Source organism: Coregonus lavaretus (genome assembly GCF_964263955.1).
Source record: "Coregonus lavaretus genome assembly, chromosome: 30".
In the NCBI taxonomy this organism is placed as follows: domain Eukaryota; kingdom Metazoa; phylum Chordata; class Actinopteri; order Salmoniformes; family Salmonidae; genus Coregonus; species Coregonus lavaretus.
The window spans coordinates 18763710-18907888 of NC_140017.1; the positions used below are offsets into that span (position 1 = coordinate 18763710).

Genomic DNA, 144179 nt, shown 5'->3' on the forward strand with positions numbered 1-144179 from the left:
CAGGTTAAATTGCAGACAGGTATATGTTCACGTGATGCACCCCAACACCTGAGTGACACTATTCTTGCTGAAATAATAACATGATCATAACAGTTAGCGGTCTGACCAGGTCTAGAATGATATTTCGCTTAAAAAGGTGTTTTGAGATTAATTTGGATTTATCACGAAATTTAGGCTACAAGTGTTTTTTTTAACCTTCCTATTTGTGCGGCACTCTTGACAATGTACAACAATAGACATAGCTTGTAACATAGTAGCCTATAACAGACTTCGTTCACACTCATATTTCTGGCATAAATAAGCTTACTCAATTAACAAAAGCCTGAAGACACTTTAAAAACCCTGCAAAGCTGCCCTAAGTTTTCGCTTTTGGAAGTAAACTGCGATGCCACTATCTGCCTGACACATTCACACCACAGCTGGTTATTTGGGATGCATTTCAACGAGGCTACTGCGCATTTTTTATCACAAACTCAAACCCTTTCAAACTTTATGATAGATACGACTGAAAAGCCTAGCTTTTTAATTTCACGAAGTACAGTGTGTGGTTATTTTCAAAACACTCACCGATGCCCGGATACGTGCGGAATATCCTCTTACTCTCGTTCTGGTTCCTGACTATAGTATCTCAGTGCGCATGCGAATTACAACAGGCCTTTCCCAATCATGTGCCTGCCTATAAGAAATGTAAATCAAGCGCACTGTTACAAATTAACCGCCGATGGTGGTGTATTGATATACCCAATGGCTGGACGATTCTCTTCTCAACACTCATCTTGAAAAAACGTACACCAATTTTAGAAATCAATCATTCCGCGCCATCATTAACACAATGGAAAAATCTAATGATTTATTGAAATAGCATGGGCGACCGAGAAATACAAATTTATACAATTTATGGGCAAGTGGCAAACTAATGCAGGCCTTAGGGATGGGGGTGTGAGCATGCGGGTCTGGGCAGAGATGTTTGGATGTACGTTTGTATATGTAGTAAAGAAAGAAAAAGGTACTCAGTATAAAATATATACACTAATGCACAACTTCTTTCACCATAGCACTGCATCGCGGACAAGGACGTTATGTTTGACAAAGATATTGAAATACTGCAAATGACAGATCTGATCCTAAATGAAACCAGAGGCAACAGAAGACAAACAGACCATACCTGTGGGTTTCACTATTTATTTCTTGAAGACAACCTATCCTGTAGATCCAACTCAACAGGTTAACCACCTTTTCTTCCATTTCATTTGTTACATTTGAAACCACATCTTTGCTAACAAGGAATGCTGCTGCTGCAAAAAAAATAAAACTATGTTCAACAGAAGGTTATGACCACAAAGTGTAATCAATTTCTAGTGTTTTTGAAATTAACACAGAAAAATGGGGTAAGATTGAGCACCTAAATGGAAAAGAGGGGGCAGGAGCAAGGGTTTGGGAGGTACAACATGTATCATTGAGACACCTTGTCGAGGCTAGGGGGTCCAATCCCCGATACTTACCTTTCCCAAACTCAGGGGTGCCTCAACATCCGAGGCAGAACAATTATTGCCCCTCCTAAAAAAATAAAATCTAATTCTAATTCCCTAAAATGGCTCAACATGAGTTGATCATGGCTACAACTGAATACAAAACAAAGATTGTGGTTGGATGACACATATTGTTGAAGGTGTTGGCAGGTCTGATTTGATAGTCTAACCACACCTTTTGAACGACTTCAGGCCTCTCACTCTGCAGTACATGTGCAAAACTGTTCAGATTAAATCTTCAAATCAGAAACTTAAGTCAGTAAGGGAGGGGGAGACATGTAACATTTAAACAGCACAGTTTACAAAAAAATAAATATTACACTGTGTACACAGCCTAAAGAAACTAAAAAAAAACTAAAATTAACTGTGCTATAGTTTAGTACATGCAAAGGTTATGAATCGAAGTTACATAACTGCCATTTTTCATTACCCCTTGTGATAAGTCAAAGCTATGGCTACAATACTGCAAAGCAGTGATTTTTGCTCCAAGAGAAAGAAAAAACATTAAATCATGCTAGGGGAGTATACAAGTCATTTGGTTGACAATAGTGATGATGTCAGAATTTCACAGCATCAAACCCATATCTGGTGCAAAGGTATGGTTATTGTGGGAAGGTGGAATATGATCCTGATCACCTTACATAAGCAATGAAAGTAAAAGCAGAAAATAAAAATAGTACACACTGGATGCAAAAAGAAAAGTCCAAAAGCCACCAAATGCATCTGAATACAATGCACCCACTGCTCCACCTGCCAATAGCATTGTCCAGTGTCAATTAATACTAACTTAATAACAGTTAAAACAAACAAAACCTTTGTGATGATGTCTTATTTATTTTTTCATTTCCAAAGTTCTTCCGTTCAGGGATTTGTATCTGCCTCTTTAGAAGGCAGAATTTCTTCTTGTATTTTCCTTAGTTTGCGCTTCTCGGTTTTGTTACTCTTATGTTATGTATCTTTTCGCTCTCTCTGCATGCGTTCACATCCAGTCTTCTTGCACACTCCAGACACGCACGCGCACACACGCCACTTGTCCATTCTCTCGCACACGCGCAGCTGGACTCTGGCCCTGCCCACCGCCGCGGGGGGAGGGGGGGGAGACGCCCCATCGAGGGCCTCCGGTTGGAGGAGATGAACCTGGCTCCTCAGCACTGAGTCCAGACATTCATACACAAAGGGTCCATTCACACACACGTCTGATGGCGTGGCCGATTGGGGGATGGGCGCACAGGAAGTGGCGCCCCCTCCGGTCGGAGGACCGCAGAATTGTCATATGGTTCATCTTACGCTTGTTTTGTTGGTTTTCCTTTTGTGTTTTTGTGATTTGTTGCCTCAATTTCTTGATTTTGATTCTCCCCGGGCTGACGCCGCATTTTTGTTGTCATTGTAGTAGTTTTCCGTTTTAGTCGACAGCTCCAATACTTGGCATGTCTCAACGCATTCGATGTAGATGTTTGTTTTTTTACAACACATTTTGCCACTCACTCACTCGCACCCACTCGCCATCTCAAACTTCATTTGGGCTGGTTCCCCCGGAATGCCAAACGAAATCCACACATTTTCTCAGATAAGATGCAGCCACGGATCCCACGAGCCAAGCACAATGGATCTAATTTCTCTCACACTCTTTCGCTCTCTTTCTCTCCTAATTTGTTTTATGTTGAACAGAGTGCTGCATCGCGAACAAAACTCCAGACTCCCGAGATGCCTTCTAGAACTGGAACCCCTCTGCTGGCACGTTGGTGGAGGAGTTGAAGCCGTACGTTCCCCCCTGGATCGCCTCCGGAACCAGGCTGGAGTCTTCATCAATCTGAACATGAGACAATAACAAGTCAATCATCTATACAAATAAGACATTCCACACAATGTAGTATGCAGTACCTTCCCCAACCAAGACATGACCATATTAGAGAACTGACTTACATCATCAGATGAGAAGAACTGATCAATAATTTCATAGGCCAGTTTATAGATGTCTTCATTCTCATGATTCTGGAGCTGCTCCACCTTCTCCAGACCTGAGGGGTGGGGAAGAGAGAGAGATGGTTCAGCAGTCAAATCTACACAGCCACTGAGATACAATCACTATACTTCAACATAAATAGTAGATAGGAACAATTATGTTTTAGGTAACAGTGGGCTGGGCTCTCACCTCCACACTCCTCGATGAGGTTGGCGATGGTCTCGGCCTCGTCGTCGGCCATCTTGAGGATGTTGCTGAGGCCGTCCAGGACCACCTGCACCACCTGAGCATCCTTCACTGTCAGCAGGTTACAGAAGGGAGGGATCACCTGCTGCTGGATCAGGTATGCCACCTACAGGACCGGAGGAGAAGGGTCAGCTTACAAAACAGTGGGAATTTGAGTGTATGGATGGATGTGAGGTATATGTGGTAAAGTGGGTAGGACTCAGTTGAGCTCACCTGGTCCTTCCTCCCGCTAATTGTCAGGTTGCTGATGGCCCAGGCTGCTTCTTTCTGTGTTCCAAAGTCTCCCTGCAAAAACATTTCAATTAATATTTCAACAATATGATACTCATTACTGCTTCATTTTGTGCATGAGAAATCTCTGATGAACTGATGAATGAAGCAGTGACAGTGATGAAACAGACCTTGTCCAGAAGGTGGATGATCATGGGTACCAGGTTGGCGTCGATGACGGCCTGCACCTGCTGCTGGTTGCCTGCTGTGATGTTGGACAGGAACCACACTGCCTCCTGCAGGACGGGAGAAGAAACAGCACTCAGTCTGCAACTACTCCAAGTGTTGTGTGATAGAGGCAGGGCTTACAGAGACTGAATAAGCAGTCAGTGTGTGTGCACGTGTGTCAGGAGGACTGCAGAAATAGTGAGAAGTTCCCACGTGGAATTCAAAGGTGTGTGGACTAAGCTAGATCAGACTCCAGGGGCCTGCTCAGAGCGGAGGCCCCTGGTCGAGATGGGGTGCTGGGGGCGGGGCAGGGGCGGTCGTGAGGCCCTAATCATTGGCTCAGTCACTGAGGGAGGGACCTCTGTTTGAGTGACAGGCCTCAGATGTACTCCGATATCAGCAGAGACCCATGGGTCTTCAGCGCCCACTATCCTCCACCCATAAATACTACACACACACGCACTCACATCTCACACTCTACCCACTGCCCCAGACCACCCAAAATCTACTCAAACTGCAATTTCCATCAGCTCCTTGAAGTCTTCTTGATCCGGCTCTTCCATGATGCGAGTACCTAACTAATAGTTATATCCCCATTCACTGTGATTCATACAGCATTCACACTAGCACCATGTCTCTGATATCATCACTTCTAGCATGATCAGTCACACTGACACCTGCTGTGCTGTGGCAAGGTGAAGCGGTGCGGAGTGTATGTTTTACCGTGTGTGTGTGTTACCTTGTTGATCTTCTCCTTGGGGTGTGTGAGGAGAGAGGAGAAGTGTCCCAGGGCGTCACAGTTGAGCACCACCTGGGTCTGTTCATCTGTTCCAGTCACTATGTTGCCCACCGCCCGCAGCGCAGCAGTCTAGAGACACACACAATCAAGTTCCACATAGCAGTCAATACAAACAACTCCAAGCATCAACGAACATTCATGCAACTAACTAAAGTAAGCAAACCAACCAATAAATAGAACCACCACCCAAAGAATGACTGAGTATGAATATCAGCACAGTAAGCAACAGACAAGGCATCAGGGCCAAGAGTAAGACCCATTCAAGTCCTGAGCAGTATCATCTCTAGGGTCAGCTTACCTACTGCACCATAGTAACTGGCTTACACACACACCCAACAGCCCCACCTGGCCAGACAGGAATCCGTCTCAGGTCAAAACACTGCAGCTCAGGACAAGAGCTCTTTTCCTAACCCCTGCCTTACCCACTCCAACGTAACTTTATCTAACCACCGCAGTCCACAGGTCTCCAAGTACTTGACCAAAAACCACCCATAGCCCCACCCCCTTCAGTGTTTGCAGACCTGAAGGAAACTGATAGGGTTAAGTAATATGATGGCTCTACCTATCCTTCTGATGAGCATAGAGAAGCCACCGCCATATTGCTTACACACCCATCTGATTCCATCACATCTGCAAAAACAGCTATGGTAGGGCAACAGTTCAGTCCTTACAAAAGCAACCATTGCATTTGGTGTGCATCGGTCTTCCTGAGCCCCACTGAGTAGGGTGAAGCTGCTCCTAGATGCTGATCTGTTTTGTGGTTAATGATGGATTTGGGGAGGCTAAGCTGATCCTAGATCTTTGGCCCACGGGCATCTGTGTCTCCATACCTGGACTTTGACCTCCTGGTGGCTAAGCAGGGGCACCAGGTTGGGCACGATGCCCGAGTCGATGACCATCTGAATCTGCTCGTTGCCAGCGTCCGTCAGGTAGGACAGAGCCCACACTGTGTCAACCAGGATCTACAGGGGTCAAAGGTCCCAAAAACAAAACATTCACACATTCATCAACATATGGATTATATCTCAATATCTGCTTGTGGTTATTAAAAGAGGGCAATCAATATTATCAATGTCAACTTTTACTATTTGGGTTGTCTCTTTCTGGATACAATCAGTGATTTAGGAATACTCACATTAACATCAGTGTGGTGGATCAGCACACAGAGAGCTGGAAGAATCTGAGATATAAAAAGAGGGATAGAGCAAGATAGTCAATGAGGGAGATGCCAACAAAATGACAGGAACAGTATATTCCCACTAGGGATGTGACAAATGGCCAATTTATTAAAATTCTATTAAAACAATAAGAAAAATTCATTAAAATTCACAATGCAGCTGTGCTGCAGCCAGCAACAGTTTGAGCGTCCCTTTCAGATGGTTAGCATTGCACCTGTACTACCATTACTGTACCTCTCGTAAAGTTGGCCTTTCCTTCTCATTTAACTTGTTAAAGTATTGCAATACAGGACTTAACTGCTGTCGCTTGCCTTTCTCTGACATTTTCCCAACTGTTAACAATGACGTAGTGGTGGCGAGTCAACTCCAAAATAATTGATTCCTCAACGTTGACTCCCCGCATTGACTCCCATTTCCGAGTGTCAAGATTAGATTCCACTAGGAAATCGACTCCTAAGATTCAGTATTTTTTGGAACAGTGGAGACTGATTAGTTGCCGTACTTCTGAGAACAAACACTCACATCTTTCATAGCGAGCTAGCGAGGGACGGAGAGAGAGGGGAGGGGCACAGTAGAGGCAGGTCGGCCACCAGGCAGAACCGTGCACTAGGCCCATCTATCGGCAAGCTGTATCTCACAATATTTGGGGCTTGCAATGTCTCGCAACTTCATTAAAGCAGGGCCTATCATCAATGAATAGGCTAGGATATTGAGATGGAACACTTCGCTTTCTGACAGTCAGTCACACACAGTATCTGCTTGGGTTGGCTTCACGCCATTCACAGGGGTGTTAGCCAGGGCACCAAAACAGTGGAGAAGTTGCTTCAACGCTCTTAGTTGTTGCTAAAATTGACCCACTATGCTGTTTACTTTCTGCATCTACTTCATATCGCTGAGTCTACCTAAATTACACAACTTTATTTATTCAACTTATATAGCACTATTCATTACATAAAGAAATATCAAAAGGCATGTAAAGCAACAAACAAGTAATTAAAAAACAATTAATCATCATGAGTTGATCGATGGACAAGAGACTGAAGGTTGAGAAAGTTCATGGCTTGAGTGAGGTGGTGGTCAAAGGGGAGAGCCTTTATATTTATAGCCCATCGTCTAGTTAGGCTATAACACTGAAAATAATGTTTTGTGATAACTGCACTGCGATTTTAAATGTTGTGGGGGGGGGACAAAACATTGTTTTCGGTTAGGGATTCTTCGTAGCGTTAAGGATCCCAATTTCCCACGCCTTTTTTCTAAGGGGCTTATGGAATTTTAGAGACATGGTCCAGTATTATTCAGCAGTGGTGCCTCTTCCACAGACATGCCGCTCTGAGCACTAAATCAGCCCTCATTTCCCCAGCTTAGGAGCACACCTGCTGGGTACTGACTAATCCTCCTCTCTCCCTCCCTCCATTCATCCAACTGACAACCAGCCAACTACTGATCAATCCCTCCATCTCTCTCATGAGGAGAGAGTGGCATTGGGAGGAAATAGGAATGTACAGCAGGAGCCAGGAGGACAGACAGATGGATATAAACTCAGCAAAAAAAGAAATGTCCTCTCACTGTCAACTGCGTTTATTTTCAGCAAACGTAACATGTGTCAATATTTGTATGAACATAACAAGATTCAACTGAGACATAAACTGAACAAGTTCCACAGACATGTGACTAACAAATTGAACAATGTGTCCCTGAACAAAGGGGGGGGGGGGGGGGTCAAAAGTAAGGCCGTATCTGGTGTGGCCACCAGCTGCATTAAGTACTGCAGTGCATCTCTTCCTCATGGACTGCACCCGATTTGCCAGTTCTTGCTGTGAAATTTCTGGGGGGGGGGGGGGGATGGCCCTAGCCCTCACCCTCCAATCCAACATGTCCCAGACGTGCTCAATGGGATTGAGATCCGGGCTCATCGCTGGCCATGGCAGAACACTGACATTCCCGTCTTGCAGGAAATCATGCACATAACGAGCAGTATGGCGGGTGGCATTGGCATGCTGGAGGGTCATGTCAGGATGAGCCTGCAGGAAGGGTACCACATGAGGGAGGAGGATGTCTTCCCTGTAACACACAGCGTTGAGATTGCCTGCAATGACAACAAGCTCAGTCCGATGATGCTGTGACCCACCGCCCCAGACCATGACGGACCCTCCACCTCCAAATCGATCCCGCTCCAGAGTACAGGCCTCGGTGTAACACTCATTCCTTCGATGATAAACGCAAATCCGACCATCACCCCTGGTGAGACAAAACCGCGACTCGTCAGTGAAGAGCACTTTTTGCCAGTCCTGTCTGGTCCAGCGACGGTGGGTTTGTGCCCATAGGCGACGTTGTTGCCGGTGATGTCTGGTGAGGACCTGCCTTACAACAGGCCCTCAATCCAGCCTCTCTCAGCCTATTGCGGACAGTCTGAGCACTGATGGAGGGATTGTGCGTTCCTGGTGTAACTCGGGCAGTTGTTGTTGCCAGCTCCAGGCCATCTATAAATCACTGCTAGGCAAATCCCCGCCTTATCTTAGCTCATTGGTCACCATAGCAGCACCCACCCGTAGTCTGCGCTCCAGCAGGTATATCTCACTGGTCATTCCCAAAGCCAACACCTCCTTTGGCCGCCATTCCTTCCAGTTCTCTGCTGCCAATGACTGGAACAAATTGCAAAAATCTCTGAAGCTGGAGACACTTATCTCCCTCACTAACTTTAAGCATCAGTTGTCAGAGCACCTTACCGATCACTGCACCTGTACACAGCCCATCTGAAATTAGCCCACCCAACTACCTCATCCCTATATTGTTATTTATTTTGCTCTTTTGCACCCCAGTATCTCTATTTGCACATAATCTCTTGCACATCTAGCATTCCAGTGTTAATACTATTGTAATTATTTTGCACTATAGCCTATTTATTGCCTTACCTCCATAACTTGCTGCATTTGCACACACTGTATATATATATTTTCTGTTGTATTTTTGACTTTATGTTTTTTACCCCATATGTAACTCTGTGTTGTTGTTTTTAATCGCACTGCTTTGCTTTGTCTTGGCCAGGTCGCAGTTGTAAATGAGAACTTGTTCTCAACTGGCTTACCTGGTTAAATAAAGGTGAAATAAATAAAAATAAAATCCTGTACCTGTCCCGCAGGTGTGATGGTCGGATGTACCGATCCTGTGCAGGTGTTGTTACACGTGATCTGCCACTGCGAGGACAATCAGCTGTCCGTCCTGTCTCCCTGTAGCGCTGTCTTAGGCGTCTCACAGTACGGACATTGAAATGTATTGGCCACATCTGCAGTCCTCATGCCTCCTTGCAGCATGCCTAAGGCACGTTCACGCAGATGAGCAGGGACCCTGGGCATCTTTCTTTTGGTGTTTTTAGTAGAAAGGCCTCGTGTCCTATGTTTTCAAAACTGTAACCTTAATTGCCTACCGTCTGTAAGCTGTTAGTGTCTTAACGACCGTTCCACAGGTGCATGTTCATTAATTGTTTATGGTTAATTGAACAAGCATGTGTTTAAACCCTTTACAATGAAGATCTGTGAAGTCATTTGGATTTTTACAAATTATCTTTGAAAGACAGGGTCCTGAAAAAGGGACGTTTCTTTTTTTGCTGAGTTTATATATCCCAGGGGCACACACACCCATGTACACTACTGTAAATAATGCTCAGATTCAACAACACACTGACAGACAGCCAGCCAGAGACTCAGATAGACAAACTAACAAGAGCCAGTAACTCCTGGATAGTGTCCATAGCTCATTTTGCCAGGACAGATTGACCATGACCCATGTGGCACACACACACTGCCTCTCTTACCTCCTGGATGGTTTCCATTGGTGGCGGTGGGTCCTTGTGGCGGCAGAGGTTGACCATGACCCAGGTGACGTTACGGAGGAAGGTGATAGGGATAGAGGGGCTGATGAAGGACAGCAGGGGCTTCACCACGCCCAGACTGATCACATAGTCCCTGCACTGGGGGCCGTCGCCTAGGAACAGACAGACAGTTTCACAAACACTCACCGATAATGCCTTGAGACAAACATCAGAGAATCCCTGAGCCATTCCCACAATCAGCCTCCCTTGTTAGTGTCCCAGACACATAGTAAAGGATCCAGACTCACCTATGATGTTGCCCAGGGCCCAGACTGCCTGTTCACACACGTTCTGGTGAGGAGAGTGCAGCAGCCTCAGGAACAATGGCACAGCATCTGCAGGAGAGGAAATACTCTCCATTTTCAATAGCTAACTCAATCACCAAATACTACAAATAATCTGCTTTTCAGGGTCAGATAAACAACAAATCCAAGACTTGGTAGGCATGATGATTGAAAATTCCACCTAGCCCCCAGAGTGTGCTGGCAGTGGTTGCGCTGAGGTTGTGAGCTGGTACTTACTGGACTGGACCACTGCCTGGGTCTGCTCTGAGGTTCCTGAGGCAATGTTGGTCAAAGCCCAGGCAGCCTCAAACTGTAGAGATGGACTGGAGACGGAGGCAGAAGTAAGATGAGGTAGAAAGAGAAAGGTGGAGAGGGGAGGGATAGAGAGAAACAGAGTGATGAAACAAGAAATGGAAAGGGTTGTTATTCCACAGTCTGTGGTTATGACAATCCTCACATCTGATTATGGAAAATCCTGACACATTTGCATTGCAACATGGTTCCATCATCATCTGAAAAGATCCATTCTCAGTGCAGCGATGCTTAGCTTACATTCACTGCAGCAATGATTAGGTCACAACCACTTGTGTTATGTAAGACACAGAGTATCTATAACACAAAGTAAAGCCCTGCTTACTTGTCATCTCTGTCCAGACAGTGCACCAGGATGGGGAGAATGCCAGACTTGATCAGATCATCTATGGGAGGGTTACGATCACTAGACAACAGCTTCCTGCAGGGAGAAAGTCAATTATTTCACACATACTTGCACTTAAGACACTCAAAACACAGACACATAAAATAAAGGAACGTGAAATGTACACATTGAGTTGTTGTGCAACACCGGTGCTGTTGAGTACAGACATGACATAGCAATGCAATCTCACAACAATTACACAAACCCGGCGACAATGACAAAGAACTAAGTCTACCACGCAAGCCGAAAACCATTAAATAATTAATGGGCTGTGCTCCAGAACCTGCCACTCCACAACATTCTAGAGATGGTTTTTGAAACCATGTTTGAGTGTGAATCACCATGGCAACCACCAGAGCCGGGTGTAGGAGGAGAGAGTTCCTACCTTGCAGCCTGCACGGCACTCAGCTGAACTCCCTGGTTGTCACTGGTGGCATTCTGCAACACAACAGCACACAGGGAATCACATACAGTGGAAGGAAATATGTGTCTGTAAGAAATGTTTCAAACATGGAAGTGTGAGAGGGAGATGCACTTACTTGTACTATTGCTTCAAGAGAGGTGTTTTGCTGCAAGATAAAAGGAGGTAGTTGGTTAGGGAACAATTTATTTTGCCTATGTCAAAACACAGCCAGAGGTATCGTCATGCGTTTGTTAGCACTGTGGCCACACCTCAGGGTAATAAGTCAGGCCGTAAGAGGCAGTCCTGACTCGGAAAAATAAGTCAATGTCTGGAGACAAACTTTGTATATCACAAAAATATATATATATATTTTTTGTGTAAAAGAACAGTACAGTTGATATTAATCCTATTTTGTTAATCTTTTATTGCAACAGCAAGAGGTCCCCTCCCATTTGATTTGGACTGCATGTGGATCTCTTTTAGCTAACAGTTCTAGGAACTCAGTCTTACCATAGATCTAAATACCCTGTTAATCGCCATTACATCAGTGATTACTTCCAAGGAAGGAAGGAAAGATGCTTTTTCAAAGTATTTTAACAGAGCCACGTACCGATCTGAAGTCTCCGTCGGCATCAGAGTCCTCACAGATGTCCTCGTGGGGCACATTTCTCCTCTTCAGCAGGTGCTCGTCCCTTTTGTTCTGCAGAGAGCAGACAGCCGTCATAACATACATGCATCAGCATGGCAACAGGCTCAACTATTAAACAGGCATTTTAAAGGGACACTTCGGGATGCTAGCAGATAGCACAATGACTGGAAGTCTATGGGTAACGCTAGTTAGCATTGGCTCGCAAAACTACCTTCAGACAGGACAGACATACAAATGGTATCCACAAGTTCATCTGACTCTGGGGAAGTAGATAAAGGGCCTCAATGCCAAAATCCCAAAGTATCCCTTTAAACTCATCTTTCATAACCTGATTGAAATGCAGTTGTATCTTGTCTGACATAGATTAAAGGAAAGAAGGTGAATGCTTACCTTGCGGAGTTCCACCACCACCTCTGTCCTCTGTCTTCTCATCGTCTATAGGGGAGAAAACGCATACATTAGCCTAGTCCAAATATACACTGTATGTGTGCCTGATTGTTTGTTGATACTTCCACAATCCAAGCCCAAAACATATATTAGATGTTTATCCTCCCAATATGATGACGGCATCCTGTGTATTCATGCTTAGAGAGCTGTTCAGAGTCAGATTGTTCATTAGTTCCCATCCACAGCCATGTCTGGCACAGTGATAGAAGCAGCCTGCCATACCACTGCCTGAAATCACCAGCTCACACTCACATTATGACACTGACACCGTTTAAATAGACTGACTTAACACAGATCTCAACTGCTCCAGGCCTGGTGTTTTGTATGTAATGGTTCATGTTAATAATGAGTGGTATTACGGGGGACAATTTTCAAGCACCTGATTGACAGACATGACGTTTTTGATAAGGCCTCATTAAGTAATTTGCTATCATAACATACAGGCATTTGGCCATTTGTCATGATCGGATTAGGTTAAATTCTTCCTTCTGTCTAAGAGGGCCCTGCCCATTTCCTTCTTAGAAAATTATTAATTTTCCCTCTCACAGTGAAGTGGGAGACAGTGCAGCACTTCTATCATGTCTAGGTGTGATATAGCCTAGTTATGCACGTTAGTGGTTAACCGCAAACAATGCCCCTGCCGTTGACTAGCCATATTACTTCATTAAAAAGAGAAACGCACTTCTTGTCAAACCGGATACAAAGACAACAGGATTTCCTGACCATCTAGCTGAAACACCATAACACACAGGCCTAGCTAGTATAATTGTTCCTCTATCATCTGTTCCCCTTGCCTATAATCATTTTGCTTCCACTAGTTTGAACTGAAAATGTAGCTAAGTTAAAGAAGCCTTGTGTGTCGGTATGGTGCCCTTCCCCCCAGACTGTTCCAGCCGGGGTGCAAACTAGCTTTAGGACACAACATCGGGAGTCTGTGTATTGGTTGGACTCCCCTAGCTGTGGATCATTCTGATGGCTGGCGATGTAAAATAACCCTACCACAATATGGCCTCACCAAAAAAAAAAAATTCCCTGTCAACAAAGGCATGTGCATAATCTCTAGGAACTCTACATACCAAATGTAAAGTGTAATGTGTCCCTCGCTATCAAATAAACGTCTGAATCCAACTTTTGTCTGAACAGCACCTTATTCCTGTTGAGTTAGACAGCGGGCTGCCATTAGACCACACACGAGACTTCCTACCACAGTACACAGCAGGAATATGGTGCAGTTCGGACAAAAATTGGATTAATATATATATATATATATATTTGATAGCAAGGGTCACATTTCACTTTACATCTGGTAAGTAGTTTCTAGAGATTATACATATGCCTTTGTTGACAGGAAACGTATTTTCTGTCGCCACCCACCAGAACGATTTACAACTCAGGGAGTCCAACCACACGGACTCCCGATGTTGTCTTCCAAAACTAGCGAAAACACTGGTTAGTATAATGTAACGTTAATGTTGAACTCTCCTACACTTGCAGCCTATCCATCCATCTACCTACCTCACAATGGCTATAACTTTCGTTATGGGTCTGCCAAGGCCTGTAAAGGGGCCCTGACCAACTAAATTCCGCCATTGTTTTGATGAACTACGCTAGTAGGGTAGATACTAACCTAGCTAGCTACCATCAGCGGGTACTGGCTAACCAGAAATATTTAAAGATTTGTAGTTAATGGAGCTGTTAACTAGTAAGAGGCTAACATTTACCATTACATTTGACACTTAGAACAACTAAGTACGAAGCTAAAATCAAATAAACTCAGTTGGGTGGCTACCGTTAGCTAGCTAAGTTGATCTAGCTGACGTTAGCTGACCAGCTAGCTAGTATAGTTGAGGTTCTTACTGCGTAATTTCCCCTTTGAGGTCATTAGTTAAGTAGCTAGCCAAGTTGGCCAACGGTAACTACCAGTTTCAAAATCTTACTGGCTACTTTTATATAATTAACGATATATACCATCTGATAATTGCGTATACATTAGTTAACTAGCTAACTACATGACATAGCCAGCAAGCTATAGTCGGGGAGGAGTGGGTGGTACATTATAGCTGGCTAGCTAACTACATACCTAGCTAGCTAACGTTAGCTAATTCAAACCACTGAGATGGCTGACTAGCGCCGTCGTTAGAACGGGATACGAATCTCGTTTAGTTAATCAAATTATCCCCCGAAAAGATGTGGGTAGGCATGTCAATTCCAAACCTCAAAACCAAACTGGATGGGCTGTCTGACACAGGTACCCAACTACATTTCAGATGACTGTCGAATAGCAAATATAACTAGCTAGAACAGCGTGTTTGTCAGTGTCCCATTGCTATCACGGCCTGTAGTTAGCTAGCTTAGATAGAACTGGAAGTCGTTGCTAGCTCGGTTAGCTTAGCATGGGACGTTTCACGTGTTGAGGGTTACTTTTATTCAGATTCAGAAAGTCGGGTGGATGGATAGAAAAGCCTTGATCTATCTATTTGACGATCAGATAAGGCCTGGTTTGGGCTTGGTGCAAAGTTCCAGATCCTGAAAATTACAAACGACGTCACACAGCGCAGCCCCAAGCAACAAAATAGCGCATACGAAAGGGGACCCTTCGACGGAATCAGAATACTTTACCTCCAAATCGCGACCCTTGTTCTTGAAATTCTTCAGCCGCTGGTTGTCTAGTTTCTCGTTGTCAGCCATGTTAGCAATTTTAGCTATGTTTTAACACCGTTTGAAATTAATTAGCTAGCAGCTACCCCTTTCAAGTTCTTTTTTTCTCAGGCCTTTCAGTTACCGGATAATTTTTTGCTGGTCTGTCCGCGGTGCATACTGGGAATGCCGGTGGTAGATGAACAGCCTCGCTCTGGCGTAGAAGGGTGGGGAATTCCCCTTATTGCTCACTCATTGGTTTTGCGAAGAGGTTATTATTATTTTAAACCCTCACTAGGTTGCGCTGTGGTAGTTCAGACCACCACACTGTATCTCAGATTATTATCATCAATAAATTCTACAAATAGTGGGCATGAAAGTTCTTCTATAGTCTCATGATTGAGTAACATTAACGTTATGAGCTGTCAATCAGTGCATTCTGGTAAAGCGTTAGGCCTAAACAGTTACTAGTCCTATACTGATATATTGATATCGATATAGACTTCTTCCATATCGGTGCCATCAGTAATACATATCAAGTTGTGTTTTGTTGCCTCCTTGACCCTGAAACTATCAATATTCATCACTATGGCAACACTCAGTAACGTAGCTAGGCACCAAGTGCCAATGTAAAATGTCAAAAGTGTTATTTAACTTCACAATCTTTTCTAATTAGAATATTACACATAAGGATAATACACGATATACCAAATTACACTCTGCGTATCTATATCAAATAATACATTAACGTTAACAATGTGAATGGACATCCAGAATAGGCTACAAGCACATAGCTAGTAACATTACAACTGTAAATTAACGTTAGTCGTTAACGTTAGCTATGACTGTTACAATTAGCGAAAGTAAGATAGATACCATCAAATATGTTGTTTTCAACATAAAACAACTATGTTGTGCATTACAGTGAGCTTCATAGTGTATAGGCATACATACCTGCAAGTCCATTTGCTGAACACTTAATTAATATTTCCAGGGTAATACCAAGTTGTCTAATGAGAAAAGTTCTCCAGTTTCATAAAAAAAATGTATCCTAGAAAAAACACTTATGTAGATTCTAGAATGTTGAACATGGAACTAAAATCAAATTTGTTACAGAGCCAATTCCAATTTAACTCTACCTATTTTAATGGAATGTATGGGACATACCATTATGGAAGCACTGTTTTGGGACATGTTTATCATTCTAATCCACAGATATCACACACTATTTTGAGATTTACATTTACATCATTTAGCAGACGCTCTTATCCAGAGCGATTTACACATTGGTGCATTCAATTTATAGCCAATCGGTATCATCTCTCAATCATTGTATGTGGTATAGGCCTACTACCCCTGTGTCTAAACGTGTAATTTCTAAACCAAAGAAGTCTATAAATGTTGCATATTGCTGTCTCATGAGGGGTTTGTGATTTGTGATGTTGTAGTTCAGTCCATTTGAATACTTGCATTATTCCCGTGTTTGCTCCAGATAAATTAGTCTTCAAAATAACTGTGCAGGCTAAATGCATTGCATCTGATTCTGGTCACTGGTTCTAATCCCCGAGCAGACTAGGTGAAAAATCTGTCGACGTGCCCTTGAGCAAGGCACTTAACCCTAATTGCTCCTGTAAATCGCTCTGGATAAGAGCGTCTCATAAATGACTAAAATGTAAATGTAAAGACTATGTCAAGTATTCAATAGTTTATATTTCTGCCTTGGAAAGTAACACCTTCAATAACAATGAGGCTACAGTGGTTTTTTATTTATAATTTAAAAAATGACAAGGAAATGCAGAAATTCACATCGCTGTATCAAAATCATACAACACTTTTGAACAATCAACAAACGTGCAAAATATTAGCTTTCAGCGTGAGATAGGTTGTGATCTCAAGTTTGTTCTGGAGAGTCTTGTTCCCATATTCAAGTATGACTGGGTCAGAATGATCCAACACAGGGCATTCTAAATCTTCATGGACTCTGCTCAACATAATCCTGAAGAAAAATACAAAATAATCCAAGGGAGATTATTACACCCATCCACATAGTTTTATAATCACTGGTCCTAACTGCAGCCCAGGCCTTTTGTCTTTCAGTTGTTTTGCTGTGCTCTTTATATCCGTATCAGTCTGCTTTAGTGAAGTCTTCAACAGATAGGCAACCCTTCTGAAGCCTTCCTCCAGGCCCACACCAGTCCTCCCAGAACATGGCTGGACAAACCAGAATTGTATAAAAAGTTGGATTATGAATAAATAATAATGACCAGATGGAGCTCTTTCTTTGCCTCCTCCAGACGCCTGCGGTCCCAGCTGTCCACCACAAACACCAGGGCCTCCGTGCCCGGGTAGTGGTGCTTCCAGTGGGGCCTCATCCTCTGCTGGCCTCCCACGTCCCACACGGTCAACCCCGGACCCCTCACCTCCGTCTCCAGCATCTCCATGTTGAAGCCCACGGTGGGCACGGTGACGACAGACTCGTTGTACTTGAGCTTGTAGAGCAGGGTGGACTTCCCCGAGCCGTCCAGGCCCAGCATCACAATCTGAGCCTGCTGAGGGTGCTTAGACCCATGCAGTCCCATGCTCAACCCAAACACAGGTCCTGTTGTCTGGAGAAGAAGGCTGACTTGTGTTATTGTTACTGCCTCAGTTCTGTGCAGCAATGCTCTGCCCTGCCTGCAGTTACTTTGTGCTCTGCTCTGTAAGCTCTGTCTGTTTCTGAGCTCTGGCTGTGATGAATCCCCTCTTATAAAGGCAGGGTGCAAATCAGAATGACTTATGTACACCGAGGAGGCAGCAAGACCCCTCCCTCCATTGTAGTAAGATGCCCAAGTCATTACGCAGCTTTTGGTAAAGCTTTTTATGTCTCTGATGGTTCAGGTTAGAGCCTCTCAGTGTCTTCTATTACTATTGCACCGCTGAGGGAGTCACACCTGCTTCAGACCATCACACTCAGCAGGAAGTCCTTTTTAGGGCGTAGGGGGGTTTGTGTTGCTTCCTGAGTGACTGTCTCCTGGAAATGGCATCAGAGTGACCGTTTTAGACCAGTAGGTCATGGGTATGGTTAGTGGGTTACATCATACTGGCCTGTATGGTTAGCGGGTTACATCATACAGTTACAGTATCTTTGAATCCACAACATGCCAGACCAGCACTCCGTCACAACAAAACCATTTGGGGTAGTTGGCTGAGGGTGTAGATTCCAGGCAGCATAGCATGAGAACTTTCATAGTCCCCTTTATAAATAGGCTGGTCTATTGTTCAAACATAAATGTCATGATTAGTATCACCAGTACAAATCATATAATAAATCATATATAGTCTATATTGTAGGCTAAGGCTACACCCATTTATCTACACAGAACAAAAATATAAACCCAACATGTAAAGTGTTGGTCCATGATTCATTAGCAGAAATCAAAGATCCCAGAAATGTTCCATACACACAAAAAGCTTATTTCTCTCAAATGTTGTGCACAAATTTCTTTAGATCCGTAAGTGAGCATTTTATCCTTTGTCAAGATAATCCATCCACCTGACAGGTGTGGCATATCAAGAAGCTGATTAAACAGCATGATCATTACACAGGTGCACCTTGTGCTAAGAACAATAAAAGGCCACTCTAAAATGTGCAGTTTTGTCACAGATGTATTTTATTTTAATTAACTAGGCAAGTCAGTTAAGAACAAATTCTTATTTACAATGACGGCCTACACCGGCCAAACCTGGATGATGCTGGGCCAATTCTGCGCTGCCCTATGGGACTCCCAATTACGGCCAGTTGTGATACAGCCTGGAATCGAACCAGGGGGTCTGTAGTGACACCTCAAGCACTGAGATGCAGTGCCTTAGACCGCTGCGCCACTCAGGAGCCCAAGATCTGTCATGTTTTGAGGGAGCGTGCAATTGGCATGCTGACTGCAGGAACATCCACCAGAGCTGTTGCCAGAGAATTGAATGTTAATTTCTCTACCATAAGCTGCCTCCGTCGTTTTAGAGAATTTGGCAGTACGTCCAACCGGCCTCACAACCGCATACCTTGTGTAACCACCCCAGCCCAGGACCTCCACATCCGGCTTCTTCACCTGCAGAATCGTCAGAGGGGGGATGGGGGGCCTGGCTCTCCAGTGTGGGGAAAAGCTCATTCTGATTGGCTGGGCCTGGCTACCAAGTGGGTGGGCCTATGCCCTCCCAGGCCCATCCATTGCTGTGCCCCTACCCAGTCATGGGAAATCCATAGATTAGAGCCTAATGAATTTATTTAAATTGACTAATTCCCTTATATGAACTAACTTAGCAAAATCTTTGAAATTGTTGCACTTATATTTTTGTTCAGTATAGATAGTGCAGTTCAAAGTGCTGAAAACAGGGCACGTGAATTGTCAGGTCAAAACACAATCACACAATGTATTCTAACAGTTTATAGATTTATAAAACAAACTAATAATTCAGTTTATAAAATACTTATAAAGACCATTATAAATTATTTTAAGTATACCTTAATGTAAAGTGTTACCTGGATTTACCCAGTCAACATCTACCACAATGTATCCCGTTTACCGTACAAAATCAAATAGAAAAAATGCTGAACAAAACTATTGCTAGTGACAAACCGACAGGTGGCATGATCAGGCTTCTTTAGGCCACTCACCAGCACTATCAAGCATGGTCATTGAAATATACTGTATTTGCAGATCTCTCAAACATAATTTCTCATCAGTTTTTTCTCCCATGAATGAAGACGAAATAATACAATGTTATGATCATTAATCCTTTTAATGTTATCTGTTTGATTTCATCTTAAAATTCACAGATCTTTCTTTTTTTAGTTTCTTAAATTAAACTAAAACATTCTGTAACATACATTATTTTGGAAGAATGTAAAACTGAAAAAGCACATAAAAACATACTAATCTAGTAAATACCTCTTTTGTTAATCAACCAAAGAGTTGGTGCATTGCTTTCTTCATTACAGATGTGGAGGGGGAGGATAACATGGGAACAGTATGTACATTCATGTGACACTTCCTTGTCTCATGGAGACATCTGTGATGTTATTCTATATGTGAGATATGATATCTACATGCGATGTGCATGGCATGTTTAACAAAGGTTACATTAGAAACCAAGGAGTTCATTTTGGCAACAAATTCATGAGGAAATTTATATTTAAAAAAATAAGGCAACAAGTACATATTTCATTCAAAGGCTTCATATTACGTTTTGAGTCAGTTTACAGAAATAAACAAAAAAAGTTAACTGTACAATATGACAGGCAGTGACGGTCTTTTTCATATGTACTCTCCCACCCCAGAGAACCCTGATGTAGAGGGAGCATGAGACCATAGAACTAAACCCAACTTCAGAAAGACAATCGGCTGCCAATGATCAGAATAAAGACGTGTAGGCTTTTCAAACAGTACAATGCCACCGCGCCTGTGAAAATTAATTTGTATACTTAATTCAAAAAGACTGACATAACATTAATATAACAGCATGGTGCAAACGTTTGTGCAACTAGTGTCAAAGTGCCACTCATTCCTAGATCAGAGTTAACAGGGGATTAGAGTTATAGAAATGCATTCTGGGCAGAGGGTTATACACAGATTGTTGTCGACAGACAGGCATAGATGACATCATTAGTAGTCTGCATGAATGAGGAAAGGAATCGATTATATTTAGTACCAATAAACTTAAGAACTTCAAAATACAGTTGCAATTTTCAGTGCAGTCATTTGGGGTTACTCAACTGCAGGTCAATAATCAACACGGAGATCGGGAGCTGACTGGTTTGAATGTCTATGGAGCCGACAGACAAGATGGCCAATGTTTAGAATGACAGAACAATGTTAGAAATCAAGGGGTGACAGTGAAGCATCAAACTGAATGTGATTTCTATAAGACTCATTTGATATGATGCACTCATGCATGCAACAACAGTCCATTGATTAGGACTGCAGAGCATGTACCCATCTCATAATGCCATCTTAATCCAATCAGTCACATTGTCTGTTTGATTGGCCCCCAAAAAATAGGCCATGCCAGACAAAACAGAAGAGAACACAGTTACGTTTGTCTAGTCTCAGCTCTCTTTAAAACAGACAAACTATTTACCCCCTCCGGCTAACCAAACAGGTGTCCAGTTACAGGTGCTCTGATGTATGTAAGCACCAATCAGATGAGACATCTGCTGATAAAGGTTTTCTAAGAGATGTATAAATCACTGCCTCTGTCTCGACTTCAAATTATGTTGATATCTCGGTGTACCTCTTACGCAAATAGTGACTCAGTGTAGGGTCTGAGGATATTACTGCTTTAAAAAAAACTAAAAACATAAATGACACGTTATGTGGATTGAAGAAAAATCTAAACAAGTGACTGTTCGAGAGCGTGAGTGAATTTGTAGGTGTACATTTTAGTGTTTGCATCATGGTGGTGAATGGCTAATTTCTGTAAATATCTTCGATACAAACAGTTCTCACTCCAAAAACTGCAGGCTTGTTTTCTCATTTCTCTTAAACCTATGCATATACATACAGTACATATATTCATATATAATATAGATTTCTCGTTTGGATGCATCAGCAGGTCTACTGCTCTGCGGCCTTGCCACTGGCACCTTTGAACTTGACCACCATGACGGTTATGTTGTCTGGGCACCCGCGGTAGAAAGACTGCAGGACGATGCTCTTGGCGCCAAAGTGGGGTTCGTCGAGGCGCTCTTTGATGAAGCGTATGGCCTCCTCGTTGCTGAACGCATCCCACAGCCCGTCCGACGCCAGGATCATAAACTCTGGCTGCAGCTTATCTAGGTCAAAGGTCATGATGTCGGGGTCAGGGATGACCACATTCAGGTTCTTCAGAGGGTAGTCGCCCAACGAGCGAGACATGGCCAGGATGCCCTGAACACGCCACGAACCGTTGAAACTGATGAAGCCACCTGGAGGGGGGAGGATGGATGACAGAGAGTTACAGCACATGGGATGAAGAGAAAATACATTTTTGTGTTCCTCAGCCCATGAGCAGATCCATTCATCTTTATCAACTACAGTGTGAAGCCATTCAAGTGAAGGGTGAAAAAAATAAATGGATCATCGTACCAAATGTGTTTTCTTTGGTTTAACATCCTTTCACCGACAGAATGGTTTACATTGGACACAGTTCACATACTGAAGTTCAAAGGTAAAGCAGAAAAATAAACAGTATACACAAGAGAGGGCTGCGTAGCCTGTGTGTCTCTGTCTGTTTGTATTCTCTCCCACTGTCAGAGCACCAGAGAATTACCCATGAAGAGGAATCAGAGGAACACACTGGATAAAAGGCTTTACTTGGAAGCCATCCTCAACGGGAGGGAAACACAGGGTTACCCTTAACTTGAACCCTGCATCATAATAGCTACATAATACCACTGTCATAATAATGACAGAGCAGATGTTGTAGATGGTCATGGCAGCTGGTGTGAACTTATGACCACTGACACATAGTTATTTAGGTCAGTTACTGGAAACTGCTAGCCAACTAGCTTACCCAGTTCGCTGTCATTACTTATTTGCAGCTCCACTACCCACAGCAACCTGTAGATGGCAATGGTGAGCTATGGACAGCCACCAATAACAGCTGTGTGTCCTACTTGATTTGTTACCAATTTGACTAAAGGCTCAATGTAATCAAAATCACGTTCACATTAAGGAGAATATGAAACAGTATACAAATGATAATTACATCACAGGCCAATGGGCTCTGTAGACGTTTTTTGGGGCTTTCTTGAGGAGTGCATTCCATTCCTCACTCACTGCCCCCCCTGATCTATATAAAGCTATGATGAAATCAAGGAAACGTTAAGATAATAATCTGAGATCAAGGTCGTGTGAGTAGTCATGGATACTGCTCCAGATTATTTATTTATTTTTGTAAATATTTGAGTATATATATTTCATGTGACAACACTGAAGAAATGACACTTTGCTACAATGTAAAGTAGTGAGTGTACAGCTTGTATAACAGTGTAAATTTGCTGTCCCCTCAAAATAACTCAACACAGCCATTAATGTCTAAACCGCTGGCAACAAAAGTGAGTACACCCCTAAGTGAAAATGTCCAAATTGGGCCCAATTAGCCATTTCCCCTCACTAACGAGTCACATGACACCGGGGAGGGGAAATGGCTAATTGGGCCCAATTTGGACATTTTCACTTAGGTGTGAATGGGGAGCAGGTGTGTTAAATTTGGTGTCATCGCTCTCACACTCCCTCATACTGGTCACTGGAAGTTCAACATGGCACCTCATGGCAAAGAACTCTCTGAGGATCAGATTTTTGTTGTTGTTGCTCTACATAAAGATGGCCTGGGCTATAAGAAGATTGCCAAGACCCTGAAACTGAGCTGCAGCACGGTGGCCAAGACCATACAGCGGTTCCACTCAGAACAGGCCTCGCCATGGTCGACCAAAGAAGTTGAGTGCACGTGCTCAGCGTCATATCCAGAGGTTGTCTTTGGGAAATAGACGTACGAGTGCTGCCAGCATTGCTGCAGAGGTTGAAGGGGTGGGGGGTCAGCCTGTCAGTGCTCAGACCATATGCCGCACACTGCATCAAATTGGTCTGCATGGCTGTCGTCCCAGAAGGAAGCCTCTTCTAAAGATGATGCACAAGAAAGCCCGCAAACAGTTTGCTGAAGACAAGCAGAATAAAGACATGGATTACTGGAACCATGTCCTGTGGTCTGATGAGACCAAGATAAACTTATTTGGTTCAGATGGTGTCAAGCGTGTGTGGCGGCAACCAGTTGAGGAGTACAAAGACAAGTGTGTCTTGCCTACAGTCAAGCATGGTGGTGGGAGTGTCATGGTCTGGGGCTGCATGAGTGCTGCCGGCACTGGGGAGCTACAGTTCATTGAGGGAACCATGAATGCCAACATGTACTGTAACATACTGAAGCAGAGCATGATCCCCTCCCTTCGGAGACTAGGCCGCAGGGCAGTATTCCAACATGATAACGACCCCAAACACACCTTGCTAAAGAAGCTCAGGGTAAAGGTGATGGACTGGCCAAGCATGTCTAAAGACCTAAACCCTATTGAGCATCTGTGGGGCATCCTCAAACGGAAGGTGGAGGAGTGCAAGTTCTCTAACATCCACCAGCTCCGTGATGTCGTCATGGAGTGGAAGAGGACTCCAGTGGCAACTTGTAAATCTCTGGTGAACTCCATGCCCAAGAGGGTTAAGGCAGTGCTGGAAAATGATGGTGGCCACACAAAATATTGACCCTTTGGGCCCAATTTGGACATTTTCACTTAGGGGTGTACTCACTTTTGTTGCCAGCGGTTTAGACATTAATGGCTGTGTGTTGAGTTATTTTGAGAGGACAGCAAATTTACACTGTTATACAAGCTGTACACTCACTACTTTACATTGTAGCAAAGTGTCATTTCTTCAGGGTTGTCACATGAAAATATATACTTTAATATTTACAAAAATGTGAGGGGTGTACTCACTTGTGAGATACTGTATGTATATATATATTTTTTTGGGGGGGGATCTTCATTTGGCAGAGGCAAATGAAGCTACAATATAACAGCTGAACCAGGGATAGTTGTGTAGTTTCATCTATAATGTTTAAGATCATGGCTAGTGGTGGAGAGAACTGATCCTAAACCAGTTATTAAGGCATGTCCTTTTGCTCACCAGCCTTCTTGATCCTCTTGCGTTCTTTGAGCTGGTAGGGCTTGTGATCATGTGACAGGGCGATGGCGTTGCCGTCTTTGTCACAGAGGACTCCGCGCGAGTCTCCAACGTTCGCCACCGTCAACTCTTTATCAGACAGCAGGGCCACCAGACATGTGGTACCTGAGAGAGGGAGGATAGAAGAGAGGGAGGATAGAAGAGAGGGAGGATAGGAAAGAGAGAAAATCCACCCATGTTAATCTAGAATAGAACTTGAACATCCTATTGTCAAAGACTGCCAAAGACACACTATAGCAGGGGTGTCAACCTCATTTCAACCAGGCGAGGGTCGTCCCTCTCTAATCAGTGACCATAGTTCAACAATCAAGTACAAGGGAGGAGCGAAAACCCGCAGACACTCGGCCCTCCGTGGAATGAGTCTGACACATGTGATCTATAGCGTCTGCTTGCACAAACAAACTCTCTCCAACAATGCACAGCCACAGCCCTTTGAAAACAGCACTTCAAAACATGTCCTCTTCTTTGGGTTGTTTTCTTCTCCCTTTCCCTTCTTTGTTTGGTTTCCCTGTCTCTGGGCTGAGACTGAAGCCCATTGTCTGAGATCCAAGGCCTTGCATTGAGAACAGACCAGTCTGTTTGACCATCTGTCTGTTTGCACACCACACAACTCAGAACCAGGACAGAGGGGGGATGGGGACATCTGACTGGACCACCCCAAGGAGGAGAGAGGCTTTAGGACTGGCAGGGAGAGGGAGTGAGGGGAGGTCCATTTCATTGAATGAACTGAACCTGCCTTTAGTTTCAACCCTGCGCCTACATTGCATGTCCACACTTATGATTGTGATTTTCCATTGCAGGAATTGGGTTATACTCTGCCATTTCAGGGCTTAGTGAGGAAATTAAACAGGTCCAGCTCCCTGGCGGTGTTTTTTTATTCAATTCAATAATTTTAGAGGCAAAGATGCACCGAGCCAACTGGAGAGAGAAAACGGGGGTGAGAGATGCAGAGAGCGACAATAAAAAGAGGAAGAGAGGGAGTGAGAGTGAGGGGAAAATTAGATTACTTCTCAGCAGGACAGTGATTTTCTTATTCCCATTTATAGCTTTGGGTGAGGGAAAAATGACAACACAAACAGAAAACAGAGCCAGAGAGAGAGGCAAGAAACAAGAAGGGAAAGTGGTAGACAAAAATGAGCTATTCTATCTTTTCATCTCTGTGTGTCTAATCCTCTCCTCTCTGTGCCATGCCGTCCAGTTCATTATTTTTATCGGGTTCCCGTGGTGATGGAGAAAATGGGCTGCACTGCCCTGCAAGCACACCCTTCCCCAATTAAACCATCATCCTAGCACACACATACCAATCTCTGATTAGCTCAACTTTGCCCTGTGCACATCCACAACTCCAATTAAACTTAGCATACCTACACAAACTGACTTCTCCAAATTAGCCTTGCATATCTGCGCTAGTTCACGTCTTCAAATTAACCTAACATACCTAGGCTAGCTCTATTGTTCAATTAGCTAGGCTCTACCCTGTTCCGCTCTCTTTTTGCTGAACATTAGTCATGGCCTGGGCACGTCAACTTCTCCAATTAGCCTACTTTAGTGTGTGCACATGACTATGTCCATGCCATTGTCTACTACCCAGTCCAAAATAAATAGCTTCCCCATACATCCTGTGCTCCAGCTGGTCTAGATATCAGCTTTTCCCTGCTAACCCCATGTCCCGACTATAAAAGAGTAGTTGTCCTCTAGGACATACCAGGCCAAAGAAAGGTTCAATAAATAACTCACTATTAAAAAGATGGGTTGAATAGACTTGGCCATTTCATCAGAGGCCTCTCACACTTCTCTTTTCCCTTCTATTGTTCCCAGATAAACAATGGATGGATGAGAGGAGAGAGGGATACATCTGATATGAGGTTGTCCTGAGGACTCTCTGCTCGTCCTGATTATAACAAAAGCTCAAAGCTCCAGTCCCCAAATGATCTACCCGCTGAATCAGATACAAGGACAACAATCAATAACAATTACCAGTCCAACTGATCCCCCCCCAAGACTCGGGGAGGCAGTTGGGCAGAAAACTCAGAGCCAATTCAATACATGGCTGACTGATGCTTTGAAACAACTCAAAAGCACGACTTTCTTTTTTTATGTAGTGTAGCTTTACGGTAAGACAATCTTTGGGCTCAATCTTAATCCGGTTTACTGTCGTCCAAGCAAGGGGATGAGTGAAATATGGGAGGATAATGAACAGAATGGGGCTAGGAGGCGACGGTTGAAACCTCAGTCTGGGAATCAACAGGTCATGTTGCTTTGGAGGGAAAGGAGGGTTGGGAGAGATGGGAGGGTCGGGAGAGATGGGAGGGCTGGGAGAGATGGGAGGCAGATGGGACTGGATCAGTGGACTTGTGGGTAGGCTAGTAGCAAATGCTCTTATCCAGTACCTCTAGACTCTGAGGTTGACACAGATCACACAATAGATTTGTATCAGCAGCTGGGGTTGCTCTGGAGAGTAAGAGGTCAAAGGGAGGTGAGTGGTCCTGTGTAGCTCAACTGGTAGAGCATGGCGCTTGCAATGCCAAGGTTGTGGGTTCGATTCCCACGGGGGACCCGTATGTAAATGTATGCACTCACTACTGTAAGTCGCTCTGGATAAGAGCATTTGCTAAATGACTAAAATGTAAATGTCAATGAGTGTAAGAGAGGTAGTGCCTTCGCTAAGTGGGCACGTCGCAGGAGGAGCAACCTTGCCTGGGACTACCTAAAAGTCAACTGTTGCCCCCAGACCGGGAGTTAGCTTGTTATGGTCTCGGGTTCAACACTGGTCCATTCTACATTTACGATTATGGTGTCACATGACCTCCAGTAGAACGTGACTGACACTGCCTGACAGCTTGAATGGCCCTTTTATACCAGCTACTCATCTGAGTCACAGGTTCTGTGCTGTGAATAAACTATTATAGTGTTCTGTACACTCTATAGGACAATACACTCTCTCCCCCACCCACTCAGAATAATAAGTTAATATGTAAAAATTACACTGAACAAAAATATAAACACAACATGTAAAGTGTTGGTCCCATGTTTCATGAGCTGAAATAAAAGATTCCAGAAATGTTCCACATGCACAAAAAGCTTATTTCTCTCAAATGTCAAATTTGTTTACATCCCTGTTAGTGAGCATTTCTCCTTTGCCAAGATAATCCATCCACCTGACAGGTGTGGCATATCAAGAAGCTGATTAAACAGCATGATCATTACACAGGTGCACCTTGTGGTCCTCTGTAGCTCAGCTGGTAGAGCACGGCGCTTGTAACGCCAGGGTAGTGGGTTCGATCCCCGGGACCACCCATACACAAAAATGTATGCATGCATGACTGTAAGTCGCTTTGGATAAAAGCGTCTGCTAAATGGCATATTATTATTATTATTATTGTGCTGGGAACAATAAAAGGCCACTCTAAAATATGCAGTTTTGTCACACAACACAATGCCACAGATGTGTCAAGTTTTGAGGGAGCATGCAATTGGCATGCTGACTGCAGGAATGTCCACCAGAGCTGTTGCCAGAGAATTGAATGTTCATTTCGCTACCATATATCGCATCCAACGTTGTTTTAGAGAATATGGCAGTACATCCAACCAGCCTCACAACCGCGGACCACATGTATGTCATCGTGTGGGCGGGCAGTTTGCTGTTGTCAACGTTGTGAACTGAGTGCCCCATCGTGGTGGTGGGGTTATGGTATGGGCAGGCATAAGCTACAGACAATGAACACAATTGCATTTTATCAATGGCAATTTGAATGCACAGAAATACCGTGAAGATATCCTGAGGCCCATTGTGATGCCCATTTGTTTTAAGGTATCTGTGACCAACAGATGCATATCTGCATTCCAAGTCATGTGAAATCCATAGATTAGGGCCTAATTTATTTATTTCAATTGACAGATTTCCTCATATGAACTGTAAAATCTTTGAAATTGTTGCATGTTGCGTTTATATTTTTGTTTAGTATATATTCCGTAGACACCCTCCCTCTTGATCTCTTCATCGCTCGCACTAGTTTTTCTCTTCCTCGGACTCCCTACCTTTCTTCACCTCCCACACTGAACATTAAGTTAGAATGTCAGGATAAGGAATACCCGGAGAGAGGCAGAGACATTCCGTGTGCTGCATTCCTGAAATCGCAGTGTGTGAAGCGAGTTTTTACCGCCGGCTCATCATGAATATTCTAGCTCTCTTTTCTCTTCCCTACATTCTGAATAAACCATCAGTGCATCTGTTGTGACAACTTCTCTCTCCCCCTCGCTTTCTCTCCCCCTCGCGTTCTCTCCCCCTCGCGTTCTCTCCCTCAAGGCTTTCCCTCCCACTGCTCTTTGGTCCTGTAGGTGCTAAACGAGTGTGGGTGGAGGTGAAGACGGATGAAGCTCCATCTCTCTCTAGGAGTTCAGGACTACACCCTTCCCCTTTCAGTATCACCTTCTGTTATCTCTTCATCATTACACTGTCTCCATCCCTATTTTTGTCACTTATACTCTTCTCTCTCTCCGTTCCATACACTGGGCCTTTGTCTCTTTCCAACCCTTTCTCTTTTTGTCCTCTTTCCCTTTATCATGTAACTCTATACCCTCTCAGCCTATATACAGTGCCTTAAGAAATATTCACACCCCTTGACTTTTTCCACATTTTGTTGTGTTTTAAAATGGATAAAATTGAGATGGGTGTACTTAAAAAAAAAAAGTATAACAAAACATTGAATATCCTTTTGAGCATGGTGAAATTATTAATTGCACTTTGGATGGTGCATCAATACACCCAGTCACTACAAAAGATACAGGCGTCCTTCCTAATTCAGTTGCAGGAGAGAAAGGAAACCGCTCGGGGATTTCGCCATGTCGCCAATGGTGACTTTAAAACAGTTAACAGAGTTTAATGGCTGTGATAGGAGAAAACTGAGGATGGATCAACAACATTGTAGTTACTCACAATACTAACCTAATTTTATAAAAAATTATATTTTACCTTTATTTAACTAGGCAAGTCAGTTAAGAACAAATTCTTATTTACAATGACGGCCTACACCAGCCAAACCCGGACGACGCTGGGCCAATTGTGCGCCGCCCTATGGGACTCCCAATCACGGCCGGTTGTGATACAGCCTGGAATCGAACCAGGGGGTCTGTAGTGACGCCTCAAGCACTGAGATGCAGTGCCTTAGGCCGCTGCGCCACTCGGGAGTTGATAGTGAAAAGATGGAAGCCTGTACAGAATAAAAATATTTCAAAACATGCATCCTGTTTGCAATAAGGCACTAAAGTAATACTGCAAAAAATGTGGGAAACTTTTTGTCCTGAATACAAAGTGTTATGTTTTGGGCAAATCCAATACAACACATTACTAGGTACCACTCTCCATATTTTCAAGCATAGTGGTGGCTGCATCATGTTATGGCTATGCTTGTAATCGTTAAGGACTGGGGAGTTTTTCAGGATAAAAAAATGTACAGAATGGCGCTTAACACAGGCAAAATCCTAGAGGAAAACCTGGTTCAGTCTGCTTTCCACCAGACACCTTTCAGCAGGACAATAACCTAAAACACAAATCTACACTGGAGTTGCTTACCAAGAAGACAGTGAATGTTCCTGAGTGGCCGAGTTACAGTTTTGACTTAAATCAGCTTGAAAATGTATGGCAAGACCTGAAAATGGTGGTCTAGCAATGATCAACAACCAATCTGACACAACATGAAGAATTTAAAAAAGAATAATGGGCAAATGTTGCACAATCCAGATGTGGAAAGCTCTTAGAGACTTACCTAGAAAGACTCACAGCTGTAATCGCTGCCAATGTGCTTCTACAAAGTATTGAATCAGGGTTGTGAATACTTATGTAAATGAGATATTTCTCCATTTCATTTCCAATAAATTTGCAAAAGATTCTAAAAATATGTTTTCACTTTGTCATTATGGTGTATTGTATGTTGATGGGTGAGAAAAAAACATCAATTTAATCAACTTTGAATTCAGGCTGTAACAACAAAATAAGTCGAGGGGTATGAATACTTTCTGAAGGCACTGTATCTGTCAAGCCACCCTAAGGAGGCAGCTGAGGAGTGGGCACTCTTTCTTTCTCTCTTCCTTTCTCTCCCTCTTTTCTCTTTGGAAAGAAGAGATAATTGCTACATGTCTGATGAAGATAAAGCTCTATTTTAATAGCTCACGGCCGGAGCCTGAGCCCACTGTAAACGACCGAACAACAGAGTACAGCAAAGTCAGAAATACTTTGCAAGCAGCAATTAAGGGCTCCTAGAAAAACAACAAGCGTAGGAATGGGCAAACCCATGTGAGCAAACATCACACTAGTAATGGGCTCCTTCCTTACAAGAGTCCAAGAGAAATCCATGTCTGCCCCTAGCCTACCCCACTCATGTATACAAACTAATGCATTCACTTACGTGCACACACACACAAATGCATGCATACACATACGCACTCACACACCCTTGAACCACAGCTATTTATACAGACTTCATTTCCGCTAGCTCTCACTGTCACATAAAGACCACAGCTATTTCAACTAACTCTGGCCAGTCCCCAAACATAGCAGAGTCATAATTTGTGCGTCTTTCACAGCCCACTCGTTAGACAACATTGTTTGAGCATGCAGAAATGAGTGCAATCAATCCAAAACAAAGAATTGCAGTCACTGTACAACACAGATCTCAAGACTGAGGCATCCAACTAACAGTGAAGTCAGCTCTACACATTCTAGCCTATTCATTCTATTTCTAGGCATGGGAAGTTTTTTGTAAAAATAAATTGGTACATATTTTCCCTTTAATGGTTAAGTTCAGGATTAAGGTATAAACTGTTGCTAGATTAGTGGCTAGGGGTAGCTGGCTGTGACCTTTAACCCCTGGCTTCCCTGCCCTCTGACCTGCTTCGTTGTGGACGGCTGACAGCTTGTCCAGCATGTCCCTGTCCAGAGCCAGGATCTGCTGCTCCAGAATGGAGGGATAGGACCGACCACCGCTGCTCTCCTTCTCATCCTTCTCCTTCTCTCGGTCGTAGCTCAGGAGCTGCTGACGCAACGCCTCCGACAGATGGGCCTTGGCAAAGTCAGCCGCCGCCTGGGAGGAGGAGGAGGGAGGGGAGAGAGGGCTACAGTGAGCTGGCTATACTGAAGTCTGAGTTATACATGGTGTAAACTGTAATAAATGGTAAACCAAGTGATGTTCACAGCTCTGCCCCGCCGCACAGCATCAAACTTTCTGTGTGACTACAGTGCGGGCGCACACACACACACACACACTTGGGGGAGAAGACTGGCTACAGTAGCGGTGACCTGGCTGTCCTTCGTTCCTTGCTGAAACCCAGATAAAGCAGGAGATAAATAGCCAGGAGGTAAGGAGGGGGAGAAACTGCACCACTAGCCAAACACGCTTCCCCTCCCTCCGCCGTGCTGCGTACAGCTGAGCAAGAGAAAGTCAATCCTCCCCTATCCATTTCAGCCAGGCGATAACAGCACTGCACGCCCTTTTACGGACAAATACGCAACACTTCCCGACAAAAAGAATGGCTCGTTTCTCTACTCCTTTCCTGAATCATGGCCAGAGAGCGAGAGAGCGAGATTCTAGCCAAGCCGAGCTGAGCCAAAACCAAAAGAGAAAGATAGCAGTGTACGCTAATGAGGGTTTTTTGGCCTGTTATATTGCCTCGCCATGTTTCCATCCACTAGCCTTGTTGTAGCCTGGCTGACTAACAGGGGGCTTGGCGCTTGTATACGAGGTCAGGGGCCGCAGACAGTGCATGAGCTTGTGCCTTATCATTCTGAAACCTTTTCTGCCTAACATTTAAACTCGTTTCACTTTCTCTCTGACTCTCCCTCACAATCTCTCTCTCTGACTCTCTCTCCTTCTGTGACTGTCCCTTGCTCTCGGTGTCTGACCCCTTCCCCTCTGTCGGCTGTTCCCACAACCCCTCTGTGCTCGCTTTGGCGCCGAGGCCTACGGGTAGAATATCCATCTAGGCCTCTTTCTCTGGCCTTTCTCTCGGAGTTGCATGGGGACGTATCTGACGCAGTCTCAGACATTCCTTCCCTCCTGTGGTTACCATAGTGACCACCATAAACAGAGGTCAGAGAGAGCTTAAGCCGCACCCTCTTCAACATGTATATCAACAAATTGGCGAGGGCACTAGAACAGTCTGCAGCACCTGGTCTCATCCTACTAGAATCTGAAGTCAAATGTCTACGGTTTGCTGATGATCTGGTGCTTCTGTCCCCTACCAAGGAGGGCCTACAGCAGCAGCAGCAGCTTCTGCACAGATTCTGTCAGACCTGGGCCCTGACAGTAAATCTCAGGAAGACAAAAATAATGGTGTTCCAAAAAAGGTCCAGTTGCCAGGACCACGAATACAAATTCCATCTAGACACCGTTGCCCTAGAGCACACAAAAAAACTATACATACCTCGGCCTAAACATCAGCGCCATAGGTAACTTCCACAAAGCTGTGAAGGATCTGAGAGACAAGGCAAGAAAGGCCTTCTATGCCATCAAAAGGAACATACCAATTAGGATCTGGCAAAAAATACTTGAATCAGTTATAGAACCCATTGCCCTTTATGGTTGTGAAGTCTGGGGTCCGCTCACCAATCAAGAATTCACAAAATGGGAATTGAGACTCTGCAAAACTATCCTCTGTGTACAACGTAAAACACCAAATAATGCATGCAGAGCAGAATTAGGCCGATACCCGCTAATTATCAAAATCCAGAAAAGAGCTGTTATATTCTACAACCACCTAAAAGGAAGCGATTCCCAAACCTTCCATAACTAAAGCCATCACCTACAGAGAGATTAACCCGGAGAAGGGTCCCATAAGCAAGCTGGTCCTGGGGCTCTGGTCACAAACACAAACAGACCCCACAGAGCCCCAGGACAGCAACACAATTAGACCCAACCAAATCATGAGAAAACTAAAATATAATTACTTGACACATTGGAAAGAATTTACAAAGAAAACAGAGCAAACTATAATGAAATTTGGCCCTAAAAGAATACCTGACCACTGTGACTGACCCCAAATTAAGGAAATCTTTGACTATGTACAGACTCAGTGAGCATAGCCTTGCTATTGAGAAAGGCCGCCGAAGGCAGACCTGGCTCTCAAGAGAAGACAGGCTATGTGCACACTACTCACAAAATGAGGTGGAAACTGAGCTGCACTTCCTAACCTCCTGCCAAATCTATGACCATATTAGAGACACATATTTCCCTCAGATTACACAGACCCACAAAGAATTAGAAAACAAATCCAATTTTGTTAACTCGCATATCTATTGGGTGAATTATCACAGTGTGTAATCACAGCAGCAAGATGTGACCTGTTGCCACAAGAAAAGGGCAACCAGTGAAGAACAAACCCCATTGTAAACACAAACATATTTACATATTGTACTTTAACTATTTTCACATCGCTACAACACTGTATATAGACAATGACATTTGAAAAGTCTTTATTCTTTTGGAACTTGTGTGAGTGTAATATTTTTATTTCACTTTTGTTTATCCATTTCATTTGCTTTGGCAATGTAAACATATGTTTCCCATGCCAATAAAGTCCCTTGAATTGAATTGATTGAGAAAGGTAAGTCTGTCTGGAGGAACAACATGGGACAGTATTGAACACATTAATAGCTGTTTTGGAACATTGTTATTATGACTTACAAGGCATGTCTGGGTTAACAAAGGCGATGTATCCTTTCAGACATCCGAAGAGCAGCTGTGTGTGTGTTTATATATGCAAGTGTGTGTATGAGTGAGTGAACACAGCCATTAAGCCTGGATAAGCAAGCAAACAAAGAAACACAGGGATAAGTCTTAGTTATCCTGTTAAGTAACAGAGTGGATGATCAGACACCTGTTAAGAGCTCAGCCTCTGATCCCTGCTCTATTCTGACCCGTCCTACTCCCACTGCCTGCACACTGGTCAACTGTGATCAGCCCCACCATACTCCACATGTAGTACACTACTTTAGACCTACTGGGATGCCAACGTGTCTACGATTACCCAGATATTATCGGTCGCCTTAGAGAAGAGAGAAAGTATGGGGTGGTGGGGAAACAGATGAAAGGGCAGCAGTCATGGTTTACACACATACACAGACAGAGAGAGACAGAGACGACGACAGGGAGATGGATGAGAGAGAGGGACGAGGGGATGGTAGAGGAGTTTGTGTGACTTATCTGGGCTGTGTTATTTGCTGTGTCCAGTGATGGAGAGAGGAACGGAGGACTGTGGAGAGAGAAGAACAAAGGGATGACAGAAGTATGGAAAGAGGGATGATAGAGGGATGCTAAAGGAGTGTGTGTGTGTGTGTGTGTGTGTGTGTGTGTGTGTGTGTGTGTGTGAGATAAGAGATATCAGAGCGGTGATATCTGCTGTGTGTGCGCGGGCGACTCCAGCAGCCGACAGTTCTGCTGCTGCAGGGACATCTTAATCATCACAGTGACTAACCAGTGTGTGTGCTGACTGGGGGGTTTCAATAGCCACAAACTACATCCTTCTAATACATAGTCTGAAACCCAACTGCCAGCGGACTATGTATTCTCAATTATGCTTAGCAATATTTACTTCCTATCTATTTAGTTCATAACTTTATGTATTCTCAATTATGCTTAAAAATATTTAGTTCCTAACATTCTACATAAATGTCTGCATCAGTTAGAAAGACCCCCTTTTCTCATCACTGATCTTGAAAACATTTATACTAAAAACTTGGAAGTCAATCAATCCGCCATCATTAACACAATGGAAAAATCAAATGATTTATTATTGAAATATTGAAATAGCATGGGCGACCGAGAAAAACCGAATGGTACAATTTAAGCCCAAGTGGCAAACAATAATGCAGGCCAGTAGGGATGGGGGTGTGAACATGCGGGTCTGGGCAGAGGAGATGTAGTCATTGTTTTTGTGTGTCTCTGTAAGTTGTTGTTCGTATGTATAAGTTTGTTTTTGGAATGTAAAAAAATTAAAATTATTTAAAAAATAAATAAATACCCGTGGACGGCAGTCGCAGAAGGCTCTTAATAACAGCCTATCCTAATGAGCAGAATGACCATGTAGTGGGAGTTGAAGTGATGCTTCAACAAGGCAAAAACAAAGCAGCAGATCCCATCACAGGAGAGGCGTCTGTCAGCAGAGATGGAAAGGCAGCAAACATGCTCTCCTGATGAGAGGCACACACACACACACACACACACACAGGGGTGTATACCCAGTGTTCTTAAGCAGTGAGTGTGATGAATGTCACAGCTTTGCTCTACCAGCAGATTCCCCCTCCCTACACACACAAACAGCTACCCTTATATAACCAACCACTCTGAAGACCCCCCCCCAACTGCACACTTTCCAAATCCCCCCATACCATCACCCTCACCCAATCCAAACGCATAACCCCTCCACCCTCATCCAATGATAACAGCCAGATCTCTTTACCATAGGCGTCCATCAGACAGTGAGGTTATTAGATCCAGGGAGAGTTATGTACTGTACGTCTCTTCAGGCTGACTGTAGCTCATCTACTGCCAGGTTTAGTGATGGAGAAGGTAGGTTATCTTTCATAAGGAGGGGGGTGGGTCTGATGTTAACTGCTGTTTCTCCAACAGAGTGTGGGGGGGGGGGGGGCAGTTAACTAACGTAACTGAAGTACATCATTAAAATATATTCTCCATTTGTGTAGAGACAGACAGAGAGAGACCGAGACAGAGAGTCAGTCTGTGGCCATCTTTGATTGAACACGGAGAGCATAGTCTCAGCTCACCTCTTAGCTACCCAGTGCCACTGTTGTCCAACATGAAAGAGTAGAACACAGAAAGGCAGCTTTACTTTGTTGTAAACTACTGTCAAACTTACAGTGCATTCGGAAAGTATTACGTTACAGCCTTATTCTAATTTTTTTTTTTTTAAGCCTTCAATCTACACACAATACTCCATAATGAAAAAGCAAAAATAGGTTTTTTGAAGTGTTTGCAAAAAAAATTACAATAAATACACTGAAATATAACATTTACATAAGTATTTAGACCCTTTACTCACTACTTTGTTGAATTACCGTTGGCAGCGATTACAGCTGCAAGTCTTCTTGGGTATGACACTACAAGCTTGGCACACCTGTATTTGGGGAGTTTCTTCCATTCTTCTCTGATAGGAGTTTCTTCCAGATCCTCTCTATAAATGTTTTCACTGTCAACTGTTGGATCTCATATAGACCGGTGTGTGCCTTTCCAATTCATGTCCAATTGAATTTACCACAGGTGGACTCTCAAGGATGATCAATGGAAACAGGATGCACCTGAGCTCAATTTCGAGTCTTATAGCAAAGGGTCTGAATACTTAGGGTATCTGTTTTTTATATTTAATACATTTGCAAAAAATTATAGAAACCTGTTTCACTTTGTCATTGTGGGGTATTGTGTGTAGATTGAGGAGAAAAAACATCAATTCAATGTTTTATTTAAACCATTTTAGAATAAGGCTGTAACGTAACAAAATGTGGAAAAAGGGAAGGGGTCTGAATACTTTCCGAATGCACTGTACCTTGGCAAAACAACAAGTGATTATGATTTTGTTTAATTTCTAATCTTGAATCATCGATTGCGGATGGAAACAACATGGCTGGAAAAGCCATTATGTTTAACCTCAAAAGGCCCACGTCTGACACCCCTCATGTACATATATCTGGCTCCATGACAGAATGTACTGCAGCTCTATAGGTTGGTTTGCTGCAGAGGTGTAGCATAGCGTAGCATACTGTAACTATATCCTTACAGTGACATTGCAGAGGTCTGTCCTCAGAGTGCTAGCCTAACGGTAAGAGCTAATTTCATTAGGCTAGCATCATGTTTGTGCTATGTGTCAAAGCTGCGTCAAGTACAGGTCTTAAGTGGGTGTGAGAGTGCGTATGTGTGAGATGTGTGAGAGGAAGTCATTGTGCCAAATATAGAAGCCATTCAAAACCAACATCCATGGCAATGCAATAAGTGCAATACACTTCCCCTGTACCCTTAAGAGGGGTATGCGCATGAACCCCATGCAATAGTTTACTGGTCTGCGCACGCACACACGTCGGGCTGCAGTTCCGAAGAATAAAAGAAAAGCGAATTGTCTGAAGTTTCCCAACACATCGTCACAGCAAACTGCTGACCTATGATAGCTTATCTATAAAAGCATATGCTGCTGTTTGAGGTATTAAATCAGAGTGCAACTGTTCTGTTGACTTCTGTCCCTGTTCAACCTCACACTGCAAGCACCCACGTACATACAGACTGACTACAGACAAGCCACAGACTGAACCCTAACCACAACAGTTGGTCAGGGCGGTCATAGTCCAATGCTTAGCCAGTAAACCCCAGTAGGTGCGGTTCTATAGGCAATCCCAGCTCCAGTGTCTGTTACTGGAAGTCATTAGGTGTTGTCCAGCTGCAACAGCTGGCTATGTCTGACCTTCTGGGAATAACTCTTCTCATCCTGGGTCTTTGATCCAGACCGACCGCTGAGGGAGCCAGGGAACGAGGCCTCAGGCCTGGAATGCTCCAGTGCTTATACAGTACTTCTACTAGACCCATCTGTCAGTAGCACCTGGGGATTACCACTAACCCCTGATCTCTCCTTTATGACTACCAACACCAGTGTGTGTGTGTGTCCCTGAAGGGGAATCCCCACTCAGTTGTTAAAATGAGGGTTGTTCGAGAACGATGCCTCTGCCTGTCAAAGCCTCAGTCCTAACTGAAACACGCCTCTTTAATGTTTACGTTCAAATGCTGTTTGTGTTGTAGAAATTAGGTGAAATGCCCCTTTAATTAAAGAGTGACGTGGGAAAGGAGGCGAGGGGTGAGAGGAGTGGGAGTAGAGAGCTGAGGAGGGTGAGGGGGTGTAAGTAAGGAAGGTGAGGGGCAGAGAGAACGGGTATGGGGGGGGGGGGGTCTGAGTGAGAGAGGAGGATGAAGGGAGCAGTATTCATGACTGGGAGCACTACTGGTAGGTGCTGATAAGGCGCACACATGCACGGCCCATTCCACCCCAGCCATTCTAAAACGGCAAATCAGATTCAAATGTAATATTCATATTTCAGAAAAGGAGGACTGAGGATGTGGTAGCCTACACCGTGTTCTGTGACAGAGTTGACTGTGTGTGTGAAATGCTGTAATTTCAAAGTGAATGGAGGTTGGAGATATAAAACGCTGGGCTGTGAAAGTGGAGAGGTGAATAACAACATTAACAGAGGAAGCTTACTGAATGAAGCTCACAGATTAAATGCTCTTCCTCTTATGAGTGGAGTACGTGTTGAAGTGACGTGAACCCTTAGTATTTACTGTTTTGTGAGATTTGGCGAGGCGCAAGGATGGTGTTGACACGCACAAACGTCATCAGAGCAACCCCTTCAATTGGCTGTTCTTTCCCACCTTGCCAGCTGTGTGTCATTCCAGGTCCCTTCGGCACAATCAAGCTCTATGACATGCAAAAGCCCGCCCCCCAGGGGTCAGTGGTACAGGTGGTTGGCTTTTTTAAATGCCAATAAAGTCTTTAACAGCCAAGGTGACCATCTCCACCTTTCAATTATGACATTCAGGGGAGTCAACTTCTCCAAACAGACACACACGTCCTTCCTTCCTCATAAAGAGATGGGAATTATTATGACAGCGACGCACACACACACCCTTCTTACTCATAAAGAAAGGAATATGTTAATTGAGAAGTGATTCACATTCAGTGAAAGGAAGCAGCCATCTGTCAGTATGACCCCATCCATCTCCACACACACTCCTCCTTACCCATAAAGTGATGGAAATTATGACAGCAACTAAAGCGCGAGCATGCACGCACACACACACACACACACACACACACCTTCAGAATGACCACAGTGTGTGTCCCTGTGAGGACAGAGGGGACCATTACAGAACGTGAGGAGGCACATTAAACACAAACTAGACAACAGGAGGACAATGTGTGTGTGCAATAACACAGACACGCTGGCGTTAAGGGATCGGGTAAAAGCAGCCATTACTCTCACATGGGCGCTCCCCACATCTCCCAGCTCGGCACTACTGCTCTGGGGGTAGTAATTAGAATAGACTCCTATTGACATAAATCAACGCTGGCCATAAAACACTTTAGCTGTGCACTCTGCTGAGGAGAGGAGGTAGGGAGAGAGGGAGGGAGGGAACAACCTCACCATGAAAGAGAGAGATGGAGAGGAAGAGAGAGGGAGGTTGAGAAAGAGAGAGAGAGAGTGTGTGTGTGTGAGTGAGCGAGACAGAGAGGGGGGAAGAGAGTAGATGGAAGGGGTAGAGAGAATGAGAGCCTGAGACAATGAGACAGAATGTCAGCTGGATAGATATATATATATATATATATATATATATATATATATATACATAAATACATATATACACACATATATACATACATATATACATACATACACACACACACACACACACACACACTCGTATTGTAGGAAGCAGATTGAATTTATGCACAATAGCCATTTTTCAAAATGAACAGATGGAAAGATAATGTTATGACTACTTCCTTTTAGAACACAGAGGGGTTCACTGAGATCTGTATCTCACCCATCAAAAAGCCCTTGGGCTAAGGACAACTGTACAATATTGCCCAACAGTGCAGTGCACTTCTAGGCTTACCATACCATTCATCTTGATACCATCCTGCCATTACCCCTCACAGCCACTGTCGTACTCCTGGGATAAAAAACCTGCTCCTTCTCTCACACACAAACACACTTGCATGCATGCACGTACGTACGCACAGCTCCATGAAAACCCTGCTAACTCAATAAACCCCCAGCTAAAGATAATACCTGGCCTATAAAACAGGTAGAGAGGGATAACAGGAGAGTGACAGACAGATAAAGAGAGGTTTGCGACAGACAGAGAGAATAGTGAGAAGCTCAAAGTATACAGTAGATGTTTCCTCTCCACAGGCCTGCCCTGAGACCTCCATTATAAATTAACTTGCCCCCTCGCCCCTTACCTGACCCACAGTCTATTTTTATACACACCTCTGTGGCAGGTGTGTGTGTGCATGATGTGAGTGTGTGGTTTGTGTGTGTGTGTATGAAAAAGAGAGAGAGAGAGAGAGAGAGAGAGAGAGAGAGAGAGAGAGACCGCGTGAGAGAGAATGCTGACATTTACTTTCCTCTACTCTCCTTTTGGCTCTCTGTGCTCCATATTTAAGAAATAGGAGATATAAATTAATTCCCTGAAACACATTTGGTGGACGCCTCCACAGAATGGCAAAGGGGTGAGTCTTACAATCCACCTCATATGTTTCCTTACCCTATTCCAGTCAGGACCAGTATGTGCTCTGTGCATTACTGGGTATAGTCCAGCAGCAGTAACCCAACCCTGGGCCACAGTAAATGCTGCTCCTACTCCTGTGCGATTCCCCAGGCCCACTGACCTCATTCACACTGGTGACTACACACGTGTTGATTTCACAAGGTGACCATTTCAGTGGGGATGTGTGAAGAAGACCTAGCCCACAAATAAAGTACCGGATGAAAGTGAAACATATCAATACATCAGTGCAATTCCTTTTTCTGGAGCACACAGAGCCATAAGGAGAATAGAGGAAGGAAAATGTCAACAACAAACAATCTTAGTCCCCACCCCACCCCCTCTCTCTCACAGAGACACAGCCACTCATCAGTGGAATATGAGTGGTTCATCTCATTGGTATTCCTGCGATCAGTGGCCTGTGTTCTCTGGCACACACTGATATGAAGCCAGACGCCTGAATATTCATATTCCAGGCTGGCTGTGCACGCACACACACGATACAAACGCTCACATGCACACACAAACATATTCCTACTTCCTGCTAGACAGAGGAATGAGTCCTGATAGAGAAGAGGAGCCCCAGCGACGGATGATTCAACAGTAGCAGGGGCGACTGGGCTTTCCTCTGGACCTGACCCCGTCAACTGGGAGAGATGACTCTGGCTGATAAACTACCTGTTCACCCACTGATCACTGTATCTCACAAACACACACAGCAAAATAATAGTCCAAAGGGCAGCGAGTGCAGTCAGTTATAAATAACCCTCTCAAGCCCCTGATCAATCATTTCATGTTTGATTAATCTGGCCTGGAATGATCTCCTGTTTGATTAATCATGTCTGAAAGCTTCTTTATGGTCTGTCTGACAGCCCGAGACGCTTCACTGGGGAGCCCAAAAACTGACCGCGCAGTGCACACTCTAGTGCACTTCATCAGTAGCCTACCCTTATATACCCCGTCTCAGACGCTGGATAAACCAATCAGCAGCAGCTGATCAGTAGCAGCACTGAACCTCTGATTCAATTCTTTGCCTGAAAGAACAAACAAACAAGATTATGGCCAGACAGTCTGACAAATACACACACAATTGACAAGACAACAGGATTTGTTGGCCATAAATGAACATAGACACTTACACGCGTCATGAACCACATTTAGACATATCTTGTTGTGTGTGTGAGTCACAAAACATAGACCAAGCCTCATTCACCTCAGTTGCTCCACTTTGTAGACTCAGGCTGGAGCTCCTGAGCTCTGGTGTGTGTCTGTCTAATGGGGGACCACACATCTTAGTTTCTACTCTGGCAGTCACTGCATCCAGGCTCAGAGTCACAGAACCTGCCGTAGGGGTGACAGGGGAAATGTTTACCTGCCGTAGGGGTGACAGGGGAAATGTTTACCTGCCGTAGGGGTGACAGGGGAAATGTTTACCTGTCGTAGGGGTGACAGGGGAAATGTTTACCTGCCGTAGGGGGCCGAGTCGGCTGTCTCTATTGCTGCTACGGCTGTAGTGGGAGGTCATGTTAATGTGGGGGCTCGTCCGGGATCTCTCTCATTGATACTCATGCAAATTAGTTAGTGTCTGGTTCAGTGTTGAGCTTGGCAGCTGTAACTACCTGTTTTTTTTGTGTTCAGTATTCGTCGGCTCGTGTTGCTAGTTTAGGATGGCTACTTTTGAGTTGGATGCATTTTTGGAAAACCCTACGTGGGAGGTTTTTGAGAATTGCCGTAGAGTGGATCTACAGGCTTTGGCTGACCACTTTTCTGTACCCATATCAAGAGTTTTAGTGAAAGCAGAAGTTAGGAAAACAGTGTTAGAGATATTGTTGAACGAGCGCTTGAGTTACCGCCGCCTGAGTCTGCTGCTCCTGTAAGCCTGTCGGTGTCTGAGGACGAGGCTAAGGCTCCAGCCACATTGCCCCGTTTTGACCCACTCTCCCCACTGACTGACAGTGATGCCAGGATGGATGTCCGCTCAACACGGCTCCAAATGGAGGCGGAAGAGCGGGCACAAATCAGGCTAGACAAGCTGGAGACGCGTAAGATGGAACTGGAGACGCGTAGGCTTGATCAAGAACAGGAGACGCGTAAGCTAGAGGCAGAACAGGAGACGCGTAAGCTAGAGGCAGAACAGGAGACGAGTAAGCTAGAGGCAGAACAGGAGACGCGTAGGCTTGATCAAGAACTGGAGATAAGTAAAATGGAACTGGAGGCAGAAACAGCGAGGTTAGTCTCTGCTCATACTATGCCTGCTAGTGAGCCGTCCTCACCAGCTGTGTCGTCTGCTACTTTTGAGATTAGTAGACAGATCACCTTGGTACCTGTGTTTAGGGAGTCAGAGGTTGATTCCTATTTCAGTGTTTTTGAACGTATAGCGGTAGCATTGAAATGGCCCGAAGAGGTATGGTGCCCATTACTTCAGTGTAAATTAACAGGTAAAGCCCAAGAGGTTCTGGCAGCGCTACCTCTTGAAGACAGCTTGAATTATGACGTGGTCAAAGCTACTGTTCTTCGTGCCTATGAGCTTGTTCCTGAGGCATATCGACAGAGATTTAGGTCTCATAAAAAGTATTCTACTCAGACTTATGTGGAGTTTGCTAGAGACAAAGGAAATATGTTTGACAAATGGCACAGTGCTAGTAAGGTAACTGATTTTAACTCTCTATGGGAGTTAATCTTGTTAGAAGAGTTTAAAAATTGCTTACCCGAACGCATTGTATTTTATCTGAACGAACAGAAAGTATCCTCACTGTCGGAAGCGTCTGTATTGGCAGACGAGTTTGTGTTGACGCATAAGAGCGTGTTTTTGGCTCGTACGGAGAGCAGGGCCGCAGAGTTGCTAACTTTTAGTCCTAGTCGACCAGCAGTACATCCAGCACGCCCAAAAGATGTGCGTCACTGTTTCTATTGTCATAAGGTGGGACATATGGTTAATGATTGCTTTCTGCTTAAACGCAAACAGGGGATGCCTCAGCACGCAAGGCCGCCAACGGGTGTTGGGCTGATTCGTACGGTTGTAAGGCCAGAATCAAGACAGAGGCCTCATAGTGAATGTGGTTTGAAAGTCCCTGTCCCAGATCACAGTTATGAACCGTTCATTTTTGAGGGGTATGTTTCTATATCAGATGACGAAGCGTCTCAGCGTCCAGTTAGAATCCTCAGAGATACTGGTGCGGCGCAGTCGTTCATACTATCTGATGTGTTGCCCTTGTCCAATAATACATACTGTGGTGTCCTGTGTTTTGTGTACTCACTAAGTTGCTGGTTACTCTGTTTGGTAACTTTGTGAGAGACTATTTCCGTATGCGAGTATGGATACTGTGGTGTCCTGTGTTTTGTGTACTCACTAAGTTGCTGGTTACTCTGTTTGGTAACTTTGTTAGAGACTATTTTCCGTATGTGAGTATGGATACTGTGGTGTCCTGTGTTTTGTTTACTCACTAAGTTGCTGGTTACTCTGTTTAGTAACTTTGTGAGAGACTATTTCCGTATGCGAGTATGGATACTGTGGTGTCCTGTGTTTTGTGTACTCACTAAGTTGCTGGTTACTCTGTTTGGTAATTTTGTTAGAGACTATTTCCGTATGTGAGTATGGATACTGTGGTGTCCTGTGTTTTGTGTACTCACTAAGTTGCTGGTTACTCTGTTTGGTAACTTTGTGAGAGACTATTTCCGTATGTGAGTATGGATACTGTGGTGTCCTGTGTTTTGTGTACTCACTAAGTTGCTGGTTACTGTTTGGTAATTTTGTTAGAGGCTAATTTCTGTATGTGAGTATGGATACTGTGGTGTCCTGTGTTTTGTGTACTCACTAAGTTGCTGGTTACTCTGTTTGGTAATTTTGTTAGAGGCTAATTTCTGTATGTGAGTATGGATACTGTGGTGTCCTGTGTTTTGTGTACTCACTAAGTTGCTGGTTACTCTGTTTGGTAATTTTGTTAGAGACTATTTCCGTATGTGAGTATGGATACTGTGGTGTCCTGTGTTTTGTGTACTCACTAAGTTGCTGGTTACTCTGTTTGGTAACTTCGTGTGTTTCTGGGAAAAGGGGAATTTAAGCATGTTGCCCTTGGGCGTACATTACCCGTAGGAAGAAAACTGTCTAAAAACACTAGTTAGACCTGAGCGGACCACCCACTGTATTTTTGTATGACTAGCAGTAGCTTAGCGGTTCTTGAGGCAGGCAAGATCAGTTTAGGGGTTTTTTACACTATTGTTTCATTTCTTGGGTCCTGCTCAGCCCTTTTTCCCAAACCTTTACCGTGTGTTCAAAAATAAACCTTTTATGTTTGACGGTAGTTTATGGTTGTCGTGTAGTTTTTGTTCTCACTGTTCCATGTCACGCTTATAATTTGCATGAATTATGTTACGGGTCTCATGTCCATCCACCCTAGACGTTTAAAGCCACGGGGTTCGTAACATAATGTGGGGGTTCGTCTGGGATCTATCTCATTGATACCCATGCTACTCATGCAAATTAGTTAGTGTCTGGTTCAGTGTTGAGCTTGGCAGCTGTAACTACCTGTTTTTTTTGTGTGGTCAGTATTCGTCGGCTCGTGTTGCTAGTTTAGGATGGCTACTTTTGAGTTGGATGCATTTTTGGAAAACCCTACGTGGGAGGTTTTTGAGAATTGCCGTAGAGTGGATCTACAGGCTTTGGCTGACCACTTTTCTGTACCCATATCAAGGGTTTTAGTGAAAGCCGAAGTGAGGAAAGCAGTATTAGAGATATTGTTGAACGAGTGAGTGCTTGAGTTACCGCCGCCTGAGTCTGCTGCTCCTGTAAGCCCATCGGTGTCTGAGGACGAGGATAAGGCTCCAGCCACATTGCCCCGTTTTGACCCACTCTCCCCACTGACTGACAGTGATGCCAGGATGGATGTCCGCTCGACACGGCTCCAAATGGAGGCGGAAGAGCGGGCACAAATCAGGCTAGACAAGCTGGAAACGCGTAGGCTTGATCAGGAACTGGAGACGCGTAAGATGGAACAGGAGACGCGTAAGCTAGAGGCAGAACTGGAGACGCGTAAGCTAGAGGCAGAACAGGAGACGCGTAAGATGGAACTGGAGATGCGTAAAATGGAACTGGAGGCAGAAACAGCGAGGTTAGTCTCTGCTCATACTATGTCTTCTAGTGAGCCGTCCTCACCAGCTGTGTCGTCTGCTACTTTTGAGATTAGTAGACAGATCACCTTGGTACCTGTGTTTAGGGAGTCAGAGATTGATTCCTATTTCAGTGTTTTTGAACGTATAGCGGTAGCATTGAAATGGCCCGAAGAGGTATGGTGCCCATTACTTCAGTGTAAATTAACAGGTAAAGCCCAAGAGGTTCTGGCAGCGCTACCTCTTGAAGACAGCTTGAATTATGACGTGGTCAAAGCTACTGTTCTTCGTGCCTATGAGCTTGTTCCTGAGGCATATCGACAGAGATTTAAGTCTCATAAAAAGTATTCTACTCAGACTTATGTGGAGTTTGCTAGAGACAAAGGAAATCTGTTTGACAAATGGCACAGTGCTAGTAAGGTAACTGATTTTAACTCTCTACGGGAGTTAATCTTGTTAGAAGAGTTAAAAAATTGCTTACCCGAACGCATTGTAGTTTATCTGAACGAACAGAAAGTATCCTCACTGTCGGAAGCGTCTGTATTGGCAGACGAGTTTGTGTTGACGCATAAGAGCGTGTTTTTGGCTCGTACGGAGAGCAGGGCTGCAGAGTTGCTAACTTTTAGTCCTAGTCGACCAGCAGTACATCCAGCACGCCCAAAAGATGTGCGTCACTGTTTCTATTGTCATAAGGTGGGACATATGGTTAATGATTGCTTTCTGCTTAAATGCAAACAGGGGATGCCTCAGCACGCCAGGCCGCCAACGGGTGTTGGGCTGATTCGTACGGTTGTAAGGCCAGAATCAAGACAGAGGCCTCATAGTGAATGTGGTTTGAAAGTCCCTGTCCCAGTCCCAGATCACAGTTATGAACTGTTCATTTTTGAGGGGTTTGTTTCCATATCAGATGACGAAGCGTTGCAGCGTCCAGTTAGAATCCTCAGAGATACTGGTGCGGCGCAGTCGTTCATACTATCTGATGTGTTGCCCTTGTCCAATAATACATATTGTGGTTCCAGTGTGTTAGTACAAGGAATTGAAATTCGTCCCAGTGCCATTGCACTTTGTGAACGTACACTCTGAGTTAGTCAGTGGATTGTTCAGAGTTGGCGTACGTCCTATGTTGCCAGTAAAAGGTGTGACATTTATAATGGGCAACGATATTGCCGGAGGAAAGGTGATACCCGTATTGGATAAAAGTGACCAGTCTCTCTCCGAGGAGCTGGCACAGGGTTATCCAGATGTGTTCCCCGCTTGTGCTGTCACACGTGCTCAAGCACGACAAGTGGGTGAATTGATAGATTTGTCGAACATGATTCTATTCAGAGAGTGTGACCCAGAGGATAGTTCGGGTGCTACCTCTGGTAAGCTGGTGCAGTCTGACCAACAGTCCAGAGAAAGGGAGAAGATTGTGGAACTTGTTGCTGAGGCAATACAGTTACCAGTTACTCGTGAGCAGCTGATCGCTAACCAAAAGGTTGACATTAGCCTGGCTAAATGTTTTTCTAGTGTTGTCTCAGAGGAGGAGCTAAAGAAGAAAAACATGGCATACTTCATTGATGGTAATCTCCTCATGCGTAAATGGACATCTCATGTTGACGCTGGCGGAGATTGGAATGCTGTTTACCAAATAGTGATTCCTACAGCCTTTCGACAAAATGTTTTATCCCTCGCTCATGATCACCAGTGGTCCGGACATCTGGGAGTCACCAAGACTTATGATCGAGTTTTGCGACATTTCTTTTGGCCTGGTTTAAAACAAGATGTGGCTCAGTTCTGTCGGACTTGCCACACCTGTCAAGTAACTGGGAAACCGAACCAGGTTATTTCCCCCGTGCCTCTTTGTCCCATACCGGCCATAGGTGAACCATTCGAACATGTGATGGTTGATTGTGTTGGACCATTACCAAAGACAAAATCTGGTAACCAGTTTATGTTGACGATTATGTGTGTGGCCACCAGGTACCCAGAGGCCATTCCTCTGCGAAGGATTACTGCTCCGGTGGTGAGTAAAGCGTTGATCAAATTCTTCTCAACTTTTGGGTTACCTAAGGTGATACAAACTGATCAGGGTAAGAATTTCCTTTCTAAACAAGTGTTAAAATCCTTGTCAGTTACACACCGTGTGTCAAGCGCATATCACCCAGAGTCTCAGGGTGCGCTTGAACGTTGGCATCAGACACTGAAGTCTATGCTCCGTAAATATTGCTTGGAATCTGAGAAGGATTGGGATGAGGGAGTTCCTCTAGTTTTGTTTGCTGTCCGTGAGACAGTACAGGAATCCTTAGGGTTCAGCCCAGCTGAACTGGTGTTTGGACACACCATGAGAGGACCTATGAAAGTCCTTAAGGATCAGTTTTTATCACAAGAGTTGTGTGTGAAAGAAAATGTGTTGGACTACGTTAGTCGCTTTCGTGAGCGCCTACATGGTGCCTGTGCCCTAGCAAAGGAAGCGCCGTCTTCCTCACAGAGACGGATGAAACGACACTATGACACACAGGCTGTTTCTCGTTCACTGCAGCCAGGTGACCAAGTTCTTGTATTGTTGCCTGTGCCAGGAGCGTCGTTGTCAGCACGTTTCTCTGGTCCTTATGTAATTGAAAAGAAACTAAGTGAAGCTGACTACGTGATACAGACTCCTGATAGAAAACGCCAATCTCGTGTGTGCCACGTTAGGGGAAGGGTTTATCTGCTGTAGCAGTGACAGGGGAAGGGTTTACCTGCTGTAGGAGTGGTAGGGAAAGGGTTTACCTGCTGTAGGGGTGGTAGGGAAAGGGTTAAGCCCTCTCCTGGAGGAGCTAAAGACCCCCGCTGCTCTGAACTCATCTCCCCTCTACCACTATGCTCTTTCTGCCTCATCGCGCAGCAAAAGGCCCATACCATACTAAGACACAGCTCTCAGGACACACACAGAATCCAACACAATCACCCAGATGCACACAGACAATCCCACAGCTCTTTAGATCTGAAATATCAATTTGTACTTTTCTCCACTTCACTGCGGGTACAATGCATGTCCACACTGCGACATCACACCACCTCACTCCTCCCCTCGGTCTGTCTCTCTTCAGCCCTGCTCTTAATAACAGAAAAAGGTGAAAGAGAAAGTGAGCTCCCAAAATCACAACAGAGCGATATTAGGAGAAGAGTGGAAAGGATGAAAGATTGAACCATGAAATAATTCCCACAGTTGTTGTCAGCCAGTGGAGGCTGCTGAGGGGAGGACGGCTCATAATAATGTCTGGCACAAATGGAAGGGCATCAAACAAATGGAAACCATGTGTTCGATGTTGTTGATACCTTTCCACCTATTCCTCTCCAGCCATTACCACGTGCCTGTCCTCCCCAATTAAGGTGCCACCAACCTCCTGTGTAGATAGCAGAGAAGATAGCAGAGTTTACACCTGCCATCAGGCTAATGAAAGCAGGGCCTGTACCAGGAGAGAGAGAGGAGAAAAGTAAGGAGTTGTTTGCCTTCTGAATCAAACACACTGCTTCACTGTTCCTGAGACTTCACTCCTCCTCTCCTCTTCCTGTCAGATGTGGAAGCATTCCCAGAGATCTGAGTAGGATGAAGTGGTCCCTAGACACTGGTTTAAGGTCAGTGTTGTTGTTCCTCCTCAGGGTTAAGGTAAGGATTTTGGGAAGGCAAGCTGATTCTAGATCAGTCTCAACAGGCAAATGACTGCTATGCCAGGCAACACACTGCCACATTGACAGGAGATGTCATTCTGATTCCCATTACAATTCAGTCTCTCTCTCATTCCTTCCTGAGTTCATCCATCTATTTATCCCCTTCCTCTATCCATCCATTCATATGCTCTCATCTCCATTCAGCTGGCCCGCTCCAGACACCAGCACCACATCCTGATGGTATCCCAGATTACATTCAACACTGTATTTGGGTACAGCTAAGACTGGTTATTAGAGAACAGGTAGGACTTGACTAGACTTGTCACACATAGGGTTGCAAAATTCCAGGAACTTTCTGTAAATTCCCTGGTTTTGCAGAAATCCTGGAAAATCTGGATTTCCTGCTTATTCCCTACTGATTCCGGCCAGGAATTCGGGAAAACCTGGGAATTTATTGAAAGTCCACAGAATTTTGCAACCCTAGTCACACACAAGCAAATGCACACGGATGGATGTTGAACGGGCGCCCCCAAAATAAGGGCACATAAATATGAGAGAGAGAGAAAGAGGTGTAATATTAAAGAGAGTGTGTGATGGAGAGAGAGAGAGAAAGAGGGGTAATATTAAAGAGAGTGTGTGATGGAGAGAGAGAGAGAAAGAGGGGTAATATTAAAGAGAGTGTGTGATGGAGAGAGAGAGAGAAAGCATCATCCTGTAGTGCAGATGGGTCTCACACTGAGGCAAGCCTGGTTTCCGTGGTGATTTGTTTTCCTGGGATGCATATTATGAATAAATTGACAGCTCTTCATTTCAATAATACCTTACCCCCTACAACACACACTAAAAACAAAGTCACATCTCTTCTTTCATTCTCATTTCCTCTAAAGAACCCATCTTCCACCTCGCTTTGTACCAATATTACTAGTCCATCTTCCTCTCCATGTCTTTCCTCCCTCCCTCCCTCCCTCCATACCCCTCCCTACCTCCATTCCCCTCCTTCCCTCTGGAGATGGATGCAGCATTTATCACATTAATTAGAAACTGCCTCCTCTCCCCTCTCACTGAGCGCTGCCAGCCGAGAAAGAACAGCAGCGATGAAGACAGAGGCAAAGACAACAAGTACTTCTTCATCAGAGACATACAAGTGCTGCTGCTACTCCTATACTAGGCCTATATGATACAATGTTAACCTGTTCCCTCTCATCAGCCCAGTGTGGCAGAGATTGTTAATCCCTGACCTGGCCCTCTTATGATCAGACTGGGTCCTCCAGACATTGATCACTGCACTGTATCACTGAACTGCATCCCCATTCATCAATAAGCAGGAATAACACACAGCGATCAATACAGCAGGCCAGGTGAGCACCGCACGACGCAGAGCTCAACTATTAGCTGATAAACATTCAGACACACGGCCCCATTAAAATCAATATTCATCCACAGGCCTCCATCCGCTGCGGCTATTAAGGGACTGGGAGAGAGGATGAAGGAATTAAACGCATGCCACTAGGGTAAGTGAGTGTGTGTGTTAAGTTCGTGAAAGTGTGGATTGATTGTTCTCAGCAGGTCAGTGCTTTGGATCACCTCCAACTCTGAGGGGAGTGTGTGTGAAAGCGGGACAGAGGTTGAACCTTTTGTTTAGAAGATAGGGTGTACTGTAGGTGTGCATGATGTATGGGCATGAGAGATGCAAGAGAATGTGTCTGTATGAAAGTGTCTAGGATCGGGAGTGCTAGTGAAAAAGGATGAAAATCTTATAGAAAGTGAATGTGGGTGTTTGTGATGCATGGGCATGAGAGAGAGGCCACAACACATCTATTTGAACAGTGTGTGTGATGTGTGTCTCTGCGTAGGAGGGCATTTGTGTGTGTGTGTGTGTGTGTGTGTGTGTGTGTGTGTGTGTGTGTGTGTGTGTGTGTGTGTGCAGGTGAACTCCAGGGCTGCATGGATGAGAACAGCATGGACCAGAGAGGCCCATAGTGACACAATGACTCCATATTGGCTTTAACTCAGACCATAGTCAAGTTTACACAGCCAATAATCAGGAAAGAGAGCACAGCCAAACACCAACAGTGCAGCGCAGTTTCCTACACAGATCCAATCCCAGTGACTCCATTTTGGCTCAAATCCATACCAGGCAGCGTTGCCAGTAGAGATGAGTCAGGATTCCCAGGCTAGCTTCACTGAGGCATAGACGGACAGCAATTACAGCCACCAGCAGAGTCCTGGCATTGCCGCCACACACACACACACGGTCATCTGCACATACACACCCACAGATGTGGACACACTCATCCACAGACATGCTACAGCAAATGAGGAGAGAAACAAGCGTTCTCATTGAAGATAATATACACTAACTGAAAATCCACAGATAAATGTATGTTTCTGTGATGTGATGCCCATATGGTAGTGTGTTTTCAGGAAAAGATAAGGGCAGCTGACAGGCAGCATACGTGTGTGTGTAGACATGGACTCCCCTTAGGGTTGTAGGCAGCAGACTCTTTAATATTGCAGAGCAGCGATAAATAAATCAGACAGACTGCAGGGAGATAAGGTGACTCTGCAGAGAGGGGAGAGGAAGAGAGAGAGATAAACTCCTTCTCTCTCTCCTTTCACTACAGGGGTTAGAAAACACACATCTCAGCCCCAGTATGCAGATGTGCCATGAGAACACACACACAAAACTAAAAGAAAACAAATTAGCAAACACAAACATTAATTTACTCTCCCATAGAGAGCAGAAGAATATGGATGGGGTTGTAATATCGCCTCAGAGATTAACACTGTAGTGCATATTAAAACACACCTGTATGGATTTCACAGAACCACCTTTCTGGGAGTGGTGCGGTGATTCAGAGAACATTGACCAAGGCCAGGCAGCCAATCAGTGAGGAGAGCCGAATTGGTTTGGGATGATGCAGATAGAAAAAGGTCAGATTTATAGTTCCAGAAGTTGGAAATTGCAACTTCTAAGCAGAGCGAGGCAGATAACAGGCCTACAGTGCATTCGGAAAGTATTCAGACCCCTTAACTTTTTCCACATTTTGTTACGTTACAGCCTTATTCTAAAATGGATTAAATTGTTTTTTTCCCCCCCTCAATCAACACACAATACCCCATAATGACAAAGCAAAAACTGCAAATTAAGAAAAAAGCAATTTTCTGGTCTCTCCAGAGATGTTAGATCGGGTTCAAGTCCGGGCTCTGGCTGGGCCACTCAAGGACATTCAGAGACTTGTCCCGAAGCCACTCCTGCGTTGTCTTGGCTGTGTGCTTAGGGTCGTTGTCCTGTTGGAAGGTGAACCTTCACCCCAGTCTGAGGTCCTGAGTGCTCTGGAGCAGGTTTTCATCAACGATCTGTACTTTTCTCCGTTCATTTTTCCCACGATCCTGACTAGTCTACCAGTCCCTGCAGCTGAAAGACATCCCCACAGCATGATGCTGCCACCACCATGCTTCACTGTAGGGATGGTGCCAGGTTTCCTCCAGACGTGATGCTTGGAATTCAATCTTGGTTTCATCAGACCAGAGAATCTTGTTTCTCATGGTCTAAGTCCTTTAGGTACCTTTAGGCAAACTCTAAGTAGGCTGTCATGTGCCTTTTACTGAGGAGTGGCTTCCGTGGCTTCCGGGAAAAGTCAAGGGGTCCGAATACTTTCCGAATGCACTACATGTTGGGTTTCTGAACGGGGCAATGGGAAGAGAGTACAGTAGGAGACCTCAGTCTGTGTCCTTCACCCTGTTTCCTTCCGGTCTCACAACACAGGCAGGCAGGAGGCTCGGCTTGCACTACCCTGGCATTCGTCTCCCAGAGACACTCAAGGTGAAGGACAGAGTTTGATTTCTGGAGTGAGGGAGACATGGAACGGAAGATAGTGTGTGGTATGGAGAGGGAGAAAAAATTAGAGAAAGTAATAGAGCAAAAGTTCAAAATAGACAGGAAGAGAGGAGGGAGAGAATATAAATGCACACAAAGAAGAAAGAGAGGGAGGGAGAGAGAGTACGCCATGTTCATATTGTCTCAGACTAGAGACATCAAAGCTTGGTCTGCCCCACAGTTGAAATGACTCATGATCAAAGAGAAAAGAGAAAAGCGGCAGTTCTTTCACACACACTATTTCTTGCTCACTAACAGACAAATACACAGAAGAAAATCGCTGCTGCCACTCCTCACAAATGTTGTTGTTGCGAATGTGTCCCTGGGCTGCTAAGCATTTATGATGTAGGAATGTTCTCCTGCACACTCAAGCAGAAGATCAAAGACTAAACTAGCACCTGACTGGCTGCATGTTCCACTCACTCTTTACATCTGCTTTGATGCTGCTAATGCAGCCTTCAGCATGCTACTCACAGCAGATGCTGTACATAAATACACCCTGCAGACAGGATACACCTGCAGCCATGTGTCTTCTCATCCAGATATAACATTAGATACACAGCTCAGCCTCTCTTCCTCTCTACCCGTTCACTTCTCATCCCTTTCTTATCTTACATAGTCTTCCTGCCTCTCTCACTTCTTTCCTTTCTTCCATCTCTCCCCTCCTGAGGCGGTTGTAAGTCTACAAAAAAAAAAAGTTCCAAAGCTCCCCTCCTTTTCTCCTCTACCTCTTATTTTTACTCTTCTACTCATCCCCCTTCTCCTCTCCTCCTATGAAAGGTGGGAGGCTGCTAAGAGAGAAAGGTGGGAGGCTGCTAAGAGAGAAAGGTGGGAGGCTGCTAAGAGAGAAAGGTGGGAGGCTGCTAAGAGAGAAAGGTGGGAGGCTGCTAAGAGAGAAAGGTGGGAGGCTGCTAAGAGAGAAAGGTGGGAGGCTGCTAAGAGAGAAAGGTGGGAGGCTGCTAAGAGAGAAAGGTGGAAGGCTGCTAAGAGAGAAAGGTGGGAGGCTGCTAAGAGCAGCAGTAAACTTACAGCCGCTTTCCAATCAATCTAAATTTGTCCTCCATTATCCTTCTCCTCATTCCTCTCCATCCTTCACCCACTCCCTTGCCCCTCTCCTCTCCTCTCCTCCTGTGGATGGTGTAAGCCTGCTAAGAGCAGCTCTAAAACCTTGCTGACAGCTCTGCCGCTGGCTAAGCTCATTATACAGCTGAGCCACAGGGCAACGTACAGCCTCCTTACAGCCACCGGCCTTCCCTGTAGGAGAGATGTAGAGAAGAGAGGAAGAGCAGAGCCAACAGTGAGATGGAGAGATAGTCAGAAAGATGAAGAGGTGAGAGAGACAAAGACCAGTGGAGGCTGGAATGGAATACATGGAACGGACACAATGTCATTTCCATATGTTTGACTCCATTCCACTGATTCTATTCCAGCCATTACAATGAGCCCGTCCTCCTATAGCTCCCCCCACCAGCCTCCACTGACAGAGAGACTGGAAGAAATAAAACAACTACAAGTAAAAGGTTCTAAACATATTTCCAATCTCTCAACTGGGATTAGTGTAGTTCTAATCTTCCCTGCAGTCTCCTCTCCTCCCTTCAGTCATGGATTTAGAGAGACAGTCAGGAGGAGGAAAGCAGATTTCCCTGGGCCTTCAGCGGTTACCATTAGCCACCATCACCATACGCCTCCCCCTACTTCACTAATCAATTTAGCAGCTCAGCCCTGAGCCCCCAGCCCATCACTCATAACCCATCACTCTCAGCTCTACAATCCACCTAGCTCTCCGCATAGGAAATATCCAGGGAAAGTCTAAGAAAAACGTACATTAGGTTGTAATATAATGAGTTCCTCTCTGGCAGATGCTCATATAAGGTGACCTACAGAGAGTAAAATAATCAGTCAGGCAAGCTTAACAGTAATGCTTGCTTGCCTATGGAAGACTCAGTGGGCGTGGATTCAGAAGCATGTATGAGGATCATAGCCAACTCAGCCAAGCCATAACTTCATCATGGTTATTCTCTAAACTCGCAGCCTGGTCTAACTAAGAGGGAGTTTTTCAGCTCAGGCCTCAGTGCACTGGTGGTCACATACACCACGAACCATCACACACACACTGGCAGTCACAAACACACACTACGGACGGTCACACACACAAACCATCTGAACACATTTAGAAAAGGTATAAAAAATAATGAAAAAGCCTCTCTACAGGTCATAAATCTCAGAGGACCAAACACACACACACCGCAAACGGTCACACACACACACCAACCAACCATCTGAACACATTTAGAAAGGAATTAAAATTAAAGAATGAAACAGCCTCTACGGGTCATAAATCTCAGAGGGCCGTAATCAGAAGTAGACGACAGAGTTCCAACAGGTCTACCAGTATGGGCCGCACACACACAACCTTAAAATGAATACAACTGCTCCTCCCACTAGAAGGAGTTTACACACTCATATGACAGATTAGAATAGAACATTGAGTATACATATCCTTGAGAAGCCCAGTCTCTGCGCTAAGGAAAGGAGAGTTCAGGTCCATGCTGTAGTTGATAGAAACCATCTGCTCACATCAGCCACTCATATGTCCTGCATTCCTCCTGCCTGACCAGCCAACACATACGCCCTGCAGACAGTCTTCTGTGTTATAGCTTACCCCTCCTACACACAGACCCATGCATGTACGCTCACACACACACCATAGTGTACAGCGTGAACTACACACACAGCCCCCAAAAAGAACGCACCTGCCCCATCCGTCCCAACCCACTGATCCGCAGCTCACCCAAAGTGGAGTCTGGTAGAAGTCACAGCTGGGACAGACGCATAGACCAGTGAGCATCACACACACACACACACACACACACACCTCCTGTATGTCCATCACACATACACACAGCAGCTGTGAGTGATCCTCTCCTTCCCGTCAACATTCCTCTGCCTGCTCTCCCCACTGCTAAAACAGCACCAATCATAGAGAAGAGAGACATCCCTTTCCACTGCCTCACACCTTTTTCTGTCTGTAAAGGCAGCTGACGCCAGTCCACTCAGTAGGAGCCTAGAGTCATGGCCATTTAGCCCTGTTCATTCATTCATAACCTATTCACACAGAAAGAACAGAGTGCCCACCATCCACAGAGAGTCAAAAAGCAGAGAGACCTGGCAGCACAGAATATACCCCCTGCCCTCTATAGAACCCCAGAGGCCATGGGGAGGACTAGAGGAGTGTGTGCATGTGTATGATGTGGAGTGGAGACTTGGAGGGGTATTCTACATCTCCCTCCTCCCTGTCCAAAATCCCAAACAAGGCCAACTTCTCACTCCTCAGCCCATCCATCCAGCCTCATGCACAGCACCACAGGGAGGAGACAGTCAGCATAAGAGATTCTCTCCTTGACTGTTGTCTCAACTTTTAGAAATCTGGGGAACCTTATTTGAACCACTCCACCTGTCAGGGAAAAATTAAAATATATACCTGCTTTGTTGATTATATCTGTATGAATATTGATAGATCTCTTTCTATTGCTAGGGAATTTCTTAACTACCAGTGCTGTGCTTTTCATAAGGATGGTTTCCTCTAGCTCCCTGCAGCTGGTCTGGGTGTATTGTCAAGGACATGGTGTGACTCCAGTTTAGAGATCGTTTTATTAACAGAACAGACCTGTATTGTCTCCCCTCATCTTGGCTTCTGTTCAACTTGGTCACACGGTCAAGAGAAAGAGCCTCAGAGTGACCACAGTTTTTCAGTTCATCCTTTCTTTTACTATCTTCCAAGGGCTCAGCTATGTGGAAATATGAGGTGAAACGGAACTAAAGTTATCACTTGTTTGTGCGCTATGACCCGATACACATAGACACAAGAAGAAAACAAGGTAGCTCCTGATCTGCCGGGGAGGGGTGGAACCAGCCATGACTAAGTATTTTTAGGTCCACTATATAAGACGTCAGCATTTCCTGTTCATTGGGCTCTCAACTAATCACCTATGGGTGGTTTGTTGACCAGCTCCATTATCACAATAATTAATCGATATCAAATAAAAATATGAATTGTTTGAAGAAATGACAGTCTCTCTCACTTGATTAGAAGGGGGGGGGGGTTAGATAGGCAGCTTTTAGCAGAAGAAGCGCCTGGCTGGCAGAGGGAGTGTTGAATTATTGAACGGCCGGGAGGGACGCCATGCTGGGAGCTTTGCTGGGGACTTTTGGGGGGCTCCACGTGCACTACACACACTCCAAAAGAACCAATACGAGCTAGAGAATTTCAGGACAAGAGGGGTTATGGGACAAGTACTTGCATAATGGAAAAGAATGTTGGTGGGAAAAACAGAATAACGTTACACTCAATGTGAGTTTACTACTGCACGAAACAATTGCCCATGGCAGAAAATACTTAAAATGGCAAATGGGGTAATTGTGACATTTGGGTTCCGTATTTACAGTGTTCCACTCGTCGGGTTCCGCTCAACAAACATTCCGTGACAGTCTTCTGGGGCCAGTAGCACCATCCTGGTCTTAACTCTACACCTGATCTAGGATCGAAGACCAACTTTTTTTATGCCCAACTGGTGCGGAATGACTAAAAGGTCAGAGAACTGTAGAAAAGCTCCCAGTCCATCTCTACAGGGTGTTTTTCCCTACAAAACATCACCTTTCCTGCTCACTGCTCTTTCCACAACATCAAGGCAGGTCTGAAAGAAATGTTGAGCATCTGCTTTTGCCAAAAGCAATAAAAGTGGGTTCAGGAATCTGCCTCCAGAATGAAGTGAAGCAGCCGTGAGCGAAGCAGAGTATTTTTGGTCTGCCAGGGTGAATGGTGTATTCCTTTTGTATTATTATTCTCATGGATTCCATTATTTTATGGCTCCTGGAGGAATACATTTAAATTAGATTTCGGAGGGCTAACACTTACGGGGGACATTCGGCAGGAAATGACATCGTCTGGAACAGGTGTGTAAAGCCCAAATAGGCAGTGGCATTTCACGATAACATGCCATCGCTGCTGATCGTTCACTTCATCTAATGTCCCCTGGAAATCCATTACTTTAGATTTGCATTTTAACATGAGGGAACACACACACACTATGTAATCCTCTATAATGCCGACACTGCAATTAGTCATGCCGCTTCTTTCATCTCCAGTGTGAGTGGGCTCTAGAGGGATCCAGGCTGCTGAATATCTAAACCAGAGACACACACATCTGGAGCCTGATAGACATGCAGACACAGCTGTCCACAATCAGAAATGGACACAGTAAGATGCAGACAAACACACTCCTGGAGACCAGTCAACTGAGCCCACCAGCCCTCCATAACAGGTGAAGAGGGTTTATTCCCATGGGGAGGGAACCATGAGCCGGATGCAGAGACACACACCCACTGGAGCCATTCTGCAACAGGGCTACAGTGTAGATGAGATGAAGTGAGGGAAAATGGCGGTATGGAGATGGGAATGAAAGGAGTTGAATTGAAAGCTCCTCAAATAGTGCTCCAGTAATCAGACTGCAGTTACACTGAGCTGTAATCACACTGACAACCTGAGTGGATGAAAGAGAGGAGAAAAGGAGAGGAGAGAGGGAGGAGGATGAAAGCAGGTCAACTATAATATTCAAGGGTTCAGCAAACTGCAAGCAATGGGCTTCCCTCTGCAAGACAGTCTCTCACGCATGCACTCGGCTCACACACACAGTCTCAGACACACAGTCTCTTTCTCACAGTCTCTTACACACCTTCTCTGTCCCTCCCCAGGATTAAAATGCAAACGGTGCCCTTTCCACTAAGAGGCCTTTATTGTCAGTGCGATTGGAAGGTGAACTCCGGTGAGGGCCAAGGTAAGCAAGAAAGGGAACGATTACGAATAATAAAGAGGAGCCCCACTTCAAAAGGTCATCCTTGTGTTCTTTCCTCTCATCCCTCTTAACACAATACTTCTCTCCATCTTCTCCTGTTCAGAAACTGCCTACGCACACGCAGCCACACCACTCTCCTCTAAACTGAACTTTAAGATGGCAGAGTGGGGGGGGGGGGGGGGGGGGGGAACATCAGCACAAAAGGAAAGAGATGACTTCATTATCGGAACTGCCTTTCTCCATTGAGCCATTCAGAGAAAAGGAAAGATAACATACTAGGAGAGTAAAGAGGGGAGTTATACATGTCTCAACTTGGTATTCTATTGTCGACATACAGTAATTGTGTGCAGCTAGAAGCAGGTCTATACATCAGACAGGATCTTCAGCCAGACCCCCAGGGTGTTATCTTAAAGACCATCACCCATGTAGAGAGCATCTCTCCCTACAGAATATCAATAAGGGATGAACATTAGTCAGTTTATGTTTACATGGAGTCAGAACAAACAGCCTGGAATGGATATATTACTTAGAGACGTCATGAATCGCTATCTCCAGAGACATCCACATGCATACCAAATAACCAGCAATTAAGGAAAGAAATGTCAATTATTTGCAAGGTATCCTTGCAAGGTATAGCATTTAGTGTGTGTGTGTGTTTCCAGCTTGCAATTCTTCTCTGAGAGGCGATGTATCTTCCTGTGGGTAAATCGATTAGTTCCAGGCCAGTGTCAGAGCTAGGACAAGGTGTCCTGGCAAGTAACTCTGGCTACCAACCCTCTCACCAACCTCCCCCAACCTACCTCACCCTTCAACCCCTCTCCTGCCACTAGGGCTTGGTGAATCATATGTCAACTTTGTTTTGAGTAGGAGAGAGAGATAGGCTATCTTGCCCAAAGGGTCGACAAATCATTTAAAATCAGAGGGAACATTACTCTGTCCTGTTTAGAGAGGTAGAGGGAACTAACCAATATGCTGAGCTGAGTCCTCCTCCAGCCCTGGGCTACACTGCATCTCTCTGCTGACGCACCGCCCCTGGGCCAGGAATACATAAACAATAATATACAGTAGCTACAGAGCCATTTGAAAAGCTGGTGTCTGGCAACAGTTTCACACACTTCAAAAGAGCGTGTAGGAATAAAACACACCAAATTGTCACCCAAGGCCATAGCGAGGGAAAAAAGTCCCTCGCCTTCATGAGCAAATCTGAAGTGAACACCCTCTTTCTCTGCTCTCCCTCTCCCACACACAGAGCTGAGGAAGGCTTTTATAGCCTGGTTTACCATCCTCTATAAGGAATCCAGGGAAGAAGGAACGAAAGAGCAAACTCAAACATGCTGCAGGGAAAACCAGACAAATGACCAGTTTTGGTCAAAGGGAGCTGCTGCACTAGAGCCCACAGTTTAATCTTCCCCGAAAAGAATGGTTATCCTCCATCTCCATCGCTGTCTATTTTTACAATGTTATATTTCAGCCTGGATCATGACAGAATAGTCAACTTCTGTATTAAACAGACTAGATCAGGTCTGAGCAGTAGAGCTCCTTAGAAAACCACTGGCAGCCCGTAGACTGGGTCTGGGAGAGAGGCAGTGTGAGGGGGGAGGAGAGAGGGGAGCCTTGTCAGAAAGCATTTGCCAGTGAGTTTCTTCACGTAGCTCCATGGCATCAGTCAATACTGGGCGGTCAGGACCGCGTGGCTACAGCTGAAGCCCACGGAGACAAGGTCACTGTTCAGGCAGGCCATCATGATCAATCAGTGTTGTTGCCCTGACAATGATGGCGATACCCCCCAGCATCACATTTAAAAAACTTTTTAAAAACACATGCATTCTCTTCTGGTCACGATGAGGAGTAACAAGATCAGTATCCCACTTTGTCTTGTGCATGGAGTATGACCCTTACATTGACTGACTGCCTATCCCCTTCTCTCTCATATATCAACTCCCTCTCTCTCACACACACACACACACACACCGCCTGACGGCTGGACGCTTTGCCCCTCTATAGGGACATCTGGCTGATGAGAGTAGGAAGCGTATTTCTGTGAGACAAGCTGTTCGATCTGTGCTACTGAATGCTTGTCATGGAGTCAAAGACCTACAGCTGCCAGGGCTTTGTCTGTAACCAGTGAGTGACCAGAACATGAAGAGGGTGACAGGTGCATGGGCATCGGATGACAAGTTATGGTCATGCACAGGGCACCAGTGATTTACCGTATTCAGACCAGAATATGACCCATATCCGAAAGCATCTCTCACTGGGGTTGGAAATGACCAGCTCTCGTCACATCCATCTTCAATCAACCTACACGTTTGAATGAGTTTCTCTTCTTTTTCACCCCCAAGCCTGCTATAATCAGTTTAGACTTTATCTGCAGCATACCACACAATCTTGTTATGTCTATAAGTATTTTAAACTTGTAAGACCATGAATGATGGTCTCTTATTTTTGGCACAACTTCACAAAGTAAAGTGCTAAAGTGCCTTATGCATGCCCCTGTGGAGAGGGATTAATATGATTTGATGCATAGCAAGTGCATGTGCAAGTGTTGACCAATCAAAAAAAGTATAGTCTCAACAAATGAATGATAACAGGCCATTTATCTTACCTCTCCCCCATGGCCATCGAAAATCCCAAATATAGACGGGTGACTCTTGTTCACGATGTCAGTGAGGACCTCAAAGCGGTCTTCCATGTGATCTCTCCGGCCTTGGATGGAGTACACCGCCACATTGTTGCTCTTGAACTCCCAGGTTTTGGAGAACTCTGCGTCCAGAACGTCGAGTCCCCCGAATTTGTCATTCTGCATAATCTCCGCCACTTTCCCCTTGACCATTTTGACAGCATCCCGGCTGGACTTGACGATGGTTTTCACCTCGTCAGTGTGGAAGAAGTAACTCCATAAAGCCAGGCTTATGCATAGGAGGAACAAGGTCTCTGGTCTGAGCAGAAAATAACGCATGATCCGACCCAAAAGAGACAACAGTGTCATCGTATCCTCTATCATTTACACAAACAAGAAATCACTGTAGGTTGTTATTGTTTACCCGCAACTTTCAGTCCATTATTATCGATGTTAGAGTAAATAAACAGCGAAACCAAATTCACCAAACGTAGCCTACAGCACATCTGGTGTAAAAAGCTGAATTAATTCAACCCAACACTGATAGCTCGCATGTAGCAATGCGGCTTGATGTATTGGAGAATCCGTAACGTTAGACAATGCGGGGTGTAAAATGCTGTATTGGCTGGCTCACTCTATCATAAAGCCCCGTGAACCAGCGGTTGTCCCTTGTCCATATGATGCAGTGAATCGCAACCGTTGCAAGGAGGAGAATGGTAGCTATATAAAACCTCAGACAGTTGGAGAGACCCCGCTTTGAAGTACCTCGTTTAAAGCTAACTTGAAAGCAAATTGCAGGCTCCCTCAACCTTTGACAGCGAGGTTGAGATTGAGCTGTAAATAGTGCTCTCAAATTGAAGCCGAGGAAGCGTTAGTTTTCAGGACCGCACCAATTGGAGAACGTGAGGTGTGCACCATGCAACCTTGTTTAGGATAACATAATCATATTTCTGGAGGGGCAAACTAAATGTCACTTGCAACTTTATACTGCTGAATAGAAAATTAATAGAATTTGGGTAAATCGCGTATTTTTGATTTACGTAACTTCTTCACCGATGTACGCACCCCCAACCGCGGATTGTTTTAATCTGAGCCCACCTGGTTATATATGTTACGGCAAGCCTCGAGGACCAGACCAGGGTTTTGTCTAAGGGATAGAGATTTTGTCAAAATTGACTTTTCGTAATAGGTTATGAGAATGAACGTAACAGGTTAGGAGAATTGGGTTAAGGTTAGGAAAAGAGTTAGAGTAAACTAAAATTAACACAAAAAATCTACTTTTGACGTAAATTGGACAAAAACTCTATCCAAGCTAGACATGACCCCAGAGCGGTTATAAAACAATTAAGGCAAAGGTTTAGAAACTGAATGGATAAGGTACTTTGTACAATTCTTCTTTGGTTTGTTGTTGTTGTTGATGATAATGGCGATGAAGAAAGATAAAGGAGGAAGGTATAGATAACGATAATGCCTTTGGGTTCAATAAATCGATCATCTTTGGGTAAATGAATTGACCTTATATTTCTAAAATACGTATTGCCTTCTTGGCCAATCCAATGTATATCAACAATAATTAATTGGATTATTACAATATTTGTCAATCATTTCATAACATCCATATACCAGTAATGCTGTTTCTTCTGTCTGTTTTGAATTTGAATGGTTTTTGAAGTTACTGCACTCAGGCAAAAGAGAGGGAGGGACTGGGTCCTTTTGCCACCAGGAAATTGTGTGTCGTCATCATCCTGCTCCTCCTTTCCAGTTTGTGGTGGAGAAACGTGGAGGTCCGCAACGTGTACATGGACTAACATTCTGTAAATACGTGTTGTTTATCAGTTGTCTCATGAAATGGCATTAAGGGCCCCGAAACCTTTTAACACGGCTCCTCCTATGTAATGACCAAACTGTCACGATCATCGCAAATTAGTCGGAAGGAAAGCTGTTCCCTGTTAGCTAGGCTAAGGCTAGCAAGTAACGTTACCGGCCATTTAAATCTGCCTTTTTCTATCTAACAGTTACTGGTTGCCGTTTAGTGAAGTAAATTGTATACCTAGCTAACGACAAGTGCCAGCACAGATGGGTCTGTCAGATGAGTTGTGACATTGTGATGAATGATTAACTCCTGAGAGATATCAAAGAGTTGTAGCTGAGAAAAAAAAAACATTAACAGGGAAGTTAGTGCACTAGATAAAGTTAGCTGGCTACCATGTATTGTCCGTAATCAATACACATGTGGATGTGTTGTTTGCTTATATCATGACGTTTTTGTATATAATCTAAAAAGTTCTGATTTATCTGATTTCATAACATCAATCTGATTTGTCTTGTATCTAGATCTCACTACAACACCCACACCATTTATAATGGAATACATGCAAGTTCCTGCTACAAGCAGCCAGGGGAACATGTAAGTAGAATTTATGATCAGCCTCCTACAGGCTACAAATAATCTGTCCTTTACCATTCGTGTGAATGTGTAGATTCATAACTTTTTCAAAGGTATCAGCTGGTACACAGTACTAATTAAGGAATGGTTTCTCTCCTCTCCCCAGCCTGTGCTGCACCTGTGGCATCCCCATCCCCCCAAATCCAGCCAACATGTGTGTGTCCTGCCTCAGGACCACAGTGGACATCTCAGAGGGAATCCCCAAGCAAGTCAATCTGCACTTCTGCAAGCAGTGTGAACGGTACAGCCCAGACCACCATCACAAGCCTGTCAAACTTAGTGCCACAGCTAAGACGTTTAAGTCCCTGTGTTGTGCTCTTGCTTGACCAAAGGATCATTAGGCAGTTAACTGGGATCTTGCCAAGGCACCAACATTAGTTCAGATGGATTGATTGCACCTCTTTCTCTTCCATGCAGGTACTTGCAGCCTCCAGCCTCCTGGGTGCAGTGTGCTCTGGAGTCCAGGGAACTGCTCGCCCTCTGCCTTAAAAAACTGAAGGGCAACATGACCAAAGTGAGTATCCCTTCCCTACTCTGCTCTTTTTACATTCAAACATAAACTTGTTAACATTTTTCAACAGGGCTGTAGCCATTCGCCTCAGAAACTCATGTGACCTCTCAATCCAGGTGCGTCTGATTGATGCTGGATTCCTGTGGACAGAACCCCACTCCAAGCGGATCAAGTTGAAGGTGACCATACAGAAAGAGGTGAGTGGAGAAATAAGAGGCGTGAGAGTGTGATATTTAATAGAATGGATTAGGAACCTGATCAGGAGGACGTGTCCCACCGCTAACTTCCATGTTGTCATTATTTAATCCAGGTGACAGTAAAGGGATAATGGGCTGGCTGTGTAGTTTCAGAGCAGGGATTGGGTGAAGATTAGCCAGTGGCTGTCATCTTAACTTCATGACCTTTCAGAGGAATCTGAGCTCCTCAGGGCCCAGGCCTTTGTCTGGAGTGTAAGAGGATTTGTGTGACCAGTGATCTTGTATTACATTTACATTTTAGTCATTTGGCAGACGCTCTTATCCAGAGCGACTTACAGGAGCAATTAGGGTTAAGTGCCTTGCTCAAGGGCACATCGACAGATTTTTCACCTAGTCGGCTCGGGGATTAGAACCAGCGACCTTTCGGTTACTGGCACAACGCTCTTAACCACTAAGCTACCTGCCGCCCCGTATCTAGATGCCCTTTAGTCACCAGAAATAGCAGCACCAAACCCTGATTAATAAAGTGTTGCACATCAGTGTTTCCCAAATGTTGGGTGGGTAATGATCCGCTGGTGGGTCAAAGCCAATTCCCTTTGGGTCACAGCTTTCTAGCCCGCTTCTGGATTATTTACCTGGTGTGTCACATTACAATCCTAAACTATGTTCTGAGTCAGTCATATAAGAGAATAGTGGTTGATGGTAGTTTGGTCTGTCCTGTCCAGGTGATGAATGGAGCCATCCTGCAGCAGGTGTTTGTGGTGGAGTTTGTCATCCAGGGCCAGATGTGTGATGACTGCCACCGTGTCGAGGCCAAGGACTTCTGGAACTCTGTGGTGCAAGTCAGACAGAAGGTAACACTGATGATTAGAATTATATTATTCATGTTGCTCACCACATCAATCGTTTTTAACGTGTTGGTAACCTAATATTGGGCTGGTCCTTTTTAGACTTCTCACAAGAAGACATTCTACTACCTGGAGCAGCTGATTCTCAAGCACAAACTCCATCAGCACGCACTCAACATCAAGGAGATCCATGGTGGGTTTGGGATAGAATATACTGTTTTAAAGTGGGGTTTTCATCCAGGAAGAGACACCAGACCATGCAAGCTTACAATTGACATTGATGATTTTCTTTAATAAAGCTTTCCTATCCTAGGCTTTAGAAGGGCATGGTAATGTGTTTATAATCAGTGTGGTAGGATCATAGTACTGAGCATTTCATTTACCATGCCAAGAATGCTGTTTGACTCAGGTCCTATTTTCAGACATACACACACAATGTGTAGTGAGAGATATTTCAGAAACAGCGCCCAGTGTGGTTGGACCAGATTGTAAGGGAGAAGCTGTCATTTGACAGTTCGATATAAATTACCTCCCTCTCTAGCCGGAGTTAAAAACCTTGAGGCTTCAACATGTGGCGGCCATATCCCCCCCGCGGTGGCCATCTGGTCTGTATTACTGAGGCTGGCGTATTAAGTGTGATGACGGAGGTTACGTGTGGTGTGTGTGCCTGTGGTTGATTTATTGATTGAGGACTGATTGGTTTTGAATCTTTCTCCTCTCTCAGAGGGTATTGATTTCTACTATGCCACCAAGCAGCATGCTCAGAAGATGGTGGATTTCCTCCAGTGCACAGTCCCCTGCAGGTAGGAACCAGTTCACCAGAGTCCCTCCACTACGGGTAGAGGTTGCCCTGTAGTGACAGAACTATCTGACCTGAGGTCAGTGTCTAGGGGTGACATCATCCTACTCTGGATGGCGCCTTCATGGTTATTGCATAATGCCCATGCAATGTTCATTTGGTGTTGAGATGTGTTGATGTTGAACAGTGATGAGGTAGACCGCACTAACCATATTAAGTGCGGTCTGTGTGGCTAGAGCTATGATTATTCAATGTCTATAGACATACAGTGCCTTTGGAAAGTATTCAGACCCCTTGACATTTTTCTCATTTTGTTACGTTACAGCCTTACTCTAAAATTGATTAAATTGTTTTTTCGCTCATCAATCTACACACAGTACCCCATAATAACTTTTTGCTAATTTATATTAATAAAAAATAAACTGGAATCACATTTACATACAGTGTGGGAAAAAAGTATTTGATCCCCTGCTGATTTTGTACGTTTGCCCACTGACAAAGAAATGATCAGTCTATAATTTTAATGGTAGGTTTATTTGAACAGTGAGAGACAGAATAACAACAAAAAAATCCAGAAAAACGCATGTCAAAAATGTTATAAATTGATTAGCATTTTAATGAGGGAAATAAGTATTTGACCCTCTCTCAATCAGAAAGCGTTCTGGCTCCCAGGTGTCTTTTATACAGGTAACGAGCTGAGATTAGGAGCACACTCTTAAAGGGAGTGCTCCTAATCTCAGTTTGTTACCTGTATAAAAGACACCTGTCCACAGAAGCAATCAATCAGATTCCAAACTCTCCACCATGGCCAAGACCAAAGAGCTCTCCAAGGATGTCAGGGACAAGATTGTAGACCTACACAAGGCTGGAATGGGCTACAAGACCATCGCCAAGCAGCTTGGTGAGAAGGTGACAACAGTTGGTGCGGTTATTCGCAAATGGAAGAAACACAAAAGACCTGTCAATCTCCCTCGGCCTGGGGCTCCATGCAAGATCTCACCTCCTGGAGTTGCAATGATCATGAGAACGGTGAGGAATCAGCCCAGAACTACACGGGAGGATCTTGTCAATGATCTCAAGGCAGCTGGGACCATAGTCGCCAAGACAACAATTGGTAACACACTACGCCTTGAAGGACTGAAATCCTGCAGCGCCCGCAAGGTCCCCCTGCTCAAGAAAGCACATATACATGCCCGTCTGAAGTTTGCCATTGAACATCTGAATGATTCAGAGGAGAACTGGGTGAAAGTGTTGTGGTCAGATGAGACCAAAATGGAGCTCTTTGGCATCAACTCAACTCGCTGTGTTTGGAGGAGGAGGAATGCTGTCTATGACCCCAAGAACACCATCCCCACCGTCAAACATGGAGGTGGAAACAATATGCTTTGGGGGTGTTTTTCTGCTAAGGGGACAGGACAACTTCACTGCATCAAAGGGACGATGGACGGGGCCATGTACTGTCAAATCTTGGGTGAGAACCTCCTTCCCTTAGCCAGGTCATTGAAAATGGGTCGTGGATGGGTATTCCAGCATGACAATGACCCAAATCACACGGCCAAGGCAACAAAGGAGTGGCTCAAGAAGAAGCACATTAATGTCCTGGAGTGGCCTAGCCAGTCTCCAGACCTTAATCCCATAGAAAATCTGTGGAGGGAGCTGAAGGTTCGAGTTGCCAAACGTCAGCCTCAACCTTAATGACTTGGAGAAGATCTGCAAAGAGGAGTGGGACAAAATCCCTCCTGAGATGTGTGTAAACCTGGTGGCCAACTACAAAATGTCTGACCTCTGTGATTGCCAACAAGGGTTTTGCCACCAAGTACTAAGTCATGTTTTGCAGAGGGGTCAAATACTTATCTCCCTCATTAAAATCAAATCAATTTATAACATTTTTGACATGCGTTTTTCTGGATTTCTTTGTTGTTATTCTGTCTCTCACTGTTCAAATAAACCTATCAGTGGGCAAACGTAAAAAATCAGCAGGGGGATCAAATACTTTTTTCCCTCACTGTGTGTGTATTTGTGTGTGTGTATATATATATATATATATATATATATATATATATATATATATATATATATATATATATATTAGCTTAGCATTGAGAATGTTGCTTATTTTCTCTCTGTCAAGATATATTCTTGTAGTGTCTTTATGGTTTCTTTGTGTCACTCTGTCTTGTTTAGGTCGAAGACCTCCCAGCGCCTCATCTCCCACGACATCCACTCAAACACATTCAACTATAAGAGCACCTACTCCATTGAGATCGTTCCTGTTTGCAAGGTATACAGCATCTTCCTCAAAAATACTGAAGGTCAAATGCTCTACATATATTTTAAGGTGCTGAAAATTGATTTTTATAGGTGAACAGAGCGCACCTATACTCAAATGCTCAGGTCCAAACAGGCCAGGGCAGACCTAAACAGATTCCCCATTCTTATCATAACACACACAGCTTCCATTGGATAGAACTGTGTTGTTTTAAAATATGCTTTTGAACCGTCAAATGAAAACTAAATTCGAATCAATCTGGGTGTGTCTAGGTCAGGAATCTTTACTCAAGCTTTTTTGAGTGAATGTTTCTTGTCAATGCTCTTCTGTTGGATTCATGTAGTAGATTAATCTACTCATAGGTTCTAACATGTAGACTGAGTACATACGCATTGATGCTTGGCTTCTGACCATACATGTGAAGAGTTAATTATTTTCATATCCAATTCTACCCACATGTGTTTTTGTGCATTTCTATCCAATGACTGAATGAAGCATTGCAGCACTGGCTCATTAAGTAAACGGATGACTAATTATTTTCAAGATTAATGAAACGCATTCCTAATCAACATCTTATTTTCTTTTGCATTGTGAAACAAATTGTAATCATGCTGATGAAACAAAGAGAACCTAGCTGACCCCTTGTATAACCAAACTGGCAATGACAGCCTCTGTTATTCAGAGGATAATTGTTCATGAAGGTGTAGCCTAATCCAGAGTTTAATGTTAATCTCTCCTGTACTACAGCTGGCTTGCTGGCTGTGGGTTTCTCTGGGGAATAATCCGGTGGGGAGGTTGGCATTGGGAGGAGGTTCCAAAGTTCTCTCTAACCTGACCTCAGTCTGACCCCTGGTATGTTTTGTCTCATTGCCCAGGACAACGTGGTGTGTCTGTCGCCGCGTCTGGCTCAGAGCCTGGGAAACATGGGCCAGGTGTGTGTGTGTGCCCGAGTCACCAGCACCATCCACCTCATCGATCCCAACACCCTGCAGAGTGAGTACAGTACACACCAGCACCACCTTTACTGTCGGCCCCTAGCTGCCAGGGGACAGAGGCTGTTTCAACACATGATTTTCTGGCTACTGAAAAATTGCTTTTCCAGATATGCTTTGCTTCATTGATTGATTGATGTATTGGTGTTGATGTGTTGACAAGTCAACGTTTAAAGGTGATTGGATGTGTGTGTGCAAGAGTTTGTGCTTGTGTGCGTGTCTTGATATAAAGCATCAAAAGTTTACCATCTGCTCCATATTTTTAGCATCAGTTTTTGATAGACTATTGGAATGTGATTATATTCCACTTGATTTAAGTCTTTTGTACCAAACTGAACCCAGTATCGTTTACAGTGCGTCTGTTCACCACATGCTCATCACCATCCTCTCACTCTCAACAGCTTCCCTCTGTGTCTAATCAGGGCATTCCATATATGGCACACACACACACTCATTTGTTGTCACTACTGCCTGTGCTGTGCGTGTAAAAAATTCCCTCTGTGTTTAATTCTGATATTTTGAAAGGCAGGGCACATGTTTTTAATTAGTGTTCAAAGAAAGGCTATTTTTGCTCCAGAACCGCCAGTCTCCACCCCAGCCTCTGGGCAGAACAATGATCCATGCTAGCCAAATCACTCGACTGCAGGAGGGAGTGAAGTTCAAATCAATCTATTTATCTTGCGTGCGGACACAAGCATGTGTATGTGAGTGTAGGAAATTATTGGTGTTTTGAGCAGTCGAAATTGAAACTCTGGACTGTCCATAGAGATAAACATGTAATTCTATTTCTCCTGTCGGACCCAACAGTCGCTGAGGTGGATGGGGGCACATACTGGCGCAACCCCTTCAACAGCCTCGTTAGCCCACGGCAACTGGAGGAGTTCATCGTCATGGATACTGATGTCATCAGAAACCAGAAGCTGGGGGCGGGAGCAGGCATAAGGTCCAATAAGGTAGGAGTTCTGAGGGAAATGGCCGGTTATTTGGAATTGGGCAGAAGTGTGCCCCATTTAGTAAGAACGCCTCAATTTCAAGATAAATGCTGCTAGTCTGTTTCTTTAGATGTGTGTATTCATGCGTGCAACTTCCCTCACTCCATGTGAGAAAAACATGTTCTAGTGTGTGTGTTGGCGAGACAAATTGTTTGGGTTGAGACAGCTTGACTGCGGGGCTTTGGTGTGTTTGTGGCTTTAATGAAAGTGCTGTTGATCAGATTGAATTATGGGGAATATTTATATTTTCTTGGAAGAAATGTCAATAGTGAACCATTACATTATTCCTGAAGCAGCACATCAGATTAGAGAACCCCTCCACAATGCATGGAAGTGTTTGTGTAAAATGGAACAGGAAATGGGTTTGCTATGGTACGATAACGTCCCCTCCCCCATCTAAGTGTGTTGGAACACTAAACATCCTTGGTAATGGTGGTGCTAGGCTAAATCTTGTGTGTGTGTTCTGATTTGTTTGTTTCCAGCACACCCTGGCTGAGGTTTGGGTGCAGAAGACATCAGAGATGGACACAGCTCAGCAGTACCACTGTCGCACCCACCTGGGCCACCTGCTCAACATAGGAGACATGGTGCAGGGGTAGGTGACTGTCATGGGCTGCTATACAGCTACACAACTCTTAAATGTTCATGTAATTTCTTGCTGTATAAGAGAATCAAAACAATATCTTACTCTTTTGCTTGTGAAGTTTGAGAAAATATTTAGTTGTTTCACTTTTGTTTCCCTCTAGCTTTGACTTTGCCAATTCCAACGTTAATGATGAGTTTCTGAACAAGATGAATCCTAGTCATATTCCTGATGTGGTAAGAACCAGTACATACTACTGTGTGCACACTCATATATCCTTTACAACAGGGGTCTCCAACAGGTAGATCTACCAGTAGCTCGCAGCCCACGTATGAGTAGCTGCCAATCAATTCTGAAAGTACATTAATTTTTCCATCACAAACGGTCATTAACATAAAACTCCAATCAAAGTCACATTGACATTTTCCGACCCCTGGTTAGCCATTATTGGCTTAAAAAGCCTAAGGTTAACACAATATCTGCCAATTAATTTCCAGCAATGTTGCCCCGTCTGTGTGTTTGGTGCGCGCATTTGTCTATTACTCCGTATGTAGCCAGTTAGCGATGCTAATGATAACGTTTTTTTTTTTATTCAATTGGTTTGTGTGTTTGAGGTTCAACCCCACATGATAATGTAATTGTGCACATTTTAATACAGTAGAGTGGACAGACTTCCCCCAAAAACCTTCTCTATTAAATGTTAACCTCAAAGTAGGCTTACAAATGCTAACCTCAAAGTAGGCTTACAAATGTTAACCTCAAAGTAGGCTTACCTGACAGAACTATAAATCATGATTATTTGTTTCAATTGGGTGGCCATTGTTTTTCAAACTCTGCCATGGCATGTGCTTCAGCAGTAGGCCTATCAGCAGAAACATCGCTAGACCAACACATTCTACTCTTGCTAGATGTGCAATTAAAGGGGAATTACACACTTTTTCTAGACCTAAAAAATGGTCTTCTGATGTGATTTAAGCATGGATATGGACTCAGAACATCAATTTTCTTTGTTTCTCTATGAATATTTGTAATATTGAGAGTAGAAAACATAAAACAAATATCCAAAACCAGGAAAAATAAAACAGAATTCTGGAAAATACAAAATATATTTTTATGGGCCCTGTCATGCCAAATACTGTTTATCAACCATTATTTTACCAGGTATATTGACAGAAAACACATCTTGTACACCAAGGACCCTGGGCCGAGGTAGACGAGAAGAGAACAATGTGCCTATTAGAAAGCGATAAAATAAATTGTAGCTCGCAAAGTTATATTTTTTAAAAGTAGCTCTCATGCTAGAAGAGGTTGGAGAACACTGCTCCAAAACAACAACCTTTTACAATGTACTATGCTGTACTGACTATAGTACAATACCACATTGCCCCCTGGTGGACATTGTGGTATTGGTTTGATTTTATGTTTGCTGCATTGAGTTGAAACGTCAAACCTCTAATGGAAAAATTGTCCGCCTGAACAAATACTATTCACTTAATTTTTAAATGAGAGCTCAGCTGCATACCTGTCAGTACATGACTGCAAAGGACAGAATACATAATAACAAAACAAAGTCAATGCCTGTATTGAAGCCATTTTAACATGTTTGTTGTGGACTTGCAGGTGCTGATCAAGAAGAGCTACAACCGCAGCAAGAGGGTGAAGCGCAGGAACTGGAAGCTGAAGGAGATGGACAAAGATAGAGAGGGCATGGCGCCTGAAGACGAGCGGTAAGGAGGAGAGGAGGAGCTGATGAGAGGAGGAATGTAGAGGGGGAGAAGCAGAGAGGGAGGAGAGAACTATGCATTATATCCAAGTGATGACTTTGTTGTGAAAGGTGTCTCTACAACATTGGCAGTGATTTATTTATTGTTCTCCTCTCTTCCTGTTTCAGACAATACCAGGACTTCCTAGAGGACCTGGAGGAAGACGAAGCCCTGAGAAAGAACGTCAACATCTTCAGAGGTGAGTGGGACCACAGCTTTCTGCTTCTCTTTATAGTTCAAGAACCTGGATGTTTTCCTCAATTGTCACACACAGCTTTCTGTTGATCCATTTTAGCTGTAGCCTCATGATAAAATTGTATTGTTTTATATTACAGATGCGTCTAAGATCCCAGTGGAGAGTGACACGGATGACGAGGGCGCACCTCGGATCTCTCTGATGGAGATGCTGGAGGACCTCAGCCTAACAGACGCCACCGGGGGAGAGGGAGCCGACATGCTGACCGACTAGACCAATCACCGGCCTGCTTACATCCACATAATGACTGTTCAGACCAATCAGGGTCTTACTAACATCAACATGATGTTTGACTAGACAAATGGAAGTTCTACCAATAAGAAAGGCAATGCCACACGTTGTCAGCTACCATTGCTTACACTCTCCCTCCCAAAAGCAGCCACTCAGAATGCTGCAGACTGGTCACTTCTGAGGTTGCTGAGTTATTGATGGGACCCTGCCCTTTTTGACCCTTCCCTGTCTCCAAATTAGAGGCAGTGGTGATGTGGAAGTTGAGCGCTGTTCGAGTACATCAAATAAAATATAATCTGGTTACGATGACCTTTTCATTCTGAGACACACAGCATCCATTAGAAGGAACTTGAGAAGATGTTACTGAACCATAAGCATGGACATCACTCTCAATATAGTACCTAACACTTCAAAGGAGAGACTGGCCACATGGTGAAGTGGTAGAATGTACCAATTGGGAATGCATGGGCACCTTCTATGAGTAGATAGTTCTATGTGTAGATATCCCAAGGTATACCTGTATGCAATCTGGATTGGGTATGATTATGCTTGTAATAGGCTGCAGACTGGCAACTAGATTCTCTACCTAACAAAACCAAACACACTCACATGCAGAGCCACTGGCTTGAGAAATTGGTTCCCCATCATCAAACTAAAATTAGTTTGCTAAACTTCAGAATTTAATTTAATAGGACTCAGTGGGTACATGTCCCCTACTATTAGACTGTTCCCCAATGCAAGCCGCTCTATTGTTGCTGGGTAGATTTTATGATTTATAGTAGGGGCTGAAGGGGAGAGGTGCAGGGGGAGGTTGAGTACTTCAGAGGAAATGTAATCTTGGGGGCTTAGATATATTAGGGGAGAGAGAGAGGTGTGTTATGTGCCACTTCAGTCTTGTTTGAAGAGAGAGGAGGCGGGAGCTTGTTTTTTGGGAAGTTAAAAAGGTTGTGAGGGGTAACCAGATCCTTGGGAAAGTAACTTTAGGTCCCTTTGAGGCAAAGGAGGACAATAAGGTAGAGCAGGGGGTTCTCTACCTTCCCTCCTACTCTCTCCCCCTGACCCCCTTTTCTCACCCCCCTCCCCTCCACACACCTACAGTATATGCTCTCTCCTTCCTCTCCGTCAAAGCCTGTTCTTATCACCCACACCTCATTTTATCATCCCTTTTTTCTGACCCGGTATGTCCACTTTTCACTCTCCTTCCAAGAATACTATTGAAAGAGCAGTGGGCTACCTGACTGTTCAACTGTTCAGGGTCCCAGACAGTGACATGTCTGGCTTCCAGACTTCCACCCGGTGCAGAGTCCATATGCTTGGAGACTGTCTGTTCAGTCAACTGGACAGAGCGGCTCAGCCCTTTCTTTACACATCAATAATGTATGCAGCTGAGAAGTTGTAAAAACTCATTTTATTCCCAAAGACATCGACTATGAAAGAGAGTACTGGGATGTAAAAGAAAGGATTCCAATGTGCTGAAAATATATCCTCTCCATTTGATTTATAACGGCTATCGGCTAAATAGGCTATCCAATCAGTCAACATTTTGGAGCAATGTCAGTTATTTTGCCAGTTCTGTAGCAACACTATGACTTCTTGCGTCCCCTGTCAGTTACAGAGTGCGCATTGCGCTGTTATGGGTGAATTATGTTTTTGGATAATTCAGTGCATAGTCCACTTGCAGGAAGTGGAGATTATGATTTTGATTCCCTGTGTGGCAAGTAGAGGGGGGATGCCTGTAGAGAATTATAGAGGACTCTTCTTTGTATCTGTCCCATTATGGCGTCTGTGCGCATAGGCAGCGCTATTGAGGCCATCTCCATTTTGAAGTAGTCAATTTTCTTCTACTACTTCTATGAGCTGGCAAACAAACTGGAAGGGTGCATACTGCCACCTGGAGAGTGTTGTTTGAACAGGTAGAAAGCCAAGGTTGGTGATTTACTGCCACCTGCAGTTATGGAATGTTTGCTCACAAGCATAATTCATTATGTGATCCTTTCTTAACCCATAGGAAGTCCCTCTCAGTTGATTACTTCAAAACGGCGCTGCCCATGCTAAAATTGGCTTTTGGCCACTAGAGTCCTCTATCTCTATGAGGATGCCATACAAAGGTTGCGCAGACACGCGTCAGGCGTCTCCTATCCAATAAAGCAGGACAGAGTTTTGATGACTATTCCACTGACTAAACAACTATGGATTAGCCCTATTTGTGAAGAATCATGCCTTATTTAGATGTTCTTTTATAGAGTTCGAAGACACACATGCACCGAACGCTCTGTCCATAAAAACCCATACCCAACTCCACGTGAACCCCAGGTGAGTGTAAAGAGTAGTGGGTGTGGTGTAAAGACTGTATGACCTGCTACATGTAGGATATGTTGGTGAACTGGTGGTGCTGTTCACACAGCAGTAGTGGGACACAGGCCATTCTCTCTTGCGTCCTGCATGAAAGTTTAGCCAGCAGAACCGGGGGAGAGCGGACAGCGACACATTATCAGGGGGAGAGGTGAGCTGACTTTTATATGATCCTTTTAGTTTTTTGTTGGCCTACAGATTATTACAGAGGATTATTGTGTCATATAAGCATGTAGGCTAGCATGTAGACTACATTAATGTGAGAAGGCCTATTCAATTGTTACGTAATGTCTCTAGGGCATTAGTTTAGCCACAATTATTTACCAGAGGGGTGTAACAGGATAGGACCTGGAAAACAAGCACACATGCATGGATTATATTTTAGGTTTATTTATTGTCATGCCACAGTGTGTTTTTATCTATTTGGTCCATAACCGTTTATTAATGAGTAGGCTATTACTCTGGTGAAGAAGTGTGCACTGGTGTCAGGTGAGTTTACCTGAGACCTGTCAACACCCACTGAGGCACTGACTCTGTGAGACAGAGGCTTTCCTATTGTGCCTTTAGCTACTTTGTCAACTACCCTGTATGGAAGTAGAGTAAATGTCTGTTCCCTGAGGGGCCATGGGCTGTGACTGACCCTGGACCGTCTCATTAATAAACACAGACCCACATGTAATGTGTTTTCTAATACCATTTTCTATTCTTACATCCCCCTAGGATATTGTAGGTATGTAAGACACGGGTAAATACATAGTAGCAGGTGCATTGAAAGATGAAGACTATGGTTTATAATGAGACTATGACAAAAATGTGAGGTTATTTCACTGAACTACTTAGTTTTCCCCACAAAACACACACACACACACACACACACACACACGGTAAGCTCATCTTTCACCTACTAAGTGTTTTCCCTCTTGCAATTGGTTTTGCCTCCTGGGAAAATAGGGGTAATTCTATCAGGTAGTGCAGGTGAGGCGACTAACTGTATATCTTTCCATATGATTGATGTTGTGTTGTCTGTCTTGTGTGTTTGTGTTTGTTTGTGTGTTCATGCCCATTATGTGTCCCCTGCTGCCATTATCACTGCCTTCCTCCTCCTGTCTCTCTTTCTCCCTCCCTTTATCTCTCTCTTTCTTTTTCTCTCTCTCCTATCTTCCTATCACTCCTCTCCTCCTTCCCTCTCTTTTATCTTTCTCTCTCTCTGTTCCTTTCTCTGCCCCTCCCTCTCCCATCCTCTCCCTGACCACTGGAGTAGCATGTGGACGGACTTTAAATACCTGAAGGAGTACCTGAGCTGGCTGTACTACCAGTATCTGCTCATCACAGGCATATATGTGCTTGAGCCCTGGGAGCAGATCATCTTCAACTCTGTCCTCTTTTCCGCCATGGCCATGGCCATCTACACCTCCTACATCTTTGTGCCTGTCCACGTGCGTCTGGCACTCAAGTTCTTCTCCAGGATCTGCGGGGAACAGCCAGAGAGCATCATGGCACTCATAAACTAGCAGTGGATGGATGGATGGCGGGAGGGAGATTGGGAATGAGAAGGGAGGACCCCCTATCTTGACCTTTGACCTTGATCTCACTTGACTCGATGGCCATCTGACCCCTCAGGTCTCTCTCACCGCCCTTACCCACACACAGTCACCCACGACTCCCCCGAACCACAATACTCTACTACCTACTCAGCAAAAGAAGGCTGAGTTTAGGATGTTTCTGTGAAATATTCTGGGAGAATACCTCCCTTTACCCCCCCTTACCCACGGTATTATACTGTATCACTGAACACTACTTTCAAACCTTTGCTGTGAAACATCTTGTTGTTCTTTAAAATTTTTCTCACTCTATAATAGGCCAGGTCTCCTGTATGAGTGCATATCACGTCTCTGTGTTTTGCATTTGCCTGCAGGTCATGCCACTTATCACTGGCTGTTGATGGCTGTCTGATATAGAGGGAGACGTTACTGATCCCAACACATTTACATGCACTTAAACGACTGGTTATTCCTAATGACAATTGACCTATGGCTGGCATCTTGCACTCCAATTACTGAGTCATTAAGCAAATATTTCCTGAGACAAGAGTCTCCTGCTATACTATTTAATCAGAGATATTGAGTACTGGCAAAGATTGCAAGGTTGTGAAATTTTCCTCCCAACCCTACATTTATCCGATTATTTCTCAATGCATACATTGATCAAACTGAACAATCATATCCTTGTGTCCACAGCCCTGTCCCTATCTGCAGTGTTTTCACTGTTGCTATGCCAGGAAGGTTGATGTTGAGCAAGAGGAAATATTAGCTCTCTTGTTCAGGCTTTGCTTTGTCATTGACTTTGCTTGATCAACCATCATTCTTCAGAACTCATAGAGCTGAATGGAATTATATGAATCAAAAACAGTCAAAGTGTCCTGAATGAAAAGTGATGTCTTTGAATGGTCAACCCACCCTCTTCTCTCTTCTGACCCTACAGTTGAACTTCAGAGAGAAGAAAACACAAGCCTAGTACTTATCACTGCATGCACTAGAAGATCTGTTAACAGGTATTTGTTCTAGTGATGACAGGCTTCCTGATTTAGTCTGTATATGATTTGTAACTATATTTATATGCTCTGGTAAAGCTTGGCTGATTACAATGTCAATTACCAAAACTGTTTGTTTTCTCTTGTGGCCATATACACTACTGAATATGTTGTTTTTCCTCAAATGAAAGTGCTTTTATATCATTTCAGTAAGCCTAATCGTTAGTGGTTGAGATATTTCTGATAGCTTGATCACAGAGTTGCATTAGGACAATCACTGTGTGGCCTCAGACATTTATTGATATCTATGTTATATATATATATATATCTCATGACTGGATTCTTCAGAAATAAAGTGATTTTACAAATATGAAAGAATGACCTTTTGGTGTTTACATTGAACTACATTTGCATTCAAGACCTAAACTAGAGGAACAGAGTAGATTTCAGTGCAGCTGTTTTGAGTCAAGTGTATTGATTTGTTCTTGCACAGTACGTTTTGTATGAATATATTTGTGTACATTATATTATATAACAGGAAAATAGTATTGCCTTCTGACCTACTGTATAATGTAAATGGGGTTACAGAGTGGTTATGACTAAAAACGAATCAAAATGACAACAAAAGCCTGGGTGGCACATTCCATTTATAAGGGACAGCGGTCGGTCCAGGGCATTGAGAGGGCTGTGCTACCCAATTGGTTCCCCTCAAAGCACAGGAATGAGTAGCCAGGGTGTTTGGTTTACACACCTGGGACATATCCTTTTATCTGGAGGCCTATTATTATTCTCCTAAGGAGGACTGTTACTTCCTACCACAGTAGGCTACTAGGCTGGTGTAAAGCCTAGAAGAAGAGACTACTGTACATGTATGTCTCTCTCTCTCTCTTTTCTCCCTCTGCCCATACATCTGTTAATCTCACTCTTAAATAATGTCACATGTATACTCTGTTGTGATGTATGGAATCGTGGACAATGGAAAGTATTGTGTTGACCTGAAAACCCTGTAAATATGTAGAGAAGTTTTATGACCAGGCCTTCTACTCCAGACTGAAATATGACAAAGGTAAACAAGGATAAAATATCCAATACAAGACAAATTATATAATTCATGTCACTTAAAAGGGATTGTGACATTTAACCCTCATACTACCAATATATTTTGCATACATGGATTACCGATCATACAATCATAAAGCAACAATAATAGCAAAATATAACCTTAATTCTTATCAAAACATCATAAGACATGTAAATAATGTTATTACATTTACATTTTACATTTTAGTCATTTAGCAGACGCTCTTATCCAGAGCGACTTACAGTTACTGAGTGCATACATTTTCCATATTTACACCTATAGACTGGCATTTCCCACTAAAACATGCATCCACTTGCTAACATATGTCAACACAAACACTCCCTTATCTGCCACAAACAGCTTCCTACACTGAGGCTTTGGATTATCTCTGAATTTCAAACAGCAGCTACATCAACTGGTAGCTGTGCATTAAAGTCAATAGACTGGCACTTCCTACTGTTGGAACCCATGCATGAGCATTCTATAGTTAACAACATGCGTTAACAAGCAATTACTAGCTACATTTACATTTTAGTCATTTAAAATAAGGACTGACGCTCTTTTCCAGACCGACTTTCTGTCAGCGCATTCAACTAATGTAGGTAAAACATTTTTTTTTAACAATTCAGAAGGCACAAGCACACATTACTACTTTTAAAATAGCATTTTATTGTCATTATAAAATTACATTCACACATGATTCCCTTTGATAACCTGGCTGCTTCCCAAATGGCACCCTTTTCTTTCTATAGTGCACTACTTTTAACCAGCATCCTGGTCAAAGGTAGTGCACTAGAAAGGGAATAGGGTTCCATGACTGGAGCGTAGTTCAGTCGTTATTTATCACATCTGGAAACCAAAACAGACTTATCTTACCAAAATTACAGTTAATTAGCATATTATGTCAAACGAAAATAGACATTTGTTCCTGAAATAATGTGCAGGTTTTTTCCAAAGTACAATCCACATTAGTACTAAAAAGCTGATTTACCATCATTTGATAGTATCATTTAGTTTTTAGAATTTTGAAATAAACATTAATTTTGTCATAATTATATGATAAAATCGACAGCCATTTAAAGGGACGGTACACCAACATTTTAAATATACTTAATTTTATTGACAAAATGTGATTCCTATATTGATCCTGAGAGATAATGACCAAAAATATGGTTTAGTTTTCTTTATTTACTTACCCCACAGCCAGCATTAGCATCGCTGCTAGTGAAACAATGGGAGTGGCAGGGCCTATGATAGGATGCTTCAAAAAGCATCCACAAATCCTCAAAGTCACTTCAAACCAAATGTTATAGCAACCCAAATACCATTACAAGTTGCACATATAGAATATTGGAGGCTATTATAGGAATTCAGGTATTTATTTAAAATGTTCCTTAAAATAAAAATGGTGTGAGAATACACACCAGTACAGCACCATGTGTACATTCAGAGGGTAGCTGGTTTCTGTATTACAGTTCTACCAAGTATTTATACCACTGACATACTTTTATTAGCTGTTTTGACTGAAACTAAGCATATATCTAAGGTCATTTTGATTTTCTACACGGTCATACCTAGTTGTAACCAGTTATAACTACAGGTGAGTACATAAGGTGCTCTATCTCTGCAGGTGATCTGTCTATCAGGTCAAGATCACGACAACAGGTCCCCGTCCACCCTCTGAGGAACCTGAATTCAAATACAGACTAATTTAGATTTGCCCCAGACTAACTACTTTTTGGAGAATACACACTAGTATTTGCCTGAATACTCAGCATGAATTTAATTCCGCTGCCCTATCAATCGCCACATACATTCAGTCTAAATCTGCCATCCTAAAAGTCGTTTGTGTGACTTCAAAATGAGGGGAGTTGGACAAAACAAATGTATCAGCAATTGGATAATCTCTAACAAATCTAACCAATCAGAGTATCAAAGTTGATAATGTCAACATGTAGGCTGGCTCTGGCCCAACCCATCGGTTTCTGTGACAAATCAGAACAGTCAGAATGTGTTCCCATTCTAGAAATCGTAGGCAAACCCAGACTCATTTTGGAGAAGAAAAGTAAGTTTGGCCGGAGTGATGTGGATGGGTAGCCTGGCAACACCAGTACGACTCTCAGTGTAGATTCAGAGTGTATCTAAGTTCTGTATTGCAGTTCTATTAAGTATTTATACCATTGGCAGACGTTGTATACCATGTACAAAAATAAGGTAATTTTGGTTTTGTACATAGTCATAAAATATGTGGTATAGAAAAGTGCAATCTTAAGCGAGTACATGGGGAGCTGTATCTCTGCAGATGATCTGTATATCTGGTCAAAATCACTGATATAGATCACCCTCCACCCTCTGGTGTTATGAATAACTTTGTATTATGTCTCCAGAGAAACTTAGATTCAAATAAAGGTCTTACTGTATCTATCAAATTACTATAGACGGAATTAGATGTTTTTATCTGGGGTCAAAAGGACCCCAAAGGAATTTTTTGAAAGTCCATATTGATACAGAAACACTAAACAATGATTTTCTAAGAACAAGTTGACTGACAAAGTCAGAAGAAAATTGTAGAATTGAATAAACCACCTTTGGGCTATGATATAAAATATGCCTCTGTGGTCAAAATGACCCAGGTCAGTAGTAGGAGGGTTAAAAAGGATGAAGGGTGAAGGAAACTGAAAACGCTCACATTTACGTTCCTGTTTTTAAAGAGGCTGGCTCAGTTGCTGTTTCATAACCTGTAACTAGACACCACCACCCTATTTTTTCCAGGATTTTGGAACACAAAACGTCTATTCTCTATGGGGGAAATTCAGACCCGAGTTATGCGTGCGTAAATTGAACTTTTTCCCCTTTTATGCACTTTTCTCTCTACGTGTAACCAGTGCCAGCAAGATGTTTGGGGTGGAGATCAAAGAAATACAACTGGTGTAGTCTTTACCATGAAATCCTTGCTTACGAGCCCTTCCCAATGATGTGTATGTATGTGTATTTTTTATTTTGTTTTAGTCATTTAGCAGACACTCTTATCCAGAGCGACTTACAGTTAGTGAGTGCATACATATTTCATACTGGCACCCCGTGGGAATCAAACCCACAACCCTGGCGTTGCAAGTGCCATGCTCTACCAACTGAGCTACAGGAGGGCTATAGAACACTTGAAAGTACCACTTAAGTAGTATTTTTGGGTATCTGTACTTCACTTTACTATTTATATTTTTATCAACTTTTACTTCACTACGTTCCTAAAGAAAATTATGTACTTTTTACTCCATCATTTTCCCTGACACCCAAAAGTACTCGTTACATTTTGAATGCTTAGCAGGACAAGAAAATGGACTAATTCACACACTTATCAAGAGAACATTCCTGGTCATCCCTACTGCCTCTGATCTGGTGGACTCACTAAACACATGCTTCATTTTTAAATGATGTCTGAGTGTTGGAGTGTGCTCCTGGCTATCAGTAAAAAAGGAAAAATGAAGAAAATGGTTTGCTTAATATAAGGAATTTGAAATCATTTATGCTTTTACTTTTGATACCTAATATATTTTCGCAATTACATTTACTTTTGATACTTACGTATATTTAAAACCAAATACTTTTAAACTTTTACTCAAGTAGTATTTCACTGGGTGACTTTCACTTTTACTTTATTCATTTTGTATTAAGGTATCTTTACTTTTACTCAAGTATGACAATTGGGTTATTTTTTCACCACTGCTGAGGGCCCATGCCAAATCTTTTCAGCCTCCTGAGGGGGAAGAGGCACTGCTGTGCCCTCTTCATGACAGTGAGGGTGTGTGTGGACCATGTTAAATCCTTGGTCATGTGGATGCTAAGGAACTTGAAGCTCTCGACCCAATCCACAACATTCCAGTCGATGTGGATGGGAGAGTGCTCTCCCCTCTTTCTCCTATAGTCCACGATCAGCTCCTTGGTCTTACTGACGTTGAGGGAGAGGTTGTTGTCCTGGCATCACACTGCTAAGCCTCTGACCTCCTCCCTGTAGGCTGACTCATCTCTGTCAGGGATTGGGCCTACCACTGTCGTGTCGTCAGCAAACTTGATGATGGTGTTGGAGTCGAGCATGGCCACGCAGTCGTGGGTGAACCGGGGGAACAGAAGGGGACTAAGCACACACCCCTGAAGGGCCCCCGTGTTGAGGGTCAGCGTGGCGGAGGTGTTGTTGTCTATCCTCACCACCTGGGGCTGGTCCGTCAGGAAGTCCAGGATCCAGTTGCAGAGGAAGGGGTTCAGTCCCAGGGTCCCTAGCTTGGTAATGAACTTGGAGGGGACTATGGTGTTGAACGCTGAGCTGTAGTCTATGAACAGCATTCTCACATTGTTATATCTCCTCTTATCCAGGTGGCAGAGCGCAGTGTGAAGTGCAATTGAGATTGCGTCATTAGTGGATCTGTTAGGGCGGTATGCAAATTGGAGTGGGTCTATGATGATGTCTGAGATGATGGTGTTGATGTGTGTCATGACCAACCTTTCAAAGCACTTCATAATTACAGATGTGAGTGCTATTTAGGCAGGTTAACTTGGAGCTCTTGGGAACAGGGACTATGGTGATCAGCTTGAAACATGTTGGGATTACAGACTGGGACAAGGAGAGATTGAAAATGTCTGTGAAGACACTTGCCAGCTGGTCTGTGCAAACTTTGAGAATGCACCCTGGTATTCATTTACATTACATTTACATTTACATTTAAGTCATTTAGCAGACGCTCTTATCCAGAGCGACTTACAGTTAGTGAATACATATTTTTTTTTATACTGGCCCCCCGTGGGAATTGAACCCACAACCCTGGCGTTGCAAACGCCATGCTCTATCAACTGAGCTACATCCCTGCCGGCCATTCCCTCCCCTACCCTGGACGACGCTGGGCCAATTGTGCGCCGCCCATGAGTCTCCCGGTCGCGGCCGGCTGCGACAGAGCCTGGATTCGAACCAGGATCTAGTGGCACAGTTAGCACTGCGATGCAGTGGCTTAGTGGTATTCCTCTGCCTAGTAATTGTTAACCTGTTTAAACGTTTTGCTCACATTGGCCACAGAGAGCGAGATCACAGTCATCCGGAAAAACAGGGGCTTTCACGCAAGGCACGGTGTTATATTCCTCGAAGCGAGCATAAAAGGTATTTAGCTAGTTTTGGAATTCTGCATCGTTGGGCAACTCACGGCTGGGTTTCCTTTTGTAATCCGTTATCATCTGCAAGCCCTGCCACATACGACGAGCGTCGGAGCCAGTGTAATAGGATTCCACCTTCCTCCTATATTGTCCTTTTGTGTGTTTGATGTCTCGTCGGAGGTCGTAGTGGGCTTTCTTGTATGTGTCTACAGATGCGCCGTATTCTGACCTGGACTTAATTCCCTGATAATTCCACCACCGTTCGCTCAACCATGAATGGGTCGAGCGAACCTGCCGGTTCCAAGTGGAAAAAGCATCTACTTTATTTTTTCTGATAGAAATGACAGCCTTCTCCATGCACTGTAATTTATAAATTGATAAGAGCTATTGGTAAGATCTAGGCAAGTGAGTAAGTGAACAGAAAACTATTTTTTTTAAACGACCTGATCAAAATGATATGCCACTTAGTGATTTGGAGGCCCCAGGCCAGTCTCTTCTCTGACCCGCTCTGAAAACGCCTCATTGCTGCAGCTTAATTCCAATGAATCATATTAAGTGAAACAATGAATGGGAACCCTCTCCTCTCTGTCCCTCCCCTCCCCTCCAGATTGGGTTATGCTTCATTAATGACAGGAGATTAAATCAGAACGTCCTTATCTAATGATCAAATATAAACAAATAGAGCTATCTGTCGTCACGCTGACTCAGTAAAAACATCCACAATGGGCCCAATGCTAAGTAACACTGTTTACGTTTGAACCTCTCACCTCTCTTGGCTTGCTTTGTTGCTGCTTCTCACAGGAAAATTATTAGCATCTCACACACAAGCACGCACGCACACACACACACACACACACACACACACACACACACACACACACACACACACACACACACACACACACACACACACACACACACACACACACACACACACACACACACACTTAACCTAACCTAACCTTAACCCCTAAACCCAACCCCAAACCCCAATTCTAACCCTAACCCTAACCTTAAATCTAACCCCTAAGCCTAAAATAGCCTTTTTTCTTGTGGGTACCGGCAAAATGTCCCCACTTGTCTGAATTGTCCTTGTTTTGCTATAGTAAAACAAAACAAAAACACACACACCGTGTCTGATCCGTCAGTATGATATTGATCAGGTTTTGAAGGCCTACATTTCTTATGTAAAACACAACAACACAGTTTTTAGGGCAGTCTGTAACTCAGTGTTTCCCAAACTCAGTCTATGGCAAAAACCAAAATGTGCACCCCTTGGCGTCCCAAAGACCGAGTTTGGGAAACCCTGCTGTAATTCCACCTATCCATACACTCACTCATACACACACACTGCTTTGTTAAGTTTTAGTCGAGTGTAGGGGTGTGGCATTACTAACATTGTCCCCATGGTAATGAGCAAAGCTTTTGTTTAGTCAGAACTGTAATTGACAAGGAGCAGAGGGAACCAATTTCCTTCACTCACAGAGAGGAAGAAAGCCACATCTAAACATGATACAGATTTACTATAAAAGCCATGTAAATCACAATGAGAGTTTGTTCATGGATCATTATTTTATTAGTGAATCTATCTGTTCTCTTTGTTCGGTTTCATCTCTTTGGGTGTGTTCTGTTCCTCTCAGATAGACACTCACAATCACAGACAGCAAAGAAAGCCTAACGCCATTTTTACTGTTTGGTTTGAGGGTAGTGTGTTTGCTTTACCAGGTTGGGTGTAGAGATCATTGAGGTCAGTCATAAGACTGGTGTGTGTGCGTGCTTGCCTGTGTGTTTGTGGGAGAGAGGAAGAAAGGGTCACTTCTACAATGCAAAGATGGAGGGGATCAAGGTAAGCACCTGTTTGTGTGGACAGTTGGAGGCCCCTCCCTGCTGTCCCCTCCCCTCCAGAGACCAGGTGAGCTAGGTGAATAGACTGACCATGGAGTTCTAGAATTCCATCACGCCTTGAGCAAACTCAACCTCCCATAATCACTACTGGTTTCAAACTAAAGACAAAAGGAGGAGGTATGGGAGAGTGGGACCGATAGTCAGTAGTGGTTAAAAGTACTCAATTGTCATCAGGGGCGCAACATAAAAAAATGTTCAGTCAGATAAACACTCCAAACAGCCTACCTGACCGTTTTGTATCACATTCCAATGATAAAACTGGGGAGGACAAAAATGCAATTTCAGAATGTGTGGGGGGAACTCCTCCACAATTCTTTACGGTGGGAACTGCACATGCTGAGATCATCCGTTCACCCACACCGCGTCTCACAAAGACACGCAGTTGGAACCAAAAATCTCTAATTTGGACTCCAGACCAAAGGACACATTTCCACCGGTCTAATGTCCATTGCTCGTATTTCTTGGCCCAAGCAGGTCGCTTCTTCTTATTGGTGTCCTTTAGTAGTGGTTTCTTTGCAGCAATTCGACCATGAAGGCCTGATTTACACAGTCCCCTCTGAACAGTTGATGTTGAGATGTGTCTGTTCCTTGAACTCTGTGAAGCATTTATTTGGGCTGCAATTTCTGAGGCTGGTAACTCTAATTAACTTATCCTCTGCAGCAGAGGTAACTCTGGGTCTTCCATTCCTGTGGCGGTCCTCATGAGAGCCAGTTTAATCACAGCGCTTGATGGTTTTTGCGACTGCACTTGAAGAAACGTTCAAAGTTCTTGAAATGTTCCGTAATGACTGACCTTCATGTCTTAAAGTAATGATGGACTGTCGTTTCTCTTTGCTTATTTGAGCTGTTCTTGCCATAATATGGACTTGGTATTTTACCAAAGGACTATCTTCTGTATACTATATACTTTTTGTGGTTACTACATGATTCCATATGTGTTATTTCATAGTTTTGATGTCTTCACTATTATTATACAATATAGAAAATAGTAAAAATAAAGAAAACCCTTGAATGAGTAGGTGTCCAAACTTTTGACTGGTAGTGTACATAATTATCAAAAGTAAATGGAATTGCTAAAATATATTTAAATGTATAAATAATTTAAAAATCCTTATATTAAGCAAACCAGACGGCACAATTTTATTTGATTTAAAAAAATGTTTACAGATAGCCATGGGCACACTCCAACACTCAGACATCATTTACAAACAAAGCATTTGTGTTTAGTGAGTCCGCCAGATCAGAGGTAGTAGGGATGACCAGGGATGTTCTCTTGATAAGTGCGTGAATTGGACCATTTTCCAGTCAAAATGTAACGAGTTCTTTTGGGTGTCAGGGAAAATGTATATAGTAAAAATTACATATTTTCTTTTAAGAATGTAGTGAAGTAAAAGTAGACAATAATATAAATAATAAAGTAAAGTACAGATATCCCCAAAAATGACTTATGTGGTACTTTAAAGTATTTTTACTTAAGTACTTTACACCACCGATAGTCACCCCAGAAGGATTGGTTAGTAAGTTCATTTCAGCACAAAGTGCAGTATGTAGCCTATAGCTTTACATGACGACACATTAGAGTAGGTTAGTCAAGTAAGTACAAGACAGTGATGAAGTGGACATTTATATGGTTATGCATGTGGAGAGATGGTTAGGGTTAAAACTGCCTCCCCAGTTCCACTTCTTGTCTTTCTGTCATGTACCATCAGATAATGATATTGTCCTCTACCTTTAGATAAAAGATAGAAGATAAATCAATATGAATCATGGTGTTTCACACTGCAGACCTATCTATGTTATGATGAGTAAATATACAGGAGTAGCTCAGGACAGACAAGCTTTGGGTCCTGTTGTTCCAAGTTGTGTATCACATGCACAGAAATGGAGGGCCCCAGTGACTTATTTCTACAAACAACACTGTCACCTAGTGGCTATGGGATGTTAGGAACAGGGTGTTAACGTCAGCGAGAGAGAGAGAGAGAGAGAGAGAGGGGAGGGATAGAGAGAGGGCAGGAGAGAGAAGGAGCAGGTTTTGAACACAGAGGAGCCCAGGGGAGGGGTCAGGTTTGTAGGTCAGGGTTACCATCTGTAAGTGTGTGGCTTGACATCACTGTGTTCCATTATGGATGATGGTAGAACTGATCGCTTAACCATAACCCATGGTCCCCCGTGTCAATCTGTTCTCAAAGACACACTGCTAATGTGACATATACAAGCATCATTTGACCATATATCTGTGCTGTTTAGAAGAATCTCTCTATCTTTCCCAGTCTTTTCAGCCCTCCTCTCATCTGCTCAATTTCTCATTCTCTCCTGTTCTCCATCAACATACTGACCGTCAGACTATCCGGACACAAGACAAGGCCAACACCTGATGCTGGTAAATGTGTATTTTTGCCGCCCTACTGTAGATATTGAGGCCTATAGCCTAATGCTTAGCAAATAGTTAAAACACGCTTGTAAGTAAGTATTGCATCTCTATGTTAAAGTAGAATAGGTCTACATTTATTTTTAGGTGAACTAAACCTTTATACTAACCATATGCTTGTTTTGATTATAAAGAAACTTAAAAAAACATATATATATATATCTTAATGTATGTAATGGATATTTGATAAGTTGTAGAATGTTTGCCTGAATTAACTCTTCTGTAGGCTACGTGCCTAGCATAGATTTTTTAAACTTCTGGAAAATATGAAGTTTTGGCATATTCTCTGGAAAATGTGTGTTGCTATACATTTTTTTCAGCTATTCTTTATTAGTAAGATGTAGGCCTAAAAACAATGGATAGAACACCAAACCCTGTGTGTTGGAGAGAGAGAGAGTGAAAGTGAGGTGGTTTTTAAAAGCTTTTCTAATGGTTCATTGAGGACTTAAAGCCTGTCCTTTCTCCACGGGGTCATAGAGAAGTCCATTAGGAGCTCTACACCTGATCACTGTCTGGGCTACTCTACCTCTGTGGGACGGGGTCGAAGCCGGGGCTAGGGGACAGGTGGAGAACTGAGGTGGGGGGAAACAAGTGGGTGGTACCAGAGCACTTTTACCTTGTTCCACCTGTCATCGCTTTATCTGCCCCCCCCCCCCCCCCCCATCTCCCTTGCACTCACCTGACCATTACCCTCTCTCTCACTTTCTCCCCTGTTACCCACCCCTGGACCCTATTTCCCCCCACTACCCCCACCCCCTGTAGCCCTGGGCTTCTTACTCCCCACCCTCCATCTCTCAGCCCCACAACCCCCTACTCAGGGATCACTCTCCTGGGGTCTCTCTCCACACAGACACCCCTCTGTGTCTCTGGGGAGTTCGCCCGGGTCTCTGATACCCTTGCAATGCTTCAGCTTCCATCTCACAAGACAATTAGGCTCTGTGCTTGAGTGAAAAAAGCTAGTAACGCTCAATGGCAAACCAACAACCAAGATCTCTTAAGAAAATAGAGTGTAGCTGTTCTAGATTGATTTTTCCATTTCAGTATTGAACAACTCAAGAAAAGTGTGTCAGATAATATGAAGGTATTGCTTGGTCTCATTACATAAGAGGCATATATTTCTTTGCCAATACTTCAAGTGCCAAAGTCATTAGTTGCTAATTCCAAGGTCTCTAGATTTCACTTGATAAGGCAGGCTGGGCTGGAGAACAAGAAGCTGTCTATGGCCAGGTTAGTGTACCAGGGGATAATCTGAGAGGAAAATGAACTGGTGTTTTGGTAGAGGGCATTTTGTTCTCTGCATCAATCAAAAACTAAGGCTGACATTTTGATAATGGTTTACTTCAACTGTCATCCTACTCACTACGGCTAAAAGGAAATGTTCACCCAGGAGGCAAACAACTGTCTGATCTTTCACACATGCACACTCACACACATACACCCCACACACCTTCCCACCTGCACCCCTACATCCACTATCCTGACACAGAGATCTACTTTCCATGAAGAGGGTTAGTTCATGTAAAGTACCAATGCAAGTCATCCTGCCTCTGTCCCTGCTCCACTGCTCCTGCTTAACTCTTGGCTGTATATGTTTTCCCTCATGGTGCTGTACTGTGGGAGCGCCTGGGGTCACGGGCAGTGCCAGTGTTAAGTGAGTGGGCAGGTGAGCGGCGCTTGGGTCCCTGTGGCGAGGCTAGTAAACTGACCGGTTCTGTTGTGTGGACTGAATGGAGGAGTGAGACTGAGGGGTGGAACCTCAACGGGTCATCTCAGGGACGGACCACATTCAAACTGCTTGGAAGGAAAGGGAGAGAGAGATGGAGGGAGAGCAGGGGGCAGGAGATGGCTAATAAGAGTATGCAAGAAGGAGAGGAGAAAGATAGAGAAAGAAAGAAAGAATAGGAAACAGGTGAAAATTGAATATATGCAAATGTATGTCTTTGTGGGAGGTCAAAGCACAGTCTTATATATTCCAGAACTTCAATATGTAAGTACACACAAAGCTCTTCCTCACTACCCTTGGAATTCCCCCCCCCCCCCCTCTATTCCTCTCACTCCATCTCACCCTCACCTCCCCTCTCTATTTCCCTCTTTCAATTCCCCTCTTCCTGCAAATGTTTTTTGCTGGTCATAGATCCCTCAGGTGGAGGTCTTTAACTACTGAACCATGACCTCTGTTGGTAGTAGTTTCATTTTCTCAGTCACGAGGTGTCCTGTTACCACTGTGAGATTGAGTTTCATATCATTTATGGAAAGGAGGACCATTCTTCTAACAAGAGAAGTGTAAAATCGAACCCTAACACATATCCTGAGGAGATATAAACCTTTTTTCTTACTATACCATAATGTATGTACATGGTCTTTGGCAATTATACAGTGTCTTTCCATGGCTGTGTGGATAGTTGGTCCCAGTGACTGTGCAGTGTGGCTGTGTTTTCACCTGTAGAGAGGGTTAGAGAGATAAGCAGTTTCCTTTGACGACAGCTCAGGTTTAGTAACTGTTGAGTGAGACAGTGAGATTATCAGTGCTCTTTAGACTAAAGCTTTTCCTGGACAATCACCAAGTAGATAGTAATGATACAGATCCTTGTTCTGCGGTAGTTATAGAGAGAGGATTTGGGCTAAGCAGGCGGGTGAGTGGGGCACCCTAATCAGTATACCTGTAGCTAATGATTTACCACTGTAATCACTATTACATCTATACTCTTTTACACAAGCTCACAACGACTTGACCAATATGGCCAGGAGAAATGTACCTTCTTGTATTGGAGTTGTGCTGCACTCCCTATACCTGTAGTAAGACGTGCATGAACCCCACTATGGGGCCACTGGAAGCCTCCCAGCTTGGCTCTTGTCCTCCAGTAAGAGCAGGGCAGCAGGGTGGCTGCTGGAGGAATTCCTCCTATATCAGGTGACCCATCGCCCCTCTCCCCTCGCCCGGCCCACACCGGGGTAGTGCTTCTCACGGGCACTGTATCCAATGTCACAAAAGCACATTTTATACAACGGGTACAGAGAGTGGGCCGCGGTGCGGTGCAGTGGTTCTGCTTGGTCCAGCTCCAGGCTTTGCTAGATTAGCATGTCGTTGGGTTTCAGACCTCCCCCTGGGCTCACAGCTCTACTCCTCATTGGTGGGGATGTCCATCATCAAAGCCTTATAGAGATATCAAGAGGTCCAGTGTTGCTGCTGCTGCAGTCTCCATGGTACTGTTAGACAGGGAATCAATGATTAGACGGGCCCGTCATAATTAGGTAAGTGTCCATTTGGATTTATTGCTTTATACTGAGCTCTTTTTGTTTGCCTTTTTGTTTGACAAACCATTGTGAGGTGATGAGTTGAGTGCCTGTAAGTTCTCAATCAACATCTTTGTGATGAGGGCATGTCTGGCTGTGCTGTGACAGTGGAATACTGAGTGGTTCATATAAAATAGAACGGTCTGCAACAGAGAGAGAAACAGAGGGAGGGAGAGAGAGATGGATGGAAAAGAGAGCAAAAGAGAAGGTGTCAAACTCAATATATCCGGTCTTGATAGATGATAAGATGTTTCATAGTTTATTTTGAGGATTGTTGTTGTTATGAGGTCTCAAAAATGTTCTCCTTCCCTCAGTCGAAAGAACGTTGCTTTTGAGCTACTGTAAATATTAATGTGGGATATACACCTAATATAATCAGTTCTGAAATAATATATTTTTTACAGGTCAGGACAGGTGAGCATCTCATGAAAAAGGCTTTGGTTGAGTAATCTGCTACTGAGAGCCTCACTAATATCATTGGAGCAAAGTTTCCCCCCAATCCTACTTTAGTCTTGACTGTTATTTCCCCATATTCAGAGCAGTGTAGCGATTTAGGAAGAACAACCACAGCTGGGTTTGAACCAAAACCCATGCAGTGACAGGGCAAGCTCAGTATCTCTTGTGCCATAAAGCTCCAGACCTCTTGGCAGAGGCTGTAGTAAGTAGTATGCTTACATACAGCAACGCTACGTCAGTGTATGAGAAGTGACAGTTTCTCAATTTCTCCCTCATTAGATCCTTCTCAAACATCAGGATGCTCCCCTATCACTTGGCCCTCTTGGCAGTGATGTCACTCACAGTGACCAGTGTATCGACGAAGACCACTCAACGGCCAAAGTACCAATACACCAAGAAGCCCATGCCTTACCGCGAACAGCCCCAGATTACCATGCAGCCCCTAACCACCATCATCCCTAAGACACTGAAATCAGTGGAGAAATCAGATCTCATGGACCCCTACCCCCTGGCTACCACAGAGACCACACCCTACCCCAGTGATGCCTACCAGGACTACTATACTGAAAGCACAGGGCCCCCTGGTGTTGGGCATGATAATTACACCCTGGATTATAACGAGTGCTACTTCAATTTTTGTGAGTGCTGTCCACCAGAGAGGGGCCCTCGAGGGCCAAAAGGGGACAGAGGACTACCAGGTATTGAAATCACTATAACAACATAGGGACATTTAACAATAGCAGTATGCTGTAGTGGTGATCCATGGATTTTGATGTCTTGTTGAAACTATTTTCTCCCAGGTTCACCTGGAGAAGAGGGGGAGCGAGGACCCAGAGGCTTTCCTGGACTGGCTGGTTCAAATGGAACTACAGGGCCAAAAGGAGACAGAGGTGAACACAAAAGAGAAACAATACATTATTTATAAGAAATATGTACACTTTACAGGCTGTGTGAGCAAACAGTAGATTTATTGATTATTCAAAGTTGTCTGTTATCTATCTCCCTTTCCCAGGAGTTAAAGGTGACCAAGGATACCGTGGAATGGCAGGAACTCCGGGTATCCCAGGGAAGCCAGGAGAGAGAGGTAACAAGCCATTCCTTTTAACACATGTAGGCATGTGATCGGTACAACATAGAAAATCATGAAACAAGGCTACCTGTACCTGTTCAAGCCTCCATAAATGATTATTAAATCAAACATGTAGAATCGATTCATATCATATCTTCCTCATAGATTCTGTCTGGGCCTAGTTGCTGAAACTTACACTGTGCTCTGCGCCCTGCAGGTGGATTTGGCTTCAAAGGTGAAAAAGGTGACAGCGGGCCCCCTGGGGTCAAAGGTGACCGGGGGGAGCAGGGTGAAAGCCAAAATGGGGCTAAGGGTGAGAGAGGGGAACCTGGAATGGAAGGCCCAACAGGACCCCCAGGGCTGGCTGGGGCACAAGACCTGAAGGGGGACAAGGGGGACAAAGGGGAGTGTGGGACATTTGGGGAAAGAGGACTGAAGGGCGATAGAGGGGACCCTGGGCCTCCAGGTATTCAGGGACAGGTGGGCCTTCCTGGGGTAGATGGCATGCAGGGCTCCCCTGGTGTGGCGGGCAACCAGGGGGCTCCAGGACCTCCAGGGGCTCAAGGTGAGCCAGGGGTGATAGGGCTGCCTGGTCCCCAGGGAGGGAGGGGGATGTTTGGGCCAAAGGGTGACAGAGGCCCCCCCGGGATGAGAGGGGACAGGGGCCCTCGGGGGATCAGAGGGGCGAAGGGTAACGGGGTGATTCAGAAACGCTCAGCTTTCAGTGTGGGCCTCTCCCCCAGCAAGTCCTTCCCTCCATCGGGCTTCCCAGTCCGCTTCGACAAGGTCTTCTACAACGGAGAGAACCACTTCAACGCCTCCTCCAACAGCTTCACCTGTGCCCACGGGGGGGTCTACGTGTTCTCCTACCACATCACTGTGCGGAACAAGCCCCTGCGCGCCGCCCTGGTAGTCAACGGGGTGAGGAAGGTGCGGACGCGGGACTCACTGTACGGCCAGGACATCGACCAGGCATCCAGCCTGGTGCTGCTGCAGCTGTCGGCGGGGGACCAGGTATGGCTAGAGACACTGAGGGACTGGAATGGAGTCTACGCCAGCAGTGAGGATGACAGCACCTTCTCTGGCTTCCTGCTCTACGCTGACAAGCCCTGACAAACGATCTGATATCTAATTCAATCTACACTGTAACTCTACTGTACCTCCACAAAACCTAAACAATCTCTACTGGAACTCTTCCATACTACACATACGGAACCCCACAGACCAGCCCCTCTGGGCTCCTGCTCTACACAGACAATGTATGACAATGGAGCCCACTGTGCCACCACAGTACCAGTGACTGTAAAACACCTCTATATGATCTGAGTTGCAGCACTCACCCCATCTCTCATCATACTCCCTCTATAGACCCATCAACATATAGACATCTTTACAAGACTGTCAATCTGGTAGAATGAAAAATAATGCCAGTAAGACTGATATCACTGGAGTAGTTTAATGTTTATTATTTGAGGAATACTAATCACATAATGTTTCCCAGGTTAGGTTAAATTAATCAGTACATTGTATCGCTGTATTATGATCTTTTTGAAAATGATCTTTTGTACACTTTTGAAATAAAATCAATAAGAAAATGTTTGACTTTGACTGGATTTATTTGCATTGAGCTTACAATTGACAGTGCAAATACAATTCATTTTTTCATTCACAACATAAAAGACTAAATAACATAGTATTAATTAGTAATTATTATTTTACTAAAGTAGATAAAACATAAGTACATTCTGGAGGCATATGAATGGGTAAATTGGGGATGGAACTAAGTTGATTCGAAAGGGTCTAATTCTGAAACTGATAATGTACATTGCTCTGGTATTGTTTAAAAGAAGTCCCTCCACTCCCATCATCTGAACCAACAACAGGGGCCAGTGTGTTTGGAGAATCACCGTATACATCGGGGAAGGTAGGGGGCTCAGAAGGCTGGTTAGAAGTGGTGGTCTGGGGAGGTCTTTTCATAGGATCTGGATTAGATGGAGCTCTGGGCTGGAGAGAGACAAATGGTCCCTGATGTATCCCTGTTAACACAGAGTCAGCATCAGGGGTGTCAGTTGGGTATGTCAGAGTATGGCAGTCGCCGTACCCTAGCTCAAGACCAAACATTTAAAATCATTCCAATCCCATTTAAAATGCAACGGCTGTTTAGCGTGTTGGTTGGCTGGCTTCAGGACCATGCGGAGCGTCGCTCGGAGAGAAGCTGTCCCCCCCACCCTGCCATACCCTAGGTTTAGCTGAACTGATGCCACTGGTCAGCATTATGATGCATCCTAAAAGGGGACTGCATCACTACTATTTTTTCTGGTTTCTCATTTGTTCTGAGTGTTCACCTGTTACTCGCCCATAAGGTACGGGCTCGCTGAGCCTCTTCAGCCCCAGAGTAGGAACGCTGGCTTTGCACCAGTACCGGCCCGAGTCCCTCATTACTGCGACTCTGTCCTGGGAGGAGGCAGGCCCCAGCCTCAGCCCATCCTGGTAGAAGTAGTAGTGGATGTGTGGAACTGGCTCACGGGCGTTCAGTTGGACATGACACACCAGGAGCATACGGTCTTCATGGGTCAGAGGGTCATTGGGCACAATCTCCAACATGGGCTCTGTCAGAACCTCTGCAGGGGAGAATACAGAGCATTAATACTGAAAAATATTGCTCACATACCTACTGGTATTCAATTACCATTAGATATGATAGTGATGATAATGGAATGATGAGGGCAAATCTCATTTGAAATTTTATTCCACACCCTACACAAACTCAAAATGACAAACCACATCTGTCACAACCTCACCTATGATGGACACTGGAGTAGCCACTGAGATCACAGAGTTGGTTTCCCTCCGCCCATCCCAGGATGCTCTGCACCAATAAGATCCGTCGTGTTGCAGGTTAAGGTTGGTGACACGCAGCTCTGGGCCAGGCTGTCTCTGAAGCTCCACCCCGTCCTTGTAGAGTATGACCTCTGTCAGTCTGGGGTTGTTACGGACACGACACGTCAGGGTCATTGTCTCTCCAACCAGCATGGGCAGGGGCGGGGCCTGCAGGATGGCCCACCCACCTGGGCAAAGAGTGGTAAGTGATTGTAGTTAACGAGAGGGTGTAGTCCTTGTCTGGCCTGTTGACAGGTGTGCTACAGGTGTAACTTAGCCTGGTTGTCAGTCTGTTTCTGCTTCTTTTGCTATTGTCACACGTTTGGCGTGACAACAAGAAAGGAGTTAGCTAATACAGACTGCTAACAGAAGGTCAACCAAACTATACTGAACAAAAATATAAACGCAACATGTAAAGTGTTGGTCCCATGTTTCGTGAGCTTAAATAAAAAATTCCGGATATTTTCCATATGCACAAAAAGTCCTCATAAATGTTGTACATTTCTCCTTTGGCAAGATAATCCATCCACCTGACAGGTGTGGCATATCAAGAAGCTGATTAAACAGCATTATCATTATACAGGTGTACCTTGTGCTGGGGACAATAAAAGGCCACTCTAAAATGTGCAGTTTTGTCACACAACACAATGCCACAGATTGAGGGAGCGTGCAATTGACATGGAATGTCCACCAGAGCTGTTGCCAGAGAATTTAATGTTAATTTCTCTACCATAAGCCGCCTCCAACGTCATTTTAGAGAATTTGGCAGTATGTCCAACTGGCCTCACAACCTCAGACCACATGTAACCACGCCAACCCAGGACCTCCACATCTGGCTTCTTCACCTGTGGGATCATCTGAGACCAGCCACCCAGACAGATTATGAAACTGAGGAGTTTTTCTGTCTGTAATAAAGCCCTTTGTGGGGACAAACTCATTCTGATTGACTGGGCCTGGCTCCCAAGTGAATGGGCATATGCCTCTGCCCAGTCATGTGAAATCCATAGATTAGGGCCTAATGAATTTGTTTAAATTGACTGATTTCCTTATATGGACTGTAACTCAGTAAAAGTATGTTGCGTTTTTATTTTTGTTCAGTATAGATGTCATCATGGCTCAATATTCATAGGGCTTCTCTTACCGTCCACCACTATTTCTATGGGCAGGCTGAGGAGGGTGTGTTGTGTGCTTATCCATGTGGTTCTCAGACCCTGGCAGTAGTACTTCCCACTCTGCTGTGGCCTGGCCTTCCACAGGACAAAGTACTCAGACTCCTGGAGCTGCTCTCCCCCCCTGAACCACTGGTACCTCCACTCGGCCGACACATTCCCAGGAACACTGCACTTCAGACGCACGCTCTCCCCTGAGAAGATCCAGTGTCCCCCCTTGACTAGCTCAGCCACGGCTGTCTGCGGAGCCTTCGTGGGCAGAACTGTGAAGAAATGTTGACAAGTAAGTCTTTCTGCTGTTTTGAGTAGACTACTACGGCTGCGTTTACACAGGCAGCCCAATTCTGATATTGTTTTCCACAAATTGGTATTTTGACCAATCACATAAGATCTTTTCACATCAGATCTTTTTCAGAGCTGATCTGATTGCTCAAAAGACCAATTGGTGAAAAAAATATCAGAATTGGGCTGCCTGTGTAAACGCAGCCTACTAGAGTCAGACTTGAGGACGAAATAAGCATAAATTCTAAGCATAAATGGCAACTTAGTCTTATTTACATGATCACCTAACATTACAAAAGACAGCTAATGTTCAGCAGTGTATAACTATTACGTAACTCGTGAAAATAGACAATTTACATACTGTATTTCATATGTTGCCATTACACAAGACAAAACTGGTTTGAAGAGAAGGATTTGAATCTCAGAGGCTGCGTTTACACAGGCAGGCCAATTCTGATCTTTTGCCACTAATTGGTATTTTTGACCAATCAGATCAGATCTTTTGCCAATATTTGGTCAGAAGATCAGAATTGGGCTGCTCTGTAAATGCAGCCAGAGAGTAGTGTATTTACTACATACCTTGTGGCACAGCCCATTGAGGTAGTGTTGAAACAACTGAAACAATAAATAACCATTAATCATTAAAATAACCAAAAATACAACCAGTGATCATTATGTCGATCAATCAATCAATGATAATCTATACACATAAATAATGGTCTGTAATCTCTTTAAGGGGACTGAAAGGAACTCACCAAGGAGGCTCAGTAACAGCTTCATGTTGAGTGTTCTGTTTGTGCTTCTGATGGGGATAACTACAGTACAATCTTTATATATTGTCAGGGGAAATGAGACTAGGTTTTAGTTTCGATTACTAAGAATACCATCTCATTTATGTGAAATAATTTATCTTGCCTTCATTGCATAATGCTCTTCCTGACATATCCAATAACTTTGGGGAAGTTCCTTTTTAGGAATGAGGGGATTACCAAAGCCCTGGGAGGCAACCTCATGTTTCTTTAACATCTAGTTAGAGTAAGCACTTGTGAAATGTACGAATAATGCTAGAGCTTCAAAATACAAGTTAACAAAGATACAATAGGTATTTGGCAATAGGTGACCCTTGCACCAAAACAAGTTTGATTTCATAATGCATGATCAGTAAGTTTGCCAGCCCAGCAAGTATATAATTTTGAAGCAGTGTCACAGTACTCAGATCAATATACAGTATACACTGTGTACAAAACATTAGGAACATCTTCCTAATAATGAGTTGCACCCCCTTTTGATAGAACAGCCTAAATTCATCAGGGCATGGACTCTTCAAGGTGTTGAAAGCATTCCACAGGGATTCTGGCCCATGTTGACTCCAATGCTTCCCACAGTTGTGTCAAGTTGGCTGGAAGTCCTTTGGGTGGTGGACCATTCTTGATACACACGGGAAACTGTTGAGCATGAAAAACCCAGTTCAAAGGCACTTACATATTTAGTTTTTCCCTTTCACACATACACAACCCATGTCTCAAGGCTTAAAGATTCCTTCTTTAACCCGTCTCCTCCCCTTTATCTACACTGACTTTAGTGGATTTAACAGGTGACATCAATAAGGGATCATAGCTTTCACCTGGTCATTCAGTCATGGAAAGAGCAGGTGTTCTTAATGTTTTGTACACTCAGTGTACATTGCAAACACACCTTTGCTTGCGCTACTTTTTTTCTACTTACCCTAGATAGTCATGTTACAGTGTGACGGTGACAAAGCCTTCTAGACACAACGGATTTTGAGTTATTTTATTCGTAAACACAACAAACCCATGGACACTATAAAACAATACTGTCTCAATAAGTTACATTTAAATACAAGACAATGTTGCGTTTTCCTTCAACATACAAAAACAAACCTACAAGGTTGTACAGATTTTTTTTTACATTGCTTTCAAAAATACCTGATCATTGATTGCTGTGTGCTATCCAATGCCTAGTTATTTCAGTTAGTGTTTAAATTGGATTGAATGGATTTTGGCAACCAGTGTTTGGCTAGCATTTGTACACTGATCTGATAGTTACAAATGTGATAAAAATTAAACATGATAAAAGAGAAAATATATAGGTAGTGTGTAAATTGACCTTTTCTGTTTCATCCAACGCAATGTCTACTGTTCCTTCATATATCCATCTAACCCTGAATTAATAGTTACTACATGGAGCTGAGATCAACATTGTTATGGCTATTCTGTTTGGCAACATTTACCCCCTAAACATTTGTACAAATAAAATACACCACTGTAAAATAATATAAAGAACTTACTAAAAGTACTCTTCTTAGATACAACCACACTAAATATGGCAACTGAGAAACTGCAGCCTTTCTCTGTTCTTCTGACGAAGCAGCTGTTCAGCAATCAAAAAAGGCCAAACGAGAGAAGTGACTGTTAGTATCTCCTATACTCTGAACCGCAAATCATTTTTTATTTTTTTTATTAAAAACTTTGAGCTACAGTATCAATCTAGCAATTTTAATAGGCTAAACATCATTATCCCCTCTCAGATGACTGTCGCCTGAATGCCTCAAACAAACCTTTAAAATGTTGAAACAAATAACACAATTACTCATGTAACTGTTCTCTATGCAAGACTATTGTATAGGATTTAGAATGACTGCTAATGTAAACATTACAAGAATTGTGTCTTTATTGCATCCAATAACTAATATCCACACAATAGAAAAATAAAATCACTTCTCTAAACTGAGCACATGACTGGACAGGTTTGGCAGGGAACTGAAACTATATACAGTGGGGAAAAAACGTTTTTAGTCAGCCACCAATTGTGCAAGTTCTCCCACTTAAAAAGATGAGAGAGGCCTGTAATTTTCATCATAGGTACACGTCAACTATGACAGACAAATTGAGAATTTCTTTTCCAGAAAATCACATTGTAGGATTTTTAATGAATTTATTTGCAAATTATGGTGGAAAATAAGTATTTGGTCACCTACAAACAAGCAAGATTTCTGGCTCTCACAGACCTGTAACTTCTTCTTTAAGAGGCTCCTCTGTCCTCCACTCGTTACCTGTATTAATGGCACCTGTTTGAACTTGTTATCAGTATAAAAGACACCTGTCCACAACCTCAAACAGTCACACTCCAAACTCCACTATGGCCAAGACCAAAGAGCTGTCAAAGGACACCAGAAACAAAATTGTAGACCTACACCAGGCTGGGAAGACTGAATCTGCAATAGGTAAGCAGCTTGGTTTGAAGAAATCAACTGTGGGAGCAATTATTAGGAAATGGAAGACATACAAGACCACTGATAATCTCCCTCGATCTGGGGCTCCACGCAAGATCTCACCCCGTGGGGTCAAAATGATCACAAGAACGGTGAGCAAAAATCCCAGAACCACACGGGGGGACCTAGTGAATGACCTGCAGAGAGCTGGGACCAAAGTAACAAAGCCTACCATCAGTAACACACTATGCCGCCAGGGACTCAAATCCTGCAGTGCCAGACGTGTCCCCCTGCTTATGCCAGTACATGTCCAGGCCCGTCTGAAGTTTGCTAGAGTGCATTTGGATGATCCAGAAGAGGATTGGGAGAATGTCATATGGTCAGATGAAACCAAAATAGAACTTTTTGGTAAAAACTCAACTCGTCGTGTTTGGAGGACAAAGAATGCTGAGTTGCATCCAAAGAACACCATACTTACTGTGAAGCATGGGGGTGGAAACATCATGCTTTGGGGCTGTTTTTCTGCAAAGGGACCAGGACGACTGATCCGTGTAAAGGAAAGAATGAATGGGGCCATGTATCGTGAGATTTTGAGTGAAAACCTCCTTCCATCAGCAAGGGCATTGAAGATGAAACGTGGCTGGGTCTTTCAGCATGACAATGATCCCAAACACACCGCCCGGGCAACGAAGGAGTGGCTTCGTAAGAAGCATTTCAAGGTCCTGGAGTGGCCTAGCCAGTCTCCAGATCTCAACCCCATAGAAAATCTTTGGAGGAGTTGAAAGTCTGTGTTGCCCAGCGACAGCCCCAAAACATCACTGCTCTAGAGGAGATCTGTATGGAGGAATGGGCCAAAATACCAGCAACAGTGTGTGAAAACCTTGTGAAGACTTACAGAAAACGTTTGACCTGTGTCATTGCCAACAAAGGGTATATAACAAAGTATTGAGAAACTTTTGTTATTGACCAAATACTTATTTTCCACCATAATTTGCAAATAAATTCATTAAAAATACTACAATGTGATTTTCTGGAGAAAAAAAATCTCATTTTGTCTGTCATAGTTGACGTGTACCTATGAGGAAAATTACAGGCCTCTCTCATCTTTTTAAGTGGGAGAGCTTGCACAATTGGTGGCTGACTAAATACTTTTTTTCCCCACTGTATATATATATACCGTAATTTTCGGACTATAAGCCGCGCCTTTTTTCAAATTTTTCGACCCTGCGGCTTATATAACGGTGCGGCTAATCTATGGATTTTTACAGCTAACGGCCACTAGAAGACCTCCTAAATCTATGGATTTTACAGGTTACAGTCCACCAACTTTAACTCTATGGGCTCTATGACCGGTCCGCGCCCCCCACCTTTAAGCGGCGGGCCCCAGCAGGAAAAGCTGGAGGCCGGAAAAGAGTGAGACAGGTAGCGCGCAAAAGTAAAAGTGGAACCGAGAGTGGTACGAGAGACAGAACGAGAGACAGAACGAGAGCAAGACAGACAGACATTACGAGAGCGAGACAGTTTGTCTCTTTTCTGACAATCCCCTCTGTGCACGAACCCTTACATATGGTAATTAAACATTAAAACACCTGCGTCTTATAGTCCAGTGCGGCTTATATATGTACACATCATTCAATATCATTCAATTTAGCTGCTGCGGCTTATACTTCGGTGCGCCTTATAGTGCGGAAAATACGGTATATATATATTTAGACATCTTCAGGGGAAATTTGGTTGTGGTTACATACACTCACACACGCGATCACAACAGATCCCTCTCACCAGGGCTTCTGTCCTCTGACTTGGATTCAGTCAGGAGGACTAATATAGGGGACAAGGGAGGGCAAGATCAATGGTCTGCGTCCCAATAGTCTTAAAAAGCTTCCTTTCCTCATCTCCTTTCCTTCATGACCATGGATGAAGGCAATATGCCTGCAACCTATCTTGTCCTCTTACCAATCAGTGGTGAAGACAGACCGAGAAAGTTGGCTATTTAAGAGTACTGGGGTACAGGCGACTGCAAGCATCTATTTTAAGTGTGCATACAATGGAGAGGTTTGGAGTTACACTTCTTGGATCCATTACAGGGAACCTATATGTGCATAAGGACAGGAGCCACTTTCCAGGGTGGAGAGAGAGAGTAACAAGTCCAGAGTGTCAGGGTAGGGGGGTTGGGTGTTGGGGGTCAGCCAGCGAACAACTGGGGCTGGAGAGGAGGAGGCAGGTGGTCGTTCTCCATATTGTCAGCGTCTATGGCAGAAGAGGCGGTGGGGTGCATTTCCAGGGGGAACCTCTCCAACACATCCTGCACTTTGTGCTCCACCCCGTCCCTCCAGTCGATGAGGTCACTCTCCAGGCGGCGAGCCCCCTCCATGACACGTTCCTGCCTCACGCCCAGCCCCGTCAGCAGGTCCAGACGCTCGTTCATCTGGCTGAAAGCAGCACTGCCTGGGGGGGAGGGGGCAGCCTGGGGCCGCTGGGGGGACGCCTGGCCTGACATGTAGAGCTCAAACTCCTCAGCGCTCAGGTTCAGAGACTGGCCATCCAGCTTCTCTATGAAGGCCACCGCACAGCACTGCAGAGGGACAGAGAGAGAGAGAGAGAGAGGGGGGGGGTGTTAGGGGAATCACAAATTATGTGTATTTGAGTTTGTTTGGTACAGCTTGTCTGTCTGTCTGTTTGCTTTGCGTAGACAGCCCTCTCACCAGGTTGGTAAAGTAGTATCCGTCTTCTCCGCTCATAAGGCGGCTGGGGTTACAGAAGCGGGTGATGTACTGGATGTTGGACTGCAGTCGCGGAGGGTTGGCCTTCAGGACGATGTAGATGAGGGTGGGCAGGAAGTCATCAGCAGATGCCGCCTCCTTCTTGGTGGTATTGATGGCATTGAAGATGTGCTTACTGCAGCGTGTGATGCAGGTCAGCTTGTCCCTGGGCACACGCTTTGAGTCCATCTCGATCACATCTACACAAGGTCAGGGTGGAACAGAGTGGTAGTTAATGTGCTATGATGACATTCTACATCACATGCATGTTCAGTCAATGTTTGTGTCTCCTTGTAATGAACTAAAAACACAAATTAATACATGTCTGACCTGTGATGGCTTTGACCACGTTATCAGACACCTCAGGAATCTCCTCATCCACAGGGACACACAGCATCTCAATGGTGACCCAATGCAAGGCCCTGCAACCCACCCACACACACTTCAGTGAACAGATGTACAAGGAGGCATACAGCAGCTTCAATGCTCAAACTCAGTACCATATCAGTTTCAATGTCTTTACCTGATTCTCTTCTGAACGGCCAGGTCTTTCTTCTCATCGTCTGTGGTCTCAGGACAGAAGACCTCCTCATAGAGACGTGTCATCATGTACCGCTCTACCTCGTCCATCACACTCTCTACGCGCTCCGACGACCCTGAAGTCAACACGGACATAGACGGGAAAACAGCAAATGTGAATCATTCAAGGCCTACCTATAGAGAGCTCTCTGAAAGAAGAGTGTGTTCCTTCTTCTTCATTGTCACCAGCTACTTTATCATCAAGCCCCTACTTCAAGATATCCTTAATGATCCAGTATTAGTGTAATAGAGGTGAGGAAAGGAGAGCTGTACCTTTGAAGTGTGTGTGCAGGCGGTCTGACAAGTTCTGGTAGAAGTCTTGAACACACTCAGACAGCTCATCAGCACCCAGGTCCTGGGGAACAAGCTCACTATTAGCTTGAAGGGATTGTCGTATATTTTTATTCATTTCAAGTTCAAGGGCGAGTTCACATTTGGTTATTCACTCAATGCTCTGGAGTAACCTCAGCATTTGTTTTTACATTTTAGTCATTTAGCAGACGCTCTTATCCAGAGCGACTTACAGTTAGTGAATACATATTTTATAAAAAAAATTCATACTGGTCCCCCGTGGGAATCGAACCCACAACCCTGGCGTTGCAAACGCCATGCTCTATCAACTGAGCTACATCCCTGCCGGCCATTCCCTCCCCTACCCTAGACAACGCTAGGCCAATTGTGCGCCGCCCATGAGTCTCCCGGTCGCGGCCGGCTGCGACAGAGCCTGGATTCGAACCAGGATCTCTAGTGGCACAGCTAGCACTGCGATGCAGTGCCTTAGACCACATCCTTCTGTTCTACGATGAGGAAGTGAAATGTTCCAAAAAGCCGGAGGGGTGAATTAATAGAGGTAACCCCAATCAGGCTCTCCACATTCAGAAGCCTCTGATGGTATTGTAGTGTAGTACTCACCCTCTTGTACGCCATGCTCTCTGTGAAGGCTCGGCACTGTTTGAAGATCTCCCTGCCAGGTTTCAGGGTCTTGAGGAAGTCGATGAACTCTTGTGTGGTGCGGTCTGTCTCTAAGGGCTTGCGGCTCACTGAGGGGCTGGGGGTCGACAGGGCCTCGCCAGGGACGGAGTCTGTGAGGGAGGAGGATACAGATAATGGAGGGAATGATATACCTGTGTGTACCTGTTTGTATGTACAATATTCCTTAGGTGGTGGATATAAAAAACAGGCTTTTGGCTGGCCTTAGGATGGGAAGAAGAGAAAATAAGGGTGGGCCTTCTATTCATCTCATCCCTTACCAGCACAGCTTGCGGAGTTGTGATTTCACACAACATCCTTCTGCAATCTATGTTTAGATAGTTACTTTTTGCTACGCTTCAAATGCACAGTTCCACATGAAATACATCAACCATGGTTTGTCCTGTATTATCTGAACAGTTCTGTCTTAAAACCCTCTACAGTCTAAGCCGGGGAGTAGGGGGTTCTAAGCTAACATATGGACTTGTTTTAAGATGGTCATACCAAGGATTATTTAGCTAATTTATTTTACATTTTAAGACCCTTTAAGGTATAGAAAATTATTGGATGAAACATTGTATTTGGCATTACTGCTATTAGCCAATAGAAACGCATTGAATAACAGATTCACTACATGGAACAACAGTTAGCCCCCAAACAATCTGAAGGAAGTTTGTTCTGAAGTGTCAGGCCTATATCTGAGAGATATAAGATCAGGAAACTATTAAATATATATATATTTTTAAATGCATTTATCCCCTTATTTTAGGCACTAAACTATCTCCATATATACTTATATTAATTTTTTTAACTGGTACTGGGGAACTTCAGATGAGTCTTGTGAGGCTTGTGGGCGTCCTAGAGCAAAACATAATTGTGTTCTTGAGAGTCTCAGCTCGGACGCTACAGACAGAAGTTGGCAGAAGAGGCTGTACTGACTTCAGACAAGTATTGTGAGGCCAAAACGGAGAACACCATCGTTCAGACACTACAGACGTTTGTGAGAAGACTGATTTTTGGGATGTCTCATGGTTTGACAAACACTGCTCTAGCTCTGCCACCTTTCACCGCACATGCGGAAGGGCGATATCGGCGGATGCCCATGCAAAAAAAAAACATATCTTTAGCTTAAACAGACAGACTTTGATAGGGATTGTATTATGTTAATTAGATTTCCGCGGGGCGAAATTGTAGGCTAAGGGGTGGTGATTCTATCTCCTCTATATGGCCTCACAGATGAAAGAATGTAATTAGGTTTGCCTTGGGATATGGTCTTCAAATCAAATCAATTTGTATTTGTCACATGCTTCGTAGACAACAGGTGTAGACAAACAGTGAAATGCTTACTTAAGTGTACTTTTCCAAGTTAAAGATTTAAAGATAAGTTAAAGATAAGATACATTTTTTAAAATAGAAAATGCAAAATAGTGACATGAGGAATAAATACACAGTGAATAACGAATAAAAATAAAGTGTAAAAATAACATGACTATATATAGGGAGTAGAAAATAACATGGCTATATACAGGGAGTACTAGTACCAAGTCGATGTGCAGGGATACAAGGTAATTGAGGTAGCTATGTACTGAACATATAGGTAGGGGTAAAATGACTAGGCAACAGGATAGATTACAGTAGCAGCAGCGTATGTGGTGAGTCTGAAAGTGTGTGTGTGGCATCAGTATGTAAGTAAGCCATCACTAGCACATTAGAGGCTGCTGCTGCCTATTGAAATCACTGGACACTTTAAGAAATGGAACACTAGTCACTTGAATAATGTTTACATATCTTGCACTACTCATCTCATATGTATATACTGCATTCTATTCTATAATATTCTACTGTATCTTAGTCCATGCCGCTCTGGCATTGCTTGTCCATACAGTGGGGAGAACAAGTATTTGATACACTGCCGATTGTGCAGGTTTTCCTACTTACAAAGCATGTAGAGGTCTGTAATTTGTATCATAGGTACACTTCAACTGTGATAGATGGAATCTAAAACAAAAATCCAGAAAATCACATTGTATGATTTTTAAGTAATTAATTTGCATTTTATTGCATGACATAAGTATTTGATACATCAGAAAAGCAGAACTTAATATTTGGTACAGAAACCTTTGTTTGCAATTACAGAGATCATACGTTTCCTGTAGGTCTTGACCAGGTTTGCACACACTGCAGCAGGGATTTTGGCCCACTCCTCCATACAGACCTTCTCCAGATCCTTCAGGTTTCGGGGCTGTCGCTGGGCAATGCGGACTTTCAGCTCCCTCCAAAGATTTTCTATTGGGTTCAGGTCTGGAGACTGGCTAGGCCACTCCAGGACCTTGAGATGCTTCTTACAGAGCCACTCCTTAGTTGCCCTGGCTGTGTGTTTCGGGTCGTTGTCATGCTAGATGACCCAGCCACGACCCATCTTCAATGCTCTTACTGAGGGAAGGAGGTTGTTGGCCAAGATCTCGCGATACATGGCCCCATCCATCCTCCCCTCAATACAGTGCAGTCGTCCTGTCCCCTTTGCAGAAAAGCATCCCCAAATGATTTTTCCACCTCCATGCTTCATGGTTGGGATGGTGTTCTTGGGGTTGTACTCATCCTTCTTCTTCCTCCAAACACGGCGAGTGGAGTTTAGACCAAAAGGCTCTATTTTTGTCTCATCAGACCACATGACCTTCTCCCATTCCTCCTCTGGATCATCCAGATGGTCATTGGCTAACTTCAGATGGGCCTGGACATGCGCTGGCTTGAGCAGGGGGACCTTGCGTGCGCTGCAGGATTTTAATCCATGACGGCGTAGTGTGTTACTAATGGTTTTCTTTGAGACTGTGGTCCCAGCTCTCTTCAGGTCATTGACCAGGTCCTGTCGTGTAGGTCTGGGCTGATCCCTCACCTTCCTCATGATCATTGATGCCCCACGAGGTGAGATCTTGCATGGAGCCCAAGACCAAGGGTGATTGACCGTCATCTTGAACTTCCATTTTCTAATAATTGCGCCAACAGATGTTGCCTTCTCACCAAGCTGCTTGCCTATTGTCCTGTAGCCCATCCCAGTCTTGTGCAGGTCTACAACTTTATCCCTGATGTCCTTACACAGCTCTCTGGTCTTGGCCATTGTGGAGAGTTTGGAGTCTGTTTGATTGAGTGTGTGGACAGGTGTCTTTTATACAGGTAACGAGTTCAAACAGGTGCAGTTAATACAGATAATGAGTGGAGAACAGGAGGGCTTCTTAAAGAAAAACTAACAGGTCTGTGAGAGCCGGAATTCTTACTGGTTGGTAGGTGATCAAATACTTATGTCATGCAATAAAATGCAAATGAATTACTTAAAAATCATACAATGTGATTTTCTGGATTTTTGTTTTAGATTTCGTCTCTCACAGTTGAAGTGTACCTATGATAAAAATGACAGACCTCTACATGCTTTGTAAGTAGGAAAACCTGCAAAATCGGCAGTGTATCAAATACTTGTTCTCCCCACTGTATATGTATATTTTCTTAAAATTCCATTCCTTACTAGTTTTGTGTGTATTGGGTATATGTTGTGAAATTGTTAGATATTACTTGTTAGATATTACTGCACTGTCGGAGCTAGAAGCACAAGCATTTTGCTACACCCGCTATAACATCTGCTAAACACGTGTATGTGACAAATAAAATGTGATTTGATTTGCATGAGTTGGTGCAAAAAAGGTTCAATGCAGGTAGCCTTTTGATGAGCTATTTAGCAGTCTTGTTTAGAAGTCTTATGGCTTGGGGGGGTAGAAGCTGTTCAGGATCCTGTTGGTTCTAGAATTGGTGCATTGGTACCGCTTGACGTGTGGTAGCAGAGAGAACAGTCTGTGGCTTGGGTGCCTGGAGTCTGACAATGTTTTGGGCCTTCCTCTGACACTACCTGGTATAGAGGTCCTGAATGGCAGGGAGCTGGGCCCCAGTGATGTACTGGGCTGTGCGCACTACCCTCTGTAGCGTCTTGCGGTCAGATGCCAAGCTGTCGTCGGTGATCAGGTCTACCACCGCTGTGTAATCTGCAAACTTAATGCAGGTTTAATGATGGTATTGGAGTTGTGCACGGCTATGGGGTGATAGACATTTAGACAGGTTACCTTGGCGTTCTTGGGCACAGGGACTATGGTGGTTTGCTTGAAACATGTACAGTGCCTTCAGAAAGTATTCACACCCCTTGACTTTTTCCACATTTTGTTGTGTTACAGCCTGAATTTAAAATGTATTACATTGAGATTTTGTGTCACTGGCCTACAGTCGTGGTCAAACGTTTTGAGAATGACACAAGTATTGGTCTTCACAAAGTTCGCTGCTTCAGTGTTATGAGATATTTTTGTCAGATGTTACTATGGTATACTGAAGTATAATTACAAGCATTCCATAAGTGTCAAAGGCTTTTATTGACAATTACATTAAGTTTATGCAAAGAGCCAATATTTGCAGTGTTGACCCTTCTTTTTCAAGACCTCTGCAATCCGCCCTGGCATGCTGTCAATTAACTTCTGGGCCACATCCTGACTGATGGCAGCCCATTCTTGCATAATCAATGCCTGGAGTTTGTCAGAATTTGTGGGTTTTTGTTTGTCCACCCGCCTCTTGAGGATCGACCACAAGTTCTCAATGGGATTAAGGTCTGGGGAGTTTCCTGGCCATGGACCCAAAATGTCAATGTTTTGATCCCCGAGCCACTTCGTTATCACTTTTGCCTTATGGCAAGGTGCTCCATCATGCTGGAAAAGGCATTGGTTGTCATCAAACTGTTCTTGGATGGTTGGGAGAAGTTGTTCTCTGAGGATGTGTTGGTACCATTCTTTGTTCATGGCTGTGTTCTTAGGCAAAATTGTGAGTGAGCCCACTCCCTTGGCTGAGAAGCAACACCACACATGAATGGTCTCAGGATGCTTTACTGTTGGCATGACACAGGACTGATGGTAGCGCTCACCTTGTCTTCTCCGGACAAGATGTTTTCCAGATGCCCCAAACAATCGGAAAGGGGATTCATCCGAGAAAATGACTTTACCCCAGTCCTCAGCAGTCCAATCCCTGTACCTTTTGCAGAATATCAGTCTGTCCCTTATGTTTTTCCTGGAGAGAAGTGGCTTCTTTGCTGCCCTTCTTGACACCAGGCCATCCTCCAAAAGTCTTCGTCCCACTGTGCGTGCAGATGCACGAACACCTGCCTGCTGCCATTCCTGAGCAAGCTCTGCACTGGTGGTGCCTCGATCCCACAGCTGAATCAACTTTAGGAGACGGTCCTGGCGCTTGCTGGACTTTCTTGGGCACCCTGACGCCTTCTTCACAACAATTGAACCTCTCTCCTTGAAGTTCTTGATTATCCGATAAATGGTTGATTTAGGTGCAATCTTACTAGCAGCAATACCCTTGCCTTTGAAGCCATTTTTGTGCAAAGCAATGATGACGGCACGTGTTTCCTTGCAGGTAACCATGGTTAAAAGAGGAATAACAATGATTTCAAGCACCACCCTCCTTTTAAAGCTTCCAGTCTGTTATTCTAACTCAATCAGCATGACAGAGTGATCTCCAGCCTTGTCCTCGTCAACACTCTCACCTGTGCTAACGAGAGAATCACTGACCTGATGGCAGCTGGTCCTTTTGTGGCAGGGCTGAAATGCAGTGGAAATGTTTTTGGGGGGATTATGTTCATTTTCATGGCAAAGAGGGACTTTGCAATTAATCTGATCACTCTTCATGAGATTCTGGTGTATGTGCAAATTGCCATCATCAAAACTGAGGCAGCAGACTTTGTGAAAATTAGTATGTGTGTCATTCTCTAAACGTTTGACCACGACTGTACACACAATAACCCATAATGTCAAAGTGGAACTATGTCTTTTGAAACTTTTACAAATTAATTAAAATGGAAAAGCTGAAATGTCTTGAATCAATAAGTATTCAACACCTTTGTTATGACAAGCCTAAATAAGTCCAGGAGTAGAAATATGCTTAACATGTCACATAATAAGTTGCATGGACTCACTCTGTGTTTAATAATAGTGTTTAACATGATTTTTGAATGACTACCTCATCTTGGTACCCTACACATACAATTATCTGTATGGTCCCTCAGCAGAGCAGTGAATTTCAAACACAGAATCAACCACGAAGACCAGGGAGGTTGTCCAATGCCTCGCAAAGAAAGGCACCTACTGGTAGATAGGTTTAAAAAAAAGTAAATATTGAATATCCCTTTGAGCATTGTGAAGTTATTAATTACACTTTGGATGGTGTATCAATACATCCAGTCACTACAAAGATACAGGTGTCCATCCTACCTCAGTTGCCGGAGTGGAAGGAAACCGCTCAGGGATTTCACCATGAGGCTAATGGTGACTTTAAAACAGTTACAGAGTTTAATGGCTGAGGATGGATCAACATTGTAGTTACTCCACAATACTAACCCAAATTACAGAGTGAAAAGATGGAAGCCTGTACAGAATAAAATATCTCAAAACATGCATCCTGTTTGCATCAAGGCACTGAAGTAATACTGCAAAAAATGTAGCAAAGCAATTAACTTTGTGTTATGTTAGGGGCAAATCCAATACAACACATTACTGAGTACCACTCCATATTTTTAAGCATAGTGGTGGCTGCACCATGTTATGGGTATGCTTGTAATCATTAAGGACTGGAGAGTTTTTCAGGATTAAAAACATGGAAAGCACAGGCAAAATCCTAGAGGAAAACCTGGTTCAGTCTGCTTTCCAGCTGTCACTGGGAGATGAATTCACCTTTCAGCAGGACAATAACCTAAAACACAAGGCCAAATCTACACTGGAGTTGCGCACCAAGAAGACAGTGAATGTTCCTGAGTGGCTGAGTTATAGTTGACTTAAATCTGCTTGAAAGTCTATGGCAAGACTTAAATTGTTGTCTACGAATGATCAACAACCAATTTGACAGAGCTTGAAGAATTTTGAAAAGAGTAATGGGCAAATATTGTACAATCTAGGTACGCAAAGCTCTTAAGAGATTTACCCAGAAAGACTCACAGCTGTAATCGCTAAAGGTGCCAAAGGTGATTCTAACATCTATTGACTCAGGGTTGTGAATACTTACATAAATGAGATGCATCTGTATTTCATTTTCAATAAATGAAATACAGATGTCATTATGGGGTATTGTGTGTAGATTGGTGAGAAAAAACATTTATTTAATACATTTTGAATTCAGGCTGTAACACAACAAAATGTGGAACAAGTCAAGGGGTATGCATACTTTCTGAAGGCACTGTAGGTATTACAGAATGGGTCAGGGAGAGGTTGAAAATCTAGGGAACTCTAGCTGGATGCCCCATGTGACCTCCTCCACAGTGACTGGGGGGAGAGAGTGGTAGTGGAGCAGAATTCTGAAAGACGGTGGAAAGAGGAACTGTGCACCAACATTATGCAGAGGGGAGGTAGTGGTGGTTTGGATCTGCTCATCCCTCAAGTAATGGTAGAGAAAACATTATAAACCTTATCTCAAAGACATGGATCCTACCTTTCTTGGGCGGTGTCTTTGCTGAGGGAGTGAAAAACTTAGTCACTGTGTTGACTTTACGTGACTTCTCCTTGGTTTTCCTTTCTTCAAACTTGCTGAAGGGTGCGATGGCAGGCTGGGGTGCCCCCTGGTGGTTGTTAGCGTACGCTGCCTCCTCCTCCCTCTGTAACCTGGGGCACAGAACAGACATTGTTGTTACTACCTCATGATCAATACTGAAGACAGACAGAAACAGTGGTCCCTAACTAAAACACGACAGATAAGGAAAACATTTCATTGATCAAAAAGGCAAGAATAATTTCAACTAATGACAGACAGCAACATGACACTGTTCCATTTGCCTCTGTGAAAATGGCTGTTGAAATGTTTGTTGATCAATGATCAAAAGTTACTGGTGCATTTTGTTATCGTTACGTTTTCGACTCCACCCCTCAATTTTGAGCGGGGCATTCAGTGTTTGCCACCGGGCTCCTAGATTTAAAATCGAGTGCTAACTCCACCCACCCGGCCAACAGCTGGGGGACGATGCAAAACAAGCTTGCTCAGATAAACAATCACACACCTCTCTGCCAGTGCATGGTCCTCCTGGATCTGTTTGTGTCTGGTTTGTTGGTACTCCTCCCGCCAGCACTTGGAGCAGAGGCCCCGCCAGGCCGCGTTGCCATAGAAACCACACCCCTTCGTACACAGCAGCTCTGACTGGTCCACATGGATCCCACGACGTTCCGACCGGTGGCTCATCCCTCACGGCTAGTGAGGATACTGCTGGGAATGACAGGGAAAAGACAAGACTGTGATGGAATAGAACGATCCACAGTCAGAAGTAGGACTACACTGAACTTGATGGCTGTTATATATTTATCAGGACTTTGACAAGGTTGAATGCCTACACACTATGGTCCACATTCAGGTTGAGGTATTTGATTTTAAAAAATGTATGTTTAATAGAGGTAGCTAGCATAATGACACATTTTAACCCACACTGAAGAACATCTCAGTGAATTCCTCTGTGTATCAAAATATGATTTCATACAGCGGCAGTGTTTACACCTTTACCACCCTAACATTAAAATTACACAAAGTGGAAATCTGACAAGAGTTTGAACCCTTAAGAATCTGCTAATTTCTGATGATTGTGACTACTTACTTATATTGGGAATGCATGATAAGAAAATCAACACAGGAGGAATTTAATGGATGACCACCAAAACTGGTAAAACAATGTATGGCCTTCTTTCTACTGGTAGATGTGTCAAGTCCCAATAGTGTAGCTACACTCGACTTTGTTTGAAGCCACATTACATTTACATTTTAGTCATTTAGCAGATGCTCTTATCCAGAGCGATTTACAGTTAGTGAGTGCATACATTTTTCATGCTAGCTAACTAGCCATCCTGATTTATTAACACGCTAGCCAGCTACTTTACTACCAAATACTTTTATAACTAACCCTTCTACTGTGTACCGTATAGCTGCAAGCAATGCAATGGGCTTAGCTAAGATCTAACTTGATCGCTAACATTAGCTAGCTCTAACTTCACGAAAAACGCGACGCAATGTCAATGACACATGACATTAGCTAGCTAGGCTTCTTCTAGTAACTAAATATTAACAATAAACCTTTAAACGTGGCTACAAAAATACCATAATTTAGTATTCTACAATGGACCCACCTGACCACTGGGTCCTTACCAGGCAGAGATTAACTGAACTAGGGTTTGGCTCATACTAGACGCTAACATTAGCTACCTAGCTATGATAGGCTAGCTAGTTTGCGCTTGCAGTTGACGTTAGCTAAGTTACTAGCTAGCTAGGTTGACAGTAATTCCGACCCGACAAAATTGACAAGCAATTCAACAATATCGTTAGCTAGCTAACAACATTCTGTGACTCCTTACCTTTTCAGAAAGATTATTGAGTGTGGATATATTTCGTTTTTTATGCACCCATTGGTACTATCTGCTACTCACCCCTCTGACAGACCGGTTTGTTTACGTAGCGTTACCCTTCTTCCTCTTTATCCAAGAGCGCCCTCTTGAGACCATCTCAGGTACACAGACAGTCCTGTGCAACACTGTACTCTTTCAAATGGGAAATTATTAAAATTGTATTCATTTTATCAGCCGTTCTTATTCAGAGCGATTTACAGTGTGTGTATTAATCTTAAGGCAGCTAGATGTGGACAACCACAAATTACATTCATAGTAAGTAGCTATATAATAAAGTAGCTATTGATGTCATACGTTTTTTAACAAAACGTTTATGTAAATCTATGCACCAAACCAGCCAATCAGGTTACTGTATAAAATATATGGGAAGTTTACTAAGACTTTTTGTGACCAGTAGCCTAAGACGAACAGTATTTGGGACAAAACTCGCAGTGATCGAGTATCGTCAAGAAAACGCCTAGGCATATCTTTATTCTATGCGAAATAGCTGTCAGAAAGAATAGAATAGCTTAATCCACCTCATCTAAGGAATGGCAGGTAAGTCATTAAAATGTATATGTACAAACATTATCGGCTGTTTTGCTTAGGTAAAAAAAAAATGTTGAAACAAACATGGTATTTATTTTTACTACTCTGACATATATAAATATGAAGAATATTGCAATGTTTTTGTTGTAATTTTGGGCAATTTTTTTGTACTTCGACAACATGCATACTTTCACTTTCGCTATAGCCCTCAAACTCAAGACTGACCTGTGCACGCCCGATCCACCGTCAGTAGATCCACCGTTTTTTTCTATCTGGAGCAGATAATTTGATAACAATGTGTGCGTGTGTGATGATTTGATTATCTTTCTCTATTTGTGTGTGTGTGTGTGTGTGTGTGTGTGTGTGTGTGTGTGTGTGTGTATATCTTAGCCCTCGGCGTCCTTTAGGGCTATGTGTGTCTGTCTGTGTCAGTGTGTGTGTTTGTGTGAACACGCCATGTAAGCCATGAACCAAAATATTATTTAAGAACTGTATCATGGCTTCTTGCATCATGTAAGGTGCAATCTGCAGTTGCTAAATACATTTTTTGTCTTTTAAATTAATGATATACCCATTGATTATTGAAGAATATAACACAGATGACTCATGAGCATAGTTCAACTGTCAAACTCATCAAAATATAAGCTTGGTTTATTCATTTGTTTGTAACAATGTAAATGTAAACAAACACTGTATAGCCTCAAAACATGATTAAACTATAATGTTGATATCACGGATGGTCAGTCTTTGCATCCATAGCTCTGTCCATGAGTTTGAGAGTGGTTACATTTTTCCAGCCCCATCCCTCAGCTGTTTACCAAATCAGTGGAGGGGTGGCCACTTTCTTATTGTTCGAGCTGAAGATTGCCCCTTTAAAGGATTAATTGAAATGTAGAATACATTGTATGCACAATTACAAAGCAGATGCATAAGACTTAGACATCGCTCCAACAATGATTAAATTGTAGCTCTGATTAAATCCTATTTACTTTCAGCAGACGACCTCTTCAATGCTCGGAAGATATTCATAGACAGTGTGACGAAGACAGTGATCAAGCAGCTTCTGGACGACCTTTTGGAGGACAAGGTGCTGAACGATGAAGAGACAGATTCAGTGACGGAGGAGAACAGCGCTAGGGCAGAGCAGGCACGATGCCTCATCGATATGGTGCGGAAGAAAGGGGTCAAAGCCAGTGAGAAGATGATTGCCCGAGTTCAGGAGAGAGATCCTGGACTTCATGACAAATGTGGTCTGGCCCCCAGGCAGCTTGCCCAGATGAGTGAGTGAAACTGATACACCATTCAATTACATCTGTCACAGTCCCAAACTTCTCTTAGACTTGATAAGAGTTAGTAAGAACTTAGCAGATACTGTAAATTGAATGTAACATGCTGTATTTTCCCTGCAGCACCATCATCGCCCCAGTTATCACAACAGGAGGAGAACCCAGTGTCCTCTGTCCTCATCCCCAGCACCAAGGACTTTAAGGAGGACATTCTTCAGAGGAAGCGTCATGAGGTTAGAGCTATACTTGGTTGTCAAAGGATAGATCAGTGTACATGTATCGGTTTTCTGAGTGCCCCAATAGAATTAGCTTCTGAGTTTATAGTTCTCCTATTAGACCAGTAAGCTTGCTTATGAACCCCTGGGGTTACCTGTGTCACAGTTTAGGAAACACAGTAATTTAAATTACTCTAAAGTCTTAAAAAATAAAAATAATAATAATAATCTAGGCGTGAAAGTATAGTCCTACAGTGTAAACAAACCATCAAAGTTTCAACTTGTAAATTCACATACTGCAATAACTGTGTAACAATGTGTACCTACACTGTTATTACACAGTGGTTTTAGCATGACTTGTAAATTGGGACCAATTTCCACACATATTTTGATTGAGTAGAATTGTTGCTGGGCTATATTACTGTTAAATAACCTTTGCAGCTGTCATTGCATCAGGTTTACGTTCCAATGGATAAGTCTGGTCGGAAGCGCCTGGCCCTGCTCATAAACAACGTGGAGTTTGATGTTAAGAACATGCTGAGACGAGGGGCAGTGAAGGATGAGGAGAACATGGAGAAGCATCTCAGTGATCTGGGATATGATGTGGTGAAACACAGAAATCTGTCTGGACAGGTACACAGGGGGAGGAAACATCTCTCCTGCTTCTAGAAGAATGTCTACATGTTTCCTTAGTCTATGGTTTGTCTCCTCTGTGACTGACTCAGTGTGCTCTTGCAGGAGATGGACGAGGCTGTGAAAGCGTTCTCTAAACGTGAAGAGCATTTATTGTCGGACAGCGTCTTCGTGGTGATGATGTCTCACGGGGAGCTGGGAGTCATCATGGGTGTCCACTACAAGGAAGGGGACCCTAAACCTGATGTCTTCCCCATCAACAACATCTTCATACACCTGAACACAGAGAACTGCAAAGCACTGATTAACAAACCTAAAGTCATCCTCATTCAGGCCTGCAGGGGAGGTGATCCTTTCATTGATATGTTTTTTATATTTTTTCTAAATGTATGTTAACCTTTTCTACTAATGTTAATTTGAGTAGAATGCCTCCATATTAAAGAGGATTTGCATGTTGTTTCAGGCAAGGACGGTTCTGTTTGGGTCAGTGACGCGGTGCCTGGGCCCAGCCCTGACCTGGGGTTAGAGAGTGACTTAATCAGGAGGGAGCACAAAGAGAAGGACTTCATCTCCCTTCTGTCCTGCACACCAGGTGAGTGGGTCACATTAACACATTCTCAAGCAATTGTTTGTAAATGACTGTGAGTAAACCCTCATTACATTCCCTACCCTTTCAGATACTGTGTCCTACAGAGATCCAAAGATGGGCAGCTTGTTTGTCCAGCACATCATGGAGACATTCAACACCTATGCCCATAATGATCATATAGAAGAATTGTTCAGGAAGGCAAGTATCTGGAAACAGAAAAGTTAACAATGCTCTTTCCTCATTGCACTGAATGGAATGATTGATCAAATTTGATTTACTTTGAGCGACAATAACGTGTTTGTATTTTCTTCCACACAGGTCATGGGTCGCTTTGAAGATTTCCCGAGACAGATGCCGACCAAAGACAGAGCCACTCTAACAAAGCACTTCTACCTCTTCCCAGGCCTCTGAGAAGTTGTGATGGCTGATGAATTGTACTGTATTCACAATGGAGGAATAAGGGAGGAACATTGTTTTAGTTTTTTTTGTACGATCATCACCAGTATGTTTTAATTTGATACTTAGAATTAACCTTTTAACATATTATTTTATCATCAACAAATTATTTATCATCAGCGAATTAAAATATCCTCCTGTAGAGCTAGGTAGTCTTTTGTTCCAGCCCTGCACTAACACACCTGATTCAGCTAATTAAAGTCAAGATGAGCAGCTAATTAGTAGGAACAAAAGCGTATGGGTACTAGGTTACCCAGTAACTCTCCAGGAGGAAGATTGGCCACTCCTGTTTTCACATTTGGAAGGTGACAAAAGCACTGTGTGCGAAATACAATTTTCTCACTGCACTGATAAACATGTAATACTTTTAACAGATGTGATGTGCCTTTGGCTACAAATGAAATGTAGGTTAATTTTGCCTATCCACTATTGTTAGGCAGTGAGCAAGCTTGTCTATTTGTATTTATTAAGGATCCCCATTAGCCAAGGCAGCAGCTGCTCTTCCTGGGGTCCAGCAACATTAAGGCAGTTATATACTGTTAAAAATATTACATGACATTACATTTCATAACACTTTACCCAATACATTTAGTGTGTTCTCTCAGGCTACTACTCCACTACCACATATTTACAATACAACTTCCATGTGTACAGTGGGTAAAAAAAGTATTGTCAGCCACCAATTGTGCAAGTTCTCCCACTTAAAAAGATGAGAGAGGCCTGTAATTTTCATCATAGGTACACGTCAACTATGACAGACAAAATGAGAAAAAAAAATCCAGAAAATCACATTGTAGGATTTTTAATGAATTTATTTGCAAATTATGGTGGAAAATAAGTATTTGGTCAATAACAAAAGTTTCTCAATACTTTGTTATATACCCTTTGTTGGCAATGACACAGGTCAAACGTTTTCTGTAAGTCTTCACAAGGTTTTCACACACTGTTGCTGGTATTTTGGCCAATTCCTCCATGCAGATCTTCTCTAGAGCAGTGATGTTTTGGGGCTGTCGCTGGGCAACACAGACTTTCAACTCCTCCAAAGATTTCCTATGGGGTTGAGATCTGGAGACTGGCTAGGCCACTCCAGGACCTTGAAATGCTTCTTACGAAGCCACTCCTTTGTTGCCCGGGCGGTGTGTTTGGGATCATTGTCATGCTGAAAGACCCAGCCACGTTTCATCTTCAATGCCCTTGCTGATGGAAGGAGGTTTTCACTCAAAATCTCACGATACATGGCCCCATTCATTCTTTCCTTTACACGGATCAGTCGTCCTGGTCCCTTTGCAGAAAAACAGCCCCAAAGCATGATGTTTCCACCTCCATGCTTCACAGTAGGTATGGTGTTCTTTGGATGCAACTCAGCATTCTTTGTCCTCCAAACACGACGAGTTGAGTTTTTACCAAAAAGTTCTATTTTGGTTTCATCTGACCATATGACATTCTCCCAATCCTCTTCTGGATCATCCAAATGCACTCTAGCAAACTTCAGACGGGCCTGGACATGTACTGGCTTAAGCAGGGGGACATGTCTGGCACTGCAGGATTTGAGTCCCTGGTGGCGTAGTGTGTTACTGATGGTAGGCTTTGTTACTTTGGTCCCAGCTCTCTGCAGGTCATTCACTAGGTCCCCCCATGTGGTTCTGGGATTTTTGCTCACCGTTGTGATCATTTTGACCCCACGGGGTGAGATCTTGCGTGGAGCCCCAGATCGAGGGAGATTATCAGTGGTCTTGTATGTCTTCGATTTCCTAATAATTGCTCCCACAGTTGGTTTCTTCAAACCAAGCTGCTTATCTATTGCAGATTCAGTCTTCCCAGCCTGGTGCAGGTCTACAATTTTGTTTCTGGTGTCCTTTGACAGCTCTTTGGTCTTGGCCATAGTGGAGTTTGGAGTGTGACTGTTTGAGGTTATCTTTTATACTGATAAATTCAAACAGGTGCCATTAATACAGGTAATGAGTGGAGGACAGAGGAGCCTCTTAAAGAAGAAGTTACAGGTCTGTGAGAGCCAGAAATCTTGCTTGTTTGTAGGTGACCAAATACTTATTTTCCACCATAATTTGCAAATAAATTCATTAAAAATCCTACAATGTGATTTTCTGGATTTCTTTTTCTCAATTTGTCTGTCATAGTTGACGTGTACCTATGATGAAAATTACAGGCCTCTCTCATCTTTTTAAGTGGGAGAACTTGCACAATTGGTGGCTGACTAAATACTTTTTTTTCCCCACTGTACATGTGTGTAGAGTGCTTGTCTTACCATGTGTATGTGTGTCTGTGTATTGGTGTTACTATTATTTCGGTAAGGAGACGTAGATTTTTAAAAACCACAGATTATGTTTAAACTAATGATTTATCTCCATCATAAATGTCACGATCGTCTACCAAAGATGAGGACCAAGGCGCAGCGTTGAAGGTGAACATATTATTTATTATAAATGATCACACGATCAAAACAACAAACGATAACGTGACGTCTACAGTTTAACACAAACCAACTAGAACATAATCAAATGAAAACTCACACCCTGGCTCAACATACAAGAGTCCCCAGAGCCAGGGCGTGACAGTACCCTCCCCTAAAGGCGCGGACTCCGACCGCGCCAACCAAACAGGGGAGGGACCGGGTGGGCACTCCGCCTCGGCGGCGGATCCGGCTCCGGACATGACCCCCACTCCTTCTCTAACCCCCCAAAGTACCCCTGGTCCGGTCTGGCCCTGCTGACCAGAGCTGAACTGAACACTGGTGGAGCGGATTGCTCTAGCTCCGGCATGACGCAGCACCTGACAGGTGCCGGACCCGCCACCGGTGGAACAGGCACGGGCCGTGCCGGACTGACGACGCACACCACTGGCTTGGTGTGGGGAGCAGGAGCGGACCGAGCCGGGCTGACGTAGCGCACCACTGACTTGGTGCGGGGAGCTTGGATGGGCCGGACTGGGCTGACGACGCGCACCACAGTCTTGGTGCGGAGAGCAGGAACGGGCCGGACAGGGCTGACGAAACGCACCACAGACTTGGTGCAGGGAGCAGGAATGGGCCGGACTGGGCTGGCGACGCGCACCACAGACTTGGTGCGGAGAGCAGGAACGGGCTGGACAGGGCTGACGAAACGCACCACTGACTTGGTGCGGGGAGCAGGAATGGGCCGGACTGGGCTGGCGATGCGCACCGTAGTCTTGGTGCGAGTGGCAGGAACAGGCCGGACCGTACTGGGAACACACACCACTGGCCCTACGTGGGGATCAGGAACAGGCCGGACCGGACTGGCAACACACGCCAGTACCTCTCGCCGTGCCTCTACATCTTCCACCCCCTCTTCGACCAGTGGCCCCCGAAACCTGGCGGCCTCCTCTGCCACTCCGCTGGGCCGCTCTGCCGCGGTCTCCTGCTGGCCCGTCGTCCACGGCGTTAGCCCCCCCCCTAAAAAATTTCTGGGCGTCTCTCCCCGTGGACCAGGCCTCCATGTCTCTCGCCAGACTCTCACCCCACTGCTCCAAAGTCCAACCTCTCTCCTCTTCGCTTGGTTTGGCCCAGTCGAGACTCCTACTCCACTGCTCCCAAGTCCATCCTCTCTCTTCTTCACGCTGCTTGGTCCTGTTATCGTGGTTTCTTCTGTCACGATCGTCTACCAAAGATGAGGACCGAAACTAAATCGCAGCGTTGAAGGTGAACATATTATATATTATTATAAATGATCACACGATCAAAACAACAAACGATAACATGACGTCTACAGTTTAACACAAACCAACTAGAACATAAACAAATGAAAACTCACACCCTGGCTCAACATACAAGAGTCCCCAGAGCCAGGGCGTGACAATAAAACGTTTTTTAAATGACTAGCAGGTCTGTTCAAGTTGTGTTGTCTATGCCTGTGTGCTACTTGGTATGAATGAAACTACAGTAGGCTGCTATGGTAGGGTTACCAGTGGCCAATTTGGTATAACTGCTCAGCACCCAGGCTCTGGAATTAAGGTTATTATAGTTTTGTGTTTTTACATGAGTTTTTTTACTATTTGTTTTCAAATTCTATTAGAAATTCAGTTTAGGTTCAGTTAATTTTCAAACCTGATTTGCTAGTTTTTATTTAGTTTTAGTTGTATAAAAATATTTATGTTTCGTTTTTGTATGATTTAGTTTCAGTTTTAGTGTTAGGGACAGAAAGCATGCGTAGGAATCTAGAAGCCATTTGTGTTGTATCGTTTTTTTTGTGGTGTTTTTTTATGTCGCTTCTTGCAACTGGGGGGGCAGTGATACATCAAGTGATGGGTCAGGTCATAGGTTAGGTAAGGGTTTCCCAAACTTGGTCCTCGGGACCCGAAGGGGTGCACGTTTTGTTTTTTGCCCTAGTACTACACAGCTGATTCAAATAATCAACTAATCATCAAGTTTTGATCTTTTGAATCAGCTGTGTAGTGTTAGGGCAAAAAACTAAACGTGCACCCCTTGGGGTCCCGAGGACCAAGTTTGGGAAATGCTGGGTTAGGTTTAAGTTATAAAGTCAATCTCAATTTGATTTGGATTTAAAAGGAATAGTGCCGAGACTGGTGCAAAAAATATGGTGGAAGGAAACTCTCTCTCACCCATATGTTTACATCAAACCAATGTAGGCCTACATGTAAGAAGAATAAAGTTGTATACCTTTTCCCCTGTTAGCTAGTGATGCACACACTAGGCCTATTTGAAACATATCCCACTGGGCAAAAACTGGTTGAATCAACGTTGTTTCCACGTCATTTCAACCAAATAAATAAATGTGATGACGTGGAAAACTGATTAGATTTGCAAAAACTGATCAACGTAAGGGCATTTGGTATTTTTTTCACCTAACTTTTAATGACATGGTGACATTTGTTGTTGATTTCACGTTGAATTCACAGTTAGTTGACAACGCAACCAAATGTAAATCAAAACTATAAGTTGAACTGATGTGCCCAGCATTTTCTTTTTTATCTGCCAGATACAGTAGGTTGAAAACTCCCCCAAAAGCTTGAAAATCCCATTTAGATTTTTGCTCAAAGTTTAGAAATAAAACCAAAACGGAACATAATTCATGATAGTTAGTATTTTATTTTAGTTAGTTTTGGAGTCAACGATAATAGTTTCAGTATAGTTTTAGTTTTTAAAACGGGTTTGTTAATATATTTTTCCATTTACAAAATATTTTGAGTATGATTATTTCTATTTTTATTTTCAGTTTTAGTTTATTATAATAACCTGGAATGTACGGTGGCCCTAAGGGGAAAACCAGCTTTCAAAATAATAGGCATTTTGAAGCCTTTTACCAAACTTCGCAGCCTATTATTTTGAAAGTTGGTTTGCCCCTTAGGGCCACCGTAGGACTGCCCTTCCCCCACACATATGACATGCAGACACAGTCAACACAATCATTATTTTTTGACTAATTTTATATTGCACTAGTATTTTATTTTACCCGCACATTGATTTTATTTTATGTAGTTTTAAGGTAAGGTGTCCTTGAGTGTCTTGATGTTTTATTATTAATATAACCATGTGACCATTTGACTATCAGGAGATTGATAACTGTCTCCCTCTTTCCTTTTCTCAAATTTGATGTCTGAGTATAGAGGGCACATCTTTGTGACAGGAGCTTCTGAGGCTGTTCTCATGAACTTCTACAGAGGAAGGTGATCAATGAAGGAGAGAAAGATGATGTTTTGTAGAAAAACCCTGTGAAGAAAGACGAGGCTTGGGAAACCATCGACATGATGCTGAGGAACGGAGAAAGTGCCTGTAAGGAAATGAAAGACCTGCTGGCTGAACTAGACCCCAAAGTCTACCAAATGATGGAATTCGATTCACAAACTGATAATTCAATAAGGGACCTAGGCAAGCAAGTGGGCCAATGTAAGTATGAATGTGGACAACATTCCCTAAGCATTGTTTCACTAGTACAAAATCTGCATATCTTTTTTTCTTGAGGGAGAAAGAAATTAAGATAGTTAACAAACAAAATGCCAGTATAGGATTCTAGCAATCTGGCGTGTCTCTAGAGCACGGGCTTACGACGCTGTTACAGTAGAACACACATCACTCGTACTTCATTACCAATCATTGGCTGGAATTCAATCAAACCCACAAAGCAGAAACCTGAATGGCTAAAGATAATGTTCAAGCCCCAGGTTTACAGTAAGAAATAGTCTGTAAGACTTACTTTTTGTTTAGTGGTCAATATGTTGCTCATACTATGCATGTTCTGTTTTAATATGTTTTACATACACTGAGTGTACAAAACATTGGAAACACCTGGTATTTCCATGACATAGACTGACCAGGTGAATCCAGGTGAAAGCTATGATCCCTTATTGATATCACTTGTTAAATCCAGTTCAATCAGTGTAGATGAAGGGCGGGAGACAAGTTAAAGAATGATTTTTAAGCCTTGAGACAATTGAGACATGGATTGTGTATGTGTGCCATTCTGAGGGTGAATGGGCAAGACAAAATATTTAAGTGCCTTTGAATGGGGTATGGTAGTAGGTGCAAAGCGCACTGGTTTGAGTGTGTCAAGAACTGCAACGCTGCTGGGTTTTTCACGCTCAACAATTTCCAGTGTGTATCAAGAAGGGTCCACCACCCAAAGGACATCCAGCCAACTTGACACAACTGTCAATAAAGGTCAGTATCCCTGTGGAATGCTTTCGACAACTTGTAGAGTCCATGCCCCAACGAATTGAGGCTGTTCTGTGGGCAAAAGGGGGTGCAACTCAATATTAGGAATGTGTTCCTAATGTTTTGTACACTCAGTGTAGATGGAGCAAATGTGTGGAACAAACAAAGCGGAACAAATGTATTTGTAATGTGGACTTCTGTTTTCTGAAATAAATTGGAGCATTGAGTAAAAACATTTATTTGTGAAGTCAAACCCCTCAAAACAAACACGTATCACACATATCAGATATTATTGTTTTTACACCTAAATATCTATTACACTTCTGTGCCATTTACATAGCACACAAACAAACGGGTAAATACAGTTCTTAGAAGTTTTACCCACATGAAGGAACCCCTCTGCCTTGCCCTCTCTCTCTAAACTCTAAAAGGTGTGTACAGTATAGCCTACACTGTGATCCAGGCAGTTTCACTTTCAACCCAGAAGGACAGTGACGTTACAGCTAAACAGTAAGAAAATGGCAGGTAAACAGGATGATTATATTTCAAGAATGAATCATATGGGAAAATCAAAAACGTATTTTAATCAAGTTTGAATTTTAAACAACTATATGCTTTTCACACTTATGTTTCTAATGGTGCTGTAAACAGAACAAGGAAGATAGCCATACATCAGATACAGGCATAACAAGTTTCATGATTGGGGTATTAGTGAAACGAACATATGCATTGTCTGTGGCTCTTAATCTTTAACCTAATCTCTGAACAGAGAGTCAGCTGCGGAATGACTTTGTGTTGAGTGACTGAAAAGTTCCTTATGGAGTTACTGGACTTTATCCTGCAGGAGCGCCTGATAACCCAATAGGAAAGGGATAAGGTTCTACAGAGGAACGGGGGACCATAGATATGGTTCTGAAGAAAGGAGATGGAGTCTATGAGATTATGATCACCCTCCTGTATGACCTGGACTTTCACATCTACAATATGGCTGTCGGCATTGACAAGGCCTGATTGGTTATGCTTTATTGTATAGTTTGCTCATTACCTGGCATTTACTTAGGAACATAATGCATATCATATTAATTTCCCTTAAATTACCTGAAGAGCTTTTCATATTGGTGTTACTCACTTAATTACTGTTAACATTTGCTGAAAATGTTGATCAAATATCAATACAAACGGAATGCTGATCTAATGTCTTTGCCAATGACTGAGGAAAAAGAGATGCATCACAAAATTGAATCCATACAAACTTTACTTAAAAAAGTAAAGGTAACAAACCAAATAGAACAGAGTAGCACAGTAGATGATTACATTGTATTAGTTTAAAGCTACATGTAGTTCAACAGGAACATAAAATAACATGGGTAACAGAGCAGAAAAAATAGAGACCAACCATCTAGACTCCATCTAAACTCATCTAAACTCCATCTCCTCAGTCAAATCATCTACACTTTTTATAGAACACAGAAAGAACACACAACTTGTTGATTAGACATTCAAGTTCTCTCTCTCTCTCTCTCTCTCTCTCTCTCTCTCTCTCTCTCTCTCTCTCTCTCTCTCTCTCTCTCTCGCTCAATTCAATTCAAAGGTCTTTATTGGCATGGGAAACATATGTTTAAATTGCCAAAGCAAGTGGAATACAGTGTATATAATAAACAAAAGTGGAAAAACGCACACACACACACGAACACATAACACTCTGGCTTTGTTTTTTTTTTAAATTTTCAGGACTTTTTGGGGAGTAAAAATGTATTTCCATTCAAAATGTTCCCTAACCCTTAACTCTAACCCTAACCGTAACCAGAAACCTCTAAACCTAACCCAAAAACCTAACCTTAACCCTAAACCTAGCCCTAGCTCCTTACCCTAATTCTAACCCTAACACTAATTCTAACCTTAACCCTAAACCCCCTAGAAATAGCATTTGACCTTGAGGGGACCAACAAAATGTCCCCAGTTGGTCACATTTTTCTTGGTTACTATTCTTGTGGGGACTTCTGGTCAAGTATAATATAATATAATATAATATAATAAATATTCAAGTATAGTTAAAGACGTCCACACACACACACACACGCACACGCACACGCACACGCACACGCACACGCACACGCACACGCACACGCACACACACACACACACACACACACACACACACACACACACACACACACACAAACTTAACTTGTATAGTCTACACACAGACAAACACACACACACACAAACACTTTGGTATGCACACAATATTCACACTCACACAATATTCACACACACACACACAATATTCACACACACCCAACAGCAAATGCAGGTCTTACAAAGCAGGAAAAGCTTCTAAGCCTTAAGGACTTAGGGCTCACTAAGTCATAGTAACATCCGAAGGGAAGTGGTATATGAGGGATTTCTTTCCTGCTCTATCCATTTTCAGAAATGTTGATAAATTAGCTTTAATTGTTTAAATAACTTATGAAAGATATTGGTGTGTTTTTTCACTATCTAATCATGGCATGGGGTTGCTCAATGTTTGAAATCTATCACTTGATGTTTTATTTTCAGAGAATAAGTTGTACAAAGTCACATGTAACAAATAACTACAATTTTAATGAATCAATACAGTAATATGAGATCTGTATGTAAACCATTTACATTTTACATTTTAGTAATTTGGCAGATGCTCCTATCCAGAGACTGTATAGGAACATTCCATTCCCACTAAACAATGGATATATAGTGTTTTGCACCAACAAAAAAAAAACATTTTAATACACACCTAAAATCTATTAATAAAAAGCTTGAAAACGCTAATATTTTACACACAAATTAAGATACAGCCTGGTCACCAGAAACACACGTCAAATTCGGACGCTTGAGAAGGTCCTGAGGACGTCGATATATGCCTTCCTCGGCACTCACCAAAAAAAACAATGGGACAGCACTGGACTCGAACTCAAGATGCTCAGAGCGTGCTGCTTAGAACACTGTGCCACAACAGTTCACAATTCTACAGCAAGCAGGGAGAGTATTTGATGACACTAAATGTAAACAATGCATTTAAAAAAAATTATATAGTTTTATGCTTTCACCAAACCATAGCCTTAACCTTAACCACTTGGAATGAATATCTAAACTTAACCCTTTGAGTTGTTTCTGTTTAAACCCTGTAACCAAGCGGAATTAACCCTGTAACCACACAGAATTAATGGGTCAAAATTAGACGTTCATCCACATTACGTCAAATCCCGACTTGAAACTATGAGATCAGGTTGCAAGACACCCATAAGCAATAGTGTCTTGCAAATAAATGCACTGTTAGTTAAGGGCTGTAAGTAAGCATTTCACTGTAATGTCTGCACCTGTTGTATTCGGCGCATGTGGCCAATACAATTTGATTTGATTTGATTTGATTTGATTTGGTGGAAAAAGGAAAAGAAGACCCAGTATATATATATATATATATATATATATATATATATATATATTATGTTTTCTATATACAGTCCCAGTCAAACGTTTGGACACACCTACTCATTCAAGGGTTTTTCCTTATTTTTACTATTTTCTACATTGAAGAATAATAGTGAAGACATCAAAACTATGAAATAAACATATGGAATCAACCAAAAAAGTGTTACACAAATCAAAATATATGTTATATTTTACATTCTTCCAAGTAGCCACCCTTTGCCTTGATGACAGCTTTGCACACTCTTGGCATTCTCTCAACCAGCTTCATGAGGTAGTCACCTGGAATGCATTTCAATTAACAGGTGTGCCTTGTTAAAAGTTCATTTGTGGAATTTATTTCCTTATTAATGCGTTTGAGCCAATCAGTTGTGTTGTGACAAGGTAGGGTTGGTATACAGAAGATAGCCCTATTTGGTAAAAGACCAAATCCATATTATGGCAAGAACAGCTCAAATAAGCAGAGAAATGTCAGTCCATCATTACTTTAAGACATGAAGGTCAGTCAATCCGGAAATGTTTCTTCATGTGCAGTCGCAAAAACCATCAAGCGCAATGATGAAACTGGCTCTCATGAGGACCGCCACAGGAATGGAAAACCCAGAATTACCTCTGCTGCAGAGGATAAGTTCATTAGAGTTACCAGCCTCAGAAATTGCAGCCCAAATAAATGCTTCACAGAGTTCAAGTAACAGACACATCTCAACATCAATTGTTCAGAGGAGACTGCGCGAATCAGGCCTTCATGGTCGATTGCTGCAAAGAAACCACTACAAAGGACACCAATAATAAGAAGAGACTTGCTTGGGCCAAGAAACACGAGCAATGGACATTAGACCGGTGGAAATCTGTCCTTTGGTTTGATGAGTCCAAATTTGAGATTTTTGGTTCCAACTGCCGTGTCTTTGTGAGCTGCAGAGTAGGTGAACGGATGATCTCCGCATGTGTGGTTCCCACCGTGAAGCATGGAGGAGGAGGTGTTATGGTGTGGGGGTGCTTTGCTGGTGACACTGTCTGTGATTTATTTAGAATTGAAGGCACACTTAACCAGCATGACTACCACAGCATTTTGCAGCGATGCGCCATCCCATCTGGTTTGGGCTTAGTGGGACTATCATTTGTTTTTCAACAGGACAATGACCCAACACACCTCCAGGCTGTGTAGGGGCTATTTAACCAAGAAGGAGAGTGATGGAGTGCTGCATCAGATGACCTTGCCTCCACAATCACCCGACCTCAACCCAATTGGGATGGTTTGGGATGAGTTGGACCGCAGAGTGAAGGAAAAGCAGCCAACAAGTGCTCAGTATATGTGGGAACTCCTTCAAGACTGTTGGAAAAGCATTCCAGGTGAAGCTGGTTGGGAGAATGCCAAGAGTTTGCAAAGCTGTCATCAAGGCAAAGGGTGGCTACTTTGAAGAATCTAAAATCTAAAATATATTTTGATTTGTTTAACACTTTTTTGGTTACTACATGATTCCACATGTGTTATTTCATAGTTATGATGTCTTCCCTATTATGTGTGTCCAAACTTTTGCCTCACAGGTCCTCAACTGGCAGCTTCATTAAATAGTACTTGCAGAACTGCACAACTGAGCAAGAGGACAAATACATTAGAGTGTCTAGTTTGAGAAACAGACGCCTCACAGGTCCTCCACTGGCAGCTTCATTAAATAGTACCCGCAAATCACCAGTCTCATCATCAACAGTGAAGAGGCGACTCCGGGATGCTGACCTAGGCAGAGTTGCAAAGAAAAAATCCAGTGTCTGTGTTCATTTGCCCATCTTAATCTTTTCTTTTTATTGGCCAGTCTGAGATATGGCTTTTTCTTTGCAACTCTGCCTAGAAGGTCAGCATCCCGGAGTCGCCTCTTCACAATCCTGTCTTGGAGCTCTACTGACAATTCCTTCAACCCCATGGCTTGTTTTTTGCTCTGACATGCACTGTCAACTGTGGGACCTTATAGAGATAGGTATGTGCCTTTACAAATCATGTCCAATTAATTGAATTTACCATAGGTGGACTCCAATCAAGTTGTAGAAACATCTCAAGGATGATCAATGGGAACAGGATGCACCTGAGCTCAATTTCGAGTCTCATAGCAAAGGGTCTGAATACTTATACAACATGGCATTTTGATGTTTGGAATAAACAGCAGTAGCCAGTTTGGGCGATCACATTGGAAAACATGGTTTAATACCAACACATGTGACTCAGTTCAACAGAAACCGTGGTTCAATAGAAACTGTGGTTCAATAGAAACTGTGGAATTTGCACTGTTGAGTTCCTTGATGAGAACTGGATCAAGGAAAGTTAATCACAAAAATAATGTGAGATGATATTGATCTCTGACTTCCACACAAACACACTCTGGAAACAACGCTCACAAACAAACACACACACACACACACACACACACACACACACACACACACACACACACACACACACACACATACTCAGCAGTACTGTACAGTAAGTAAGGCATGATGGGATACCTTGTTGTTGATGTGCCCTTGATCAATGCACTTAACCCTAATTGCTCCTGTAAGTCGCTCTGGATAAGTACGTCTGCTAAATTACGTAAATGTAAAATCTGAGTGTCTACAGACCTCCCAAAATGTCATAATTATAACAGATGCAGAAATACTGAACATTTACTCTCTTGTAACTTTAAATACAACTAATTTTCTATCAAATTATATAATTTCATAAACTCTTAAAACAATAAAAAAGTCCCCTCCCCACCCTTCTGCCACCGCGAGCGCAGCAGTGCGTTGCAGCACTCGTCCTCGTTGCATGCACGAGTTAGCTACCCACCGGCGCGGGCAGTGAATTTGAAATGAATATCGCCAGTAGGTTACTTACGGGGGTGCCCTTTTAAAAAAACGTTCAGCACCTGCCCTGCATGCAAGTGTAACGAGGGGCAGTGGTGCCCAGTGAGACTGTGAGAGTGGCCCTGTAAGAGGGGCAGAGTGCCCAGGTGTACTGACCTCATCATTATCCCATATATAGTCAGTCATGTCTGTGTTACACAACTAAATTACAGTAATAACTCTAATAAAGATATTACAGTAAAAAATAAACAGTACTGATATTTCAGCAGAGGGCAGTGTGTGCGATTCTCTGTGTGTATGGTTCATCTTACCTCACCTGAGATGGTAAGGAGGCTCTTCTCTACGGGCCTGGGGGCAAACCACTCTGCCACCTCTCCGCACCCACGTCGATCTCCCATTCCAGACCCAGGGTCTCAAACAGCTCTGTGCTATTCTCACTCTGAAGCAGGACACACACCAACATATCAATCAACCAATCAATTAGTCAGGAAGTCGGTCAATAAATCAATCATAACTATATAGCCCTTTTTACATAAACATTTGTGACAAAGTGCTCAACAGTAGGCTAACCCAGAGTTATAAGTGGGTTATAATTTGATTTACAGACTACATATTAACTAAGTCTATAAAACTTAAAAACCTTTAACAACCCCCTTAAAGGAAAGATTTATGTAAAGTGTAACCAAGATTTATAATCACCTCTCTACCAACAGCTGCTCAGTGGTATAAATTATTATTTTTGCAATGACACCAACTTAGGTGTCATTGCAAAAACACATAGCAAAAACAATCATTCATACCACCATAAGACAGTAAAAATACATCATTTTGAATTGTCAGAATATGAATATAGGCAATCCTTTTGTCAGAATATGAATATAGAATGTATGTTAACCTTGGATAAAAATGTAAATGTAGGATTAAATTAAATGGAAATTCAGAATGTGATATTTCTGTTCAGTATTTATTATATCTTGTTGATGCCATTTCTGTCACTCCAAATGTGTAGCCTACATTCAACCATACTTTGTAGTTACATGTTATTGTTATCAGTGGTGGTAAAAGTACCCAATTGTCATACTTCAGTAAAAGCAAAGATACCTTAATAGAAAATGACTCAAGTAAAAGTGAAAGTCACCCAGTAAAATACTACTTGAGTAAAAGTCTAAAAGTATTTGGTTTTAAATATACTTAAGTATCAAAAGTAAATGTAATTGCTAAAATATACTTAAGTATCAAAAGTAACTGTAAAAATCATTTCAAATTCCTTATATTAAGCAAACCATATGGCACCATTTTCTTGTTCTTATAATTTACGGATAGCCAGAGGCACGCTCCAACACTCAGACATCATTTACAAACTAAGCATGTGTTCAGTGAGTCCGCCAGATCAGAGGCAGTAGGGATGACCAGGGATGTTCTCTTGATATGTGTGTGAATTAGACCATTTTCCTGTCCTGCTAAGCATTCAAAATGTTACAAGTACTTTTGGGTGTCTGGGAAAATGTATGGAGTAAAAAGTACATACTTTTCTTTAGGAATGTAGTGAAGTAAAAGTAAAAGTTGTCAAAAATAGAAATAGTAAAGTAAAGTACAGATACCCAAAAATCAAGTATATTTACTTGAGTACTTTACACCACTGATTGTTATTGTACCAATGAAACAATGAATTGCCTTCCAAAGTGGTTGTGAATATCCATTTATTTTGAGAGATACCTGGTTATAAGCACAGATACGTTATCACAACTCAATAACCTAACAGAAAACAATACTTTTAATGTACTATAACCACAAGCGTCATTGACATCCTTTATTTTCTGAGAGTATTAAGAATAAAGCACCCAGTGAAGGACCATATGTATTGAAAGAGTAGCTTTGCATATTGTCGTTCTTCTTTAGAAAGTTCTTAACTGCATAAGGAGTAACATATTTATGCTATCAATTGCACCCTATTCCTTTTATAGTGCACTACTTTGGCTCTGGTCAAAGGTACTGCACTATATAGGGAATAGGGTGACATTTGGGACACATTCAGGCATTTCCTGCTCAGGAAGTGTGCTACAATTACTCTACTCTTGGAATATTTGTAAATCACTTTCCCAGAAGAGGGCGATAGATATCAAGAAATGAGGGACCATTTAAACTTGCAACATGGCTTATATTTCCTTATCCACCTACAGTTCATTTTGTATTTTGGGTATTTCCTATCGCTTAAAGGTATACTCAGCAATATGACATCATCATACATAGCAGGGCAAACAGATATTAACACAATATAATTCAACACTTCCACTATTGATCGTACAGATGTATGCCTTGTGCCCACATTGTGAAGAACCAAGTGTGGCAGTTTTGGCAGGTTTTACTTAGATTTTTGTTCTGATATCAGGAAGTCTCCCTGTTGGGTAACATCATGTAACTAACATTTCATATCAATGATTTTATGTGTATTACACTTTGTAATACCTGCCATTCAAATTTGCAGGAGGTTAAGTCCATATATGACAGGGTTTAAGATAGGGGGTATAACAAGGAATTGTACAGCCATTGCATTACGCATATTTAGAGTAATATTAACATTACTATTCCACCCTTGCAAATTGTCAAACAGGGTCACTATGATGAAAATAACAATTGTCAATAAATGTGGCACACATGTCTTTGTGAACTTAATCTTTCCCTCAGCTGAATTTACACAAGTCCTTACAATCTAACAGTAAGAAAAGGCAATGAAAAGTACCTGTAAAACTTGAACCACTATTGTAAAAAGGCTCCAAATCCGATTGATGGTAATGGGTAAACATGAATGCTTCAGTATAGAAGGATTGTCACAGAAGATTTTATCAATGCGAGATCCACACAAAGGAATTCTGACTGTTAAACGAAGTGTTATGAGTGCTATAAACAAAGGATCACACCAAGAAAATAAGAGTAACTTTCTAACAGTTAAAGATGTCACAATGGTATGATATAGTAATGGTCTGCATATTGCCACATACCTGTCATAAGACATCACTGTAAGAATAGAAATTTCACACATGACAGATGTGTATATTACATAGGCTTGAATCAAACATCCACCATAAGATATCACCTGAACATCTGACTGAAGGTCCAGTAAGAACTTGGGGTAGAAACCAGTGGTTCCGTACAACCCATTAACACATAGACTACACAGAAAGATATACATGGGCTCATGGAGGCCTTTCTCCTGAATGATTGTTATGATCAGAGTCAGATTCACAGTGATGATGAGAAGGTATGTGATAAGAGACAAGATAAAATATAATGATTTGTTGTTAAATGTCTCTTGTAAGCCAAATAGGTAAAATAACTTGACTTGCGTTGAGTTCTCCATTGTTCATTTTCTTTCTCTGGTCAATGCAGCAATTCTTAGTCCTTACAAGGCTTGAGTGTGTATGGATGTGAATGAATGCGAGTCTGAATTTTTTTGATTCTGTGTAGGCTCAGACTAAACACAATCGTTTTAACAAAACAAATTCACATCCTCCATCAAACTATTATTCTTAAAAATAAAAAAAGATCCAGATAATATCTGTACATTATCAGACTTCTGAGGTGTGAAAGAAATAAAGAAACTTGTGTCCATGAAATGTCTTCTTGCTTGACAGAGAGAAACTGCTCCAATAACTTGTCCTGTTACCCTTTAAATATATCATAGTTTAAATGGGATCACATGGAACTATGAAATAATCATGGGATAATCACATGGATCAAATGGGATTATTATATGTGTCAACATGTAACCACTCCATAGAGATGGTTCTATTATATTGAGTGTGTGACAAGCAACTAATTTGATTATATTTACTCAGTCTATTTATGTACTAACCAATCAAAACATCAGCCAGCAGAATATAATTTTTCACCCCAATACTGAAAACGGTCCTAGAAAAGAGCCTTGGGGAATACCATATTTAATTGGTGAATTATAAAGATCAGATACTGAATATGACATAAAACATTCTCAGTTACAATACAGTGCATTCGGAAAGTATTCAGACCCCTTGACTTTTTCCACATTTTGTTACGTTAAAGCCTTATTCTAAAATGGATTAAATTAATATTTTTCCTCATCACAATACTCCATAATGATAAAGCGAAAACAGGCTTTCATAATTTTTTGCTAATATGAGACTCGAAATTGAGCTCAGGTGTTTCTACAACTTGATTGGAGTCCACCTGTGGTAAATTCAATTGATTGGACATGCTTTGGAAATGTACACACTTGTCTATATAAGGTCCCACAGTTGACAGTGCATGTCAGAGCAAAAACCAAGCCATGATGTCAAAGGAATTGTCCGTAAAGCTCAGAGACAGGATTGTGTCGAGGCACAGGTCTGGGGAAGGGTACCAGTGGCGGCTCCTGAAAAAATTCTCAGGAGGGGCAATTTTTCTGATGATTTAGGTGACCTACACACATTTTAAAAAAGATATGTCCAGCAACAACATGAAGACAGGGGCAGCATATAAGTCAATACCAGAAGCATTTATTGACTGATCTGGGGAGATGGATTCCAGTTTCTGTGACAGATTATAAATAATCTCTGATGCCTTTGTTATATTAGCTTTTGGTTGAATGTACTGTCGTAGTAAATATATAATGTTATAGCTTGGTCTGACTAAAATCTTGTGCATGACCCATTTTGTGTTGGGCCTTTGTATTCAATACAATGAACAAGAGTCCTATCTTGTCAGCCTTGTCAGCAGGTGGCTAAGGATAACACCCACGCCATAGGTCTCTCAGTTCTTCCAACTCACGAGTTCTTGCCCTGAGGACACACACACACACACCCACACACACACACACACACACACACACACACACACATCATCACTGATAAACACACACACACACACACACACACATCATCACTGATAACAAACACACACACACACACACACACTGATAACAAACACACACACACACACACACAAATCCTCTTCTCTTAGGCTGAACATCTGAAGACAGAGAACCCGACTCAGAGCCAATGCAACAGTGACACTAGCCTGGAGGTGACATCGCCCAACTCATCAGGACCAATCAGAAGATCAGAACTACTAGATTCAACCTACTTCATTTTATTGTATAAAATGTCAGCACACAATGTTTAGGGGCTCTTCTGATAAACTCCCTACGAGTTTGACGAACGGGTCCGTGCACGCGATTCCAGATATCTTTACCTCTGAATAAACTGCCTTATATTATACAATTATCCACCTTGTCCAAAAGTCTCTACTTTTTCTCCGTTCTCCAGTAAACTTGTTTTATCAACAATAGTAAGGTTCAATGACACAGAAAGCAGTTCAATGTCGGGGTACAGAGTCGCTCTCTTACCAGGATCGCGGTCCGCTCTGACCAGGGTGAAGGTGGCCGGCTCCACCTCTCTGTCCGGGACTCTGTCATCCAGTCAAGTCTCCCAGCTGTATTGGGATTCCGCTGCCAGCAGCGTTTTCATTATTTAGTCCGTTCGTAGCGGGTATGTACACGATCAACAAGATCAGTCCAAAACCGAAGATCAGTCCAAAGCAGAATGTTTGCAGAATGTTTGTAAACTAAGTCTACAAATTAAAAACATAAAATAACGCCACAAAGCAGGTCGCAACATAGACTCTGCTAGCCGCCATTGTCTTAGTTACGTTCAACGTTACGTCACGTATGACGAAAGCGCGTAAGTGCATGCACACAGACACCCATAGAGAATGTATTGAAAGCTTTGAAATGTGAAAAAAATAGATTTTACATGACAGGCTATGAGAGACTTCTGGGCGATTTTCAACCTGACTGAAATCGCCCAAAAAACGGGCGGGGCCATTTGAAGCACGACTTTAGCCTGATTTGACATTTAGTGGCTGGCAGATCAGACGTGAACACTGATAACTGCTGTTGCCGTGATATAATTGATTAGAAAAAAAATCCCTTCCTTTTCCCGTTTGGCAGTGCGTCGCCCATATCGCCCTATTGAACAAGCCGTCCCTGAAGGGTACCAACACATTTCTGCAGCATTAAAGGTCCCCAAGAACACAGTGGCCTCCATCATTCTTAAATGGAAGAGGTTTGGAACCACCAAGACTCACAGCTGGCTGCCCGGCCAAACAGAGCAACCGGGGGAGAAGGGCCTTGGTCAGGGAGGTGACCATGAACACGATGGTCACTCTGACAGAGCTCCAGAGTTCCTCTGTGGAGATGGGAGAACCTTCCAGAAGGACAACCATCTATGCAGCACTCCACCAATCAGGCCTTTATGGTAGCGGCCAGACGGAAGCGACTCCTCAGTAAAAGGCACATGACAGCCCGCTTGGAGTTTGCTAAAAGGCACCTAAAGAACTTTCAGACCATGAGAAACAAGATTCTCTGGTCTGATGAAACCAAGATTGAACTCTTTGCCTGAATGCCAAGCGTCACGTCTGGAGAAAACCTGGCACCATCCCTACAGTGAAGCATGGTGGGCAGCATCATGCTGTGGGGATGTTTTTCAGTGGCAGGGACTGGGAGACTAGTCAGGATCGAGGGAACGATGAACGGAGCAAAGTACAGAGAGATCCTTGATGAAAACCTGCTCCAGAGCGCTCAGGACATCAGACTGGGGTGAAGGTTCACCGTCCAACAGGACAACGACCCTAAGCACACAGCCAAGACAATGCAGGAGTGGCTTCGGGACAAGTCTCTGAATGTCCTTGAGTGGCCCAGCCAGTGCCCGGACTTGAACCCAATCAAACATCTCTGGAGAGACCTGAAAATAGCTGTGCAGCGACGCTCTGCATCCAACCTGACAGAGCTTGAGAGGATCTGCAGAGAAGAATGGGAGAAGTGTGCCAAGCTTGTAGTGTCATACCCAAGAAGACTCGAGGCTGTAATCGCTGCCAAAGGTGCTTCAACAAAGTACTGAGTAAAGGGTTTGAATACTTATGTAAATGTGATATTTATGTTTTGTATGTGTAATACATTTGCAAAAATGTCTAAAAACCTGTTTTTGCTTTGTCATTATGGGGTATTGTGTGTAGATTGATGAGGGAAAAAAACAATTTAATCTATTTTAGAATAAGGCTGTAACGTAACAAAATGTGGAAAAAGTGAAGGTCTCTGAATACTTTCCGAAGGCACTGTAAAGATTAGTCCTCTATCTATCTCTATGGCTGATATGCAGTTTGAGCCGGAGAAACTGTTTAAATAATTACATTTTACCTAATATTAGCAGAACATTCTCAGCATTCACATTTCTAGTTCTTTTAAGCACACTGGAATACATACCCATTATGTTTCTCTCCTGATTTAATGAAAACTCACATTTGAGGCTTATATTGTAGGCCATGTACAAGGTGAGATAAACAAACAGTATTTAATTTCATTCATAGGACACTTGAACAGCATTTAATCATATAAACACAACCATATTTGTTTTACAATCTGCACATGAGAGGTCTGTACCTGTAATTTTCAGATCTACAGCCAGATAATGAAACCTCTTTGCCACCAAGGGATAGCTGTGGTATTGCAGGTTTTTTTCAGTCTATGTATACTGAACAAGAATATAAATGCAACATATAAAGTGTTGGTCCCATGTTTCATGAGCTGAAATAAAAGTTCCCAGAAATGTTCCATACGCACAAAATGCTTATTTCTATCAAACTGTGTGCACAAATTTGTTTACATCCCTGTTAGTGAGCATTTCTCCTTTGCCAAGATAATCCATCCACCTAACAGGTGTGGCATATCAAGAAGCTGATTAAACAGCACAATCATTCACAGGTGCACCTTATGCTGGGGACAATAAAAGGCCACTCTGAAATGTGCAGTTTTGTCACATAACACAATGCCACAGATGTCTCAAATTTTAAGGGAGCGTGCAATTGTCATGCTGACTGCAGGAATATCCACCAAAGCTGTTGCCAGAGAATTGAATGTTCATTTCTTTACCTCCACATCCGGCTTCTTCACCTGCAGATGGCGAGCGACGCTCTGGCGTCTGGGCGAGCGGTTTGCTGATGTCAACGTTGTGAACAGAGCGCCCAATGGTGGCATTGGGGTTATGGTATGGGCAGGCATAAACTACAGGCAATTAAAATTGCATTTTATCTATGGCAATTTTAATGCACAAAGATACCGTGACGAGAGCCTGAGGCCTATTGTCGTGCCATTCATCCGCCGCCATCATCTAATGTTTCAGCGTGATAATGCACGGCCCTATGTCGCAAGGATCTGTACACAATTCCTGGAAGCAGAAAATGTCCCAGTTCTTCCAAGGCCTGCATACTCACCAGACATGTCACCCACTGAGCATGTTTGGGATACTCTGGATCAACGTGTACAACAGCGTGTTCCAGTTCCCGCCAATTTCCAGAAACTTCACACAGCCATTGAAGAGGAGTCGGCCACATTCCACAGGTACTAATCAACAGCCTGATGAACTCTATGTGAAGGAGATATGACGCGCTGCATGAGGCAAATGGTGTTCACACCAGATACTGACTGGTTCTGATCCATGCCCATACTTTTTTTTAAAGGAATCTGTGACCAACAGATGTATATTCGTATTCCCAGTCATGTGAACTCCATAGATTAGGGCCTAATGAATTTATTTCAATTGACTGATTTCCTTATATGGACTGTAACTCAGTCAAATTGTTGCATGTTGAATAAATAAAAAAAATATGTGTATTTTTGGGGGGAACAAATAGTTACTTTGGAGGTGACTACAACTACACTGAACAAAAACATATATTTGCAACTCAATATTAGGAAGGTGTTCTTAATGTTTTGTAGAATCAGTGTATTTTCATAATGAGAGTCATAAGGTAATACAGTAACACTTTACATCATGTTCTTATACATGTGTAGTAACTTTGATTATTACAATAGCAACATTGTTACCTAGGACTTTGTAAATTGGTTTATAATTGCATAATAATGTTATTACATAAGTTGGAATAAGGAACAGTCACTATTCCTGTTGTTCACAGGAGTTACAAAAACTCAGCTCATTGCTATGCAATGAAAATGCAATTATCAAAGTATTATGTAACATACTAATAAAATGTTGCTCCAAAAGTAATTACAGTTTTATTACACAGGCAAAAGAACAGTTCAATGTTAAGTGTAGCTGAGAATACTAACAGTAACAAAATATGGCTATTAAGTGTTAAAATGGCACCCTTTTATCTTTAAAGGATGGATGGAATACATTGACCCTTACTGGATTATTTGGGTCAAACATATCTCACAGTGACCCTGGACAAACAAGACGCCTAACCTCAAAAAAGGTATCTGGCCATCTGTCAGCTAGCTAGCACACAGATATTATGTTACATTAAACAGTTGGCCGTCAGATAACATGACATGCATTCAGATTCATGACCGAATTTTGTTTGTTTTCATTTTACAGTATTTCCCGAGATGTATCTTTCAAAATGTCAAACAATCATCATGCTTGTACTGTATGTACCGTACAGGCCCATTTTCCATTAGTGATGGATGTAATGGTGCCATGTCGGCTATAAGTTGGGCTTATCTTTTATACATTTACATTGGTATATTCACTGCTGTCAATCAATCCAGACGGTTTTGTATGTCTTGATTTGTTACATACTTGGATAAGGCAGAAGTGTCAATTTAAGTAATGAAGAGGAAGTCATGAACTTCTTGTTTTTATTTATTTAACTACAACTACTACTACTACTACTACTAATAATAATAATAATAATAATATACAACATTTGTAAAGTGCTTTTCATTACAAGAATGATCTCAAAGTGCATAAAATAAAAGATGAACTAAAAATATTTTGAAAAAATAATATTGATTTATAACCATATCATGAACCAATCAAAGTCAAGGAGGAAGGGAAGGCCAGCCGATAAAGATACATCTTAAAGCCTGATTTAAAGCCCCAACAGTCTGAGGAGCCCTGAGATTGTCAGGAAGGAAGTTCCAAAGATGTGGTGCTTGGGAGGAAAATAAACAGTCCTCCATTTTGTGGAGCCAGGTCCTGGGTGCATGGAGCAGTTTGGCGTGGCTTGAACTTAGGGTGCGTGGAGGTTCATAGGGGAGAGTAGGTCTGATAGGTAGGAGGATTTGATGCCATTTAGGGCTTTGTACACAAGGATCATTTTAAGTCAATTCTTTGAGAGACATGGAACCAATGGAGATCAGCAAGTGAATAGAAGGTAAATGACAATATTTCACAAATTAGCAAATTATTTCTGCCATCCTCACCCCCATTCAATATTGCAACTAGCCTATAAGTAACAAAACACACAAGTCAACAATACAAAAATCTAACAATCAGGACAGAAAAGGTCACACTAATGTTTGGTTAATGTTTTAGGGTAGAGACCTACAGGTAGTATGTTTTTAAAAGCCTGTCTGATTTTAGCCATCCTAACTCCATACACGATAGGATTAAAAAGTGGCTGGCACATCAGAAAGTACACTGATAAAATAGTGTGAAGCACAGTTGGAACATTTCTCATAGGCCTATCAAATCTACTCTGGAGCAGAGTTAAGAAACAGCCGAAAGCGAAGTTGAGCATTGAGGCCAGATGAGGAATACAGGTGCTGAAAGCTTTCTGTCTGGCGTTGATGGAAGATTTCAAACAAATAGTCAGAATTTTAATATAAGAGGACATAATAGTAATTAAAGTGACAACGACATTCAACACAATTACACAGAGTCCATAGATGTTATTAACTGTCGTGTCTGAAGTTGAACAGGCAAGTTTCACTACCAGGTAGTTGTCACAATATACTTTTTCTATAACGTTTCCACACAATTGCAAACGAATAGTTAAAGACAATGCTGTGGCAATTGTTACAAAAGGGTACAACCATATTACACAAATTAAAATACACACCCTGTTGGATGTCATGATGACGTTATACTGTAGCGGGTAACATATAGCAAGGTACCTGTCATAGGACATGACTGCTAAATTGCTGAATTCAATAGATGCATACGTGTACATGCAAAAGATCTGTAGGTAACAGTACACAGGGGAAACTGCATGGACATCTGAAACCAAATGAGTCATGAGAGCAGGAAACAAACCAGTGCTACCATACAACTCATTCACAAACAAACTGCACAGAAACAGATACATGGGTTCATGAAGGCTTCTCTCCATACATATAACCACAATAAGCACTGTGTTCGCAAAAACTATGGAGACGTATAACACAGTTACTAAAATGAAATACAAGTACTTTAAGTGTCCACTATCACTATATCCAGCTAGTATAAATGACGTAAATTGCGTTGAGTTCTCCATTTTCCTAATAGTACCTATAGAAGTATTTGTAGATATATTTGCTTCACAAGACAAGGATAACAGTGTCTATTAGGTGAAACTATCAATTTCTTATTGACATCGCATAATTGCATCATTCTTAGAATTGCCATCAATTATCAAGACTGTTTTCATTATTGCAACAGTATTACTCTTCAAAGTGATTCCATAGGCATCACCATGGAAAAATGTGTTACCTGTGGCTGTAATGGACATTGAGTAGACCATACAGCAAAATAATTTATCCCTAGAGTAGTTCAATAATTTTCATATTTTTGACACTCAGTTTACCAGTCTTTCCTCTACTGTTACACTTACAAACACTCCAATCATAGTGTGAGAATCAAACAGGAAGCGAGTCGTGCAGAGATGTGGTGTGGTAACACTCATCATAAATCACAAACATCTCCCCACCAGAGACCAGGGTTCAATCCCTGTGTCCATGTTTCTCCCACTTGCCTGTGTCCCACT

The 144179-nt window shown here is 43.2% G+C and overlaps 9 protein-coding genes and 1 pseudogene across 11 annotated transcripts; 3 read left to right on the forward strand and 7 right to left on the reverse strand.

Moving 5' to 3' along the window:
• Positions 1-1168: 1168 nt before the first annotated feature.
• LOC311105379 (importin subunit alpha-3) lies at positions 1169-15310 on the reverse strand. The gene is made up of 17 exons (XM_084147518.1): positions 15121-15310; positions 12445-12489; positions 12016-12105; positions 11542-11571; positions 11388-11440; positions 10943-11038; positions 10543-10628; positions 10270-10356; positions 9965-10134; positions 6111-6155; positions 5806-5937; positions 4916-5044; positions 4140-4244; positions 3952-4023; positions 3682-3844; positions 3453-3547; positions 1169-3339 (listed from the first exon to the last, which is right to left on the reverse strand). Exons 1-17 carry the CDS (start codon positions 15187-15189, stop codon positions 3241-3243), a joined length of 1566 nt encoding a protein of 521 aa, XP_084003644.1. The 5' UTR covers positions 15190-15310; the 3' UTR covers positions 1169-3240.
• Positions 15311-17169: 1859 nt separating this feature from the next.
• LOC311105773 (ADP-ribosylation factor-like protein 14) lies at positions 17170-17717 on the reverse strand (annotated as a pseudogene). Its single transcript has one exon. The product of its transcript is annotated as an ADP-ribosylation factor-like protein 14 (transcript).
• A 2181-nt stretch (positions 17718-19898) lies between these two features.
• Positions 19899-63356, reverse strand: LOC311105825 (protein phosphatase 1L-like). The gene is made up of 4 exons (XM_084148033.1): positions 62268-63356; positions 31762-31954; positions 24819-24980; positions 19899-22075 (listed from the first exon to the last, which is right to left on the reverse strand). The coding sequence occupies exons 1-4, from the start codon at positions 62664-62666 to the stop codon at positions 21726-21728; spliced, it is 1104 nt and encodes a 367-aa protein (XP_084004159.1). The 5' UTR covers positions 62667-63356; the 3' UTR covers positions 19899-21725.
• A 58-nt stretch (positions 63357-63414) lies between these two features.
• nmd3 (NMD3 ribosome export adaptor) lies at positions 63415-74472 on the forward strand. The gene is made up of 17 exons (XM_084148326.1): positions 63415-63783; positions 63955-64096; positions 64617-64689; positions 64835-64969; positions 65146-65242; positions 65356-65436; positions 66162-66290; positions 66387-66477; positions 67009-67087; positions 69268-69364; positions 70228-70345; positions 71152-71297; positions 71819-71931; positions 72083-72155; positions 73540-73646; positions 73811-73881; positions 74018-74472. Exons 3-17 carry the CDS (start codon positions 64646-64648, stop codon positions 74149-74151), a joined length of 1515 nt encoding a protein of 504 aa, XP_084004452.1. The 5' UTR covers positions 63415-63783; positions 63955-64096; positions 64617-64645; the 3' UTR covers positions 74152-74472.
• Positions 74473-93649: 19177 nt separating this feature from the next.
• LOC311105519 (otolin-1-A-like) lies at positions 93650-95533 on the forward strand (the record flags this gene model as incomplete). The annotated part of the gene is made up of 4 exons (XM_084147695.1): positions 93650-94049; positions 94152-94241; positions 94364-94435; positions 94638-95533. 4 exons carry the CDS (start codon positions 93650-93652, stop codon positions 95531-95533), a joined length of 1458 nt encoding a protein of 485 aa, XP_084003821.1.
• A 329-nt stretch (positions 95534-95862) lies between these two features.
• On the reverse strand, positions 95863-99567 carry LOC311105605 (Fc receptor-like A). The gene is made up of 6 exons (XM_084147801.1): positions 99507-99567; positions 99331-99366; positions 98442-98732; positions 97222-97488; positions 96766-97041; positions 95863-96456 (listed from the first exon to the last, which is right to left on the reverse strand). The coding sequence occupies exons 1-6, from the start codon at positions 99529-99531 to the stop codon at positions 96221-96223; spliced, it is 1131 nt and encodes a 376-aa protein (XP_084003927.1). The 5' UTR covers positions 99532-99567; the 3' UTR covers positions 95863-96220.
• A 4160-nt stretch (positions 99568-103727) lies between these two features.
• LOC311106105 (rab5 GDP/GTP exchange factor-like) lies at positions 103728-115779 on the reverse strand. The gene is made up of 9 exons (XM_084148417.1): positions 115701-115779; positions 114365-114567; positions 113803-113972; positions 106237-106406; positions 105598-105679; positions 105269-105401; positions 105076-105167; positions 104689-104945; positions 103728-104558 (listed from the first exon to the last, which is right to left on the reverse strand). Exons 2-9 carry the CDS (start codon positions 114541-114543, stop codon positions 104169-104171), a joined length of 1473 nt encoding a protein of 490 aa, XP_084004543.1. The 5' UTR covers positions 114544-114567; positions 115701-115779; the 3' UTR covers positions 103728-104168.
• Positions 115780-116099: 320 nt separating this feature from the next.
• caspa (caspase a) lies at positions 116100-119602 on the forward strand. 2 transcript variants are annotated; one of them, XM_084147906.1, is made up of 8 exons: positions 116100-116288; positions 117275-117559; positions 117689-117798; positions 118237-118413; positions 118519-118759; positions 118877-119005; positions 119091-119200; positions 119321-119602. In XM_084147906.1, exons 1-8 carry the CDS (start codon positions 116282-116284, stop codon positions 119411-119413), a joined length of 1152 nt encoding a protein of 383 aa, XP_084004032.1. In that variant the 5' UTR covers positions 116100-116281; the 3' UTR covers positions 119414-119602. The 2 variants fall into 2 exon arrangements, with proteins under 2 accessions (XP_084004032.1, XP_084004033.1); XM_084147907.1 differs by having other exon boundaries at positions 116144-116288; positions 117278-117559.
• Positions 119603-134877: 15275 nt separating this feature from the next.
• Positions 134878-135762, reverse strand: LOC311105774 (olfactory receptor 4A15-like; the record flags this gene model as incomplete). Its single annotated transcript, XM_084147978.1, has 2 exons — positions 134878-135020; positions 135480-135762. 2 exons carry the CDS (start codon positions 135760-135762, stop codon positions 134878-134880), a joined length of 426 nt encoding a protein of 141 aa, XP_084004104.1.
• Positions 135763-142727: 6965 nt separating this feature from the next.
• Positions 142728-143690, reverse strand: LOC311105775 (olfactory receptor 11A1-like; the record flags this gene model as incomplete). The annotated part of the gene is made up of 1 exon (XM_084147979.1): positions 142728-143690. One exon carries the CDS (start codon positions 143688-143690, stop codon positions 142728-142730), a length of 963 nt encoding a protein of 320 aa, XP_084004105.1.
• Between the last annotated feature and the right edge of the window lie 489 nt (positions 143691-144179).

Coding starts and splice junctions, on each gene's coding strand:
- LOC311105379 (XM_084147518.1), bottom strand. CDS start 15,189: ATGGCTGACAACGAGAAACTAGACAACCAGCGGCTGAAGAATTTCAAG. Junction 6,156..9,964: donor CAATGGAAACCATCCAGGAG/GTAAGAGAGGCA, acceptor TTTATATCTCAG/ATTCTTCCAGCTCTCTGTGT. Junction 3,845..3,951: donor TTAGCGGGAGGAAGGACCAG/GTGAGCTCAACT, acceptor CCGGTCCTGTAG/GTGGCATACCTGATCCAGCA.
- LOC311105825 (XM_084148033.1), bottom strand. CDS start 62,666: ATGATAGAGGATACGATGACACTGTTGTCTCTTTTGGGTCGGATCATG. Junction 31,955..62,267: donor TCGATGGCCATGGGGGAGAG/GTAAGATAAATG, acceptor TCCTCCTCCCAG/GCGGCGGCTGACTTTGCCAA. Junction 22,076..24,818: donor CAAGAGGATCAAGAAGGCTG/GTGAGCAAAAGG, acceptor TCCCCCCTCCAG/GTGGCTTCATCAGTTTCAAC.
- LOC311106105 (XM_084148417.1), bottom strand. CDS start 114,543: ATGAGCCACCGGTCGGAACGTCGTGGGATCCATGTGGACCAGTCAGAG. Junction 106,407..113,802: donor AAAGACACCGCCCAAGAAAG/GTAGGATCCATG, acceptor CCTCCCTCACAG/ACTCCGTCCCTGGCGAGGCC. Junction 105,680..106,236: donor AGAGCATGGCGTACAAGAGG/GTGAGTACTACA, acceptor CTTGTTCCCCAG/GACCTGGGTGCTGATGAGCT.
- LOC311105605 (XM_084147801.1), bottom strand. CDS start 99,531: ATGAAGCTGTTACTGAGCCTCCTTG. Junction 99,367..99,506: donor GCTGTTACTGAGCCTCCTTG/GTGAGTTCCTTT, acceptor TTATTGTTTCAG/TTGTTTCAACACTACCTCAA. Junction 97,042..97,221: donor TACTCCAGTGTCCATCATAG/GTGAGGTTGTGA, acceptor TCTCCCCTGCAG/AGGTTCTGACAGAGCCCATG.
- caspa (XM_084147906.1), top strand. Junction 119,006..119,090: donor CCTTCTGTCCTGCACACCAG/GTGAGTGGGTCA, acceptor CTACCCTTTCAG/ATACTGTGTCCTACAGAGAT. Junction 119,201..119,320: donor TAGAAGAATTGTTCAGGAAG/GCAAGTATCTGG, acceptor TCTTCCACACAG/GTCATGGGTCGCTTTGAAGA.
- nmd3 (XM_084148326.1), top strand. CDS start 64,646: ATGGAATACATGCAAGTTCCTGCTACAAGCAGCCAGGGGAACAT. Junction 64,970..65,145: donor TTCTGCAAGCAGTGTGAACG/GTACAGCCCAGA, acceptor TCTTCCATGCAG/GTACTTGCAGCCTCCAGCCT. Junction 69,365..70,227: donor AGATCGTTCCTGTTTGCAAG/GTATACAGCATC, acceptor CTCATTGCCCAG/GACAACGTGGTGTGTCTGTC.